General features: G+C 41.0%; 2 protein-coding genes across 5 annotated transcripts; both read right to left on the bottom strand.

Annotated features, from left to right (window-relative positions):
* Positions 1 to 28,316: 28,316 nt before the first annotated feature.
* Positions 28,317 to 33,280, bottom strand: LOC148020190 (uncharacterized). Of its 3 annotated transcripts, none has more exons than XM_087700500.1 (10): positions 33,076 to 33,280; positions 32,845 to 32,940; positions 32,563 to 32,694; positions 32,113 to 32,239; positions 31,883 to 32,026; positions 30,216 to 30,302; positions 29,851 to 30,073; positions 29,601 to 29,679; positions 28,744 to 28,821; positions 28,317 to 28,599 (listed from the first exon to the last, which is right to left on the bottom strand). In XM_087700500.1, exons 1-10 carry the CDS (start codon positions 33,115 to 33,117, stop codon positions 28,486 to 28,488), a joined length of 1,122 nt encoding a protein of 373 aa, XP_087556626.1. In that variant the 5' UTR covers positions 33,118 to 33,280; the 3' UTR covers positions 28,317 to 28,485. The 3 variants fall into 3 exon arrangements, 2 of the variants coding, with proteins under 2 accessions (XP_087556626.1, XP_087556625.1); XR_015694937.1 differs by having other exon boundaries at positions 28,529 to 28,599; positions 28,744 to 29,514; XM_087700499.1 differs by having other exon boundaries at positions 28,317 to 29,514.
* Positions 33,281 to 58,518: 25,238 nt separating this feature from the next.
* On the bottom strand, positions 58,519 to 130,635 carry LOC148020189 (non-canonical heme oxygenase HOZ, chloroplastic-like). 2 transcript variants are annotated; one of them, XM_087700498.1, is made up of 9 exons: positions 130,091 to 130,635; positions 106,304 to 106,502; positions 106,122 to 106,224; positions 105,895 to 105,974; positions 105,435 to 105,512; positions 79,180 to 79,271; positions 78,958 to 79,069; positions 59,025 to 59,150; positions 58,519 to 58,949 (listed from the first exon to the last, which is right to left on the bottom strand). In XM_087700498.1, the coding sequence occupies exons 1-9, from the start codon at positions 130,267 to 130,269 to the stop codon at positions 58,830 to 58,832; spliced, it is 1,089 nt and encodes a 362-aa protein (XP_087556624.1). In that variant the 5' UTR covers positions 130,270 to 130,635; the 3' UTR covers positions 58,519 to 58,829. The 2 variants fall into 2 exon arrangements, with proteins under 2 accessions (XP_087556624.1, XP_087556622.1); XM_087700496.1 differs by having other exon boundaries at positions 106,304 to 106,483; positions 130,091 to 130,634.
* Between the last annotated feature and the right edge of the window lie 13,544 nt (positions 130,636 to 144,179).

Below are 144,179 nucleotides of genomic sequence, written 5' to 3'. Positions count from 1 at the left end.
TGAGATGGGGAGATACACTTGAGATATTGCAAACCTCCTTGCGACACACGCGATGTTAGTACAATTGAGGTAACGACTGCCGTGAGCCAACTATAGAGCTTGACCCAGAAAGAGAGTGTAGCTCATGAATATGCTTTGGGCCATGCAATGTGGGCGGTCGGCAAGGGTGATTTTTGCTTTCGGCAGCGTGGCTTTGCCGCAGCTCTTTGTGGGGTCGATGGTCTTGCGGTGATCGGGCATTGAACACTTTCACACAAAGACCTGTATCATCCTGCATTCACTTGTCACTTCATGAGAGTACATGTATGGTATATGCCGCAACTATAATAAACCAATGCAACACAAGGAGACATCACTGATCTGAATTCTATGGTGTTGACTTAGATATTTATCACCTGCACTTGATTAGCTTTTTCTTTTGCTAAAGACGTGAAATACATTAAACGCAGATATGAAAAGTTTGTACAATTGGGCAACATGTCAACACTTAACCATTTGAAGACAAAGAGTCCTGGCCAGGTAGCTTTTAATAAGACTTTATACAACATGGGGCTACTCTATTTGTACGAGGCAGGGCGAGTCTGGATAGTCGAGCGATTGGGGCTCTACTGGTGCGGGGCTCCTGTGGGGTTGCGCAGGGAATATGTCGGCCGGGACATGAATGGTGTAATCCCTGGCCGCCACCATTTCCAAAATGCTTTTGAACAAATCATTGAATTCTTCCCTGTCTCGAGCTGCCCTTTCTGCCTTTAAGCACCTGGTGCCCGAGCGTTCGTTGGGTGTTTGTGCAACTGGTGTTGCCACTTCTTGCGTGCTGCTTTGAGCTTCTGCTCCCCTGGCCCGGGGATTCTTCGGCCTACGTCCGAGACGGTGTTGCTTAGGCCCTCGTTTCTTCGCATACCATTTGAGGGTGGGCACGTAGCGCACTGGCGGAGAGGCGTGTGCTGCATGTTCCCGTCGGCAAGCAAAGAGCGTCTTTGCAAGCCAGCTGTCCTAGGCTCTCCATGTTTTCCTCGTAGGGGGACCTGCAAGGTGCGAACCAAGGGTTAGGCCTTGATACAGGACATTGTTTGCATGGAAGGGATTTTAGTGTGGTTTATCAAGCACATATGACAAGAAGGGGAGGGGTGAGGCATGCAGTGTTTGTTGTAGAGGGATGGCCCCCATGATGATGTTCGTTTTGCCTCCAGCCATTAGCAGATATTGGCTTATGCTAAGTTGTGTGGACTGGTTATCATGGAGTGGGACAGGGCACATCCTCAGAAGGATAGATCAGAAAGGGGGAAAGGTGTATAGAAAGGGACGGTACTCTGTCTACACCATCAGAGTTGTTGGTCAAAGGCTTCCTATGGCGATAATGTGGGTTGCATGCCCTTCACTTGGAGGTGGGGATGGTCACACGGCTTTTAAATGCGTGATGAGAGGAGGACTTGAGGAGCTTAGTCTGTCAGACCCAACTCTTCTCCCTGCACTTGACTATCATTGCTTGTGTGTGTTGACATTGTTTATACACGGTGACACAAAAATCAGTGTTTATTTATATACATATTTATGAATCCAGGTCACTTCATGAGGATAAGAACCAAGCGTAGAACTCGGGGTTGTACTGGAGCGTGGCACACGCATCCAGCACTCATGGCAACTTACTTAGTACCGATAGATATTTTGCCACATCGAGCAGCATGGACCCTTGTCCGAGTCTACTGGCAACATGTAGCTCCTCCTCAGTGAGAACCTTATCAACCAGAGAGTTTTCTTGGCTAGGTTCAGCCAAGTCCGTACCCCGAATGGCTGTCAGCACACTCGAAGGGAAGTTGGTGCCACATAGGTTGGGTCCCTTTGGGATCGCCATTTGGCCAATCGCTCCTCAGAGACTGTCATGATCTGAGCCCCTAGTTCGGCCATTGCAACATGGTGTTCGCACCAACGCTGCTCAAATTGACTCAGGCCTGCTGACAGTCGCTTTAGTTGCTCTATGTCTACGAGATTCGATCGGCAGAGCACATCATTGAACGTGATAGTTAAGCGCAGTTCGTCGGCTTCCTCATCAGAGATGAGTCGCATGCGTTCATGCAGGAGCCTGTCATAGTGCTCGTTAAGATGTTCTTGCTCTTCCCAAGATAGAGGAAAGGGCAAGTAATCTCCAAGCTGCTCCTTGGTGATTGTGCCCATGCCCGTAAGGACATAAACTCGTGCGAACACCTTGAGCTTACCATCCAACTCAGCTAAGCATTCTGCGATACTTCTATGTTTAACGAGGGCTTGCTCGGTTGCCATCTCATGCAAGGTTCTAGGAGTTTGACTGGGTTTTAGTGTAGCCGGGGGCTCACGCCTAGATGAGCAAGCTTGGTCAATGCTAGGATTGCTCATGCTCTTGGGGTTTCCATGTTTCTCTAGAGGCTTCGTTATTGTGCTATGGTTCTCCTTGGATGTGACTGGTGTGAGTTCGTCACCTTGTTGCGACAGTGTTGTATCCACTCTTGATTTGTCATTGCGAGTTCCATTGTTAGTGGATAGAGTGTTGCAAGCAGCCATTGATGATAACGACTGCTTTGATTTGTCAGAGCACACGGATGTGTCTAAGGTTTCACTGCTATTAGGAGAGACATCAATGGATTCCCTGGTGGATGGACTTGATGCTTTATTCCCCAGCTCTCCAGCCCTCTTGGTCTCAACGTTCTTGGGGTCCACAACCACCTGTAGCTGCTGTTGTTTTCGATGTTTTCTCCTATTTTTCTTGGTCAATGAAGATGCATCTCTCAACGACTCAGGACCCTGGACTAGGTCAACCGTTGATGTGCTTGGTTGGGCCTCAGCATTCTCTTTCTCTAGTGTGTCCTTATGGGACATGGCCGTGGCCTGCTGAATAGCCTTGCTAGGTTGTGAGAGCACAACTACCTCCCTTTTCGGAGAGTCTAGCTCTTCAGCCAACTCCCTTGTGTTTAACTCCTCCAACCTAGGCTTTAGGCACTTTGAAAGTGCTAGAGTTGTCGAGGGATTTGGTTGTGACACCTCTCCCACAGGTAAACTACTAAGGACACGATCCACAAGGGGCATTGTCACAGCTAAGGGCTGCAACTGTTGTGATCCCTGATTGGAAGTAGTAGCACCTAGTTTAGTGGGCTGGCTACCCTTGGTGGATTGCGGTGCCAAGTCCCTAGGTCGATTGGAAGTGGCCGTGTTTTTTGTTGCCCTTTGAGCACTCATTTGTGTAGATCGAGCATGAGTTGATCTGGTCACATTGGGTTGCATAGGCATATCCTTGGGCCGAGGGCTCTGGCTAGTGTCATGTCCCCCCTCTTGGATATTTGGAAGCCTCGATGGAGATAGAGATTGGAATTGAGCAGTTTCCCTTGACAACCGCTGTTGTGCTTCCTGTGTCCGTTTGGAAAAAGAGGATCTAGGAGATCTGGGACTCTTAGGTGGACTTGGCACTGGCTGAACGATTTGCTTGAGGCTATTAGACGATTGTGCCATTTGCTTTGTTGAGCGATCAGCCTTGCCTTGAGCAATGTTGTGCCTATGATGCTTGTTCTCCCCTTGGGAAATCAAAGGCTCTTTGGGCACTAACGATTTTGGTGCATGCTCGATGGCTACATATGACATCTGTCTATTTAGCATGCTAGGCTGAGGCTCTTTCCTTCGAACAATCATGTCTGGTTTCTTGCCTCGAGACCTAGAGTTTCTCTTAGATTTCCTCTTGTGCTTCATTGCTTTTGATGCACTCTGGCCTTCAACTGATAGAGGCGGTTTAGCATGGGATTTTGGTACCCAAATCCATCGGTTACCTGCATAGTACCCCTGAGCACGTAGCAACGCTTTGGATATCCATCACGGCGTTGTGCTGACCCTCCATCATTGCTTGTGTCTATAAGGCTTGGGCTTCTTTTGGGGCCTTCTACGATATTTTTTAGTCCAAAGCCCATCCTTGGCATTATCTCTTGACCTTCTTGTTTCGGGCATGGCCTCACTCACCGGTTCTCGTTGTTCGACCTGTGCTTGTATTAACTCTTCCAACAAGTCCTTGCTCTCGTCAACAAGCTTGACTGTTATGTCAGCACCTTGCTTGCCTTTCCCTCGAGGTTTGATGAGGTCACCCTTGCTAAAGGTTGTGACTATCCTCACACCCGGTAGTATCAGGTGTATCCTTTGTGCTACATAGTCAGCCTCACACTTGGTCGCCCTTTTGAAGGGTCTTCCTAGGAGGGTTTCTTTCCCGCAGCTAGCACTATTTGGAGGAACATGAAATAGGATAGGAAAGCTTTCCGTTTCAATTGTCGCAAGGATTTTGCACTTCCCTATGAGTGTTTGTGGGTGTCCCCCATAAGGGCTAAGAGTTGCACTAGTCGGTGTGAGCTCTGGTTGGCCTAGTAGGGTCCATGATTTATAGGTTAAGATGTTAAAATCTGCTCCTTCATTAATTAGAGCATCGATAGTATGCTCTCTTTTCGCGGTGAGTTTGAACCTAAGATAAGCAGGTGGTACTATGTCTTCGTCTTCCGGGTCCTAGCTTGTAAATTTAAGCCTTCTGACAGATGCCCTTGAGTCCCCACTTGCATAACCAGACGTGGATTCTCCACCAATGTCTTGGGTTGTCTGTGCAGTGTTGCTCAAGGTACATCTCTCGTCAAGAGTGTCATGCCTAGTCATCTTGGCATTTGTAGCTTGCTGATGTTGCATTCTGCTCTGACTAGACATGGTCTGAACACAATGTCTTTGTGTTCTCGTGGTGCGGCCTTTTTGCCCTTGATGGCTAGATTGGCCCATTGATGTTCTAGGATCTCTGTTTCTCTTAGTTCGGGTATGGGCTTTTGGTTGCTCTTTTGCACGTGAGGATCCATGCTCGTGTAGAGCCATTACTACACTAGGGTTCAATTTGGAGGACCTGTCACAGCACGCGTTTTCTCTCCAACCTACTCGGGGGAGGTGCGGAGAGGGTAGAGCCCCCTCTGCAGGGGTCCGGGGGGGGCAGTCCCCCCCGGCTCGCAGGGCCGTTACAGTAAACGCTATACGCAATTTGGAGGACCGTTTATAATCAAATTTTGAACCACGTGCTCTAAATTTTAGCCCAGTGATGGATCTGTGATGTGCCTTTAGCTCTACGTAGCCTTTGGGGTCAATCTCGGGGTTTAGATGTGTCAAAATTTGTGTTTTAAATACCTGTCCGATTTTGACAGTTTTTTGTTCGACTCTCAGATGTCCAATTTTTAGGAGTCCGATCATCAGGATCGGACGTCCGATTCTGGGTGGTCAAATCGGCCCAATGGTCCGATTTTAGTCACGTCCGATTCTGGGAATCGGATCGGACAGAGTGGTCCAATTCTAGTAGTCCGATTCTGGACTGGTCTGATTCTGACTTGTCCGATTCTGACTTGTCCGATTCTGACTTGTCCGATTCTGGACTGGTCCGATTCTAATTGGTCCGATTCGGACAGGGGTGGGTCTGATTTCCTCGATCAGACAAGGTGTCCGATCGGACAGGTTGGTCCGAGTTCGAATGGTCCGAATGGTCCGATTCCCAAAATCGGATGGGTTGGTCCGAGTGGTCCGATCGGGACGGTTATCCGAGCGTCCGATTATGGACTGGTCCGAGTGGTCCGAGTCCGAGTGTCCAAGTATGGACTTGTCCGATTCTGGGACTTGGACGGCCTGGTCCGACTACGCGGCTGACAGCCCGTGAGTTGCACACGATGCCTCTAGATTGACGTCTACTACACCGAATCGTCCAGCGCCTTCCATATAGGTGTAAGACACTACAAGGGAATGCCAGACATGCCTGGAACCACTGTGGTGCTCGAATCAAACGGCACTCCAAGGATCTATGCCCCTATTTTCTTGTTTTAGCCTGTTATACAGTAACAGAGAACCCTACTGTTTGTTTCTTTTTCTTTGTTTTTCCTATCCTAAATGCATCCAAATCACAAAGTAAATACCTACACTACTCCATCTCATAACATAAATTTTAAAAAATCAAAAAACCTACTTGCAAAGGAGATCGAATACCATCTTCAACCCCCTCACTTCCTACCTATCTCAAACACCGGTTCGGGAGAAAACCCTTACTTCGATGCTCGATTCGAAGCGCGCAAGCGCTCAAGGCTTGAATCCGTTGGTCCCAGCAATGGAACCAAAATGTGGGAGCTTTCGCTCAACCGCCAAGACCCACGGACCGCTTATTGTTTCAAGCGTTCCAAGCCGAGCACTAATGGCTACCTCTCACATAACCAATGCGCCATCCATATCTACGGGTGTAGTGAGCTTACCTTCGTGCCGTTCGAGTTACCTCCTCTCCCGCGCACTCCGGTGGCTCCACGATCCAAGTGCAAGCTTCAAGCAAGCTCGATCCTCCCGCTCCAAGCTCCAAAGATCCATTGTCGCGAGCAAGAAAAGAGAAGAGAAGATAAGAGAAGATGGAGAGCTTCTCCTCCTCGGTCCCTCACCCTCACACACTCACTCCCTCACACTCTCACACTCCCTCTCTCAAGCACAAGCTCAAGCAAGCAAGAAGAAGAAGAAGAAGAAGAAGAAGAGGAGAGCTACTTTTGGCCACACACAAGAATGAGCTTCTCATTCACTTTTCAACTTTATATACAAAACCCTAAATCCCTTTTGGGCGGTCATCCCCTTTTCCCCTTTTTTACATGGCCGGCCATAGCCTAGGCCCCTTTTTCCATTGTCCTTCTATCTTCCTAGATTCCTTTCCACCGCCCGTCTACATTTACAAATTGCACGGGTGAGAGCCCGGCGCTCCTTGAATTAAACCATGATGCCCTTGCGCTCTTTTACAAAAGTTTTGACTTGCGCTTTTCCTTGTGCGTCTTTCTCCCTTATTTAGGACTCTTCTTCTTGTGCGTCTTTGTTTTCTGTTTCTCTTTGCCTTGGTCTTTGTCTTTGTCTTCTGCTTTAGCTTTTCCGTATTTTCCACCTTTGTTCATTTGAGGGTTAACAGAAATAGAAGAGCACGGAAATGATTCTATGAACTTGCGTGTGGCATATGATTGTAAATTGAAATAGGTTGACTCTAGCTTTAATTGGTGTGAATTTCATTCATCAAGAGTTGTATTTAGGGAAAGGCTGCATGGTTCATTAAAGCATGAAATCTTAAAAGCTTAGAAAAAGAATTGTGGGCATGATTCGTGAATGCAAGTCCTAGTAGGATCAATGGAAGTTATGCCGAAATTTAACATGTGTTTTGGTCTTAACAAGAAAAGTTAGGGATTGTGAATCTAGTCGTACATAGAAGCAATGAATCGCATGCTTACGTGAATTGTGATATGTTGCAACTTGTTTTCTCTTTTAGATCAAGTTAACATCTCTAGGAATGGTTCATCCTTGTCGCAAGACAAGTAAATCGGATTATCTAAATCACCTAAAATGGCAAGGGATTCGCATAGGATGGTTCAAGCGATAGGATAAATACCCCAAGTGTAAATTAGGTTAGCACGTTAAGGACTCGACCTAGTTTTGCATTTGTTGCCAAGTCGAAACCCTCATACCCAAAGGTCCTACCCACATTCACGGAATGTGGGAACAATCGAACACCCGTGCATGAAACGATCTAGGATTTCTACCCTAAGGATCACTCGTTCAAATGATAAAACTCGGATTGAGTTGGAATTGCTAGGACCGTGTCAGCCTAGTGTAATTAGAAGTGGGTTGGGTAATAAGACACCCTAAACCTTGCTTCTTGTCTAATCATAATTCCATGACCAGAAAATACTGTTCAATGGGTGAAATAATCCCTTGGAATAGAAGCGACACTTGTGCAACAAGTTGCATCGTCACAGGGTCTTGTGGTTTGTCCACAAGAGAATTTTGCCATTCCTTGGAATGAGGTTGGTAGGTTCTTGCGTAAGTTTAACTTGCAAGAGGATGAGTAGTCATCCTGTTATAACTCCTTTCTTGGGAAAAATTGCCAAGTTAAGGGAAATTAGGTATGTGCTTGGAAGCAAAGGATTGTCAGAAGTGGAGCAGCGGTGGAAGCATAAACATGTGCTGAAATAAATTGCTAAAACACGAGACAAAAAGAGAAAAGAAAAAAACATGATACAGATGAGAACTCAGATGTATGCACGTGAAATGGAATCCATATATCTGAACACGACACAATCACATACAATAGTGAGTCACTGGCTGCGTGGGCACTGGCTCTGGCTCCTCTCTCCACAAAGCCTGCAGATGGTGAAGATGATGATACTAACTGAGGAGGAGCACTGAGTATAAATAGGCTGAAAAAGTGGGGAGCAATAATGCTGGTCAGACAGCATTAATGCTGGCCGACTGGTGCATAAAAATGCCCCAATGGCATAAAATGCCACACCAGAAAAAACCTAAAATACCGAATAAAAATGCCCAGCCCAGATCAAGCTCAGACTCACACATGAGCTGACAAATACTCTGCTAACACCCTCTCTCAGATCATGGGTGATCTGATACAATACAATAGTACAATGAAAAAGGGATCAGAAACTATACAACATAGAACCACCAAGTAGAACCATGGATACCCAAGCAGTGGGTGATCAAGCCACCACCAAGGTGCCTCGGAGAGAACCTAATGTCGATGTCGATCATACCAAACACCTGAAAATAGAGAAGATCATAGAATGTCTCTGTGTCCATCACCAGTGTCTTGCAGTAGCATACAAGACCATCCTGTCAAAAATGCCCCTAAACATAGGTGACCATGGATTCCCCGCCTTTGGCCAGACCACCAAAGTGTCCCCTCATGTGAGCTCCAGACGAAAGCCTCCCGCTCTCTGTCAGATAACCAGCTCAGCATGAACCTAGATGTCAATCCCAACTCCAGGATTGGATCCCGCCAGACTGAAGTCGATGCGTTAGGGACGTCCCTCTCTGGAACCTGTGCACCTGTGTAAAAGTATAGATGAGACGCGACTGCCCCATCTGAACACCCGCTCACACTCCCTCTCTGGCACAAGAGAGTCGTGAGGGATGACCTCATCACCACCACTAGAAAGCAGTCGAGGAAGGGGCCACCAAGCCCTTCCCGCGATCCGAAGAAGAGGATCCCTTCCACGCCTTGGACTTCACCTTGGTCGGAGGATCTGAGTCGGAGTCTGATGAAGGAGAGGACTCATCAGTAGAGTCAACAGCCCGCTTCGTCTTCTGCTCCTTCTTCCTGGAAGCCGCTAACATCTTGGAATCCTTCCGCAAATGTCCCTTCTTGCCACAGTGGTAACACTGGGCCTTCGACTTCTTATTCCCGTCACCCCTCTCTAAAGCTACATAAGCCTCACCTCCATAATGTGCCAGAAGCCGCCCCTGTAATCTCAAGGATGTCTCATGCTCAAGAAGCATCGAGGTCATATGTGTAAAACTGACAGGAGTCGATGATGTCTGCGCCCACAAAGCATTGGCCACTCGATCAAACTCTGGGGGGAGCTTGTAGAGGACCGTCCCGACGAGATGCACCTCGGGAAGAGCAGATTGCATGTGCCAAAGCTGGTCCTGTACCTGCATAACACGAAGAAGAAAAGACTGAATAGTATCTTTCGGCTCAAACTTCATCTGCTGGAGCTGGCCATAAAGTGTGACTGCCCACATGGTGGAAGGTGCCTCGTACATCTGCTGCAACTTCTGCCATACTTCAGGAGAGGTCCTACAGGAGGTAACCACCGGTAAGACCGCTTTAGAAATACACCGAAGCAACGCCGAGTAAGCACGGGCATCGTCCGAGTCCCATGTGAGCACCGCTTCCTCATGGTTGTCCTCATCAAAGTCTTCAGGAAGAGGAAAAGGACGGAGAGGTCGGGGAATAGCTCCACAGACGATGTACCATAACTGCTTTTGCACAAACCAAGCTTTCACGACAACACTCCATGTGAGATAATCAGGTCCATGTAACTTATCATCAGTGGAAGTGCACGGAGGAGCCATATGGAGAGGATAAGAAGAGAAGTAGAGAAGAGATGGAAGGTAGAGAGGAAACACAACCAAAATACAAGCACAGATGGCAGAAAATGAGAGTTCACATGCAATATAAACCAAAATCTGATCAATAGAAGACAAAATCTGCTGCAAAAAGTAAAAAAAAATCAGTCAGAAACTACCAAAAACAGCAAAAACGGCCTGGAGTAACAGTTACCTAACCACGAGAGACGTTGAATCAGCAAAACACAGGCTATAAACTGGAGAAAAACAGGTAGAAAACTGTCGCCAGCAGCTGGTACAGATGAAAAACACAGGCAGTAGAGGGTGCGTAGGCAGCAGGCGATGGCAAAACTGCAAAAAACGCAGACTGAAAACAGCCCCAAAACAGGTCGCCTAGCTGCGACAGCAATCGTCTGATCAGCAGGGGTACAAAACAGTCCTGAAATCAGCAAGAAAACACAGCAGGAGCACAGATCCTGAAATCTGATACCATGTCAGAAGTGGAGCAGCGGTGGAAGCATAAACATGTGCTGAAATAAACTGCTGAAACACAAGACAAAAAGAGAAAAGAAAAAAACATGATACAGATGAGAACTCAGATGTATGCACGGGAAATGGAATCCATATATCTGAACACGAGACAGTCGCATACAACAGTGAGTCACTGGCTGCATGGGCACTGGCACTGGCACTGGCTCTAGCTCCTCTCTCCACAGAGTCTGCAGATGGTGAAGATGATGATACTGACTGAGGAGGAGCACTGAGTATAAATAGGCTGAAAAAGTGGGGAGCAATAATGCTGGTCGGATAGCATTAATGCTAGCCGAATGGTGCATAAAAATGCCCCAATGGCATAAAATGCCACACCAAAAAAAACCTAAAATACCGAATAAAAATGCCCAGCCCAGATCAAGATCAGACTCACACATGAGCTGACAAATACTCTGCTAACAAGGATCAGCTGACAATTTAGAGCGACTTGGTCGCCAAGACTTATTGTCAATGTATGAAACCTAAGGTAGTGGTTAAGTTGGGTTAATAGGGTATGGCCCTAACCCAAGGACTAAAGGGTTAACAAACAAACCCTTGAGGATCTTGCCAAGCCGCAATTGATCCCAGTTCGAATGCTAGATGCATTCGAAGAGAAGGATTCACTCCTTAGCAGTTAGACAAATAAACAACCACTGGAATTGATTGTGCTTGTAACAGTTTAGGAGCATTGTTTGCATTGTTTGCTCAAGGAACTAAAGGATGGAAAGATATTTAATGCTTCAGGTTGAAGGCCTCAAGGGAGAGGCAGTTTCAGTTACCCCCGACTGCCTGCCTGACCCTAACTAAGGGAGTTGTTAGCCGCGCCAGGAACGTGGACCGAACCTGCCACGTGAGGTCTCTCAGTTGAGCTCTACTTGGAGCAGGAGGACGCTTGGGTGCCAGGGGGGGATCTAACCGTAAATCCCTTGCCTTTCGGGCCCTGCACAAGAGGCCAACGTGACTCGGGATTGGATCTCGAGGCCCGCATACTAGTCTACGGGCAGAATCTTGGATTAGTAATCCCTGTGGATTGCTAGTTAGCCTTCGGGCGAATTATGGATTGCCTTCAGGTAGATTATGGAGTAGCCTACTGGCTGGACTTTATGGATGTATTCCAAAGATAAATAAGATAACATGTTGTAAAGGAATTTGTTTGACACTGTTTTTCTATGTCAAGTGCTAAGATTACGTGAAGGAACCAGTGTCCAACGGGTTAATTAAGGAAGCTGCTTGATGCATGCCCAACTAAATGTGATAGGTAATTAGACAACTAAAGCAACCTTGAGGAAAGTGCGGTGGATGTGGCCATGGGTCCATCCTACGGATGGGTGGTCCCGGTTGGCCGGGAACTTTTCTCAATCGAAATGGACAGCAAGGAGATCTTCTCAAAGGAAATGAACAGCAAGGGCGTTGTCCTAGGTTTAGGTTATTAGAATCCCGATTTATGTTGTTTTAGGGGAACGGAATGGGACTATGCCTTATGGGCAGAGAGGTTGAGCCTTGCATCCCTCTCGTTTTCCATTCTCCTTGAACCAAGTGCAGCATGAATCCGCTTCGTCCCTGGCGTTTCTGCGTAAAGTAGTTCGTTTGGGGTTCAACACTAGCTGCCGTTTAGGAAAATGACCATTAGGGGCAACCCTGATTCAGGTCGGTCCTAAGTGGGAACGGATGGAATACTTCCGCTACGAGGCAGACGCGGGAAGTCCTAGATCATAAACCCCGTAACATTCCATGGGAGTGCCGGGCGGAGCTTTCTAGACTCTCTTTCTAATGGACTGCTAAGACGTGTCCTGAAAGGGAACAGGTGGACACATTACAGCTCATGAGGTGAGTAAGAACACTCTTTCAAAGAGGAAGAAGCAAGCGATTGTGTGGAACTTGACAACAATAAGCTGGAGAATAATGAGGGTGATGCCTCTACAAATGAGGAAGGTGGAAACAATGATGAAAATATCAATAGGCCCCATGATAAGATAGAATGGCTTGACTAGTGGAGATGCAACTCAAGGGCACTCAATAGGTGGTAAGGGTTACATCCGATGCTGCAAGCTTAAAAAAAGATGGCTAGACAACTTCCTCCTCCTTTGGTACCCCTCCTCCCCACTCCAGAACTAGCCCTTACTGAGTAACCTACACCCAAGTCCCAACCCTAAGCCCAACAAGCACAAGAATAACAACCACGGTGAGGTTCAACCAGACGAGTCCTAGGGAAAAGGCTAAAGCGAAGGAAGCACTATCACCTAGCAGCTCTTAGGGAGATTCATAAGTACTAGAAGAGCACATACTTGCTACTCAAGAAAGTGCCATTTGCATAATTAGTGAAGGAAATTCTTCACTCTTATGGATATCAATTCCGCATGTAAGGGATTGCAGTGGAGGCTATCCATGAAGCTGCATAAGCATACCTTGTCACCCTTTTTGAGGACACATATCTGTGCACAATTCATGCCAAACATCATGCAAAGAGACATGTAGTTAACTAGATGGATAAGAGGGGAGAGAGGTTAGAGTTGCCAAGGGCCTCGAGTGTAACACACTGCCACACTATAATGCAATGTACTTTGTGAACGACATGTAATGAAAAAAGTTTGCTTTTTATTGTGCCTCAAATGTCTCATATTGTATTTTTGTGTGACGGTGTAATGATTAAATTTGCAACATGAATTGAAAAATCAATGATTAAGTAGAACGAGCAATTAATTATCAAGTCAACAGTCTATTTAACATTTATGCTTTACTGAATGACAAGTTAGCATGTGTCATATAAGTGATGAAGTATATGAAATTTTTAACATTTTATCAATAAAAAATTTGTGGTATGACAAGTCACAATGCTTAATTTTGTCTCAAAAAGCCCAAAAATGTAATTAAAAATGTGATTTAGGTACGGCACATGTTTTTGGACTTTTTGAGCCAAAACTAAGCACTTTAGCCTATCAAACCACAACAATTTTATCACTAAATTTATTATTATATTTTTTTCATTTGTCATACTTTAAAAATATTCGCATCGGTATCACCTACATAAAATCCTTTAATCTTATCACAATCGAATGCTAAAAAATAGACAAAATACTCAAGAGAGAAATTACAACAAAAATATGTTTGTGTTATAGCACAAAGTACAAAAGTCTTTTCCTTTACATGACTATGCTTAGAATCTTAAAGCTCAATACAAGTTTTAGGCCATCTTCAAGCGCTTGATTTTCTCACCCGTCTTTTCTTGGCCTTTGGCCAGCAACCCTACCTTGATGCTCTCCTGCATGATGGCTTTTGGCTAGTTCCTATGGTTTTTCCAATCCCCATGGCCTATAGTATCCTTCTTCGCAAGGGTGTATAAAAAATGTGCTTCATCAACTCCTTTTTTAACAAGAATGTTCTTGTGCACATTCGAGGTGATAGTGGATGCACATATCACTTTTGACAAGATAGAGAGCTGAGCCCACCGTCCTCCATCTGGGGTGAAGGTGGCATTAAAAATGGCTATGTCAACAATGGGGATCTGGCCAATGTAATGCCTTATGGAGGCATCCTTCCCAAATGCTCCCTGGCCCTTGTCTCGCAACTTGCAAAATCATCGATGTTGAGCACAGTATACATTGACATGAAGTTAGCTCAAAATAGTATACATAGTAAAATAAAGTGTCTAGATGGATAATTGATACACTTACTTCTTGCTCAACATCGGTGGCAACCTTCTAGGGTTTGGTCAAGTCCACACTTAGCTTGGACTCATGTCAATGGGGGGGAGGAGGGGGGTGCTTTTGCTCTTCTAAGGGCACTTGTCCTACTACCAAGCTAGCCTACATTATCTCAAACTCTTGGGTGCCAACTATGGCGTGCTCTGCCAAGTCCATGGCATCTCCAAGAGCTATGAGTGCACCATCTATGTCTTCTAGCTTTAGGTTGTTGTACTCTCCATAGGCAGATCATTGGACACAAGGGGAAAGTCATTGGCAATTGACAACATTGACAATGCCTCATCCTCCCTCACTGAAAAAAATTTATCCACATCATGGAGAAACATACATTCTTTGTTATCGATGAAGACTTTTCTCATGCTATCTATGCAACAGTCTGCATTGATGGTAGAGGAGGGTGCAGCCTCCTACTCACCTAAGCTACTTCTCCTAAGGTGCTATCCATAGCAACTATAGCTCTATTGACCATAAGGTATAGAGCCTTTACCTCTTCTGCAACCCCTGCTTCCTCTCTAGCATTGTCCACTCATGAAGGCTTTGGATCAAGGACATCCTTCAATAAGCCTTCCACATGCTCTTTAGCATCCACTATGACTATAGGTGAGTCTTACCTTCATTGAGTAGAGAGGTACTCAATGCCATGGTGAGAAAAGCCGTATTCCCTAGCTTATCGAGGAGTGAGGTACTTGAACTAGGGAGGAATGAGATTTGCACAAAAACAACCTAGTCGTTTCCAAAGTGCCTCCGTGCCATTAATGTACTATAAGAGATTGCATGGCTTCCACTCCTCATCAAAATCCTCTAGCCCAAAGGTATATTCTTGTAAGTATGTGTTCATGTACTCAATAGGGTATTGCAGGCTTGGACCATGCCACAATACCATATCATAGTACTTGATATTGGGACAAAAGATCTTGTAAATGGCAAATTCCATGCCCTAAAGGAATTATATGAAGCTATGAAGAGTGTGATCCATCGTGGAAGAAGGGGTGAAGGAGGTAAGTGCAAGGGTGCTTGGGAGAGGAGAAGTGGTTGGAGAGTTGGAAAATGAAAATGAGACCAAGTGAATGGTTTTTATAGGCCATGAACTTAGAGTTTTAGTTTTAATACATTAAATTATTTTAATACAGTTTTGAAAAGAAAAACAATCAAAAAATAATTCAAAATATAGAATGTTAGAGAATCTAAAATATGTATAAAACATTTAAAAATATAGAATGTTAGAGAATCTAAAATATGTATAAAACATTTAAAAATAAAATCCCATGATCTATTCATTGTTAATGTTTGATACATCATTTTGTACACAAATTTTGACTTGCAAAGCATTCGATAACATATACTTTTTCTCTATTCTTTTGTCCATCTAAAAGAAAAAAAAAGATTTGAAATACTATATCCCAACCAAAACAAAAAATTTCAATATTAAACAAGCTCACCTTTTTACCACCAATACAAAAGTTGAAGCTCTTCGTACTAAAACTTCACATGAAGACAAGATGTTCCTATAGATTTAGGAGACTCCAACAATCACTCACTATGATCGACTCAATCATTCTACCTAGTATATGAATTTGAACATCAAATGCTTGTCCCATGTCTTCAATGGACTCCAAGGGAATCCATCGACCTACTTTTTGCATCCAACGTCAATAATAGAAGCACATATGCAATGATGAATGTGCAATCAAGTAACAAAAGGTAACATTAGTGACCACTACTCTACACAAAAACATGTCACCTTTGTGCACCCCATCCACCTCATTCCATCCTTCTTCAAAATTGAAATTTTCAAAGTTGTTAGTTTTTTCTTACAAATGAACATGGAGGGACATTGATATGCATTAGGGCTTTTGAAGATATATGTAAAAAACATGAATTGGTACAAACCATAAAAGACCCACCGATGTTGAAGCTCTCCCGAATCTCAACAAGCTATGAATATCATGTACGATCTTCATTTTTAATGTCTAAAGTGTTCACTCATCTAGAATTGGCCATTCCAAAGAATTGAAAAGTGGGACAAGAAAGTAATTCAAGAGAACCATAGGAATTAGCTGATGTAGGCACTATATACATGAACTTACAGAAGAAAATCTTATGATGTGAAAGAATTGTGATGACTTTCCAATCATCATTGTCTCACCCACATCCACATGCAGAGCTTTGTATGTCCCAAACAAACTTCTCAAAGGCTGATCCTTAACAGATTCAAAGGGAAAATGTTTGATAGAAGAGAAAAAGTAAAAACCTCAAACACATATGAGAAGTTAAAAACATAAAATAAGTAACTTACAATTTGAAGGGAAAATTTATGGAGTAGTCCTGGGAGGTAGCTTCGAGTCCTTCACACTATACACATGTTGAACTGATGTAACAAGACCACCATCTTGAGCCTCTTGAAACCCAAGCACTTTGCCCTTCCAATGATTTTGTAGTATACCACGATGACAAACTCGATGAGGCCCTATTGTTGAAGGTTGCATGTCGACCCATGAATCCTTCTTGAACAATGATCCTTCCCATTTGCCAAGTTCATCCTTTGTGTTGTGTACATAGACAGTCATGTACATCCTTTGTGTTGTGTACATAGACAGTGGATATGTGTTGAGATTTAGGCAATCCCACCCAGTGTGCCTCTTTGTATAGAGCAGTTGGTCCAAGGACATTCAAGCTTACTTGATCCCATAAGCACAATGGTGCATGGTGCTACTTATCTTGAAGCTATAAAGCATTGTACTTTCCTTTCATTTTGAATGCAATGTCATAGTACTTTTTTCCTTCCACTCAAGTGTCTATGTCATTGTCTACACACACAAGATTGTGTTTATGAGTCCAAGTCTCAATCTTGGAACCTAATTCACTTGTGTGACATTCTATCTTCATCTCTATGTCTTCATGAGTTCACTCTATGTCTTCAAGCCACCATAGCCATGCTCAGATCTATGCATTTTAATACGGTATCAAGGCCATGGTGAGCATGGCTTAGCTCCCTTCTTTTCTCTCTCATCTCCTCTTCACTTTTGGTCAACTCATTGTCAACCCATTGTCAGCCCATGAGCTCAGTTTCCACCTCTATCTCCACTTGACCTTCCATGGTAGCCATAGCCAGTAGGACATACCTCAGTTGGAGCTTCTAGATCTCTCTGTATAGGCCATATCTTCTAGTGTGTCCTTTTGGAAAAGTGTTTTCTGACTTCCAAAGCTTCTATCTGGCACATCAAACACCAACATTGTCCTAGCCAAAGATCAACCTTTCAGAAATTTGTGATCATTGTCCTGTTTTGCGCCTACGCGTTGTCATGCATCTAGATTTGTGTCTGGATGCTGCAATTCACTCTGTGCCTATAGGGCATTTGAAGCCCATCACATGAGCTTTCTCATGATAAATTTGAGTCCAAATTCTTTATTGTAGCTATTGTAATATGAGAAAAACCAGTCAGCCACAAACCCTATTTCTTAGTTCTCCATAACCAACTCTCTTCAAAGCTTTTTTCACTTCGTCTTCCCACTGGTTCCAACACTCTGAAGTTCCTGTCACTCAAATTTGAAGTTTCTAGCATCAAATCAAGGAGGGGAAGATTCAGTTTTAGAAGATCTTGAAGGATTTTGAAGATTTGGAAAGACTCGAGAAAGAAGATACAAACATGGTGTCTATTAACACTCATCTAGTGCTCTTAGCGCTTGTATCTTTTGACACAATCAAATTTTCTACTACTAAAATCTAAGAATTTGGTGTTGATTTGTTGTTGTTCCAGCCACTCCAGCATGGGCAAAGACTCATCGACATGTTTCTTCAAAGGAGTTATTTTTCATACCTAACAGACCCACATCAAGCTCAAAGGAGATAACAAGGGTCAAGCCATTATAAAGCTTGAGTTGGATGACAACTACATCGATCATGTGGATAACTGTGACACGTCCTCTGATACATGGAAAAGATTGGATACTTTGTTTAGTGCACAGTCAAAATCCTCAAAGTATGTTCTCTTAATTGAATTTTTTAGACTGGACATGAAACCTCATACATCCCTAGCATCCCATCTTAACTACATGGAAAGTCTTCTAACCCAACTTGCAGAAATAATTCTGAAAATGGATGAAGATATTTATATTAGTATCTTACTAAAAATTTTACCTCCAAATTATGATAATGTTTCAACCACCTTAATCAACATGCCAAACCCTAAATTGGTTGACATTAAAGCCTCTTTGTTAGAAGAAGAAAAGAAGATTCATGGCAAAGAAGAAACTACAAAAGATGAACAACTATTCTATGTCAATAACATGAATAAAGGAAAATAGGACCAATTATTTTGTGACTTCTGCAAAAGGACCGGACACACTGAGAAGTTTTGCCATGCCAGAAAGAGGTCTTAAAAGGCCTATCTTGTAGTTGTAAAAGAAGAAGAAGATCATGGGTCAAAGGAAGAAGAAGAAGAAGAAGACCATCAGGAGCAGAAGGACAAGCCTCACCGGTCCCTCTATTCCCAAATTTCCAATAGACTTTTTTAAAGCCTTGTATAACCTTGCCCTAATGCTTATGTCATAAGCAATGTTTTGGGTATCCACACTTAGCTTTATTTTGCAAGAGCCTCTGGTATTTACCATGTTTGTGGTGGTGTGCCCACACTTTGCAAGTGTGGTGACTCACTAAAGCCTCTACACACTTTGTGCCTTTCTGGTTGTGATTGAGGGGTGTTGAGATTTAGGCAATCACACCCAGTGTGCCTCTTTGTATGGAGCAGTTGGGCCGAGGACATGCTACCTTACTGGATCCCATAAGCATAGTGGTGCATGGTGCTACCTATCCTAAAGCTATAAAGCATTGTATTTTCCTTTCATTTTGAATGCAATGTCATAGTACTTTTGTCCATCGACTCAAGTGTCTGTGTCATTGTCTACACACACAAGATTGTATTTATGAGTCCAAGTCTCAATCTTGGAACCTAATTCACTTGTGTGACATTCTGTCTTCATCTCTATGTCTTCATGAGTTCACTCTATGTCTTCAAGCCACCATAGCCACATGCTTAACTCCATGCATTTCAACAATATGGAATCATGGGGTTGCCTTTGCTAACATGTAGATGCTATTGGAATGGTAATGAAAGTAATGAGTGTTGTGTGGCCAAGATGAGAACTTTTATCGAATGGAAGAAGGAAAACTACCATGGAAGAAAGAGAAGGAGTTGGGTGCTGGCGGGTGGCTATGGTTGCTGGGTGGGAGAATATGGGGGTTGTGTGGCTATGGCTACGCTCAGAAGAAATAGAGTGATTGAATACTATGTGGCTATGGCTAGGAGAAGCTAGGGGTTGTGTATCTATGGTTTGTGAGAATAGAAAGAAGAGAAGATTTGTGGAATGGAGGTTGTTGGGGGTAAAGGTGCCTCTACCTAGCTGCTTGTGTATTACTACACTTACAGTTCGTGCCACTGCACACTGCAGGTGGCGGGCACCCATCACCATCACTTTATTCTTTATTCTTTTAGTGATATTTTGAATAAAGGAAGGACCGGTCACACATTGTGACTGTTGGAGTTCCCATTTGGTCTCTCTCTCTTTCTTGCTCTTGCTCTCCCACCATAGCTCTTCCAAGCAAGCTTCGATCCTTCTCACCTTTCAACTGGTATCACAGCATGGTTTCTTGATCATTCCAACTTGGTTCATGGCTCCTTCAGCTTCCTATCAATTACCTGCACTCATTGGGTCTCCTTCCTAGCAACCATAGCCGACTCTCCCAAGCTCCCATCACTCCCCGGCTTCCCAAGCACCTACCCGGCCCATTTGGACACCCTTATGTTATTCCTTCAAAGGTATCGGATCTCTCTTTTGTTATTTTCCTTCAGTCCATAGTTTTGTGAAGCAAGGCAGCCATGTCCTCTTGCTTCTTGTGATGCCTACTCTCTACTGGTGACTTTGCCCTTCAAGAGGGAGCTCCTAGGGGTCCTGGACTACTCCCCCAACCTTGCATTTGACACTCTTGTCATTATAAGGAAGGTGATGAATGCACAAGAGGTATGGGCATTTTGAATATGTTGTCATCCCATTTGGCCTCACGAATGTTGCAACAATTTTTCAGCATATGATGAATGCTATCTTTCAAGAATACTTGGATGAATTTATTGTGATCTATTTGGATAACATATTAATCTTTTCCAAGAACCAAGAGAAACATGAGCATCATGCCAAAATAGTCTTAAATAAATTGTGATAAGTAGGCTTATATGCAAAGTTGGAAAAGTGTTCCTTCCATCAAAATAAAGTTAAGTCTTTGGGATACATCATTTCTAAGAAGGAAATTTCTATGGACCCTAAGAAGGTACGAACTATTCTAGAATGGGATACTCCTTCATTTATGCAAGATATTCAATGCTTTTTGGGATTTGGGATTTTTTATCGAAACTTTATTAAGGATTACTCTGATATTGCTGCCCTCTAACCAACCTAACTGGAAACGACAAGTTTGTATGTGATCAAAAGGTTGAACAAGCTTCGCAAAGATTAAAGCAAGTCTTCACCTCAACACCCATTCTCATCCATGCAAATCCATTGAAGCTCTTTATTATGGAGACAGATGCTTCAGATTGTGCACTTGGATTTGTTCTATCCCAAGTTGGTGATGACAATTGAGTTCATCGAGTAGCTTTCCACTCAAGAAAATTCTCCACTTGCAAAAATCAACAATGAAATTCATGATAAAGAACTTCTAACTATTGCGGACTCCTTGGAGACTTGGCAACACCTACTTGAAGGCACCCCTCATAAGAACACTATCACACAAGAATCTAAAATATTTTATGACTGTTGATGTCTTGAATCATCACCGAGCAAGATCAAGTAGTTTCCTATCCAATTTTGACTTTGTCATTACCTATAGGTCTGGCCACCAACAAGGGCAACAAGCTACTTTATCTTGAAGATCCTACCTCTGCCAGCAAAAAAAGGTGTGAATTCCATGACCAACAAAATTCATTAATCTTGAAACCTGAGAAATTGAAGTCAAGGGCAGTTATTAGCAAAGCCCCAGAAGACTTTGGATTCTTATCAAAGGTCAAGGAGGAAATTACAAAAGACTTATTCGCCAAGGACATAAGGAGGCAATTACATCAAGGCCAAGAACAAACTTGAAGGGATTTTAGGACATTGGTGGGATGCTCTATTATAAAGAACTCTTCTATACTCCTCTTGATCCTTTGCAAGTGGATATACTCAAAAAGAGATATGATCTCCCCACAGCAGGGCATTTTGGGATTAACGAGACAATCGAGCTAGTTTCAAGGCATTTTTTATGAATGCAAATGTGAAAACTAGTTAATGATTTTGTGTATTATTATGACATGTGCAATCAAGCTAAACTTTCTCATCATCAATCTCATCGCCTTCTTCAACCATTACATATTCCAATTAAGCCATGGTTATCTTTATCCATGGACTTCATTGTCGAACTACCTTCTTCCAGAGGGTATAATTCCATCGCAGTGGTGGTTGATCAATTCACAAAAATGGCACACATTATCCCAACAAGCAAGAGTTTTAGTAGGGAAGGGACATCAAGGCTCTTCCTACAACATGTATATTGGCACCATGGGCTACCTAATGATGTTGTATATGATTGCGGCTCCGAGTTTATATTTAAGTTTTAGATCAGCCTCTTGAAGCTTCTAGGAGTACAAGTGAATCTTTCTTTAGCCAATCACCCACAAGTTGATGAACAAACAAAAAGAGTGAATCAGGTCTTGGAGCAATACCTTAGATGCACAATCAACTATGATCAAGACAATTGGGTGGATCTATTACCCCTTCTTGAGCTTGCATACAATAATTTATCCCATGCCTCCACTCAGAAGAACCTAACTAATACAGACTTAGTTGAACATCTCTTTGATATTCATAAAGTGTTGCAAGAACATATCAAACAAGCTCAAGAGAAATGCATATAAGCTTCGCATGCAACATCCATCATACAAAATTGGAGATCAAGTTTGGCTTCTTCAACATGGTCCAGATTCTTCTCACCCCTCCTAGATACAGTATTATGAATGACTTGGGTCACTTCAAGGTTATTGGCCAAGTAGATCCAATCATTTATCATCTCTATAGCTTCCCCCATCCATGAGAATCCATCATGTATTCCATGTTTTAGTCTTGGAGCCATGTTATACATCTAGTATCCTTGGAATAATACCAAAGACATTGCCTCCAATCATAATTGAAGATCACCAAGAATATGAAGTAGACAAAATCCTAGATTCGAGAATTTCAAGAGGTAGATTACAGTATCTTGTCTATTGGAAGGGCTATGATGCAAGTGAACGAACGTGGAAACCAGCCTCACATCTTCAAAGAGCTGTCGATAAGATTCATGAATTTCATCTTCAACATGCAACCAACCCAAGGCCTATTCAAAAGCACACCACTTCCCCTCATGGAACTCGGTGCTTGAAAGGGGGGGGGGGGGGGGGGGGGATAATGTAAGGGATGCTCAAGGAATGTGATAGAGGCTCAAGCAAGGACAACCCTTGGTTCATATGCAAGCTGATAAGAGCTGTAGTTCCATGAAGTTTCTAGAATATTCTAGAATATTCTAGAACATTCTAGATCTTCGAGAAAGTACTTGACAATTCTAAGAAGGTTCTAGATAATTATTTGAAAAGTTCTAGAAGAGGCTTATATCTATGCTTACATCAATCTTGGTTATGTTGTCACTTATGTTAGTGATGCTTATGTGATCAACAATGTCATCATCTAGAAGCTTCCACTTAACCTGCTCAATTCTAATATAAATTGGGGACTTGGGCTACAAGCCCTTCAGTCTTCCCAACACCAATTATAAGGCTCATGCGAGGTAAATCCTCTTCCAGTTTTTGTCTTGTATCGAGTCTTCTCTTGTAATCAAGCCACACTCTTGTGAGCATTCTCTTGTAATCAAGTTCTCTTGTAATTGAATTATCTCGCAATGAAGTTCTAGTTCAATTTCTCTTTCAAGTTCTTATCTTGTAAGTTGTGCAAGCAATTTCCTCACTCTCAAAAAGCACTTGTCGTACTTATAACAATGCCTCTTATAGCCATCAAAGCTCCATGGATAGCTCATTATGACCCAATATTCCTCCATTAGAGCATGTGCATGACCTTGAGGCCCCCTCATGTGAGACCACATAGATGCATGATGTCAAACATCGTATCAAGAACTTAGCATTAGCATACCAATCCAAGGTTTTGATGAAAGCATACCAATATTCCATGCTTTCACCTACACACTTTCCCTTCTATCTAGGAGCATGTGAGGGTGTGCAATATCACTAGAGCTAAAGAAGAATTGTTTACTCAATCTATCAATAGGGCTCAAGTGATTCATGTGGATCTACGTGACGTCTTGTACTCAACCAAGCACAACTACAATCTCTACCATATGAAGTAGCAGCATGTCTTCCATATCTTCTGTCTCTTCAAATGTGAAAATATGCCATATCATTCCTTCTCTTGTGACCTTTACATGCATGACTGCCACTTAGCTACATCATGATGGAAGTAAAGACTCCTCAAAAAACTAAAGCAATCAAACAATCTCTCTAAAAAGCACTAGTAAGGACCACATCTCACCACTAAAGCTCCATAAGATATGCCATAATGAATGTCTCAACCACAAGGAGACTAACAACATCACAATGAAGTGAAATGAGAAAGAAGAGTGCTTGCACATTATCTCAATTAGGAAAGGGTGGCCACAAGAGTGCAAATGATTGCAAAATATTTAAAGCTCAAACAAATCAAGCAAAGTGCAAACATAATAGACTATGTGCAAGAACAACTTCTAAAAGAATTCTACACAAATGGTTGTTTGCAGAAGGCCAAAGCCAACAATTAGTCAATGATGTAAACATGGCACAACTAGTCAAACATTGGTACACCAAGGTGACTTTGTCAAAGTGTAGACATAAAACTTCAACCAACATGCCCACTCAACATTAGCATGAGATCACCATCTCCAACCAAATAAGCACAACCAAGTAAAGCCACAAATACTACAAGTAAAAGAAACAATCAATGAGTTAGAGTATGTATTTGGTAAACAAACCCTAATGTCAAATCAGCACAACCAAGTAAGGCCACAAACACTACAAGCAAAAGAAACAATCAATTGAGTTGGAGTATGTCTTTGGTAAACAAACCCTAATGTCAAATACCATGTTCAAGAGCAAAACAAGCACACTTAGAATAATGACATAAGGTCCATGAAAAGAAACAATGCACTATAGTACATGGGAACATGAATCTACTATGAAATCAAGAGTACAATGGTTGAGTACCAAGCTGTAGATCAAGACATGTCTTGCAAAAAGAATTTATTGCAAAATATAGACAAAGAAAATGGGCATCACATATATAGACAACAAAAATAAGATTATTGAGTTATTTTGTAGACAACATCTATCCAAGAATTTCCTGAAGTATTCATCTATGTTTCCTTATGGTCACTTTTGCTTCTTAACATATTCAATGGTTGGGCCACTCCTTAATAGCTAAATTGCACACTTTAAAGACATGGTGGCTAGTCTAATTATTCATGATTTGATGGTTGGGTCACTCCTTAATAGCTAGATTGGGCACTTTAAAGACATGGTGGCTACTCTAATTATCAACAAGCAAACACTCTAGCTTGTGAGGTACTTTGTTCATATCTATACTATTGATGCACAAAATGAAATCACTATGCAACCTAGTATTCCTCTTAAATTCACTTCAATGCTACATGTTTACAAACATGCTCAAGGGGTCCATGCTAAATATAAGATGTCACCCTCACATTCCAAACAAGACACATATGCATCCACATAAACAAGTAAAAAATAAAACAAATATTTGATTCGACCTCTAGGTTCAAGGTAATGTCACTAGGCTAAAGGGTTTTGTCCATTGGTTAGCAGTTGGATCTTGTTCAGCACGTTGACCTTGTCCCTCGAGAGAATTTAGTTTCTTAGCAAACAAGAGTTTCTTCTACAACTCCATGAGTCTTGTACTTCTCATGTAATTAATATGATTACCTGTTGTACACAAAGAGTGAGTGAGTGTGAGTGTGTGTGTGTGTGTGTGTGTGTGGGGGGGGGGGGGGGGGGTTTTGAGTGAGACATACACAGTGTGTGAGCAGTCCTGTGACATGAAGTTGTCCTAACGTGAGACGAGTCTTGAAGTGATGATGTCCTCATGTGAGACAAATCCTGTGACGTGATATTGATTGGCATGATGCTAGAGATGCTGACTGATGTGATGATCCATGTCCTGTGAACGTAATGCTCCTGTATGGCTCACTGACGTGAGGCAAGAATGACCAGTCACACTAGAGTTTATGGAATGCAGGGTCGTGAGGCAACAGTGATGGAATGATTGCCACAATGACGTAGGTTGTGATTGCAATTGGATTGTTTGTCACAATGCAAGAGTGACTAATATGCAGTGATACTTTGCATTTCCGATGTGATACTCGACATTGGTGCATCACTTATTGTTGTGATTCCACTTGGACAGTGATGCTGAGAGTCTTTGGGGCTACAATAGTAAACTACTGGTTTAATGCCATATCTGTGATTGAGAGATTGTATGCCATGGTGATACTCTATAGTCGTGCAATAGTGATGTCTAGGACATATAGTAAATGCATATTGCAGACTTTAACCTTGACTTAACTTGGATTGTTGGAACACAACAACGAGCAATACACATCATCATATTGTGACCAATACTTGTGAATGAATTTGTAGGATCCTCAAGTTAGAAACACCTAGTGGCTTCGATCGACCAGCTCTGTCCCTAACCCCCTAGCCCACTTTTACTTCCCCACTCCACGCGTAAGGCGCCTCAAGGGCAAGACTTCTGAACATGTCTCCCTAAGCTACACCCACGGCACCTCCCTTATGCACAAACTGGATCCTCAAGTGCAGAACAACACCCAAGCTTGCCAACCCAACTCCATGTTCCACTAGCACGAGCATAATGCACCACACAATGAGGTAGACACGTCCCCAAATAGTGCACCTTCTGTTCTTTTTAGGTAAATACAAATGATGCAACCCACCAACTTCAAAGGCCCCATCATCCACTCAATTCACTCTCGTCCCCCAAGACCACCCAACCCCCATGAAACTCTGTCATCATCGACTTCCACAACTGTTGTCGCCCAACGTGTCACCATACAATCGAAACAAAGCAAAGGAATACCAAGGAAACCCAAGTCAAAAAGTGAATGAAGAAGCTCACTCTGCTCAAGCAAGACAAGTGTAGGACATGGCAACTTGAGAAAAAACGTAAGGGAACTTCAACTATTTTGAAGGGATCCTCTCAAGGATGAGGAATGCCCTGTCAAGGATGAAGGATGCTCTCTCAAGGATGACGGAAAGCACCAAAGATTCTAGCAAGATACTCAAAAACGATAGAGGTAAATACCAAATATTCTAGCAAGACTCTCTCAAGGATAAGGGAGAATCTCTGAAGACTCTCGCAAGCAAAGCGCAAGGCGCAATGTAATTCATTTTATGAGAAATGCCAAGTTTCCTCCTATGTAAGTGGAAAACTCGGCACAGACAGGTGTAAAGGGATAAGGTAACTTGAAGGGAATAAGGCGAAGCCATGTTAAGCTTACATCATAGCACACTCGAAAGGCGCAAGGAGATATCTATCCAACACTATTGTCAATTTCAAAAACGGAGCCGTTCATCCGCCATTCTCCAAAACGGATCCGTCCAATACGATCTTCAATTTCAAGGGACAAATCCACTCAAGGTCAACGTCAGGGAGAGTCCCGCCCCAACTTTATCTTCAATTTCAAGGGTCGATCCATCCAACACTATCCCTCTCAAGGGCTTGTATCCAAACTCAAAAAAGCCATCTGGCTACACCACCCCACCTTCCAATTACTACCCATTAGTGACATGGAACTGGCACTAGGCTAGGAGGGGGGTAATGTTAACCACATCACAAGAAAAAGTGAAAAAATGTAAAAAAGCACAAGTCGAGACCTAAAAAAGGCAACCGGAAAGGAAATCAGACACAACGAAAGAAGCAAGAAGGGGAAAGACCAAAAGTACAAGGACAATCTCAAAAGCTAAGACAAAGCGCACTTTTAAATACGAGACGCCCCTAAAACTTTTTGTTAAAGAGCGCCAAGCTCCCTCCTATGCAAACTATAAAGGTAGATGGACAATAGGAAGGAAGCTAGGAAGATAGAAAAACAATGGAAAAAAGAGCCCACAAGCCACAACCGGCCATGTAAAAAATAGGATAAGGGAATGACCGCCCAAAAGGGATTTAGGGTTTTATATATAAAGTTGAAAGTGAATGAGGAGCTCATTCTTTGGTGTGTAGCAAAGTGGACTCATCTTCTCCTCTCCTTACTTGCTTGTGTGTGCTTGAGAGAGTGTGTGTGAGAGTGTGAGGGAGTGAGTGTGTGAGGGTGAGAGATCAAGGAGAAGAATTTCACCATCATCTTCTCTCTTTTTCTCTTCTCTTCTCTTGTCTCGCACACAGCTATGAAGGATGGAGCTTAAAGGTGAAGGCTTGAGGTTGCGTAAGCCTGCATCACGAATCGTGGAGCTACCGGTGTGCTTGAGGGAGAAGACAACTCGTTTTGGCATCAAGGTAAGCTCACTACACCCCAGTAGGATCAAAGGTACATCGGCTAGGTAAGAGATAGCCATAGGTGTTCACTTGAAACGCTTGAACAATAAGCGATCCGTGGGTCTTGGCAGTTGAGCGTGAGCTCGTCTCTACAGGATACAAATAGATACACAAGTTTTATTAAGACAGACATTCCTCTATGCACAACCCCTTCATGCACATGCATGCATCTATATATACATCTAACTCATGAAGTAAATTTCCATCTGCTTGGTTAAACTAATTATTGCAATGTGCTAAAAATGACCAAATTCCCAATTTCTAAGAATCTTAATAGCTATTTAATTGCTGAAATATACTATAATTTTCCTGAGAGAAAGTCTTAGTGTTTATACTTCATAGATTTCATTTTTAAACCCTACCCAAAGCTTAAGGTTTTATTTTTTGCTCAAAATGCTCATTATGCCTTTCAGCTTCTTGCATTTTAAATGGCTTTGGTAGATATTCTATGGTTACTGCTTCCTGCAACCTTCATGTAGGCAGGCCTTTGTGATTATATCACATTGTTTTTCTCCAAGGAAAAAGAAAAATGCTATTTACAGACACCTGAATCATAAAAGGGACCAAGATCAGATTCGAATACAAGCCCTGTGCAGGACAACATTGATAGAACAAAGGATAAAATGTCTTTGAGCTAAGCTCAAAGGAGAATGTCTTAATACACCTTCAAAGTGTGTCATAATTGGTTTTAAGTAGATGTGTTAGAATCACAACGAATTGGCAACAGGACTTCCAACTTATGGCTGGCCTTATCAAACTTTGCAGAGCCCTTTGTTGAATCTACCAGATATCTCCATTTAACCTGAAATATTAATCTCATGAACCCAAGTGGAAGTATGCCTCTGAACTACACATTCCACATTCTGGCAAGTATACTGATTCTTTTATTCAACCAGCTGATTGTCTCCCCTTAACCACTCATCTCTCATTGAGAAACTTTACTTGCCTGAAGCTTGTAGAGATCAGGAACATGAAGAAGCGCCTGCATATCTGATACATCAAGATCCACTTCACTGGCTTTTGTCTGCAGAATATTTGGATGTGGTGTTTTCCTCAAACCAGAGAATGAGAGAAGTTCACTTAAGTCTTCCTTAGTAAGTTTCAAAAAGAATATAAGACTCTGTGAATCCTGTCAGCTCACTGTTCGTGTTAAATAAGCTAGAGATGGAATCCTGTTTTAGCAGTGAACATACAGCTCTATTCCCCTTGAGATGGGTTTACTATTAATAGGCTTGAATGAGACTACAATTTTTAGCTACTAGATAAGTAAAGATTTCTCGAGCTAATTCAGACAGGAGAGCTGCAATTTGCAGGCTAACACAACCCTTAATAGAGGAGCAGACCCTCCAGCTTATGTAGAGAATTTCTGCAGAATTGGAACTCTGTACTTTGTCTGAAATCAGGCTTGTCATTCACATATCTAACTACAACCCTCTGACAATCTCACAGAGTGCAGCCTCTAATGGTAGTCTTATAAGAACTTCCCTCTCCAGACTTTTTTCACATGTCCCTGAAAACCACACATCCATATGTCTTGTACCCATCTCTTTTTAAACATTTCACCCCAACATCCTAGAATTCCATGGCCCCCTGTATTGCGTAATATCTTTATATCATCGTGATTCCTTAGTTTTCTGAATCTCCCCCACAGTACCAGAGCCAACATTAGCACCAGCAAAGTTGCAACCACAATGACAGCCACAACTACAACCAGCACCTAGAAAGTATAATGATCAATCACAAGCTAACATATGCTAGATAAAAGTAACACTAGAAAATCTCTTAGCATGAGAGTAGACAAACCACTTCTGGCAGCAATACTCGTAGCAGAATTTCTTTAGGCTTGTCTGTCTCTGTTTTGGATTCTAAATTGCTGTCCATCCTGCCAAATTCCACAAGAGAAAATCCAGAGCTCAATGAGTGTGAAAGCTTGCATTCCAATGACAATTTCAGTTAATAAAGAAGAACACACGAAATTCATACAGATTATCCCAGTAAATACTCAATATCTATCCCAATCATGCAAGATGTATGTGGACAACCTCATACTAACCAAAATTTACCAATGTCCAGGCCATTTCTGTATACAATCTCAAAATTTGGTTCACGAATTTGATTTCTTATCTCTGTACACTCTGCCGCTATCTTGTTCTGTTGCCCATGTTCAGATTTTTCGTCGTTTCTCTGACAACTCTTGTGTAAAGATTCTCCATTCACAGTCTCAACATTTGATTGGGTGGTGTTCATTGAAAGACTCATGTCCTCCTTTGAGCTGGCTGATCTTCCACAGTAAAAGTTGTTTCTTCAACAACTACCTTTGTTAATTAAGACATAGTTTAGGGCTGTTTTACAGACAGTACTAAAGACATGACACAATGATCAAGGGAAATGATATTGAAGAGTAGGGAATACATATACCAAAACCCATCAGCTTTGAACTCGGTATTGTCAGCATTTTTGGATTTTTTGTGGGCCCCTTATATTTCAACTTGGGAAAACTGAATTCTGCATCAATAAACAATGTGCACACCATTATGAATGTGTACAAGCCAAAAACTCTGCATTCAACTATGATGTATGTCTGAATCCAGGAAAAGGCCTCTTGAAAACTTGGTCTGTCATGTCTCATACTACCGCCCACACCCACCAGAGGACATCACCAGTTTGTGAGGGCTTCTCCAAGTGCTGCCCATCTATTCTTGAGGTCTTCACCAGTAAGGAATCAGTTTTGGAGGACTCCTACTGCATCATCTTCATCATCTGTTGTCGCCCAGCTACCTATGACCTCTACCCACACCAGCGACCTATTACAAAACCTCTGTCGCTACACTTATAAAGACAACCTGCTGCCAAGTTGTTTAAGATGATCTGCAGCCTTCACATGCCCAGGAACCCTGCATAGCATTCTGATTGGCCTTCATCTACTCCCAAGATCTGAGAGGGGGTGTTAGCATTTCATGTTTTATGTTGCTAATCTCCTGTTTGTGAGTCTGACCGAGTCGGAGGAGCTCTAATAGCTGTTCATGCACTCACATTCCAGTTTTCAGGCTGATCATTTCTTCCCCAGCTATGTTCACACCTATCAGTGGTAGCATTTTGTGGTTTGTGTCATGTGGCATGCAGGGCGGCAGCATTTATGCAGGTTAGACAGTATTTTCAGCCTCTCCACCTGATGGCTGGCCAGTTTCAGCATTTCGTCCCCATTTTCAGCAGGTTAGCCAGTTTTGGACCCACCAACAATTTATAGCTAGCCCCCACAGCTTGATTTCCAAACAGATTTTCACACCTCCAATCTGTCATTCGCAGCCTGCTGTCATCAGCATTCTACTACCTTGTTTCAGCACCCTCACTGACACAGACCAGCATGAAGGGCTGATTGTTGCAGTCTTCTATTCAGCCATCATTTTCTAATCACTGCAATTTCATTCGTTCATTCTCTCCATTCACTGTCTCTCTCCCCTTCTCTATCCGTGTTCATGATCTTCTTCCATTGTGCTCTCTCACAGTCTCTTCTCATGAAGGACAAATCACTAATTATTGTATGCAGGACCAATCACTGAAGATCAAAGGATCCTACACATCAAACAGAATGTTCATTCAATAACCTGGGTTATCATTGCTAGGGTTTGCATGCCTTCTCACATGGCTCCAATACCATCATTCATTTCCCATTCCTAGAAACCGATATTTTCTGTTAGATACAATACCTGACATGCTCTCTCATTTCCTATTTAGAGAAAATAGTCTTCCAGTTGATCCAGAAGTAACCACTTCACAGCACATCAAATGAACCATTGTGAGCCATCAATGTAAGGTCAAACAGTATTGCTAAACATCTTCACATCAAGTAACATCCATAGAATATCTGGATCGCCATTTCAATATATGAAATGTTGTCAAACAAAATACTTGCATGTGGCCAGATTTAAAATCCTTTCACTGCTTAAGGCTTTATGAAGTTCACAGTCTTATATTACTTGTACAAAATCATTGAGATAAAGAATCTCAAAACAGGTGGTTTAGAGACAAGAAAAATGATGCATTCAATGGCCAGTGCAAAAATAAGCTACATGATTATAATCTACCTCGCTCAAGCTGCAGGTTATATTGCTTCATAACAGAATCAATTGCTGTCTCTGCAACAAATTGTTTAAACCGTTTACTTTCCTCACATCGCCTGCAGACTTCTTCATTTACAACATAATCAACAGCCGAACAATCAAGTCCGCCTACATAACACCATCTATTCTTTCAGTCAGCACAAGAAGATCTGGAAAACTCAAAAGCTTTGTGAGTTAATATTCCAGATTTAAACCTTTATCTTTGACTTTATGAACTGGACTCAGGCTGTAAGGAATATGCCAATTTACTCCACTACCATCAGCTTGCATACGGCTTTCCGGCTTGTCCATTTTGTCAGCATAGCATATATTGATAAAGAACTGTCAATGTTCCACTGATGTGAGATTTAATTGGAGATAGGATTCTATGCAGAAAGAAGCACTTGATGCAGTGTCATGCCGATACATTTCACATAGAGACAGTTGCAGTCCCACAGGAGATGAAACAAGTTTTAAACTATATCATTACAGCCTTTCAAATCTAAATTGACATGGTTAGAATCACAACTTAACCCTTTTTTTATCCTAGAGGATTTTGAGTTCTTACCAGCTCAATTTAATTTGCATAATACTGCCCCCATTGAAGACAATCCTTTATTATTGATACTGTTAGCAAAGCTTGGAAGTTGGCGGAAAAGCAAGACCTTGCAGCCTGTTTTGTGGTTTTTTGTTTTCACGCAGAAATCTGGACTCGGAACCACGAGCACCTTCCCTTCCATTGAGAACTTACCAGACTTGGAACTTTCTTCCACCATTTTCACATAACTCTCAGCTTCCTAGAATATTAAAACGTCCTTTAGGAATTGCTAAGTGACAAGAAAAGAGAGCTGGCACTGTCAATACACCCTTACAAATCCTTAAGGGCAGGGTTACCAAAAGCAATTACACACAAGATGTTATAGGTTCTTTATGAAAATGTAGCAAACCTCTTTGGACATGGGTTCTGATATTTCTTGTGCATATTCATGCAGGAGCTTCATGAACTGAGGGTCTTTCATGGCTTTTGCAAACCTGCCCACTTCCTGGCAAAATTTGAAGGAAAAGACTTCGTTGTATTAGATATTAAATGATCCCTGTTTCACACACACACACACTCTCTCTCTCTCTCTCTCTCTCTCTCTCTCTCTCAAGTGAGAGTTTGGATTCTGATTTTGTACCTTTGAGGATAAATTCAGGTTTCTTAGCGCTTCGTCCGCCATCGCTGAAGCAGAGATTAGAGAAGAAGAAGGATGATCAGCAGTACTGATTGAGTGAGCGGCCCGGCGACCATCAGAGCATTCGAAGTTCGTAACTTAACTAACCAACCGTCGTCGACGCTGGAAGGGGCATAAAATGTGTAATGTTTGTTATGTAGTAGTTTTACTGATGGTATTTCAAAGTAAAGCATGTTTGTAGATAAGTTTTTGCGTTGTTTAAATACACAGAGGATGTCCAAAGGAGAATATGTGTGCATATGTAGTTCGAGTCACTGATCATGATTTTGAACATTCACATTTCTTTTGGTCATAGGCACCATGGCCAAGTGGGAATAAGAACAAAAACACCGTATTTTCTAAGGTAATATCTAGACAGGGTGAGGTTTGTACATGCAAGCCGTCTGTCTTGAACGTCGTTGTTCTTTTAACGAGACGGTTATTATTCCGTAATATTATGCATGTGAACTCATGCAAATCGGCTCTTTGGAATGCCTGTCTCGTCGGCTTGGCTCGACTACATTTTCGAGCAAACTATAACATTTTCATTCTCGTGATCTGCTTGGAGCATCGAGTCGAATGGAGAGCTTTCACAATGAAGCTCTATAATCCTTTCGATGGATTGTCTGTTGAGGATGCAAAGCCTTGTCCTTTGATGTGGATATTTTGTTATAGCCATGTACTTCTATATGAGTGGATTATGTAGCATGTTGAAAGCAAACACATTCATAATATCAGATATAATCAAGTCAATTCTAGTAGATGGCTACAAAAGCGATCCATCATTCCAAGAGACTAGAGGATTATCAAGAATAGATCGATGGTTCAAGGTTCCGTTCACAATTGCTCTTATCGTTTTACAGACTGTATCAGATATAATCAAGTCAATTCTAGTAGATGGCTGCAAAAGCGATCCATCATTCCAAGAGACTCGAGAATTATCAAGAATAGATCGATAGTCTAAGGTTCCGTTCACAATTGCTCTTATCATTTTGCAGAATGAGATGGATATATCAATGATGCTCAATAGTTGAAGCTATAACAACTTTGCATTGAGAATTCATTTTGTATAATTTGTTTCTCTCTTTCTTCGCAAGAGACATGGTCGGCATTTAGTTATCATCATGTTAACTCCGTATTGTTGGCATGCAAGGATGAGAATAATGCTTGACAAAGCCGTTATAACTTGTATTTCTTCTGTAAATGATTGTTCTTTTGTGATTTGACAGCATGATGTTGCATTGTGTCTATACCACAAGATGCGCACATTGTTAGTCTTCCAATGATGCTTTCACATTCCATTGCCCAAGATGATTCGAATTTTTCTATGTCGTACCAAGTTGTAGCAAACGGTTTTAGTGATGTTTTTCTAGAAGCCGTAGTTTTCCTTTTTCGAAGGATGCCTTGTGACTTTGTTTCTTCGTAGCGTCCATTGATGTTGATGAGAACAATATGTTTTTAACATAAAATTGCAGTATACTTGTTTATGGAAAAACATGCGATGCTTCATTTTTAAAAAAATTTAAAGATAGTTTATTTTTTCAACATGCAAGGATGATGATTTTTTTTCTTAATAGTAATTCTAATAAAACAAATAAATAAAATCAATAAACAATAACTGTACTTCAAAAATTTTAAAAAACTAAATGAAATAAGAAAACATGTTATATAGCATGTCAAAGAGTTGGCACAAATCTCTTCATAATTAAATAATTACAGGAGAAGGTGTCATTCCCTCATCCGTTCAAAATATCCGGTTTGTTGAAGTTTTGCATTTTTATTTTTTTAGTACGTTCGAAAGTTTGTTACGCTTTCGTTTTCGCCATACATTCAAAATATCATTTTCTTTCTTTTTCATTTCACTACTACTTACTAATCCTAAAAAGAATTAATGACAAAGATTTGAATCTAGCCTTAATAAACTAAAAAGATGAAGGACAAAATTGTTTAAACTAATCCTAAAAAGAATGAATTAAAAAAATTTGAATCTAACCTTTTAGCTTACAAACGTGATGACCAAGGAACTAACGTCGTATGCATTTCCACACACTTGTGTATGACCTTCCTCTCTCCTCAAATAAGAGACGAATTTCATAATGAAGAGAATAGCCCATACTACTTAACTCTCCCCCCTTTATATAGCCTTAAGGCTACACAACGTTCAAAGCTTTCCTTCTTTAAGATTTTGTAGTTTACAAACTTGAAAAGCCTAAAAGCTTTCAAACATTCAAGCTTTTCTTAAAAAGATTTTTTTCAATATGGGGTGTACGCATATGTTTTCCTTCTTTAACCCAAAAAATAACAAAAAAGATAATTACAAAATGTCACATAGCTGCACTTGTAAAAAAGGCATGAAAAATCAAGCTTTAATTTCAGTCGGACTAGCGATAGCGACATTACCTTGGGTTATCATAAGTTTCACGAATTAGTATAGCACTTAAACTTTTCAGCTTTGTTTCCACATTAACATATCTTACTAGTTTTGTAAAACAATGATGGGCCAAAGGGCACAATAATTTTACAAAATCTAGCCGTTGTTATCTTTTAATATCAATAGTAGCCATAAGCTATGATTTTTACAAGGGATATTTTCAAATGGCATATGTTTACAAGTAGAGATACATCAACATTGATAGGTTAGGCTAGATGCTATGTACAATTTTCAAAACATGATATCATTATATCTTTCTTTTTCAGGGATAGATATCAATTATATTATTGTAGAAGAAAGTAGGCCAATTGATGTCTATGTCTAGCATTTTAGATTAGTCTATAGGTTGAAGGATCGATCAGCCTTAATGTAACAATAACGCTCATCCTAGAACCATCTTCTTTCGTGATTCATAGGAGATGGATTGTATAGGCTTCATTTCTCTTGTCCACTCATCATACTTGGAGTTCAGCGCAAATGTGTACATTACTCGAAAAACAAGGAACTAGTTCCATGCTTCATTATTCTACCAAAGTTTATCCCTTACTAATTAGCAAGTTGATTATTACTTAGAACAATTGGTCTTAAAAATCATAGATATTTTTCACTTCAACCCTATGCTCTGATACCACGTATCACGTGCCTACCTAACAATTCCCTACATTCATTGTTGATATTAAGTAGTCAATCCTTGTATGAAGCATGTGTGTAGTACGTGCTAAATAACTTTAACCTTTCTGCCCATCAAACTCTCCATAGCTAATACTTGAGTAGAAATTTTTGGCATTTATAGATTTCCATGTGTGTTTGATCATTTGCAAAAAATCAAGCATACACCAATCCCCTTAAGGGGTAGAAAATCTAAGGGAATAAATATCTTCTCCATAATCTCAAACACGACTTCACAACATAAGTGGTTGTTGAAGCTCTAGGCCATCTAATACATCAAAGGAAAGATATCTCTCAACTAGATTACTTCCTCTTCTCCAATTTCCTATATCCACACTATGAAGTCAATGAAAAACATTCTCAAAGGTTCAAGTCAAACATATTTTGTTAACTTAATGAATTTTTTTGAAAATTGATTGATTGTCCTATCTTAACCATTGCTTTGATATATGTGTGAGATGTGTCCTTTAAGGTCCAAAGAATCCTCTAGCAGTTGACCAAAACTCTAAGTCCATGTAACTACCATCTAGTCTCCTATTGGGGGAGATTTGGACTCACTTTTGGGCCTTTTTGTTTTAGAGAGAGAAAGCCTCAACCAATAAGGAGAGAGCTACCATTACAATAAAAATTGAACATTTTGTTTTTCAAATGTCTTATCTCATTCTTAAAATTTTCCGACATTAAATATTTTTTAGTATTTTTGGGGACATGTATTGAGTCACATAAAGAAACAGGCTCCCAAACAATTTAAGAGGCTAGAGAGTGACATTCTTTGTCAATCTCGTATAGCCTTGCATTCTTTCTATTGTTTTCTTGAAATTCTTGAACATTACACCAAAATACTCCCCCTCCATTTTATTATATCTATCTTTTTCTTGAAATTCTAGAGTATTTAATGAAGTGTCTCTCGTCTCAAAATTTTGCATGTGAGTCGCAATACTTAGTCTTACTTAATAACTTATATATAGATGACCAAAGGTGGATTCCATAAGGGGGAGACTTGGGCTAACACAATGTGAAAAGAGGCCCTTGAGATTTTTGGGGATTCTCCCCTTGTGTTTACCAACCCATGGTCCTCCCACGTGCTAGATTTGGGCCAACACAATGCAAGGGGCCATCATTGTGTTTAAAAAGGCGTTATCACATGGTCCTCCCACGTGCTAGATTAGGGCCAACACAATGCAAGGGGGAGGCCATCATTGTGTTTGAAAAGGCCTTATCACATTGTGCCATCACCACTCCACTTCTCATAAATTGGTCCCCTAATGTTCATTTTGAGCATTTTTTGGGATCCCATGGAGTTTTTAAGCCATTTTAGATACAAAAATCAATTGACAGTGCTATAGTGGAGAATTGGACAAATTTGATAGTGCCACTACATCCGTAGTAGTAATAGCTAAAACCTTCAGTTGGGATCAAAACACGCCCAAAATAGACACCGAGATACCAAGATATGAAGAAATGAAAAAGACACATGAGAGGCCCCACACAACACAAGGGGACCTACCACCAAAATAAATCATGGGTCCCATTGCATTGTGCGAGTCCTTCTGGGCACCATTTCATTTCTTCATATCTTGGCCTTTTGGTATCTATTTTGAGCATTTTTGGACCCTAGACAAGGGTTTTGGGCCATTTTAGACACAATAGCACCATCAGGTTCCCAAATTCTCCATCCAAAATATCAACCTAGAAAGATCAATACAATGCCAAGCCCCCCCCACTAAAATTGGTGGAACCCCTCTCACATTGTGTGGGTCCTCCTAGGTGTCTTTTTTATTTCTTCACATCTCGACGACCCGGTGTCCATTTTGAGCATTTGTTAACCCTAGACGAGGGTTTTGGCCATTACAAGTACAATGGCACCATTGGTTTTACCCAATTCTCCACCAAAAATGTCAGCTTGGAAGGATTGAGTGGGGCCCCACCAAAATTGGTGGGAGGCCCACGGGGGATTCACTAGTAGTAATAAGGAGACGTCACCTACGTGCAAGAAATATATGAAAATAACCCTTATCTGCCCCCTATTTATGGGACCTTACCTTATAAAATGTACCTGCCTTCCCTTAAATAACCCCCCTCCCTTACACTCACGTGGTACCATATGGTAAACCCTAGTGAACCCCCCAGGGGGAGGCCCTATCATGTTGTGTCAATCCTCCTAGGTACCTTTTCCATTTCATCGTATCTTAGTCTCCTGGTGTCCATTTTGAGCATTTTTCAATCCCAAATGTAGATTTTGGACTGTTATGAATAGAATCCCATCATGCCTAATTCTACATCCAAAATCTTGATTTTGGTATTGTCAATTGATTTATATATTTTGAATGCCCCAAAAATCCCATGGGACATTTAAAAATGCTCCAAATGAACACTAGGAGGCCAATCTATGAACAAGTTGGGTGGTGATGATCGCACAACGTGATATGGCCTATCCAAATAGAATGGTAGACTCGCTCTCGCATTACGCTTTGTGCACAACGCGAGGAGTATGACACTCAAAATTATTGAGGGTCCTTCTAGCGATATGTGGGTCCAAGTCCTCCTAGTAATATGTGGGTCCAGTCTCATAGTGGACCCGTATAACACAAGGAGGGGTGACTTGAAAATATTGAGCCTCCCATCCCCCCACACCCATGCCCTTTGGGAGGGGGACACTTTAAAATATTAAGGGCCCCTCTCACATTGTGTGGGTCCATGCTCACATTGGAACTATATAATGTGAGGAGGGGTGACTTGAAAATCTCATAACTCCTCCCCACCTCCCCCCCTTTCCCACACCCCTCCCAGGATAGGTGACTTGAAAATCTCATGAATCTTATTAAGATAGAATGAATGTCTTCATGTCTTGGCCCTAGACAAGGGTTTTTACATATTCTAGATGCAATGGCACCATCCATTTTTCCCAATTCTCCATCCAAAATGTCAATCTAGGAGGATCAACACAATACAAGGGCCCCTCACCAAAATTGGTGGGGGCCCTCTCATGATGCATGTGACCTTCTCAGTGTCTTTTCTATTTCTTCACACGTTGGCCTCCCCATGTCCATTTTGAGTATTTATTGATCCTAGATGAGGGTTTGGGGCCATTCCAAACACAATGTTACCCTCGGTTTTACCCAATTATCTAGCCAAAATTTCAATCTAAGAGGACCAATACAATGCTAGGGGGCTCCCTTGTTTTGTGTTGATCCTCCCATGTACCTTTTCCATTTCCTCATACCTTAGTCTCCTAGTGTCCATTTTTAGCATTTTTCACCCCCAAATACGAGTTTTGGGCTGTTATGAACACAATCGCACCATTGACCTTGCCTAGTTATACATCAAAAAATAATGAATTTGATATTGATTTTAATACTCTCAATTGACTTATATATCTTGAATGATTGAAAAGCCCCATGGGATGTTAAAAAATGCTCAAAATGAACACTAGGAGATCAATCTATGAAGAAGTTGGGCGGTGATGCTCAGCACAATGCACTATGACCTTTCCAAATATAATGGTGGACTCCCTCTCACATTGTGCTAGCCATAGATGTGCATAACACGAGGAGTGGGGCACTCAAAAATCTTGAGGGCCCCTCTCGTGTTGTGTGGATCCATGCTCGCATTAGACCCGCACAATACAAGGGGTGACTTGAACATCTCAAAGCTTCCTCATCCATTTTCAATATTTGTTGACCCCACACAAGGGTTCTAGGCCGTTCTAAACACAATGGCACTATCAATTTTACCCAATTTGCCACCCAAAATGTTAATTTGAGAGGACCGACAGTGTGCCAGGGGGGTCCCCTCGCGTTGTGCTAGTCCTCCCAGTAGGTAACTTTTCTATTTTCTTATACCTTAGTCTCTTCATGTCCATTTTAAGCATTTTTCAACCCCAAATGCAAGCTTTGGGCCATTATTACGAACACAATTGCACCATCAAATTTACCAAATTCTACAAAATATTGATTTTGGTACTATCAAGTTACTTATATAACTTAAATGGCCCAAAAGCCCCATGGGATGTTTAAATTTTCTCAAAATGAATATTAAGGGATTAATCTATAAAGAAGTTTGGTGGTCATGATTGGCACAACATGATGCGACCTTTCCAAATATATGGTGGATTCCCTCTCGCATTGTGCGAACTCTAGACCTACACAACATGAGGAGTGTGGCATTCAAAAATCTTAAGGCCCCTCTCGTGTTATGTGGGTCCATGATCACATTGAGCCCACACAAGACAAGGAGGGGTGATTGGAAAATTTCAAAGCTCCACCCTTTCCCATGTTCCCCCCACCCAAGGAGGGGTGACTTAAAAATCTCATGGATCTTATTGAGATAGATGAAATTATCTCAATAATCTAGTAGGTTGTTCCATTTCTTCTATCAAGTGGTATAGTACTATGGCCATCCATAGATGTCTTGGTATAGAACGATATATTTTGATAGATTCCAATATCAATGATATCAATTTTCATTCTAATACAAGGGCCTTAATATAGAAATATTGTAATGTATCCTATTATGAGATCATAAAATTCCTTTAGAATATTAGCTTTCTCCACTCCAATGCATCTTGTGTGGATATGAATTAGCTTGATACCATGGTTTCTCCATCCCTTGAGTTGACCAAATTGCTATACTATCATATTCTTTTGGAAGCCAAGGGATATGATTGTATCTACTATGTTATCAAAGAATTCAATAAATTCTAAATGAATAAATCACTTTGAAACCAAATGTTAAACTAGTTAAGTATATGACACTATTTGATTAATACAATTAAACCTTTTGTACAAGAGAAACTCTAATAAATAAGATTTCTACCTCAAATGAGTTGTTGCTTTGATAGATTCAATAACATTTTGATACATGCCCTTGAATGTTTTCTGACTAAATGGATAGACATGTTTTCAAAAAATCCATGGTCAATTGCAATGAAGAAAAGGAAAATTATTTTAGATATAGAAATAATGAGCATCAAGAGATGTTTTAAAAATATATTACTTTCTTGCATGTATCCTCTTCTTTATACCAACTTATTGCGACTTCATATCCTACATATCTCAAAGATTTTTGTTACATTACAAAACCCTATTACTCCTTTAGAAGAAAAAGACAAAAGATAAGGTTTATTTTTCTTACTTAATGCTTAATACTCATGATGAAGATCATTGTGAAAATAATGTATATCTCACCATGCCTCTCTAGCATAGATTCAACCATCTCCTTAAATATTTGTATATATCAAGCTTGACATGGAGGTGATACACATCTCTCTTGTATCTCTTTGATGATAATTAGGCCCCATTCATCTCCCTCTATGATATTGATTTAGCTTGAGCAATCCTCACAAGCTTCTCTCTGTTATTTGAAGTTGCTTCTAAGAAATGAGAATATCTCAAATGAGAATGTGTCAAACATAATATGACAAAACATAGCTCAAGCCTTGGCATGGTATTTTGGCTCAAATTTTGATGAAAATGAAGTGTGTTATTATTTCAAATTGATCTAGATATGAGCCATCAAATTTCGAGTATCGACTAATCTATTTTGTGTGTACTAACCTTGAGACTATTAATTAAGGGTAATTGATAACTTAAAAGCTTCATGCTTTTGAAGAAAATAGAAAATTTTAATTAAGCTAGATTTTACATTGTTTTTAATGATTTTTGAATTACCTCTCTCTATGCTAAGGTGGAATTTCTTAGAAGGCCCGAACTTGGTTCCAAATCTCCCCTAATGCCTTAGAAAATGATGGACTTCATTCAACATAAAGTATTGGTTCTACTTTATAAGGAAAGTGTGGGATGGTCACCCTTAACAATAGTCTAATGCCCACCTAAGAAGGGTCACTTTGCAACCAATAAAAGGTAAGATTGGACTAACACAACACTTGTTTTAAAGAGACTAGAGATACTCTTTAAACTTCCGTGAGACCATTAGGACTAGTACCACATTGCAGTCCCCTAACACAATGCTAAGCTAGTTCTATTTGTTTGAATTGGAGAGTCATGTTCTAGTAGCTCTATCTAGTGTCTATGAAGTTACCCGATGAATGGTTCCACCCGACCATAGACTCTCAACTGTCAAGACTAGACTTCCAACTTTCCTCGATGGGTTTAGTTCAATTAACTAATTTAGCAAGGCATATTACCATACTATACAAATATATACAACCAAATTCCTTTTGTTAATATGATGCACATATTATTAACATAGCCTTTAAGTTTACAAACAAAGACTTTGGAAAAATATATATATATAATTTAAAAATTTTATTATAGAACCATTGCTCCTGCAAGAGTAGCCAAAACTATTCCACCTAGGATGGGACCTTCCAACCCTGCAAGGTCAAGCCCTATGTGATAACACTCCTTCCATGGTCATGGGGGATTTATGAGCTCAGACCATTGCTACTAAGCTCCCCATTGTCTTTGGAGTCATTCTACATCATGGGGGCACTAACCACTTGGCCCTTTTACCCTATCAAGTACATGAGTGATCCAACAAAATAGAACAAAAAACATGTGAGTAGAGAAGATCATGACATGTTTTTTCTCTTTTTTAATTCCTTTTCTTCTTAAAATGTAAATTTACTTTGTATTTAGCTTTATGAGTCATGTATTCTCTAAAAAAGAAAAGTATTTGTTACCCTTCTCTATTCTCCACAAAAGCAAATTAAGATATCTTTTCTCACTATATTTCTCTAATTTCTCTCATTATTTTATTTCATGAAGATTACATTCTTGCCCGTTTCTTGTGGGTTTAACAGAATGTGCTTCTTGTATTGGATCAAGATACTATAGAATCATAGTGACTAATGTTTCAATATGAATGCATCTACATAAATTATTTACTTGATTTTAAAGTGAAAATGAAATTTTGATTTTTTGAATTTTCTTATGTTTGAATTATATGGGTTATATTTTATTAATTACATTTGCACTTAACAATGTGTAAATTTCCAGAATGCTATAATCTACATTTCTTTAATGAAAGTAATTATTTGACACCATTTGCACATTATTTTAATTGTTCAAGATTCCACGTCATTTTATTGTTGACAATTGTGTAATAGAGACATTATATAAAGGTTGAAATGCTCTAAGAGATATGAACTCAAACCAATTCTTAGCAAGATTGATACACATATAACCTTGCATACTTGCTACATGTACAACACACAACTAGGAAGCATGTGGTTGGTCACTTGTAGTTTTAGGCCTTCTACACCAGTTTTGAGCACAAGTAAAAAAATCCCTATTTAACATAGTTGGTCCCTTCAAATAATTGAGAAAATACATAAAATAAAATGTTTGGTATCATGAATACTTAAGTGAAATTATTCAAGTGTCAAAAAGGAAAATGGAATGATGATACTTATCATGTAACAAAGTCCTATGGCTATCATAGTGAGTTATACAAAGACTTCAAAATTTGACTTTTTCGTTATTTTCAATATCTTTTTAAGCTTTTTATGTTTTTCTTTCCTCTTCCTACTCTATGGTTGTCCTAATCCAATAAAATCACCAACATAAAATTAAAATCCAATCAAATCATAGTTCTATTGCAATGCGAGCTCTACATGAGCTGGCATCCACTGTATGCCTTGTTGATGTGGTAGGAATTTATTCATTGGCATGCTAAGTGATCGACATGGAGAATAGGTTAGTGATTCTATAGTTGAACTATACCTATGTAGTCCACTCTTAGTTATGGCACATTCATTGTGTGCATCTACCTACAAATTGCATATTGCAATTATTATCTTATAGTCAATAAAAAAAGTCTATGTATTTTGGTTGTAATGTACCTAGTATTGGCTTGGTTGCAAATTGCAAAATTTGCAAGGTTGCTTGTCTTGTCAAAGTTCTTGACAATTTTAACCACATTATCGGTAAGATTATACACAATGAAAAAGGTTGCAAGTTTTGCAAGGTTGCTTGTCTTGTCAAAATGTTTGATAATTTTAACAAAATTGTCAGTGAGAAGCTTGATCAAAATAATTATCATGGTGCATGGAGGTTTAAGATGATAAAGTTTTTATAGGGCAAAGGAGTTTGAAATTTATTGAAGGAGACATGGCACTGGTAGTTGAAGTCCCTCAGCAAAATGGTATTGTAGAACAAAATAAATTCTAAGAAAGATTGGGAGCATACACAGAGTAAAGAAATGTATTGGTTGTCTATGACGGTCACAAATAGTATGATGTGCTATTTGCAAGAATCCAAAACCCCTACTATTGCATGGAAGAATCTAGCAAGATTGTTTGAGGTAAACATAAAGGCCAAAAAATTTGCATCTCAAATTATAATTAAATCAAGTTAAAAGAGAGAATCTTTCCATGATTCAATAACTACATGTTAAAGATCAAGAGTATTGTGGAAGCTCTTAGATCTATTAGTGTAGTAGTTGATGATGATGATGATGATGATGATGTTGTGCATGCATGCTTAGATGGACTTAGACATGAGTACAAGAGCTTTAGGTCACCTACAAATACCAAGGATAATATCCATGCTAATACTTGAGGAGAAAAATCTTGGCTTGGATCCCTCTTCTTCTCAAAGTAAAAGCAAATCCGAAAGGTGTCTCACTCTACTTGTAGATGTAGAGATCGTGGCCAATGCTAAGGTGGTGATTGTGGTCAAAGTTATGGTGCACATCAAAGTAGGGGAGGACATGAGAAAGAGAGAGAAGAACATGAAAAGTTGGAGGTTTTAACCAATAGCAAGAGAAGAATTCTAGTGATGATAGGAAATGTTGGCATTGTGGCGAGAAAGGTGATATTTTAAGTGATTCTTTAAAAAATAAGATAGATATTAGAAATGGGAAAAAGCAGCAAGATAATTATGCTTCTACTAGTAGTAAAAACAATGATGATAGAAGTGAGTACCTCTTTATCATGCAACATTTTATGAATACTATGATTGTTGATGATTCATCTAAGAATGATGTATGGAATTTACACTTAGGTGCCTCTAACCACATGATTATTCATGGAGAGTAGTTTAGAAAGATGTTCAATCCATAGTCTCCAAGCTCTGTGGAGATAGGAGATGATATAACCCATCCCATAACTCACATTGAAAATGTTCTCTTAACTATACATGATCATAAAACAGAGTACTTAGCTAATGTCTTGCATATACCAAACATAACTAAGAATCTAGTTTCTATTGAATAGGGATTGCACTCGGGTTAGTCAACAAGGCTATGAGACCATATACAGTATGATAGCAACTACATTGGCTCGTAGCAAAATAAAGCACATAATTTTGTCTCATCCATTTCGACTGAGAGCTATAAGACGAGTACGAAATATATCCATTCTTGATTCAATAAGAAAGTATTTTTTAATCATTGGAAAAATGAAACTAGAGGGAACTAAAGCTAAAAAGATTCATTATGGCTATGATAACTTCAACCATATTTTGGTTGACCTAGTTAAGTTGTCGTCATTGCTCGTTTCTACAAGGTGCTATTCTTGGAACATATTGACTTAATATTATGGATTCAATATAGTATACTTGCTTCTCTTAAGTTTGTACCAACTATGGTTGCCAAGTTTTATTTCAACCTTGGAGTTTGTTATCAAGCTTGATGAATGCTCAAATCCTAAAGGGATGCAAGTTGGAGAGAGTGGGCCTTACATTGATAAATTACACCATGGCTTATACAAAAGATAGCACGCTTGAACAATCATTTAGTGTGCAATCATAAAAAAATAATTAGTAGCTAACAGTAGCCAAAGTGCCCAAGGAGACCCATAATGTTCTCTCTTGGATCTTCCAATGTACTTCATATCCAAATATAATTTCTAAGTAAACAAGTGGAAAGAAGCTCTATGTGTGGAAGAAGTTAGAGAACTCAACATTAATTGGCACTTGGGTGGAGATCTCAAAACTCTAAAGTGTATGTTCAATTGTGACACTTAGACATCAATCTCATTGCCTTGTTCATTTCGCATAAAAATAAACAATTCTTCATATAATGCCCTAGATAATGTTGTGTGGAAGGGAGGAGCACTGGCTTGCAATAGAAAGGCACCACCAAATAGCTCATCTCTTGATGAGAATTGGAAAGCCATATTTTTTATTAACATTAGAATGTCAATTTTTGCACTTTGTATTGCCTCACGTGTATGTTTGACAAGTTATTGAAGTTGCATATCAAAGTCACCCACTAGACGTGAAGCAACTATTGAGAAAGTCAAGGAGCTATTAAATTCATTAGGTGTACATGGAGACTAGGTAAAGATTAAAAAGGACAAGAAACCATCATGCGTAACTTATGATATAGCATAGAAAATATCAATGAGTGGAATGAAGGCGAAGAGATTCCTAAGCAATATGACTAGCAAGCTATCAAAGTTAAAGTGGGAGTTATGGAAAGATTTATGCAAATGCATTACAAATTTAGAAAGAAATCCTTGGCATTATTTTAATAAGCTAGTGTGTATAATCCTAAAACCATCAACAGATCATTCCACTCAAGTTGAATTTCATACTGTAAATCGATTATTTTACAAAGCTAGTTGTTAATGCATGGGGAAAATCTAACATCACCCACTACATGGTACACCTTCAACTATGCTATTTGCATGTTCTTTAATATTTGGATACATTGATGCTCCAAATCTAATGCCAATGCTCCATATCTTTGCAACACATATTACATGCTCATGGATCTTTTTTTTATAAAGAAATATGGGTCTTTGAAAATGTGGAGCACCCAAGATATGAAAAAGTCTCATTGGGCTCATGGTGCATATTTCAAGAACACTTGTCATGGAGGTGGTCACATCAATAAAAGCTATCTTGTAGAAATGTTCAATTGGTTTTATGATTGCACCTTCAATCGATTCATGACATAGGAGAATACTAAGGCTACCATATTGGCTAAATCTCTCATGCAACAAATCTACGCACATAATAAGGAAAAGTGATATAACACATATGCAGTGAATACACATACAACATGGCCCATGACAAGGCAAAGGGAAGGGTCAGAATGGACACATATGTAAAACCATGTGTGAACCCCTTAAACCCTAATACTAGGTTTCATATAAATAGAGATTTTTTAGTTCATTTCCTATTCTGTACTTCTATTGTTGTCCTCTCTTCTTCTCTTCTAATCCACCTCATGGCTTGCAACAAGCAGATTGAGTGATGACATCCACTACTAGGCCAAGGCCAAGGATAAGTTTTCACTTCTCCACCATGGCAAGGCAAAGTGGTCCCTGATTTCACCCGACGAGATGACTCCAGTAGCAGCACAACCTTGTCGTCCCCATCCCCCCCCCCCCTCCGGGTGTGGTCCATCCAAAGGCTCAAAGACGCTCCCTCAATCAACCTTGGAGACTTTAAAAAGAGCTTGCAAGAGCAAGAAGATTCTTCCAAAGAGGAAGAAGCAAGCAAGGATGTGGAAGGTGACAACAACAACCAGAGAACAATGAGGGTGATGCATTTGCAAATGAGAAAGGTGAAAACAATGATGATGAGGGAAACATTGAAAACAACATCAATAGGCCCCAAGACAGGATAGTCTAAGGCTATTAGAAATGCAACCAAGGGACACTCAATAGGTGGTAAGGGCCCCATGCGACGTCCCAAGCTAAAAACAAAGTGAGCCAGACAACTTCCTCCGATACCCCCCCTCCTTGCTCTAGAATTGGCCCCCCTTGCCAAGTAACCCCCAGTTGAGCCCCAACTCCAAGCCCAATAAGCACAAGGACGACAACCACAGTGAGGCCCAACAAGATGATTCCTAAGGCAAAGGCTAAAGTAGAGGAAAAACTATCATCTAGCTGCTCCTAGGGACATCTACAAGTACCAGAAGTGCACGGGCCTACTAATCAAGAAAGTGTCCTTTCCACACATAATGAAGGGAATCCTTCACTCTTATGGATATCAATTTTGCATGCAAGGAATTACATTGGAGGCTATCCATGAAGCTACAAAAGTGTATGTTGCCCTTTTTGAGGATGCATATCTTTATGCGATTCATGCCAACCATCATAGAGAGAGACATACAATTAGCTAGAGGGATGAGAGGAGAGAGAGATTAGAGCTGCCCATGGCCTATACTCTTTGTAACACACTGCAATACAATGTACTTTGTGAAATCAACATGTAATGAAAAAAATTTACTTTTTATTATGCCTCAAATGTCTCATATTTTATTTATGCATGACGATGTAATGATTTACAATGTCAATTGAAAACTCAACAATCAAGTAAAATGAGAAATTGATTATCGAGCCAATAGTCTAGTTAACCTTTCTACTTTGTCAAATGGTAAGTTAGCATGTGCCATACAAGTGAGGAAGCACATGGAAAATTTTTTAAAAAATGTGACCCTAAATTTGTGGCTCAACAAGCCAATCAGCTTAGTTTTGGCCCAAATTTTCCAAAAATGCCATCAGGAAGGTTATCTAGGTAGTCTAGGAAGCCTTGGATGATACAACATGTGAATGGGCAGGATGGAAGTAGAACCACAAATTTTGATCAACAAATTTTTACTTGTATTTTACGTATATGTCGTACTCTAAAACTATGCACACCGGTATCACGTAACATTGGTTCATTAAATCCTTCAACCGTATCACAATTGAATGCTAAAAGATAGACAATATGCTCAATAGATAGATTGCAATAAAAATATATTTGTATTATAGTGCAAAGTACAAAGGCATTTTCCTTTACATGACTATACTTAGAATCCTAGAGCTCAATACAAGTTTAAGGCCATCTTTAGGCACTTGATTTTCTCATGGGCCTGCTTTCATCTCTTCTTAGCCTCTCGCAACAACCCTACCTTGACGCTCTCCTACATGGTGGCCTTTCTGGCTCCTGTGGCTTTGCCAATCCCCACAGCCTCCTGCAGTACTTTTTCACTCATGTATGTACCAGACACGTGCTTCAACAACTCCTTTTTAACAAAAATGATCTTGTGTGTATTCAAGGTGATGGTGGATGCATACAACACTTTTGATAAGGCCTTCGGGATAGAGAACTGAGTTTGTCTATCTGGGTTGAAGATGGCATGGATAATGCCTATGTCAACAATGGGGGTCCTGCCAAGGTAGTGTCCTATGGAGGCCTTCTTCTCAAACACTCCCCAACCCTTTTGGGCGACTTGCAAAATCATTGATGTTGAGCACAGCCTACATTGACATGAAGTTAACTCAAAATAGTATACATAGTAAAATAAAGTGTCTAGACATACTATTGATACAATTACTTCCTGCTCGGCGTCAATGGCAACGTCTGAGGGTTTAGTCATGACTTGGACTCATTGATTGAGGGGGCTTGCTGCTCTTCCAAGGGCACATGTCCTATCACCAAGCTAGCCTACATTGTCTCAAACTCTTGGGTGCCAACAGTGGTGTACTCCACCAAGTCCATGGCATCTCCAAGAGCTATGAGTACACTATCTATGTCCTCTAGCTTTCACCATACTTCATAGGTAGATCATCAAACACGAGGGGAAAGTCGTTGGTGGTTTCCAGCATCAACAACGCCTCATCCTCCTTCACTCAAAAAAATATATCCACATCATGGAGAAATATAAATTATTTGTCGTCGATAAAGACTTTGCTCATGCTATTTATGTGATAGTCTGCATCGACGGTAGAGGGTGCAACCTCCTACTCACCTGAGCCACCTCCTAAGGTGTTATCCACAACAATTATATCTCTATCAGCCATAAAGTTTAGAGATTTTGCCTCTTCTATAGCCTTTTCTTTCTCTCTACCATTGTCCATTGGTGAAGGCTTTAGATCATGGACATCCTTCAATAAGCCTCCCACATGCTCTTCAACATTCACTATGATTGTAGGTGGGTCCTCACCTTCATTGAGTAACAAAACAAAAGTGGCAATCCATGAGAGGTCATCAATGTCATGATGATCAAAGCTATATTTCCTAGCTTACCAAGGAGTGATGTCCTTGAAGTAGGCAGGGGTGAGATTTGTACAAAAACAACCTAGTTGTTTTCAAAATGTCTGCTGCCATCAATGTATTTCAAAAGATTTCATGGCACTCATTCCTTGTCAGAATTTTGGAACCCAATGGTATATTCTTATAAGTACGTGTTCATGTACTCAATAGGATATTTCAGGCTTAGACCATGCCACAATACCATATCATAGTACTTAATATTGGGACAAAAGATCTTATCTCCCGATGAATTTGTGCCCTAAGGAAATTGCATGAAGCTATTGAGAGTGTGATCCATCATGGAAAAAGGGGTGAAGGAGGCAAGTGCAAGGGTGCTTAGGAGAGTAAAAGTGGTTGGAGATTTAGAAAATGAAAATGAGACCAAGTGAATGGTTTTATAGGCCATAGACTTAGAGTCTTAGTTTTTAAAAATCCATTAAATTCTATTAATACATTTTTGAAAAGTTTAAAAAATCATAAAACAATCCAAAATATAGAATTTTTGAGAATCTAATATGTATAAAGTATTTAAAAATAAAAAGTCCATGATCTATTCATCGTTAATTTCTTAGACATCATTTTGTACATAGATTTTGATTTGTTAACAAAGCACTTGATAACATATGATTCTTCTCCATTCTTTTACCCATCTAATAGGAAAAAAAAACAAATAATATTTGGACTACTATATTCCAACCAAACAAAAAAAATCATAATATTAAACAAGCTCACATTTCTACCACCAATACAGAAGTTGAATCTCTCTATATGAACACTTTCCATCATGACTAGATACTCCCACACATTTAGGAGATTCCAACAATCACTCACTATGATTGACTCAATCATTTCACCTAGCATATAAATTTGAATATCAAATTCTTATCCCATGTCTTCAATGGACTCCAAGGGAATCCTTTGGCATGCTTTCTTCATCCAACATTGATAATAGAAGCACATGTACAATGATGAATGTGTAATCAAGTAACAAAATGTTACACTAAAGACCACCACTTTGCAAGAAAAGATGTGATCTCTATGTACCGCACCCACCTCATTCCATCCTTCTTCAAAATTATAATTAAGAAAGTTCTCAGTTATGTTCTTACAAATGAACATGGAGGGACATTGATGTGCATTAGTGCTTTTAAAGATATATGCAAAAACATGAATTTGTACAAACAATGAAAGACCCACTGATCTTGAAGCTCTCCCAAATCTCAACGAGCTATGACAGTCATGTACAATCTTCATTTTTTATGTATAAAGTATCCACTCATCCAGAATGGGTCATTCCAAAGACTTGAGAGCTAGACAAGGAAGCAATTCAAGAGAACCATACAAATCAACTAATGTAAACACTATATATATGAACTTAAAGAAAAAAATCTTGCGATGTAAAAGACATTGTGATGACTTTCCAATCCTCATTGACTCACCCACATCTACATGCAGAGCTTTGTATGTCCCAAACAAGCTTTCCAAAGGCTAATCCTCAACAAGATTCAAAGGAAAAATGTCTGAGAAGAGAGAAGTAAAAACTTCAAAAACATATGAAAAGTTAAGAATATAAAAGCAATGACTTACAATTTGAGGGAAAAACTTATCGAGTAGTCCTAGGAGGTAGCTTCAAGTCCTTTATACCATATGCATCTTGAACTGATGCAACAATACCACCATCTAGAGCCTCCTAAAACCCAAGCACTCTACCCTTCCAATCATTTTGTAGTACACTATGATGACAAACTCAATGAGCTCCTAGTGCTAAAGGTTGCATGTAGATCCATGAATCCTTTTTTAACAATGCTTCTTCCCATTTTCCATATGCATCCTTTGTATTCTGCACATAGACAGCAAATATAGAATCACGAGGTCACCTTTCTTGATATGTAGATGCCATTGGAATGGTAATGAAAGCAAGGAGGATTGTGTGGCTATGGCCATGTGAGCACAAAAAGATGAGAAATTCTGTAGAATGGAAGAAATAAATTCACCATGGAAGAAAGAAAGAAGTTAGGTGCTAAGTGGTTATGGCTAGGAGAATATGGGGGCTGTGTAGCTATGGGTATGCTCAGAAGAAAGAGAGAGGCTGGGTGCTATGTGGCTATAGCTTAGAGAAGCTTGGGATTGTGTGGCTATGGATGTGTGAGGATAGGAAGATGAGAAGATTTGTGGAATGGAGGTAAGAGAATGATCATGGAAGAAGGAGAGAAGACAAGTGTTGTGTGGCTATGGCTAAGAGAAGCTAGGGCTATGGGGCTATGGCTAAGAGAAGTTGGGAGTACGAAAAGATAAGAAAATTTTTGGAATAGAGGTAAGAGAATGAATTGAAAGCATGTCTTGCAGATAGACACCAAAAAATGCATTTTTTTACAATACATATCATAAGAAGAGGCTTTTGGGGGGGGGGGGGGGGATGATGTATTTTTAGAGGGGAGCATAGGGGGACAAGCCTATAAGTGGTAAGAACAAGGGGGAAAATGGAGTGTATAAAATGTGCACATTGTCCCCTCACATTGGTCCCTGACCTCAAATCTCTTGTCATTAGGAGAGTCTTTAACTCTTAAGTTAAAGGGCCCTAATGGGGAGATGATTGACTAACAACACTAAAATAGGTAGGCTAACGTTTCCATCGCTTGATACCCTTTCGATCCATATCTTGGCAAAGCTTAGTGTCTCATGTGGTTGGGGCTTTATCACTATTGTATGCAAACGGGGAAGAGCCATAAGAGTTTGCTTAGGGAAGGGTCCCCATGCCTACTAGTGTTTCCACTCCAATTCATGTCTTTAATGAACTTCTCAAAGGATTTCAGAATGGAATTAGTTGTGGGGGATTGCTTGACCTTGAAGCCAATATCCACATCAAGGACATCTACCCACTCTAGCTTACTATTTGCCCTCGGTTGGCACAATTCTTTGCATCCAACAGGTCATTACGTGGACCCATGGGAGGTCCAAGTCAAGCCTTCCAACTAGCTTGAAGAGCAACCTTGCTACTTTGGATAATAATACCTCCAAACCAAGCCCACCATTATTCCTAGACTCACAGAGGAGATCCCAAGAGATCAAATGCCAATTGTCAGTGCTTACATAGCCCCATACAAAGTCCTTGGTGAGCTTTTCTAGCAAACCCCAACAAGCTTTAGAGGAGGAGGATGCAACTACCACAAAACATGCAATCGGGTTGATAACTGCAATAACAATGATGATCATGCCACATAATCCCACCAAGAGGTGGCCATACAGTTTAATTTTTGCCTCCACCTTAGCTTTGAGCCATTCAAACTTCTGCCTCTTGGTGAGTACTATCCTAGTGGGGATTCCGAAGTATTTGAAAATTTGGGCTGGTCGTACGAGCTTGTAGCCATAGTCATTTCTAGGGGAAGCATCTCCGTTTTGAGAACGCTAATCTCCGAGCCCAACGCCCTACAGAAGAGGTTCTACACTTCCAGCATAGAGTATACATTCGGCTTGGATGCTTCCACAATGTTGGAGTTATCGTCCACCAACATCTGGCAGCAGAGCTGCTTGCCGTTAGGGAAAGGAAGCCCCTTCAACTTGTTGAGTAAACTTGTTTATATCGTGTATTCTATCATCATCAGTAGCGGGTTAATAATTACTGCGAAGAGAAGAGGGGCAATGGGGCAGCCCTGACGTGCAGACCTCTTTAAAGGAAAGACCTTGGAGATCTTACCATTAATGTTTACTGGCGCCGAGGCGTTTGAAAACAAGCCATTGATCATTTTGCAAAACATCGAACCAAATCCCATCCATTTGAGAGTAGCCAGGATGAAGGCCTACCTCACCCAGCCATATGCCTTATACATGTACATGTTTCTGAGGACAAATTGACCGTCCCTCATCAAGGCATGAACATTGACAGGATGAGATTGAGAATAGCATCATGAATGCGACGACTGTGGAGAAAACCGTATCGGTCACAGTGCAGGATCTTGGGGAGGAGAAACTTGACTTGAAGGGCCAGGGCTTTTGCGAGAATCTTACAGGATGTGTTGAGCATCATGAGGGGGCACCATTGGTTGATGGGTCATCTCTTGGGTAGCTGCGATTTGATCACCCCGTAGTTGATGGACAACGCAAGGGTGCCAGTTCTCCTGAGGTAGTTGGCCAAATCACAAATATCATGTCTACACGACTCCCAACTGTGGCGATAGAACTCCACAGAGAAGCCTCCGGGCCTGGGGACTTGCCCGTTTTCATCTTCTTGACAACGAACTCCAGCTCATCTGCGGAGGAAGGGGCATGCTATCAGTGTGGCAGTAGCCACGCCAACCTTGTTCATGCATGGGGTCAGGAGTCTCACCAACTTCTCCCTGCGGCCATCCTGGTAGCGAGGGGGGGGCACCAGCAATACCCGATAGATGCGAGGTGAAGGCCCGAGCAATCAAAAAAATCATCACTGTGAAGGATGCCATTTGCATCGCAGATCTGATCCGCTATGGTTTCCTTCATCTTTCTTGAGCTTGAGTGCCTAGAAAAAAAAAATCAGTATGATTAGACTCACTTTCATCTTCATGAGCTTGAGTTCCTGGCATGCACACTCGATGTCTGGCAAGAATCGATTGACGTAATCTCCATCTATGCCCCTAACTCATCGACGCTCAGAGCTACTAAATGGCGGCGTATGGAGGCTGATTACTACTTGCCCAACTATCATTGCTGGCGATTTCAACACGACCAGGCAGACAGCTCCATGCTGGAAGAGGAGAGAGTGGTCACTCACTGCAAGCTCGTGGATACCCTCCACATCTCACCACACTCGGACACTGGAGCATTCACCTGGCACAGCCATCTCAGAAGGATAAAGGCGTGGAGAGCTGCCTGTCTGGATCGAGCACAGCCAAGATGCGTGGTGGATCTCGACGGAGGTATGTGAATCTGACCACTCGCCTCTGGAGCTAATCATCCGAGCGATCATATCTAGTAGCCCACCACCCTTCAAGTTACTCTCTTCCTTCCTAAGGGAAAAGATGATACCATTCTCTCTTTATCTTTACCGTTGAGGAGAAAATAAATTAATTTTAGAGGGTTCAAATGGCCACAAAAGTGGCTTTTCTCCTACAAGACTAGTGTTAACATTAACATGACCATGAGTTTTATATCTTATCAACTTACATTGACACAACACAGTTCTTATATTAATAGAGCCAAGTGTATTGCATGATTTGCTTCCAATTTGAATAGATTTAGACTAAGTCCAATGTATTGCAAGGGAGGGTCAACATAGTCTCCAAAAACACCATGTGGCATGCAGACAACATGAAGCACTTGTTCCATGATTCATGGAAACATAAAATAACACGTTTAATATTTAAGGGATGAAGCAACTACATAAACACTTGCATAAACCATAGATAATTTGTGAATGTGGTTGGAGGTAAGGGCCAAATAATATAAGAAAAAGACACAATATCCTCGGTTCATCTTAAAAAAGAGAGAATGCAATGCGTGCAACCACAACCTTACAAATTCTAAGTGTAGTCACATGATTGTAACTTGTGCTTGAATATACTAAGATGTGGCATCAAAGGACAAAGGGATTGTATTTGTAGAATGTGTCAAGATTATGTCTAGTGTTCTATTGAATATCCTATTGGCTCTCATATATAGTGGTTTAATATGCATCACATACATTCTCATGTATACCATTTTATACTAAGAAGTTTAAAGATAACGATGGCAAGAAAATTAAGCCTTTTGATGTGGAGTAAAGAATTCAAAGGTTGACCCATACCCTATAGACCTCACGATGTAGCTTTTTTTGGCTACACCACCAACTTGGGGAGGAGGATCCAAATGAGAATGAGCAAAGTAGAGCTAGCTCCTGCTACTTAGCATCCACATAAACAGCCCATTTCAGTGCTCTTTTGGATATATATTGTGAGAAAAATGGATTACAACTTGAAATGAAGGAAGATCTCTCTTCATGGGCCCACTAAATTGGTTGTTGACTCGACCATTAACACCATATTGGGGAATATGGAAATTTTCCATAAGTTTGGAACACGTAGTAAAATCTTTGGATATGTCATAACTTGAACACTATAACTCCCAACTCCAAATTGAGTGCTCTATAGCTCAATAGATTCTATTTTTCAAACGCTTTCCAATTATATGTTACATCATATGATTTTGAGAAACTTATGGGTATGTTACCCAAGTGTCACTTTTTTAGTATTCAAAAAATGAGAATTGGGAGATTCCCAAACTCACTAATATTGTGTTCATTGTATGTATAACGTTTTTAGTAATGCCTTGCAAAGTCTTTTCTATACTTTCTATTTTAGTTCAAGGATTTCTCGTGAGGTATTCTGATTAATTGTCCTTGCATAATCATGGGGCCCCCTCCTTCTGTGTTCAATGTAGGTGTACCTTATTTTGTTAAACGTATTTTGGAGTGACAATATGATCTTTCAATTGTTCATTCACTATCTTATAAGAAATACAACTATGAACATTGGAGTATCTCCTTTACAATCATGCGCCCAATCATCCAGACTTTCTCAACCCTAGAAAATATTAGGGCCTTGATTATGGTCAAATGTTTCATAATTTCCTTATAAACTTTTTGCCCATATCATGTTAACACATGGACAAACGCTTAACCTAAAGCAACATTATTCTTGATGAGTGAAACAAAACAAAACTAGACACATGCAAGTGATCCAATAATAAATGCCATCAATTAAGGGCAACCAAGACATGTATATATCACTAACCAACAAGAAGTAAACATTAGTTTTCAATCAACACTATAGAAAAAGTAAATTTACGCACTCTGAAAATAAAGCAAGTTCGAGATTTATGGTAGGTGCCATTGGTTGTAGGCTATTATCTACACACCCAAGTTGCTACAAGGATGATATTAAGGATGTGGAAACTTGTATGATGTAAAGTTGAGTGTACATGGTTATAACAATCAAAGGGGTAAGCGTTTGCTTTTGGGCCATCATCAAGAGGTGATATTTGTAGATTATTGAAGATCCATAACCCTTCAATTTTCTGTTCTACAAGGAAGCGAGTTCGATCTAGTTCGCGAATTGTTGTAAGCTAAGACAATGCCTACAAGGGATTATGCAAATTTCCTAGGAGACTGATGAAGGATAAAAAGGAAAGCACAACTTCAATTTAAAGGCAATATTTCAAAGTACCGCGGCAATGCAGTAGTTCAATAATTGAAAAAATCTGGGTGAAAACAAGGCACTCATGACTCTTAAAATGATTGTAGAAACCCAATGGCAAATAAAGAGGACGCTATACATCCTGAGTTGCAGGATGTATAGTGTCCTGAGCCATAAACTAAGCTGGATATACAGGCAAAACATGGTAAATAACCAATATTACTGTAGTTCTTTGCCACTCAACCCCAAGTTGGACATTCAGTAAACTAATGTTCTGAATCTTTATTCATATCTGTGCCTCTAATGCTTTTAAAAAGCAGGTATTCCTAGTGTCATTTGGTTCAAACCCTCCATAGCAAAGTGATGTGTACAAGTACATCAAGAATTCACTGACTTTTAAACCATAATATGACCTTTATAAAGTTTCCTTGACCACAAATACAAAATGTATCAAGAGGTGTCTAACCCAGAAGATGTTTTACTAGCAATGTAATATATGTACAAGTACATCAAGAATTCATTGATTTTTAAACCATGTGACCTTTATTAAGTTTCCTTGACCACAGATACAAAATGTATTAAGAGCTGTCTAACCCAGAAGATGTTTTACTCCACAATTTTGAAGGTAACAACTTCATGCTTAGATTACACTTTTCAAGAAAAACCAATGCATCAGAGCAATTTATGTAGCTAGGGTGTTTAACGAAATAAATTTCCTTGATTTCTGAACCATGTAACCTTTATTAAGTTTCCTTGACCAAAAATTAAGAGCCGTCTAACCCAGAACATTTTTACTTCACAATTTTTAAGGGCAGAACAACTTCATGCTTGGACTCAGAATTTTCCAGAAAAACCAATGCATCAGTGCAACTCAGCTAGGGCGATTAATGAAATAACTAAAAAGCTATATGCTTGTCAGGCCTAACCGTATTATAGGAGACAGTATGGTCAGACATAACCTTATTTCAGCTATATCAAGAAGCTTTTCAAAAAAGCCAGCTTAGCTTTTACACTTACCATGAACTACCAAAGAACCAGTACCTCATTTGAAGCATGGAAAGTAGGATCAGTATGAGTGGATTGATAAACCATCTTGGGAAGAAAAAGACGACAAAATGCAGATTACAAAAGCGGAAACTTTTTCCCCCTCAACAAATCCTGGTTGAACCATCAGCAGTTAGTACATGAGCAGACTTCTTTATCCAACATTGACGCTGTGGACATTGACAATATTGAGCCATGGCAATGGCATTATGATTATGAAGGAAACTGAGAATTTTTCAAAGTAGAATGTGAAGGATCAGTTTTTTTCCGAAATCTGTATGTCCATACTTGAGAGATGCATATCACATGTGCTGTTTACTTTTAAAGTTGGAGCAGTCTCACTCCAATATTATCCATGCGTTAGCAACAAATGTGCCTTATGTTAGCTCTGATCTACCCAGGTGTATCAGGATTCTATCCAAAGTGACGATGTATAAATCTCAACAATTACCATTGCTTCTTGTTCTGGATGCATTTTCACAACTTGGAAAACTTTTAAGGTGTCCGTCGTGGCAGTTTTGAACATCCATCAAGTAATTTATGCAAAGCTTCCTCTGCTTGACCAAATGTTTCCACTGCGTAGCCCAGCTCAAAGGACAGACGTTGAACATTGAACTGCAAAAACAGGTGAAACTATCACTAGCAGAGAAATGCCATTGAAGACATACACTGAAAATGTGTCTGGCAAACCTGTGCACCCTGACGGACTCGAATATCGATCCCCTTGCTATCTATGGAGATCAAAGCTGCATCATCTACTTCACTTTCAACAGAAAGTAGAACTCTGAGTGGCTTTGAAAACCTGGCATTGAGTTCCTGAGGACACAGGCATGCACTTTGATGAAAATATGAGAAGGCATGGTAGCAAGACCTTTTACATGCACCAAGACTTTTGATATTTTCAGCCACGCCTATATACTGTATACTTTCAATATTTCAACCGCGAGTATACACTAGATTCTAAGAAGGCAATGTAGTAAAACCCTTAACATGCAACAAGGCCTTTGATCTTTTCAGCCACAGTATACACTGTATGGTGTATATTGCAAGCAATACTACATATTGCTTAAGGTGTGCACTCAACAAAAGCCACCTAAAGACACTCAGAAGCCTATAAACAGATCACAAATAGAATCTAAACAGAAATAAAAACCTATCTATGACATGTACAACAGACAATGCCCATCCCTTTTCATTTACAAAATTTTCTAACAGCAAAAAGACCTGTTCCTTGATACAAATTAAACCCCATCAAAATAATTAAGCAATTTTCCGCTCCCTTAACCTGAGTGGTTTCTTGGCAACCTGACAGGCACCATCCCGATGAAGTTGCACATGCATGCTCATAAGGATATTGCATAAATCATCACTTCTGAAAGATCCATAACTATTCAAATCTCGTTCACAAGCTCTAAGGATGCCACTAAACACAATCACAACTAAATGCAAGCAAGTAATGGCAAATATAACTTGGTTGAGAGTAAATCATCTTTTGCAAAATATAACCACCACCCTCCCCCCCCCCAAAAAAAAACCAAAAAGGTCAAGACAAAAGCATCACAATTTCTTTCAATCAAGTGCTTTGTCAAAAAATAACATGTATGCTCTGATACCATGTCAAAATAAGCGACACTGCGGAAAGACAATAGGTTTTGCAAGGAGTAACACAGAGTGTGTACGGCAAACACTGAGAGAAAAGAGAAACTCAGAAACACAAGAAGAACACAGTAATGATGCACTGAATCATCCTATGAGAAGAAAAGTTGATACAACAGAGCTAAAGCTCAAAAGATAGTTGTATTGTCCTATCTAAATCAGGTGGTAGCACTTTTGGAAATCTACACAATGAAGGGAGCGAAACGCACTCCTCCGAGCAATGGGCTATCGAAGTAATCAGTGGAAGGTGAAGGACGTGTCGAGGGAGCAAACCGCAATCCTCTGATGCTGTCGGAGATGTGGAAGATGACCACTAGTTGTCAAGGGCAGTCCTCTGATGCTAGGGAGTGACCTAGGCAGCAAAACACAAATCCCAAAATATTGAAGCTGTCAAACACAATGAGAGCAGCCCAAATGCTGACACCAAATGATGGAGGATGAGCCAGGCTGTAAAAACGCAAGCCCCAACAGCCCCTGTGATAGAGGAGTGACGAGATCACTAACACTCGGTGATGGAGATTGTCACTAGAGGCTAGGATGCTGACGCGAAGCTAGAGAAGATGACGCCAAGCAAGGAGAAGACCTCCAACCTGAAAAACGCAGGTGAAGGTGGAGCCTGATGGAAAAAGGGTGCAGACACCAAGCAGATGGTATTGACGCCAGGTGGAAAATACTCCAAATGCAAGGCCTGATAATGAAACAAGGTGCTTGAAAGGGTGAAGGCAGTCGCGATCCAAGATTTCCACCTGAAAGGTAACCTGTAGTAAGGAACAATATATGAAATGAACTATAAAACATGACTCCACCTTAGGAGAGAAGAAACTATCTCCATAACTCAATGCTAGAAGAAATTCAAAGGTCTTATCACCAAGTCGCAGCCAAACCTCCAAGGCCCCAATCTAAGGGATCTTTTAAGATCTCGAATATTAATAGGTGAAATGACTACTCGAAGACAGCCATCGGACATCCCAAAAGAGGAAATGGTGGGTGACGACTTCATGATGAGGAGGTGCCCCTCGAGGGTGGAGGTGCAAGGACCCCCATAGAAGGCGAACAAGTAGAAGCCCCCTTTGAATCCTCCTCTATGAGAGAGAGAGAGAGAGAGAATCTAAAAGCTCATGGATCACCGACTCCAAATCATCAGATGACAAAGAAAGTATTGACCTAAAACACACTTTATAGCTAATTAGCATTTTTAAATGGCCCCAAAACACACGTAATTAATGAAAAACACAAATTTGGTGCACAGTTTGAAAGAGCTTCAATGGTTCCCCAAAAACCTAATTTTTTGGGACACGCTTCAACATCTATAATTAGTCAAGCTGCCCACCGTTTAGCCTAATCCTATTGTGAAGGTTTCTCACTCTACTGTGCGCATTTTAGCTATCAGTCATCTACCATCTACTGTCCAACCATCACCAACTACAGCCCATCACTATCCACCCCTAGGCAACTTGCTTTCAACCATCGCCTTGTCAAAAATGTTGGGAATAAAGGCCTTGTGCCTTTTAAATGTACTCGGGTGTGAACACACCCTTAGCACTTGTACTTACACATATATATCTATCTAAAAACCTAAAGGTACACACTCGTCAATGTACCTGAAAATGTGCTCACTCTCTACTCTGCTCTCTCTCACTCTCTATGGCTCTGATACCAGTTTATAGGGACCGATTAGACACAACGATCGAGACAGACTATCCTATGCGTAGTGAGAAAACAATTGGGGTTCCATTGCCTCCATAAACTAAGTGCAGAGGACAACCCTACATCTGATGATGAGAAGGCTGAAATGGCCAAGATACCATATGCTTCAGCTGTTGGCAGTTTGATGTGTGCTATGGTTGCTACACGTCCTGACATTGCCTTTGCAGTGGGAGTGGTTAGCAGATATATGGCAACCCCTGGCAAGAAGCATTGGGATGCAGTGAAAGGTATTATGAGATACCTCAAAGGTACAAAAGAGTTGTGCATCTGCTTTGAAAAACAGAAAGCATCTGTTGTTGGCTTTACGAATGCAGAATATGCTGGTCATACGGACTACAGGAAGTCCACTTCTGGGTATGTGTTTACTTTCACAGGAGGAGCAATGTCTTGGATCTCTAGGCTGCAAAAGTGTAATGCATTGTCTACTACAGAGGCAGAGTATGTGGCTGCCACTAAGGCATGCAAGGAGGCATTATGGCTTTCACGTCTGGTGGGAGAGCTTGGCATCTCAGAGTTACCTGTTCTCCATTGTGATAGTCAGAGTGCTATCATGCTAGCACGGAATCCTGTCTTTCATGCAAAGACAAAGCACATACAAGTGAAGTACCACTTCATTAGAGATGTACTTGACAGCAAAAGCATTGAGCTTGTCAAAGTGCATACAGATGATAACCCTACAGACCTTCTCACGAAGGGTCTTCCAGCAGAGCGGTTTGCTCATTGCCGACAGATGATGGGAGTTGGATAGATATATGTATTTCAGCTTTGTACATACCTAGACTTAGCTGATTCTTTTCTCCTCTTAAGGCACATTGCCTTTAGGTGGGAGGTTGTTGGGAATAAAGGCCTCGTGCCTTTTAAATGTGCTCGGGTGTGAACACACTCTTAGCACTTGTACTTACACATATATATCTATCTAAAAATCTAAGGTACACGCTCATCATTGTACTTGAAAACGTGCTCACTCTCTACTCTGCTCTCCCTCACTCTCTCTGGCTCTCACTGCACGTAGGACAATCTGTCTCGATCGTTGTGCCTAATCGGTCCCTACAAAAAATAGCAAGTAAGCTCTTATGCCATGTAAAAAATAACATGTATACTTTGCTACCATGTCAAAATAAGTGATAATGCAGAGAGAAAGTAGGGTTTGTGGAGAGTAACACATAGTGTATACAGCAAACACTAAGAGAGGAGAAACTCAGAAACACAAGAAGAACACAATGATGATGCACTGAATCATGCTATCAGAAGAAAAGCTAATATAGGGGATCCAAAGCTCAAAAGATAACGGCACTCTCCTATTTGAATCAAGTGACATCACCTCTGGGAATCCACACAATGAAGGGAGCCAAACGCAATCCTCCAGGTAGTGGGCTATTGAAGTAATCACTCGAAGGTGAAGGATAGGTGTCGACAGAGCAGAACCGCAGTCCTCTAATGCTGCCCCTCTAATCCTGCCCGGGAGTGACCTGAGCAGTAAAATGCAAATCCCAGAGTGTCAGAGCTGTCAAATGCAGGGAGAGCAGCCCAAATATTGACGCCAAGTGGATAATGATGATGCCAGATGATGGAGGATGAGCCAGACTGCAAAAACGTAAGTCCTAGCAACCTCTGTGACAAACGAGTGATGCCAGGTGGAGGAGAAACCAAGCTACAGAAACGCAAGTCCCAACTGCCCATATGATAGACGAGTGATGAAATCACTAACACTCGGTGATGTAGACTATCGCCAAAGGCTAGAATAATGACGCCTAGCTGGAGATAATGACGCTAGGCAAGGAGAAGGCCTCCAACCTAAAAAACGCAGGTGAAGGTGAAGCCTAATGAAGAAGGGTGCTAATGCCAAGCAAATGATGGTGACGCCAGGTGGAAGACGCTCCAAACACGCAAGGCCTAATGATGGAACAAAGCGCTAGAAGCAAAAGACAAAGGGTGAAGGCAACCACCACGAAACACGAACCATAGTGTCCTAAAGGGGTGTGAGGGCAATGAAAGGGGCTCATGAGAGAAGAGAAGTGGTGGTAGTGACCAAAGAAGGTGGTGAAGAATGACTGAAGAGAGTGCTATGGGTGTAAAAAATGAACGAAGTGATTGCCTATTTAAAGGCATAAGCTGTCTAGGGTGGTGCACCACTGTGTGGGCGCTTGTTAAAAAAGTGGCCAAAATGTGGACACCAACCCTTTTTGGAGCTATCAATGCGAAACCCTAAATAATGTGTGTGAATTGAAAAAGTGGTTTCTCAACACCCTCTCTTAGGCCCAAAAAGGGATGAAGAGAGGGGAGCGAAGAGAGATACTATGAAGAAGAAGAGGATCCTGAAGATCCAAGATTTTCATCTAAAAGGTAACCTGTAGTAAGAAACAGTAGATGGGGTGAACTATAGAACTTGACTCCACCTAGGGAGAGAAGCCACTAGCTCCATATCTCCGTGCTATAAGGAATTTGAAGGTCTCATCACCAAGTCACGACTAAATCTCCAAGGCCTCGATCTAGGCTCTCTCTGAAGATCCTGGGTATCAATAGGGAAAATGACTACTTGAAGACAGCCATCCCAAAAGAGTAAATGGAGGGTGGTGAACTTCAAGATGAGTAGGTACTCCCCTAGAGGGTGGAGACACGAGGGCCCCATCTGAAACCAAAGGAGTAGAAGCCCCCTCTAAGAGCAAAGAGAGTAGATTCCCCTTTGAAGCCCCCTCTACAAGAGAAAGGGAATCTAAAAACTCATGGATCACGGACCCTAAATCATCTGATGACGAAGGAAGTACCACCAATCGTGCCAAAGAAGGTACCTAGGATATGGAAGATATCGAAGAGCTCCCAAAGATGGCCCTCTCAAACCTGAGTAGTCAAAGGTGGGAAAATATGAGACCAAGGCTAAGCCAAGGGTGGGGCAACAATCATTGTCTCTCAATGGAGCAGACTACGGAGCCAAAGTAGAACCGTGAGTTGTCAAGGTGGCATTCCTAAAACTCTAGAAAAAGTAAAATCAATCCCCGTAGTGCATTGCGGAGGTCGCAAGGAGGTTGTGGTACCAATCCATCCTCTTGTGGCTCGATAAGGCTTAGTGCACATCGGATACGTCTTATTGCCTTAAGCATAAAAATTTGAAAGCTCGTGCAAAATAAACTCTTGTGGCCCATAAGGGAGAGGTGACACAATGAGTGCCCGGGGATAGACACATATACTCCGACGAGGTAGGGAGCAAAGGTCCATGGCGGCAAGCAACGATGGAAGTTCCGATGATGCTGAAAGAGGAGAACCCAGTGATCTATCCATCTACTTGTAGAGAAGTAATAGCACCGGAGTGTCAACCTATAAAAGGGTGGGTGGATCGGAGAGGAAGAGAAGGATATCTCTATCTCCTTGTGATGTAGCGGAAATGAAGGAAAAATCACTAGATGATGCCGAACCCTAAACCTATCTTTGCTTTCTCTAATGAACACGGTCTTTAGCTCTCTAAGCTCCAACGCTCTAATACCATGTCAAAAATAATAGATAAGCTCTAATACCATGTCAAAAATAACATGTATGCTCTAATACCATGTGAAAATAAGTGAGTGTAGAGAGAGTAGCATTTGCGAGGAGTAACACAGTGTGTGTACGACAAACATTGATAGAGAAGAGAAACTCAAAAACACAAGAACACGATGAGAATACACTGAATCATGCTATGAGAAGAAAAGCTGATACAGCAAAGCAGAAGCTCAAAAGATAACTGCATTGTCTTGTCTGAATCATGCGGCAACACCCATGGGAAATCAACACAATGAAGGGAGTAAAACGCAATCTTCCAGGTAGTGGTTTATCGAAGTAATCACTGGAAGGTGAAAGACAGCTTTCGAGGGAGCAGACCACAATTCTCTGATGCCATTTGAGATGTGGAAGATGATCACCAGCTGTGGAGGGAGCGAACCGCAGACTTTTGATGCAAAGGAGTGACCTACGAAGCAAAGCGCAAATCCCAAAGTATCAAAGCTATCAAATGCAAGGAGAGTAGCCCAAATGCTAACGCCAAGTGGATAATGATAACGCCAAATGATAGAGGATGAGCTCGGCTACAAAAACGCAAGTCCCAAAAGCCTCTGGCAGACGAGTGACACCAGGTGACGAAGTAGAACCCAAGCTGCAAAAACACAAGTCCCAACAGCCCCTCTGATAGACAAGTGATGAAATCACAAGCGCTCAATGATGTAGACTGTCACCAGAGGCTAGAATGTTGACACTAAGTTGGAGATGATGACACCAGGCAAGGAGAAGGCCTCCAACCTAAAAAACTATCAGCAGAGTGCACGAGGATTAAGACACGCAATGATGTGGTTCACTCAGTGCGAGAGAGTGAATGCAAAGTAGAGAGAGTGAGAATGAGAGAGAGAGAGAGAGAGAGAGAGAGCACAAGACTCGATGTGAATACAATCTCAAAGTGTACCACTTTACGTTTTTTATTTTATATATATATATATATATATATATATATATATATATATATATATATATATATATATATATATATATATATATATATATATGTACATGTCTAAGGGTGCATGCATACCCGAACACCGTAAACGGCATGATGACCCTTTATTCCCAACCACCTCCCATCTAAAGGCAACGTGCCTAGAGGGAGAGGAAAGAATCAGATAAGTCTATGTATGTACAAAGCTAAAATACACATATATTATCCAACCCCCATCATCTAGCAGCATTGAGCAAACCACTCTACTGGAAGACCCTTCGTGAGAAAATCTACAGGGTTATCATCGATAGGTACCTTGACAAGCTCAATGCTCTTGCTGTCAAGTACATCCCTGATAAAAAGATACTTCATCTATATATGCTTTGTCTTTGCATGAAAGACAGGATTCTGTGCTAGCATGATAGCACTCTGACCATCACAGTGAAGGATGGAACCTCTATAATACCAAGCTCTCTCACCAGATGTAAAAGCCACAAAGCCTCCTTGCATGCCTCAGTGGCAACCACATACTCTGTTTCTTTAGTAGACAATGCAACACACTTCTGTGGCTTGGATATCCAAGAGAGACTGCTTCCCCTATGAACGTGAATACATATCCTGAAGTAGACTTCCTGTAGTCAGGATGACCAGCATAGTTTGCATCCGCGAAGCCAACAATAGATGACTTCTACTTCCCAAAGCAAATGCACAAGTCCTTTGTGCCCTTAAGGTATCTCATGATACCCTTCACTGCCTCCCAATGCTTTTTGCAGAATATGCCATGTACCTGCTAACCACTCCCAAGGCAAATGCGATGTCAAGACGTGTAGCAACCATAGCATACATCACGCTCCCAACAACTGAAGCATATGAAATCTTAGCCATCTCATTCTGTCCATCATTAAATGTAGAGCTATCATCTACACTAAGTTTCACATATCGAGGCAACAGTACACCAATGGCTTTCCCCACCTCCGTATTGAAATACTGCAAAACCTTAGTAGCATACTCTTGTTGTGACAAATCGAGAAGACCCTGTGATCTGTCCCTGAGAATACGCATGTCAACAATATGATTGGCCTCACCAAGATCCTTCATATCAAAGCTACTATGTAGGCTTTGTTTCAAGGAATCCAAAGCATGAACATCCCTGCCTGCAATCAGCATGTCATCCACATACAAAACCAAGAGAATAAGGCTGCCATCTTCTGCCTTCCTAGTGTATAAGCAGTGATCAACTTGAGATCTATGGTCCCTAAGATTGCATAAATTTATCAAATTTATGATATCATTCTCGTGGTACCTCTATCAACCCATACAAACTCTTGTTGAGTTTACATACCATGTGTTTTTTCCCCTTTGTAACAAAACCCTTAGGCTGCTGCATATAGATCTCCTCATATAGATCACCATGTAAGAAAGCTATTTTGGCATCCATCTATATGAGTTCCATATCTTCAAATGCAACCAAGCTTGAAATGCATCGCAAAGTAGTCATTTTGGAGAAAAATTTTCATCATATCAATTCCATGTTCCTGGTTGTACCCTTTAGCGACCAGTCGTGCTTTGTACCTTGGTAAAGAACTAGAAGTGACTTTCATTTTCTAAACCCATTTGCACGGTAGCAATTTCTTCCCTTTAGGAAAATGCATCAAATCCCAAGTGCCATTTTTCATGAGAGATTCCATCTCTGACAGCATAACCTTATGTCATTTCTTGTTGTCTTTTTTGTCCATTGCTTCATTCAAGCATGACAGCTCATCACAATCTGTCAACGTGACATAATCAGCCACATAATTAACACCAAGAACAAACCTATCTAGCTGTCTTTACATTCTGGTTGTGACCTATGGACCCAATGATCAAGATTTGCTGGCTGTTCCGTCTGCAAATCTACATTAACAGCTTGTTGTTCTACAAGTTTAGCATGTTGTACAGCTAGTTCTGGTTGTTTCAAAGGCGTCTGTTCTTGCTGAAATTGCGCTACATCATGGGTAATATCTTGCTGATCATTTGTAGCATCTTTCCCTGCATTTTCAAGGCCATTTACAACAGGTATTTGCTGCTATCTAGCAAATATTCTTTGCTATCCTATCGATACATCTTCCTGGAATACAACCCTTTTGACTTTCTCAATCTTTTCAAGTTGTTTGTGCATGCGATCTTCCCGAAAGATAATGTCATTGTTGCGTACGATTTCCTTTTTTCCGGGATCCCATAACCTATACCCCATTTCACCTTCATCACCATATCCTAGGAAAATACATTTACAGGACTTTGGCTCAAGTTTGTTGCGTTCTTCCTTGCGAATGTGCACAAATGACTCGCAGCCAAACACTCTCAAGTGAGCATATGAAGGTGGCTTTCCCGGCCACACTTCTTGAGGAACTCCCCTCCCCCCCCCCCCCCCCAAAAGACATGTTTGGTGACCGATTAATCAAGTGTACAGCTGTCATAACAACCTCCGCCCAAAATCATGAGGTAAATACGGTAATCTCCCTTTTAGCCCCTTTGCTGTCACAAAAGACTTGAAAGGCTTTGGACACATATTCCCCACCACTATCGGAGCGAAAACACCTTAATGTCTTACTTGTTTGATTTTTAGCAAGTGCCATGAATTTTTTAAATTTATCCAAGGTCTCTCTTAATGACGGATTGAATAAACCCATACTTTGTGTGTGGCATCATCAACAAAAGTAATGAAATACTTATTCCCCCTAGAGGTAACCCTGGCATCGAGCATACATCTAAATGTACCAACTCTAAGAGTGAAGACCTTAGAGAAAGAGATTTCTTATGTGATGTTTGAGCATGCTTATCATAAATACAATGATCACATTGTTCAAAATCAACATACCTCAAAGATGGCAAAAAACCCAAATGAGACAACACTTTCATTCCAGTTTGACTCATATGTCCAAACCGGCTATCCCACAAAGATACACTTGGTGGTCACGCACACTAGATACATGCAAAGGATACAAAGTATCACTTTTGGAGCCCTTGGCAACAATGCAAGAGCCCTTACAAATTTTCCATTTGCTATCCCCAAAGGTGGTGTGATGGCCTTCATCATCTAGCTGCCATGTGCTTATCAAGCTCTTCTCTAGTTGAGGTACATGCCTCACATTATGCAAAACAAACGGAGCCATGCTGAAATTCCAATTTCACACTACCAATACCTGCAATTTTACATGCATAGTTATCCCCCAAGTGGACAACACTATCCCCCAAGTGGACAACACCACGTGCACCACCATTGTAGTCAAAAAACCACTCATGATGTGATGTAACATGAAAAGACGCACCTAAGTTAAGTATCCAAGAATTCATATTATCATCAAAACCTGCAATCAAGGCTTATAAGTTGGACAACTACCAAAACTTATAAGCCTCTATAGCCAAGTTCATACTGCTTTACGAACCGGGTTCAAATCCTATAAACGAATCATAGTTGTGCTTTGTCTGCTCTTTGAATTCGCCTTACCTGCATATGCTTTTATAGCACAAGATTTTACCACCCACTTTATACCCATCACCAATATATTATTGGGTTTATCATGGTAGGGGCCATATTCTTCATTAGGGATTATGCTCCGAAACAAATTAGTGCATTTGCACTCAAAAAAGAAACAAAAAGTACATCACCGTCACTTTCATTTTCATGAGTGACTATATTTATCTCTTCTATTTTCACACTCCTTTCCTTTGCAAGTTGGCCATCCTTTTTCTCAACCTTGTTGTCTTCGGTGTTTTTGCTTTTGCTTTTCTCTTTCTTCAATGGAAAATAGTCCCGTTTGTAGTGTCCTTTCTTGCCACAATAATGACACTCCACATTTTTTCCATGAGACTTACTACGTGCTCTATTTTCAAAACTGTGCTTTTGCTGAAATCTGCCCCTAGTGTGCAATGCATTAGAAAACTTGTTTGCTGAATTATTTTGCCAGTTGAGTTCTTCCATTAGCAAAGAACTCTCCACATCAAAATATAACAGCTGAGCATTTGAGTTACTCAAAGCTGTCCTAAAAGTATCCCAACTTTTAAGTAAAGTGCATAGCAAGAAAGTACCCTTGAACTCATCACCAATGTGAAAATCCAAAGCAATCAGTTGACTGAAAATTGAGTTGAACTCGTTCAAATGAACAAATGTGGTTGTACCTTCATGCAAAGGTCCATCAACTTTTCCGGCCAATAAACCTTGCTGGCTGCACTTTTCTGAGCATACAATTCCTCAAGTCTTTGCCACATTTCATATGCAAAATTCAGCTTCTCAATGTTAAAGAGCAAGTTGTCTGACACTAAGGGCTCTATGGTAGAGCATGCGAGCTCATCCAAATCATCCCACTCTTCTTGTTCCATACTTGTTGGTCTTATTCCCTTCGCTTTGATGGGCTTCACTTGTCTCTTCTGCACCAAGACATTGTAACACTGTTTTTGCCATATTGCAAAATTGTGTGCACCCTCAAGTTCTCGATGTGCAAAAGGTTGCTGCTGTCACTATTTCCAGCCATGATTTGCAATACTAAATTGACTCAAATGTCAGCAAATGCAAGCCAAATGTCACACAAATGACCACGGTATGCTGAAGTACCAACCAACAATGAAAATCAAGAAATTGCAGAAACTTCAGATCTGCAAATTGATTTCCATAATTAGAGAATGTATGCTACTGCACTCCACGATCAATTACAGCCAAATTTATAGGCTAGTGCATTGATTGCATGTGAAATCCCCAAAATTCTGCTACAATTTCTGTTCCAAATGCATTCTTGGGCACAAATTTTACGATTGCGGTCAAAAGGCCCAAATTTTCAAAGGCAAACCCACCCAACTTGCATCAATACATGTATCCAAGTGCATATACCAAGCAAGTCTTGCACAAATTGATTATATTTTGCAAAAGCCCCAATTTTCTCGGGTCCAATGTGCACAAATTTCAGTGAAATTGACGAAATTTTCCTAAAATGTGAAAAGCCCCAAATTTCTTGGGCAAATGTGCACCAAATTTGCAATTTCCGAGTCGGGTTGTCCTGTTCTGCATCAGAATCTCCAAATCCAGGAAAATACCCAATTTTTTGGATCAAATTTTCACACTAGGTGCGAGCATGTGAACGCTCGTCAGTGGGAGAGGGACAGATTTGAGAAATTTAAAAAATGACAAAAAAATGGTTGCAAAGTTGTGACGTCGTGGCCCGCTTGGTCACTGCTGACCCGTCCAGCCCGTCGCATGCCCGTTGCAGCCTGTGGCATGCTCCCAACCCGTTGCCTACTTGCTATGCCGCTTGCTCGCAGCTGATGTGCCAACTCACCAGCCGGCACCTATTAAACGCTGACGACTGCTGTCGTCACCTCACGTCTGACGTTGCTTGACCAGCTTGCACTTGTCCAGCTCACGCCTAACCCGCCTCAAGAAGCACGCACTCCTTGCGCTCCAATACCAATTTGTCAACAGAGTGCACAAGGATCAAGACACGCGATGTTGTGGTTCACACAGTGAGAGAGAGTGAGTGCACAGTAGAGAGAGAGAGAGAGAACAAGACTTGACGTGGATACAATCTCAAAGTGTACCACTTTAGGTTTTTGATTTTATACACACACACACACACGTGTAAGGGTGCATGCACACCTGAACATTGTAAAAGGCACAGTGACCCTTTATTCCCAACAAAAACACAAGTGAAGGTGAAACCTAAAGGAGAAGGGCGTTGACGCCAAGCAAATGATGGTGATGCCAGGTGGAAGACACTCCAAACGCAAGGCTTGACAATGGAACAGGGCACCTAAAGCAAAAGAGAAAGGGTGAAGGCAGCATGAGCCACGAACCACAATGTCCTCCTGAAGGGGTGTGAGGGCAATGAAAGGGGCTGGTGAGAGAAGCGAAGTGGTGGTGGTGACTAAAGAGAGTGGTGTCGAATGTAAAGAATGAATGAAGTGACTACCTATTTATAGGCATAAGCTGTCTAGGGTGGTGCACCATTGTGTGGGCGCATGTTGAAAATGTGGCTAAAATGTGGACACCGTCCCTTTTTGGAACTGCTAGTGCAAAACCCTAAATGAACTGTGTGAACTGAAGAAGTGGTTTCTCAACACGTCTTGCTGTTTGGAGGTCTCCATCTGATGTGTCATCATAGCACTTAATCAGCTTGCGTTTTCAGTATCTAATGCCAAGCAACAGGCTACTGCCATCTCTCCCACCAGGTGACTACTACAATATCTGTGTTTGTTATGTCCAACAAGCCATCTACATTGGCCAACACCTCTCCTGTCGTTGCCTTAGTTCCTTGACACTCTCGTGATCAGTGTTTGGTGTTTCCCACAATCTTAACACTCTGACAAATGGTCATAGCACTTGGGATCCGTCTCCAGTGGACATCACTCTCGGACACTGCATTGCTCTGCCCTTGGGCATTCTATATACTCTTACATTCATCTACATCATTCATTTACTTGAGAGTTTGTCTCTATGTTTAAGTTTTGAGTTTTTGTGTTTTGCGTTTAGGGTTTGAGTTTTGCTCGTCTCTGTCTAAGTCTTTGTGTTTCAATCTTGGTTGTACATGATGTGTTTCCTCAATGAAAACCCTAGCATATCTTCACATGGTATCAAAGTTGGAGCTTTTCTAAAGAGTATATTGCGGTGATTGTGGAGGCTAGTCTTTGTGCAAGACTCACATGCGACTCAATTCTAACTCATAATGTCTCGAGCACCTTCTTCTTCGGATCCTATGACACCCTATCACGCTTCTCCATCACTCGAGGATCTGAGAAGGATATATGGTCTCAAGGAGGAGGTAGACACACCTTCACTTTTACCATCTTGCTCTTCTTGTTTTGGTCATCTTACAGATCAAGAGTTTGAGGAGTACTTCTACATCGCATATAGTTCGGTTTATACTCCTCCAATGAGTGCTACTACTCCATCTCAACCAATTAGTGAGTCTAGCCATCTCTCTAATCTTGGAGGAACCACATTATAGAAAGAATCATCAATTATTATAGAATCACAACATTCAATGCATTTGGCAATCCATCTCCTTTGTCTCATCTAGGCCTTATGTCAAGTTCATATAACCATTTTGAATCATATGAGCCAAAACCCTCTCTTGTTTCTTTTTTGTTGTGCAATATCCAAATAATTTTCAGTATGTTAACTCTACTTGAGGAGGCTCTCGAAGTAGACACCCTTCATCATGTATATCTCTATCATCTGTTTCATTTGGGCAAGTAAACCACACTTCTCAACTCCCTCCTATCCCACCAGTATCTTCTCCACATTCTGATCTACTCACATCTTCATTCCAAAATCTTCAATTACATTCCCCTTCCGCTCAAATGGATCTTTCATCTCCGATCCTAACACTTTCTCTTTCTCCATCCCACCATCTACCTACCCTCCATTCACTCCACCTTTTGGTGCATCGTTAGGGGAAATGCCACCCTTTAACACTCTACCTTCCACCTACCCCCACTTTACCACACCCTTTCACTTTGGGACAGCTATGATGGGCATCCCCCTCGCTACCCTCCAACACTCACAAACTCCCCACACGACCTTTCAGACATAAGGATATCCATCCGCTGCTCATGGGCTATCGTCCAACATCCCTTGGGTCGCTCCTATGCATGGGATTTCTATCCACTGCTCCCTATGTCCCTATCCCTCCACCATAGGCTCCACATACGGTTACCATGTCCATACTCACTATACCCTTACCCACATTTGGATCCGCTATGCACACTTCTCGTAAGCATAGTGAACACTCTAGGATTACTTCCGGAGTGTACTCCACTCCATCTCCCTATCCTCCCTATCCACCCTACCCCCCTTACACACCTTCTCCATCTCCCAGTGCTATCACTCATGTTGCAACGGCCAAGAATGCCTTTACGAATAAGACTCGTTTTAACGGGTCAACTTTCACCACTTGGTCGAACTTCATGCAACAAGTGCTCTAATCTCATGGACTTTGGGACCTCGTCGTTGGTACTAAGCCTATGCCAAACCCTCAATTAGCTCACTCTAATCACATCCGTCAATGGAGAGCTTGCAATGCCATAGCCAATGTGGAGTTAATGCAGGGGTTGCTTCCTGAGTTCCACTCTCAATTATAGCATTTTCCTCTTGCACTTGAGCCTTGGAGTCATCTCATTGACCGCTATGCGGCTCAAGATCGCACTCGACACATCAATCTCGATTTTGAGCTTCAAGAGTTTTCCATTAAGGAGATGATCTAAAAGTCAAGTTGACTAAATATCGACGATTACTCATCGAGTTTGCCACTACTGGCTCCCCGAGTTGGATGATGATCAAGCCACGTTCTTCTTGAACAAGTTGTCCGACAAATACTTTCATTTTATCCAGCATATTATCTCACTACCTAGATTGCCGACGACCTACAAATTTGAGTGTCAGTTCTTGCGTTATGTGAGGCTACATGATCAAGTCCACAAGAAGTCCTCGACATACATCCATCCAAAGGGGTGAGGGTTGGTTGCCTCTTCTTCTGGAGGGAAAACCAACAATGGCAAGAACTTGTGAGATGCAAAGGCAAGCAAAAACAAGGGTGATACCACTTCCTCCGATGGAACCAAAGAAACACGATATCTTTGGCAACAAATTCCTAAGAAAAATAGAGTTTGCACATACTGTCAGAGGTGTGGCCATGTGAACAAGGAGTGTCGTACCAAGGCCCGAGGTCTTCCTCCTAGAAAACCACGACAGACTGTTGCAATTGCCTCCACTCCGACTGGCCAGTCCACTGGGGCTACACCTCTCACTTCTGCACCATCTGCTCCATCTGCCCCAACAACTACCGGATGTGTGGCACGCAAATAGCCTCAGTAAACTATCTTCTTCACGATTCTTAAAGGATTGGCTGATTGGTTTGCTAGTGACTCACCTATTGCACTTTACACATCAATTCCTAGGACATCCATTGCACCTTCTAGGACCACTTCTCCACCTCTTTATGTGCGATGGTGGCCACACACTTAGTCTTTCTCTTCTTAGACTTCCATTATATACTTACATACTCATTGCATTGCACTTAGCTTTGCTTTCTTTTATTTTATTTTCAGTTTTGTTTTTTGGAGCATCTCACTACTCACATCTATGCTTGCAGATTTTGATCTCATTCGTAGGGTTTTATATTTTAGCGTAGGACTAAAATTAAAGCTTGCATTAGTCTGTTCTAAGCTGGAGACAGGAAATGTACGACATTCTTTCATGGTTCCATCTACTTGTAGTTTTGCTCTTCTACCACCATGGAGACTTCCCCTCTCGTATTGATCATGCAACATCTCTCCCAATGCTATCATGGCACCATTTTCATCCACATGGTTCTCGGTACCACATGAAGACCGATATCTTCAAGCTCCTCTTTCTTCTTCAGCATCGACATCTAGGTTGAGAGGGGGTTCCTATCCTTCGTATTCTACAAGTTTCGGCACTTGTCTTCGACATAGGCCTTTCCCCCCCTATTGTACCTTCCCCTATGCATTGCGTGATTTCATCATCTTTGTACTAGGGTGCTTGCCAAGTGAACAATTTTCCCATGAGATACACTGTCCAAGTGGCACCTGCTGCATGAGCATTCTTCAGCATGTAGCATACTATGCATCCAATTGTGCAAAGCACCACTGGACAAATCCTAAGTTGTTTCCACCAGTGGATTACACCACCATTCTTCTTCACATAATAGTTCATCACATTTCCCTCGTCATCGACATCCTCGAGTGGCTAAGTAAGCTAGTACTATTTTGTGATGTGTTGGGTGTATCATCCCTACTCCCATCTTTTGAGTCATTGTTACTTAATCGGTCGTCACCCCTAAAATTCACTTTCCAAAAAAAAAAATACATGTGGTCCTATCCGCCTTTGTAGGGCTTGGTAGGCCATTGGGCAGCCGACGAGCATCCTTTGTCTGATGCCCTATCCTCTCTGAGGTGACTATTTGAACTCCCTTGGTAAGATAGCCATCGCCGCTGTAGTCTTGGTAGGCCACTGGGCAACCAACGTGCACCCTTTGTCTGATGCCCTAGGTGCTTCAAGGTGGGTGGGTTCCCCTTGGGGTAAACATTGTCAACCTTCCCTTTTAGGCTCAATTTTGAGCTTGAGAGGGGGTGTTGAGCTAAAACACGCTTTACAACTGATTAGCATTTTTAAATAGCCCCAAAACATGCTTAATTAATGAAAAACACAAATTTGATACGCGGTTCAAGAAAGTTTCAATGATCTCCCAAAAACCTAATTTTTTCGAGCACCCTTCAACATCTATAAATAGACTGGCTGCCCACCATTCAACCTAATCCTTTTGTGTAGATTTCTCACTCTACCGTACACATGTCAACCATCAACCATCTACCATCTGTTGTCCAACCATCAACGACTACAACCCATTACTATCTAGCCCTAGGCGGGACCTATTTTCAACCATCATCCTGTTGTTTCGAGGTGTCCATCTGTTGTGTCATCATAGCACCTGATTAGCCTGCATTTTCAGCATCTAGTGCCAGGCAACATGCTGCTGCCATCTCTCCCACCAAGCAATTGCTGCAGTACCTACGTTTTTGTTATCCAACAAGATATCTACATCAATAAACACCTCCTTTTGTTGCCTTAGTTCCTTGACACTCTCATGATCAGCGTTTAGTGTTTCTCGAATCCGTCTCAAGTGGACGTCACTCTTGGACACTACATTACTCTGTCCTTGGGCATTCTATATACTCTTACATTCATTTACAGCATTCATTCACTTCAGAGTTTCTTCTCTATATGTTTGTCTCTGTGTTTGAGTTTTGAGTTTTGAGTTTAGGGTTTGAGTTTTACGCGTCTCTGTCTGAGTCTTTGTGTTTCAATCTTGGTCATACATGATATGTTTCCTCAGTGCAAACCCTTGCATATCTTCACAAGAAGTGCCAACGGTCATACTGAAGAAGCTATCTGGGGTGTTGAACTCCCAAAGGTGGCCTCTTAAACATGAGTAGTTGAGGGTGAGAAAAAGGGAGGCTCAGGCTGTTACAAAGAGCGCAAGGATCAAGACACGCAATGCTTCTTGACAGCACAGAGAAAGAGAAAGAGAGAGTGACTGAGTGAGTGCAGAGAAGAGAGTGAGAAAGACAGTAAAAGACTCAATGTGGGTACAATCTCAAAGTATACATCTTTAGGTTTTTGATAATATATATAGAGTACATACATGTGTAAGGGTGCATACACACCCAAACACCGCAAAAAGGCACGGTGACCCTTTACTCCCAACAACCTCCCACCTAAAGGCAACCTGCCTAAAGGTAGAGGAAAGAATCAGCTAAGTCTATGTATGTACAAAGCTGAAATACACATATTATCCAACCCCATTATCTGGCGGCACTGAGTAAACCGCTCTACTAGAAGACCCTTCGTGAGAAGCTCTGCAAGGTTATCATTAGCATGTACCTTGACAAGCTCAATGCTCTTGTTGTCAAGTATATCCCTGATAAAATAATACTTCACCTACATATGCTTTGTCTTTGCATGAAAGACAAGATTCCGTGCTAGCATGATAGCACTCTGACCATCACAATGAAGGATAGAAACCTCTGTAATGCCAAGCTCTCTCACCAAATGTGAAAGCCACAAAGCCTAATTATATGCCGCAGTTGCAACCAGATACTCTGCCTCTCTAGTAGACAATGCAGCATACTTCTGTAGCCTAGATATCAAAGAGACTACTCCCCTTGTGAACATGAACATATATCCTGAAGTAGACTTCCTGTAGTCAGGATGACTAGCATAGTCTGCATCTGTGAAGCCAACAACAGATGACTTCTGCTTCCCAAAGCAGATGCACAAGTCCTTTGTGCCCTTAAGGTATCTCATGATACCCTTCACTGCTTCCCAATGCTTTTTGCCAAGATATGCCATGTAGAAATTAAATTCCTTTTTAATGAATAATTCTTTTTGGTGTTGTATATGTGGAGGTAAATTCAACATTAATGCATAACAATTGCGTTAATGTTAATGCATTTTGGTGGCCTAACAGATTCATGGATGCCCGCAACATGTCCTTATATGGGGGATTTTGAGCATTTGTCCTACTACCAAAATAAATTCCTTTTTAATTAATGATTCTTTTTGGGGCTGTATTTGTGGAGCTAAATTAAACATTAGTGCATGACAATTGTGTGTCAATGCATTTTGATGGCTCAACAGATTCATGGTTTACTAAATAACAACGACCAATTGGTTCCTTAACCAGAACTACTCTCAAGTCTCAGTTAGCTAATATTGACTCATGAAATTTGTCTCGTGATCTAGCATAGCATGCCCATCCATTACACATCTGCCTACTAGTAGAAAGTGTGACCTTTGAAAAATCATGCTAAAATGTAATCACCCTTCTCTTCTTCACTTACAAAACTTCAAAACTGTTTAATGCAACACTTAGGATCTCCAGTACCCAGTCTCTGACAGAACAAAAAACCACTGCAGGCACTAATAACAAGTAAAAAATTAAAAGAAATACATTATAGTTGGGCGCACACAGTAAATGATCCTGAAAATCTAGTTCTCAACACTGAGAAAACCAGCAATGGTTGCCCGGTGATACATGTCCCGAGACAATCTTATGGAAACACTTGAGTTGACCCAAGGTACAGGTCACAAGCCCTTAGACATTTTATATATCAAGAAAAGTCAATCTCTCTCTGAATGTATGTCTATCCTACATAGCATGTGCAGTTCATATTCTTGTCCTAAAATCTTAGCCATATAATTGTGCTTACGGCTCTTGACTAATTAACTGCTCACAAAACAGTGAACCTTCATACCTTTAAAGTTTGTTCAGCACCATTGGCAGCAATGATGTCAGGCTGAGCATCTTCGAATTCTTTAACATCCACCCAAGCCACAGTGCCAAACCCTCCAATGAAATAGATGTCACTTTTGTGCGGAATCCAGTAAATTAAGCAAGGATGTCAATAAGATATAAATGCATTCAATGTGCCTCAAAAAAAATAACAAAACATAACAAGTTCCTCTGGGATAGAAACCTGATTGACTCCATCCGATAGTAGTAAAAATTTCCCCATTGTTGTGTTGCTCCCTGTTGATGCTTTGCAGTATACTTTTTGTGTGCCCATTCCTGCAAAGCATCAAGTTGAAAAACATGGATTACAGTTGAGCAAAACTGTTATCAGGACCACAATTTTGCATATGTCACATGCACAAACAGTATGAAAGGGTGATTTGAGTATGATTGAAGTCCCAAACTTGAACTACACATGGGCCTAATGTTTGCCTGAATTTCTCAGGAAAAACTAGAGCAATTGTGTTGAATAGATGATAGCTCGTAGATTTCAATAATATGAAACAGTGTAACAATAGATAATGACATTTCTAATGCATAGACGATAACTTGAAGATTTTAATAATATGAACAAAAAGTTGTGGCATTATTAATGAACCCCTTCTCTCCTGAAAACTCATATGGTCTAAAACCCAGCAAGATCAGTGCATATAATACGTTTATGATACGAAAAGTACGACAAGTATGATACAACCAACCATTTGAATATGACTCCAACTACAATCAGCAGTATAGAGGCACTGACAGACATACATGTTGTACACTACTCAGAACATTAATTTATGGTGCATCAAAGAATATAACCCTAATTCTCTACCGACACATATTCAATGTACAAGATATCATGTGCAATGTTGTCATATATGATGTATTACATGAAAGGGACTTTGTGTGTAACCCATGATGACTTTTCACCGCTATCTCATTTGAAGATTGAAGTATCATGACAGGTGTGAATGAAATAATTTGATGTAATGTGGCATGTGTCACGACAACTTACTAACAGCTGAAGAAATGATGGCATATGTGCCATAATTCTACTCATATGTGAGCTACTACAAAATACGTTAATGGAGAATTGGCTACACCAACTTTGTGACAATCTGACAATGTAAGAAATTGTACCGAGAGCATGGGAAAGCAAAATCCCAATGGGGTCATATCAAGTATCAAGTTCATTTACATGTATAACTCCTTTTCTGGAGCTGGCCTCTATAAGGTAAAAACTTAGTGCAAGACATTTGATATACAAGTTTGTGTCATGTGCAAGTGGAAAGTATTTTAGGACCTTCTCATGACACAATGCATGTGCCATGTAACCATAAAAGAGATCTCAATTGAGATATTGACAAATCCACACATGACCCACACAAATGCATCCAATGTGATGATCAGCTAACAAGGATAAGCCTACATGTAGGTACATACTATGTACACGTGCATGTATACACGCATGTGTGTATTGGCTCTGGAGGGAGGAGGGACCCTGATATTTCATCATTATTCAAAGCTACAAGGAACCCTCACTCCCTATCACAGTTAAGTAAAAGGGGAGGGAGCACCCACACCAATCCATGGAAGTAGGCACTATAGAACTAGTTTGTTGACCTACTTGGTAAAGATGTTTGCAAGATTATCTGATGAAGATACAAACTCTAGTAGATGGTGTTCCTAGCTTGACCTACTCTTTGGTGAAATGAAAGTGCACTCCAACATGCTTAGTTTTCGGACTGATAATGAGGTTATTAGCTAGTGCAATGGCACTCTAGTTGTTGCAAAAGATCACAATTGGAATATCTCATGGAACTGAAGCTCTACAAGCAAGCTCCTCACATAGACGGCCTTTAGCAGATGGTGTGCCTAGCTTGACCTACTCTTTGGTGAAATGAAAGTGCACTCCAACATGCTTAGTTTTCGGACTGATAATGAGGTTATTAGCTAGTGCAATGGCCCTCTAGTTGTTGCAAAAGATCACAATTGGAATGTCTCATGGAACTGAAGCTCTACAAGCAAGCTCCTCACATAGACGGCCTTTGCGATACCATCATAGAGAGCTTGATACTCGGCCTCAGCAGTGGAGGCAATCACCAACTCCTCTTTATGGCTAGACCATACAATGGGAGCTATACCCAAGGGGAAAATGTAACCACTATGGAAACACTGAGTATTAGGATCTCATGCCCAATCAAAGTTAATGTACCCCTGCAAAATCAAACCTTTATTATAAAGCAAGCCAAAAGAACAAATACATCTAACATATCTCAACACACACACAAACAAGCTATCCATTGTGACATTTTTGGTCCATTGAATGCTACCTAAGCAATGAAACAAAGTAGGCTAAATTTGGCCTAGTGTGAGTCAACCAAAGAAGCTTTCCTACCACACACCAATAGGTGTACTCATCGAAGGGCATACCATGAGGATCCTTAGAAAGCTTCACAATAGGATCCAAAGGCATGGCCACAGCAATACTAATCCCCCAACTAAAGACCATATTTCTACTAAGATGCAAAGATCTCATCCCCGTTTCTCACTAGCTCCATGCCCAAAAAATAGAACAATTGACCAAGGTCAGTCATCTCAAAGGTCCAACCAAGTTATGCCTTTATATCTGCAATGGTCCTAGAATCTGAGCCCATGATCAAAAGATCAACATATAATCAGAAAAAGCTGACCCCCTCTGAAATAGTTTTAGCATACAAGTTCAGGTCACAAAGGATAGGAATGTAACTCGTGAGTCCTAAGGAGCTCATCCATCCTATAGAACCATGAGATGCAAGGCCTACTTCAGTCCATAAAGAGATTTCCGCAAGAAAAATACCTTATTTTTATGGTCTAAAAGAGAAACCCCGGGAGACTACTCCACATAGACTTCCTCCTCCAAATAACCATTTAGGAAGGCAGTCTTGGCATCCATCTGTTAGAGACTTGGTAACCTTGGACAGCACAATCATTCTAGGGCAGATTTATGCATTTCAGGATTAGGTCAAACAGATTAATGCAGTTGCCAGATGATCCTAGCAGTCTTGGTTATGCTGGGCAGTGCAGGCAGGTTGTGAGCAGTTTGCAACAAGGCAGGGCTGTATTTTCACTGCAGCAGAATTATCATTATTTCATTATTTTTGTTGCAGTCTACTGTTTTACTGCATTCAGCCAGTATTTTGGTGGCCGACCTACATTATTTTATGATTTTATTTGGCCTATTTACAGGCTGGCCTGCCCTAGGTCACACATTATTCAATTTTGATGTGTGGAGGTTGAGAGAGCTCCAACAAATACATTCAACAGCCCGTTGTACAGATCTGCTCCCTATATTCAGCGGTCATTCACTGCAGATTTCTATGTTCTGCTATCTCATTCTCTCTCTCTCTTCTCTGTCCATACTCATTCTCTTTTCAGTCTGGTCATACGCTTCCGCACTAGCTGTACTCTGACATGGTATTAAAGCAACGTTGAAGGGCTGATTGATCCTGGGCAAACCTGAAAAGGACATTTCGACGTGACGAGGCTGTGTTTTCAGCATTTGAGGGTGAGCAAGAGGGCTGCACATCAACACAAGGCTGAGACGAGTGGAGAAGTATGAGAAAGGAGCAAATGTGCTCATTTTTTTGCAGGTTTTTGCTGTCTCTAAAGGAGAAAAAGGCTGCATTTTCAGCCGTTTGCTGCAGATGTTGAGTTTTCATTGCCTCAGGTGGTTGAAACAAGTTTGGGACAAGTGAAGGAAGCCCGGGACAAGTGAAGGAAGCCCTAGCAAGGTATGTTTTCAGAGTCAGAGGGGACTGCCCTTGTCTTTGTTCAGGTTATTCACGTAACAATGTCTTCCAAGCTCAACATGGAGTTTGAGGCTATTATGGACCGTAGGGTCCCCATGTTACCAGCTCTTCCTCAAGATCAAAAACACGATAGGGAGAATTACCGCATATGGCGAGTAATGATGCTTGTCATCTTGGAGTCCTATGATTTGGTGGAGCTCATGACCGAGGCCATAGACCATCCTACAACCCTTCATTTATCCAAGCTTTCTTCTAATGAGAAAGCTAAGTTGGCGAAGGTACATGCACTTTGAAACAGGCTAAATACCCGCATCGGATCATTCCTATTTCTCTCATGCACACCGGCTATGATAGTCCCACATCAAGCATTTGACCGTTGCTCAAGAGATATGGCTCAAATTGGATCAATTGTACAATCGATGACCATAGTGAAGCAGATGTCTTTGAGATACAGATATAGACGTTGAACCCATCCAAGTCCGCTTCCATGCGAGAGCATGTCAATAAGTTTTAGCAATTGCAGATGCAGGTCTAGAACGCAAGGAAGGCAATCACCTCAAAGGACATGGTGACAACTCTTCTCTCACAGTTACCACCCCAATTTAGTGCATTTTACTTTGCCTTGAATGCTTTAAGGCAGACGAATATCCGTAAGTGGGAGGAGTTGGTTCCGATGGTCTTAGATCAAAAGGAACAACTCAAAGGTCAGAACACTCCAAAGTCAAAGGCGTTGATAAGTCAATCTTCTCAACAAAAGGAGAAGAAAATAACAAGAATAAGGATGACAGGACCAAGCAAGACAAAGCCAAGAAGTCTACTTGTCACATTTGTGGCAAGACAGGTCACTGGAAGAAGGATTGCCTCAACAAGGACAAAAAGAACATCAAGAAGGAGAAATCTACGAAGGACTTTGAAGCGGTGGTTACTGCTTTATCAACAACATTTCTCCATTTAGAGGTAACTAAAGATTCAACACCAACAACTTTTGATGTAGTGATGATGGCCCCACAGCTTTGTGAGTGGATTGTGGACAATGGCGCTTTCTGCCACATGACTACTCCTAGAGATGGTATTTGCCCATATGTATCCAATGCATCAACAAATTCTCATTGTTGACAACTCTTCAATCCCCAGCAAAGACAAAGGTGATATGCAGTTTACTCCGAATGGACTTGGTGATGGTGCTCACACATCAAAGGTTCTCCATGTGCCAAGTTTGGGATATCATTTACTCTTTGTGAGCAAGATTTGTGCACTTATCCTTCTGGTCAAGTTTGATAAGTACTCCTTCCAACTTCTTGATAGAGATTCAAGATACGTTCCTTGTGCACGTCATAAGGAGAATGGAGTCTACAAGATGCAAGCTTCCTAAACACCAATCGAGCTCTGGCATGCTCGATTTGGCCACCTCAACTACGAGTACCTTAGGAAGGTGGCTAGAGGAAAGCTTGTTTATTGATTGCCAAAGATTGGGGTGGATCATCCCCCATGCGTATCATGCATTCATGGCAAGCAGCATACAAATGTGATTCCTAGCAAGGCTTCACAAAGGACAAAGGAGCCCTTGAAGATTGTTTCAACAAACTTATGTGGACTAATGAGAACAAAGTCCCTTAAGGGAGTTTGTATTTTATGCTGAATATTGATGATTTTAGCAAGATGACATGGGCATACTTCTTGGAGCTAAAGTCTAAAGTATTCTCACATATCAGGGATTGGTTGATCTTCCAAGAGAACACATTTGGTAGGAAGCTTAAAACCTTACAATTCGACAAAGAAGGAGAGTTTGTCTCCAACGAGCTTGCTAGGTTTTGGACAAATCATGGCATTCACTAGGAGTTTCCCAACATGAACACACCTTAGAAGAATGGTATATTGGAGTGGAAGAATCGAAGCATGATCAAGATGTCACAAACTATGATGGAGCATCGGCAAACACCCCAATGTCTATGGGCTGAGGCAGTGGCCATCACTGTCCACAACCTTTATCAATCACATATATCAGTTGTGGTTGATATAACACCTTTTGAAGATTACTTTGGTCTAAAACTAGATATCTCTTATTTCAAGGTATTCAGGTGTGATGTCTATGTTTACATCGCACAAAAACAAAGAGACAAGTTTGAGTCAACTTCCAAATGACAAGTGTCTGTGGGATATAGCTCGCAGTCAAAGGGATACAAGCTTTATGATCCCATTTCACATGAGATCTATACAAGTCGAGATGTTAGGTTTGTGGAGTTTCTCGCTTCAGAGAGGGATACTGAGCATCATGTACTTGAAGATCTGAGTGATAGTTAAGCACTTGAGTCACTGCCTTTGGAGCCTATGCCTCTTGAGGCTCCACCATTAGTAGAGGCACAGATTGCTTCACCACCAAACTCAACTATTAAGTCGGCACCAATGGGATGTTCCATAGACTTCATCGGAGGCAAAGCCACAAGGGGAGTTCAAGTCCCCCTTCTCGTTGGGTATGTGGTACACTCAATGATGCAAGGATTGAGGGCGTTCTCAAGGAGTGACAACCGCATGATGGCTCATGGCAATCTAGAAGAAACCAAGAACATTCCAACAAGCTTGTTTGTACTAGCTACTATTTGATAACTCATGCCATACAAAATAAAGAGCCCACCTCCGTAAAGGAGGCTTTGCATCATAGCATTAGCAGAAGGCTATGGAGCAAGAGTTGGAGGCTATCGAGCAGAATGGCACTTGGGGTCTTGTGCCCCGGCATGTTTATAATACGAAAATTAGAGTCAAAAAGGTCTTCAAGACCAAAAACCACAATGATGGTTGGCACTCTGCATAAGCACAAGACACAGTTGGTTGCTAAAGGGTTCGTACAACGGCCAAGAGCAAATTTCCATGATACCTATGTTAAGAAGAGTGCTAGGGTTTGCACTGGGGACACACAGAGTGTACGACCACGACAGAAACACAAAGATACAGACACAGACACAGAGGGCAAAACTCAAACCCTAAACGCAAAACTCAAAACTCAAACACAAACAGAAGAAAGGAGAGAGAGAACACAACTCTGAAGTGAATGAATGTTGTAAATGAATGTAAGAGTGTACAGTGTGCTCAAGGGCAGAGCAATGTCGGAGTGTGACATCCACCAAAGACGGATCCCAAGTCTGTGACCACCAGTCGGAGTGTAGGAGAGCTGAATAGTGAATGGCAGCAGGCTAGTCACCAAAACGCAGCAGTCTGGAGGCTGAAAACTGGTAAACGCAGCAGTGTACCACCAATCGGGGGCAGGAAACTGTGCACAGTCTGCTGTAAACAACAGGCTGAAACAGTGTCTGAGAGTGTCAGGGCCTGCAATGCTGAAAACGCAGGCTGAATAGCAGTCTGGGACAGTTTGGAGCAATCGCCAGCAGCTGAGAGTTGTCGCCTACAGCAATGGATAGGCTGAAGATGATGTGGCTGCAGTCGATGATGGCTGGACAGCAGATGGAGGCAAGCTGCAGGCTGGAAACTGGGCGCCAACAGCAGTAGAGGGTGTGTGGGCTGGTGTAACCTGCAAACAAGGATGATGGCTGAATGAGGGCAGCCTGTCTATTTATAGATATGGAAGGGTGCCCCAAAAATTAGGGTTTCCAATAAACTTTCTCGAACCGCTCTCTGTTTTAGGGTTTCCACTGAACTCTCTTGAACTGCTCCCCATTTTAGGGTTTTACTCTAAAAGAGCATTTTTAGTGTATTTTGGGGATGTTTAAGAGGCTAATCAGCAAGTAATGCATATTTTAGCTCAACAACCTATGCACTAAAGCTCGAATGGCTACCATTAAGGCCGTTCTTGCCTTGGCCAACCATAGGAGATGGCTAGTTTATTAGCTAGATGTGAAGCTTGCTTTCCTTAATGGTGATCTGAAGGAGGAGATATATGTTAAGCAACCTCCTGGTTTTGCCTCCTTAGATGGCCAAGTTTACAGGTTGTTCCTCATGCCATTTTTCGATAGCACTGAGCCTTATGCCGCATCCAGGATCTAAGAGGGGGTGTTAGAGATTTGGTCATCCCCTAGAGGGCAGATTTCTGCATTTCTGGATCAAGTCGGACAAATTTATGCAGTTGCCAGCTGATTGAAGCAGTTTTGGTCATGCTGGGCAGTGTGGGTAGGTTGGGAAGGCTACCATGTTGTAGGGCAGCATTTTCACTGCAGTAGAATTATCATTATTTTATTTATTTAGTTGCAGTCAGACTGTATTTCAAGGGCCGACCTGCCTTATATTATGACTTTATTTAGCCTATTTATAGGCTGGCCTGTCCGTGGTCACACATCATTCAGTTTTGATGTGTGCAGGTTGAGAGACCTCTAGCAGATACATTCAACAGCCCGTTGTACAAATATGCTCCTTTATTCAGCGTTCATTCACTGCAGATTTATGCATTCTACTGTCTCTTTCTCTCTCTCTCTTCTCTCCATGACATTCTCTTTCAGTCCAATCATACGCTTCTACACTCACTGCACACTGACAGCATTTGATAGATCAACCAATCATGGTAGGCAACTAGTGCAACCAACAAATAGAAAGATGTCAACCACATAGTTGATGCAAAGGTTAACCACATAGTTGATGCCTTGCTTCTATTGAAATCCCTATACCACACGCCAAGCTTTGCACTTCTCCAACGTTCTATTAACTATCATTTCTATGCGAAAAATCCACTTAGTCCCAATAATCTTCTTGTGTCCCAGACCATCGACCAAAGTTCAGCATCTGTTCCAATCAATGCTTTCAAGCTCCTTTACCATGGTCTCTCGCAATATGGGATACAATAGAGCCTCCTACCAGCCGTTTGATTTAGAATGCACTATGTAATCTGTTATAAAGGCAAACGCAAATGAGACATTAGGCGCAAGTGTAACAAATCATCTAGGGCCCTTCAGGATGGAATCTAATGGCAGAATCCTTGAATCCCACATGGTTTGTTGGTATCAAAGAGGTAGCGAGTCCTTGGAAGGGAACCAAAGTAAAGCAAGGTGAGAAATTTACGCAAAAGCTGATACAAGGGGTTGCACAATATCCCTCTCCTCAAAGACAATATCTCGTCTAGAGATGACTTGGTTTGTTTTGGGAGCAAACAACCAACATGCTTTAGCTTTAGAAGAGTAGCCTACAAAAACCAAGAGCTCTGCTTGGGCGCAATCTATCTTATCATCAAGGGTGTACATGTATTCATGACTCCCAAAAATGCTAAGGGGGGGTGATAGGTAACCTAGCACTGAATGCCATACTCATTTAAAAACTTGGAAATTTTGTGGGTGACGAACTTACCACCACTATGAATCCTTGTAGGTCCCATACGGACTGATTTTGCACAAGACACACCAAAGTGGAGAAATATGCAAAGGCATCAAATTTATGCTTTAGAAAATAGACCCATGCATATCTCCAAAAGTCATCCACAATTAAGAAAAAAGTATGACACGCCATTAATGGCAAAGACACGGATGCTAGCCCACAAAGGTCAACTTGAATCAACCTAAGGGACCCCTCAGCTCTATGAGTAGACTGTTGAGGAAATGGTGCGCAGTGTTGCTTCCCAAGCTAGCAAGCTTTACAAACATCCTTGGAGAGTTTGAGGCATGGAAGGCCCTCAACCATCTAATAGCATGAGAACTCATAAAGAGAGTCATATCCAAGGTGCTCGAAGCAAAAATATGAGAGACGCTCATCATTCATAGGCTCCCTAGTGCCAGCTAAGACACAAAGCCAATGGAACTCAGAGCCCTTGGATGCCGACTAGGAGAGAAATTGTCATTATCTAAAGGCCATTAGACTACACCTCACCACAAGCAATCACTAGACCAATTTGAGCATCAAATACCTCAACTATGGTTGTTGTAAAGAAGACCACTCATCCCAATTGGGCATAGTTTCTCAAAACAATGTTTTGGGCTGCTTGAAACAAAAAGGAAAACAACCCAAAATATTTCCTATCCGAAACGCATTTCGCAACAAGCATGAAAAAATCCTAGTTTCGGGTCATTTTGGTCATTTTGATCCCTTGCATACAATTTGCACCTGTTTTCCTTTGCGCCCCACCCTATTTTACTATTGCTCGCCCTCCTTAGCTCTTGTTTGCTTCCCTTCTTATAGATCTACTGCTGTCTGCAGCCCCTTAACCGTAAATCCCTTATCCTTCAGCTGCTTAATCCTTTTCCTTTCCTATCAGCACCATTTGCAGCTGTTTTCCCTCGGATTTCCAGTTGTTTTTCACTTTTTCCAATGAGCAATCCCTTTCTTCTCTTCATCCTTTGCGGTCCACACTCATTAAAGCTGGTTTGTCCCCCTTTTGCTACTCATTTCTCCTCTTCCTCTACTAGTAGTAGTAGTGCTGTTGTAGCCCTACGGACAAGACACAAGAGATGCCTTTGAATGATGCAAATTAATTCTCTTTAAATCATAGCTGATACATCGTGATTCACACTAGATAGATCTGAGAATCGAGATCATGGTCATTTTGGTAGTGCATTCTACACTATACCATATAAACTTGTTGATCATGTTCATGGACCATTGGCATTTGGATGAAGTTGCATGTATTTATTATTCATGTCATTGTTTACTAAGTACTCTTTTTTTGAGTCTATATGACATAAATGATAATGTGAGTCTATGACTATTCACCTTAGACATCATCATTCATAGCATATTGATCTTTTACATTGAGATTTGAATCCTAATCTTGAAAGTTTTTGAAATTCATGGATTGTGATTATACACTCTTTTTTAAGTATTTTGGGGTAGCAAAGCCATTTCAACCTTAGGCTAAAACTTCGTTTCACTCGAAAATGTGTTTCCATTTTCCTGTTTCCAAAACTCCATGCAACTATGGAATCATCAAAGCTGCTAGATAGATAAAAGATTCAACCAAGCTAGGGACATTCACACCATCTAGCAAAGCGAGATCAAGGCTTGTGTCAATATCAAACTTCATACGACTGAGACCCTATATCTTGGCTGAGGAGTTATTCCCACATCGGTAATTCTTGCAACATTGACTTGGGAGATGAAAATATCATCAATGGGGGTCATGTGATGCATGGCTCCACTGTCCACAATCCAAGCAACTGAAGAGCCACTCAATCGTGTACGATGGGAAGGAGACAACTTGTGGATATGCACCAAGCTCTTGACCTAAAATGTCTCTACAGAGACGATATGGGTATGAGAGCAAAAGTCCATCGATAGTCCAACAAACTAGTCAGACATGCCCTCTGGAGTTTATAATGGTATCGACTGTAATGGCTCACTAGTCACATTGTGATTCTTAGATCTCCATTGCCTCTAATTTTGTTGATAGTCACACCTTGCCTTGTTGAGGTAACTCTGACACTAAGGAGCGGGGTTTGATTTTGTTTTTGTTTGGGTTGGGTACCCTTTGCCTTTAAGCAACACCCATTATCAAAACACCCAATATTTTGACTGTATTACAAGTACATATTTTTCTTAAGTACATTCAGCCATCTAGGTTTTAGTTGTGACTAGGTGTTTCCTTGTGACTCACTATTATGGTTTTGATTTCTTTTTTAATTCTGATTTGGTTTTGAGCATTCTTGCCTTTCCATTGCTATCCCTTCCAAGAAATGGTAACAAAACCCCCCTCTATAGGTGAAAGAGAGCATGAAATTGGTCAAACAACCAAGCATAGCATAGAAGCTAATACTCAAACTCTAAAAGGTAGGCATAGTCGGCTCTGACATCACTTGCTGAACAAAATAAAAATATTACTTGGGGAGGTTATTCAAAAACAATGTGACCTAGTCATCAGGGGACTTATAAGCCCCGGTAGTGGCAAAATCAACAAATAAACGCTGGTATTTCTCTAGCTTGATCTTTAGATCATCCCAATCTATGAATTTGAACTCTTGGAGCTCATGGTCAAGATTGATATTATGGGTTCCTGAGACACATAGCAACCAATCGAATGTTCCCACTACCCAAATGCAAGGTCAAAGTGTGGAAGTATTAACTCAACTATGGCGGAAGCATTGTGTGCTTAACCTTTGGTAGAGAAAGCAAGGGTCTGTTTAGGATTTGAGCCCTTGTACTAAGTTCCACAAGTTTTGTGAGTTTAAGACATGCCTCATCAAATTAGATCCATTAAAATGAGTCTTGTCAATGAACACATTCTTGGCAAATGCTGATGTCATGGGGATGTGAAATTTTGAGATACTTTAATCTTATTAATAACATTTGATCAAGTCATTAATCAAATGTGCAAGGTTGTTTAGCATATGTGATGCACATGCTAGTTATTTCATGGTAACAAGCCAAGGACCCTAAGGATGTAGTGAGTGTCAAAGACAAAAGTTGTGATCATTTATGCCAACTGGGTTTTGGTGGTCAATTGGTGTTAGCCTTGGCCCTAGAATAGTTGTTTGGCCAATAAGTGATAGTGGTGATACTAGGGACTAGCATTAATTAATTAATTAATGCCAATCTAAGGGTCGACAGATCTTGGAGATCACTCCAACTTGCAAATGGTCTAGCCAATTTAATTATGGATGGGCACATTTAGTTTCAATCAAGGTCAAAAGAGCTTAAATTAATTTTCAGACTTATTTAATTCTAAAAATTAATTTAATGGGTTGATAATGCGAAAAAATGGGTTTAACAGACTTACACTTTGTAAAAATACCCATGCAAACTAAGAATACGTTTTTGGGGGCTATGTCTCAACCATTCAAGCAATTTTCAGCTAGTGGAAAAGAGAGAGAGAACGCTACTAGTCATTCTACTTGTGCAAAAATCAGCATTCGATGTAGGCAACAGCCATTTGGGACCTTCTAGGGGCAAGCAACACCAAGGAGACACCATCCAAGGGCTGGCAACAGCATTGCTAATCACACAACATTTTGGAGGTGCCTATTAATAGGGTGACTACATTAATTGTAGGCTAGAGCAAGTAGCAAGCTGATTTTAGGGTTTTTGTGAAGAAAATCGCATGTTTCTCTCATCTTGGCTTTCTCTCATCTTCTCCATTCCATTCTCAAGAGATCTCAGCTTATCTCAACCATTTGGAGTAGACCTCAACCAGATTTGGTGGACAACAAAGGGACCCATGCTGTAATTTAGGGTTTAGGCAACCACCTCAGGACCCGTGTGACATACACTAGAATCAACAGATGCAATTTATAGTATTGTCAAAGATTTCAAATACCTAACCATCCATTGTAAATTCGCGGCAGCATTTCGCCAATTAGGGTCCAATTAGAACAAGTCTTGGGTGAAAAACAAGGACCAAATTGCCCAATTTATTTGCTGATTGTTGAAACAGCAAAGTGATTTTAGATTAGCTAAGGAGATTGTGGAATCTTGGCTTGCAATCAATCCACTAGTAATTGAAGTTAAAGAAATACTATAAGAGATGCTAGTTTTGGGGCATTAAAGGTAATGCCAAAGCTTTCACTTGAAGCTCCCAAAGAAGCTAATGAAGCAAAACAAGCATGCTAATGAAGTAAAACAAGTACCTACGAGGCAAGGAATGCAAATGCAAGGCCATCATGGAAGTGCCAATCCAATGGATTTTGGACAGTCCGGCATGCATGCTATGATGAGGCAGCCAAGTTACTTTGGTGGTAGCATAATTTTTCATGCTATGGTTGGACAAGGATTGCGTACGGGAATCTATGGCACAAATCCCTATGGTATACAACAGCCAATGCATGGTGTGTAAGGCCCAATGTATTCAAGTATGATTGGAAATGCGCAAAACCCTATGTATGGCAACATTGGCTTGATGCCTAGGGAACAAAGTAGCATATTTGGTAATGCATCTGCACCTCCGAATCCTTATGGAGCTCAAGAAATGAGTGCTAGTCGTGCAAATGCTCTGTTTGGTGTTTTTTCTTTCATGTCTACAAAAATGACAGGCAGGGCTAAGAAAATGGCAGGTGAAACCGGTATATGACTCACATAAAGCAGTAGTTCCCTCAATTAATACCTGGTCTTTTCACATACACACACAAACAGAGACCTCACTCCCTTGCTCAACACCAGATTGGCCTCGAAGACCGGCGCCCCTTTCGGTATTTCTTTACCAATTAAAAGATGGAAAGTTACCAAAAAAAAAAAACTATTCGAAAGTACAAAACCTTTAAGCAGTTGGCTTTCATCTTTTCTGAGTAAATTTCAGCTGCATAAGGACAGTACAACATATCCAAAACAACATCCCAAGTAGAAAAGCACTTTCTGTGACCATAACTCAATAATTCTAGTGTAGAATTCCAATCTACAGGACCCTATATTTACTTTTTTTCAACTGTTTTTTGGCCTATTCTCAACCTTTTTCCATTCCACATTTGTTCCATACCAATTGGACTACAAACCCTTTGATCCTAGCATCATTCCAACAGTAAAACAGTCCCACAAACAGCACTATATCAGCGCTGAAAAACCATGTTCCTGTGTGGCATGGTCATCACTTTCTTTAGTTCCTGCATTGGAGAAGCAATCAACTGCTCCTAAACCTGGACATTGAGGCTCTTGCCTCAACAGAAGAGCAAAGAAAACACAGAATTGTACATTCAATGGAATCAGCCTATCATGCAGAGCATTTCCTCAGAGAATAGAGAGAGAGTTGACCAGAGAGAGCAAGCTCTACCTCCGTACATGAGTCAGAGAGGAAGAAGTACTCTCCGTAGCTGATGTACTTGCAGCAATCTACCCTCAGCCCCTCAAAACTTCACGCTCAGATCTGCCCCTCTTGCCTATTACGTTTTTTTTTTAATGCTCTCTCTCTCTTTTGGAAATTTGTGCCCAAATTGTGACACATGGCATACACGTAACCATTTTCACATTCAAACCTTCCGATCTAAAATTCTCCATGATCGGTGCGAAATTTAACCTTGACACAGACCAGAGAAATAATCCTCGGGCAAAAACGAAGATAATGACGCGAACAGATTTTTAGGGTCCAAAAATAGTAACTCCCTAAATTTTAGGGATGGTGACCCTTGTATTCCTCGAGTTGTTCTAAGCAACTTTTATCATTGCAACCAGATCAAAAAGTGTAATGTGGCTCAGTTATGGTGACTTTTATTCCGTGGGCATTCTCACATGTGCATCTTCTGTCTTGGCTAGGCTCATTGTCCTGCACCATCTCCAGTGGGTAAGCACACAGTCCCAAACCATTGGCATTCTATTCTTCAGTGTCCATTCAATCCAATTTCGAGGCTCAAACAAACCATTGGTCCAATTTGTTCTAATGGCTGTCTCTTCTGGCCATGCAAAGATCCCGGCTTAATCCAAGAGAACTCTAGGGGTAAAAAGCAACATCAACTAAAGAAAAGAAAAATAAAATATTTATATAAGTAAATAAGGAAAGCAACTGCAAAAAGTATCACCAAATGTCGTTCCAAAAGCAGTCTTATGGATATCCTCTGGCCTGATTCTAATCTGATGGTACCCACTTTTCAAATCTATCCTCCTAAACATTCCTACTCCCTATAATGGATCAAGAATATTATCTATCCTCAGAATCAGAAACCTATTCTTGATAGTGTTCTTATTCAAGGCTCTGTAGTCAATACACATTCGCCAAGAGCCATCCTTTTTCTGAACTAGCAACACAGGTGAACAAAACGGCGGGAAACTACTGGGCTGAATTAGTCCCTTCTCTAAAGGCTCATTAGCCTGTGTCATAATCTCTTTCTGATGCACTACACTAACCCTGTACGGAGGCCTATTGGGCGGACTAGTCCCTAGAATAAGATCTATGGTATGATCTTCAGGCCTCTCAGGGAGTAGCTCTCTTGGTAACGAATCTGAGAAACAATCACTGAATTTATCCAAGAAAGACCTTCTACTTTCATCTAGAACAGACACATTACTATCAACTTCATTAACTTGCTTTGCAAAAACCGAGTACGTAGAAATATGATTTTTTATTACAAAAGTAATTGCAAAAGCAAAAACAACTGGGATAGACTCTCCTTTAAGCTTCACATCTAACACATGAGTCTTGCCCTTATGTACAAGAGTTATCATTCTGTTGTAAGTATCCAAGATAGCATGCTTCCTGTGGCACCATGGAATACCCAACTAAATATCACAGCTCTCTAAAGGCATAATATGGAACTCATTTGTATCCACATAGCTCTGAATGTGCATACGGAGTTTGCCAAGAATGGGGGCGATAGGTTCAATATGTCCTAGACATGCCAAATCAGCCTGTCCAACTGGTCCCATTTCCTCGAGACGTATACTCAGCTTAGCTGCCAATGCTGGTGAGATCAAGTTTGCACGAACTCCAACATCAAAGAAAATAAGCACTGTGGAATCTCTGATCTTTCCCCAAGCTCTGCACAATTCTGCAACTAATCTCCCACCATATCAAGCACTAAGCCAATTCTAGGCTTTTTTTTACTTGGCACATCTTTGTCCTCTGCATCTTTAGAAGATTGATGTGGGCACTTAGAAGCAATATGGCCTTTCTATTCACATATAAAGTATTTTCCAACCATCATTAAAGCCTTTCTTTCTTCAAATGATTTGCCAAAAAGTGGCCTCTTCTGTCCTTTGCCCTGTTTAAAAGAAGTCTCAAGCTACTGCTAAAAACTTTCCTTCCAAAAAGACTTCTTTGTAAAGCTGGTCTTTTCTGGAAATTGCTTCTTCTTCTTCTTCTTGCCAAGATCTTGCTTAAACTAAGAATCCTTCTTCTCAGTGCCTTTAAAGCTATCAGCTTTTCCTTTCAGCAATGCATTTGCCACACCAGCATTTTCAATTAATTGTACCATACTTGTAACCCTGGTCTTGGTACAATAATCCCTAATGGCTTCGGGCAATGGCTTTGAGCAAACTGCAACAATACTTTTCAATTTGTTCTAACAAGGGCACTGTCCTGTAAGAACTCACAGGCAAAAGTGCTTCCCAAAATTTCTTATTGTGATCTTCTAGATCCGCATAATTTGCCGCGTCCAATTTATGCCACGCAGTCATGACATCTACTTCAAACATGTTAATTAACCATGAAGCTGCAAACAACTATCTAAAATGGACCCAAGTGGCAGGTGCATATCCTTGCATCAACAATATGTTCCACCATTGCAAAGTACTACCTTTCAAAAAAGTTGCAGCCTTCCGCACCTTAGAAGTCTCAGTAAAACTCCCTCTAGTGTAAGCTACATCAAACTGTTGTATAAATGTCAAAGCTTTCAGCTTATCTTGCATACCACTAAAGGTTTCAAACTTTAATGCCTGACCACCCTTTTTATAGTCTTTTAGCTTTGCACTTTTTGGTGTCAGGCTATCATAGACAAGTGGCTGTAAAAAGGGGAGTCCCTTGGGCGCATTATCAGCATTAATTTCACCTGTCTTAGCTGCCATATGCCCATTAGGCTGAGAAAAACCAGCCGCTGCATTTTGTACCATGCATCAAATAAGGTCTCCACAAAGTCTGATAACCGGCGGGCTATAGACCAATACTAGCATAAAGTGGGTTCACTGCCTCAATAGGCATCATTCTTGGTGGCCCTCTAGGCAAGTATTCCTAATCACCAGTGGGTAATCCAGCCATTGCTTGAAAAACTAACCCACCACCAAAGTAACCAGGATAGATAGCAAGCTGAGGAGGAATAGTCTGTTGTGCCACTTGTGCATTACTGTCTTGTACCATTCACTCTTTGGTCCTGTGCTTGTGCTCCTTGATGCACTGGACCTGTCTCCATGTTTGGTGTCTTTTCCACATGCTCACACACATTACAGGTTTCCCTTTGTGAGCGCTCCATGGTATGATGTGATGACTCAGCCTGAGAATCCTCATTATGCGACTTCAAAACTTTTTGCATCTAAGGATTCTTTACAAGCATTTCAAAAGAGCAAACCATACTGAGAAGTTGTGCCATAAATAAGTCCTATTCTTGCTCCTCATCCTGTGGTTCAATCTCGGTTCTAGAAGGTGCTGACACCTGTGCACCAATACTCTCTCTTCGGTGTCTAAGAGCAGAAGAATAACTCTCTTCTTCATGAGGAAGTTTTCCTTTGCCTTTCTCCTCTCCGCCATGTGTCTCGTCCTGTATCCAACAAATATTGTATCCAAGAAAAATCTCATAATCTCTCACCTGTAATCTCTGTAAAACCTGTGTGTATGGCCTTTTCACCCAAAACTGTCCGAGCTTAAATTCTTACAAAAAAGAATTCAAATCCCAGGGATAAAACCATGAAACCGGTCTATGACTCACATAAAGTGGTAGTCCCTTCAATTAATACCTGGTCTTTTCACATGCACACACAAACAGATACCTCACTCCCTCGCTCAACACTAGATTGGCCCCGAAAACCGGTGCCCCTTTCAGTATTTCTTTATCAATTAAAAGATGGAAAGTTACAAAAAAAACATGAACTGTTCCAAAGTACAAAACCTTTGAGCAATTGGCTTTCATCTTTTTGGAGTAAATTTCAGCTGCATAAGGACAGTACAACATATCCAAAACAACATCCAAAGTAGAAAAACACTTTTTGTGACCATAACTCAATAATTCCAGTGTAGAATTTCAATCTGCAGGACCCTATATTTACTTTTTTCACCTGTTTTTTGACCTATTCTCAACCTTTTTCCATTCCACATTTGTTCCATACCAATTGGACTACAAACCCTTTGATCCTGGCATCATTCCAGCAATAAAACAGTCCCACAAATAGCACTATATCAGCGCTGAAAAACCATGTTCCTGTGTGGCATGGTCATCACTTTCTTTAGTTCCTGCATTGGAGAAGCAATCAACTGCTCCTAAACCTGGACATTGAGGCTCTTGCCTCAACAGAAGAGCAAAGAAAACACAGAATTGTACATTCAATGGAATCAGCCCATCATACAGAGCATTTCCTCAGAGAATAGAGAGAGAGTTGACCAGAGAGAGCAAGCTCTACCTCCGTACATGAGTCAGAGAGGAAGAAGTACTCTCCGTAACGTTTAGGTATTGCTTGCGTTGCATAGGTGTAGAGGTTCATTTTGTGATTTTTTGATGTATAGAAAGCGATAAATTACTAACTTTAACAAAGAGATAGGGAAAAGTGAGGCCAAACCTCATGCTTTGCCACTACCATACATCCACAATGCTCTCTCTCTCTTTTGGAAATTTGTGCCCAAATTGTAACACATGGCATACACGTAACCATTTTTACATTCAAACCTTCTGATCTAAAATTCTCCATGATCGGTGCAAAATTTAACCTCGACACAGACCAGAGAAATAATCCTCGGGCAAAAACGAAGATAATGACGCGAACAGATTTTGGGGTCCAAAAATAGTAACTCCCTAAATTTTAGGGATGGTGACCCCTGTATTCCTGGAGTTGTTCTGAGCAACTTTTATCATTGCAACCACATCAAAAAGTGTAATGTGGCTCAGTTATGGTAACTTTTATTCCGTGGGCATTCTCACATGTGCGTCTTCTGTCTTGGCTAGGCTCATTGTCCTGCACCATCTCTAGTGGCTAAGCACACAGTCCCAAACCACTAGCATTCTATTCTTCAGTGCCCATTCAATCCAATCCCGAGGCTTAAACAAACCATTCGTCCAATTTGTTCTAATGGCTGCCTCTTCTGGCTATGCAAAGATCTCGGCTTAATCCAAGAGAACTCTAGGGGTAAAAAGCAACACCAACTAAAGAAAAGAAAAATAAAATATTTATATATATAAATAAGGAAAGCAATTGCAAAAAGTATCGCCACCACGTGATAGCAGGCAAGGCTAAGAATATCAAAAGCAGGGCTGAGAGAGACTGCATATGCAAAAACACGAACAAGAATCCATACAGAACTGCATGCAAGTTGAAAACAACAACTCCTCTAAAACAACTTCTCTTTCAAAACAACATCTCCTCCTCCTTTGTCAATGAGTGGACTTCGCATGGATAGCACTGGATGAACAGTAGCGAGACAAAACCCACATGTCTGTTGGGATAAAGGTCTTTTTTCACATTCGTGTATAGTACACGTATATTACTTAAATGTACATGTGAACACACCTTTACATGCCCTAAGTATAAATGCATTTCATTCTTTGTGTACCAACACATTTGTTGGTATACTCAAATCTAATTGTACTTTCACTCTCTCTCCCTCGCGAGCAGGTCAACGCCCCCCCCCCCTCCAATTTTCTTTCAAATCAGAAATTTCACCTCAGTTTTACTTCTCCTTTCCAAGCGTTCGCATACATAAGGACAGATCTTAAATTTGTGCAAATCTGCTTCGGGAAATTTGGGGCTTTTTCCAAATTTGATGTTGTTTATGCTTAACACCGACATTCATGTAAATATCTACAGTATTTGTCGGTGTGGTGGCTGGTTTATATTTTTTTAAAACAGCAGAGATTTATTTCTGATTGGGCAAGAACAGCAGTGTATTTGCTGATTCAGCTTATGCTCTTATAGATGAGTGCATTTACTCTTGTATTCGTGATTAAAAATGGTTGCAACTTCTTCCAGTTTTAACATTAAAAGTTTGAAGGAAATCAAACGGTTTAATGGTCAGGGCTTTGACCTTTGGAAAGACCATATGCAGGGCATATTGTTCTTAAATAATTGTGAGGATGCTTTGCAGGAAGTTAAACCTGCACAAATGTCTAATGCAGATTGGGCCAAAGTTGACAAAAAGGTTGTGGCTTACATAAAGATGGGTGTCACTAATGACATTTTGACAAACATTAAGGGTTTAGATACAAGCTATGCAATATGGGAGAAGCTGAAAACGACCTATGAGATCACTACACCTGTTAATCAGGTGCATTTAATGCACAAGTTGGCAAATATGCGACTAGATGAGTCAAAGCCTGTAGCTAAGCACTTGAGTGCATTTACTGGAATTTTAAATCAGCTGAAGGACGCAAATTTGGATTTTGATGATAAGTTGAGGGCGATCTTTTTTATCATGACACTGCCTGATTCTTGGGAGACCTTAGTGGTTTCTCTTAGCAATAACCCCAATCTCTCATATGATGGGGTGAGGGGTTCAATCTTGAATGAAGAAATTAGACGTATATCTAGTGGAGAAGGCAGCAACTCAGCATATAATGTAAGAGGCAAGGCTGAAAAGAAAAATGCAAATGCTAGACAGAGAAACAAAAGCAAGAGCAAAGGAAAGGAAAAGAGTGACATTACTTGCTATCACTGTGGTCGAAAGGGCCACAAGAAGCCTGATCGTAGGTATTACAAGAAGGAACAACAGAGAAAGAAGAATGTAGGAGACAAAACGAAAAAAGAGGATAAGAAAGATGTATCTGAGGCAGCCAAAGGCAAGGAAAAGGCCAATGTGGCCTCCACTGTAGTCATAGAGGAGCTTTCGGATACAAAGGTTGATATATTATGTGCAGTTGATTATGATGCCCTTGTATGTCACATTCAAGATATACAGATTATCAAGGTTGATGTGATTGATGCACTCTTGTCAGTTGATGATGGTGTCACTCAAACTTGGATTGTAGACTCTGGTGCCTCTTTCCATGTAACTCCTTGCTTGGAGTGTTTTGCTATGTTCAATGCAAGCAGTTATGGAAAGGTGTATCTTGGAAATAACCATGCTTGCAGCATTGATGGGATTGGCATTGTACACTTGTCTTTAGATAATGGGCAAGAGCTTGTGTTGAAAGATGTCAGATATGTGTCATCAAAAAGAGTTTACTATATGTTGGTCAGCTTGACTTGCATGGTTACACTACATTGTTTGGTGGTGGTTTGTGAAAAGTGAAAAAGGGTTTCATGCTGATTGCAAAAGGAACCAAGAAGGGCACTTTGTATTGTTTGCATTGTAAAGCTTTGAATGGCAAGTTTCTTGCAGTTGCTAAAATTGGCTATCATTTGGAGCTATGGCATAAGAGATTAGGCCATATAAGCCAGAAAGAACTTGATGTCCTTACCTCTTTGAAGAGGGTTGATGGAAAAGGCTCTAAACTTGACTTTTATAATGAGTGTCAGTTTGGAAAGCAAATTAAAAATTCATTTTACTCTGGTGTCTCTCATAAGTCCAATGTCTTGGACTTTGTGCATTCTGATGTATGCAGTATGCCGTGCTACATATTTTGTCTCCTTTATTGATGATTGATCCAAAAAGATTTGGGTTTACCTATTGAAAAAGAAAAGTGAAGTGTTTGTTGTTTTTTAAACTTTTCATGCATTTGTGACCACTCAGACAGGTAGAAAGCTGAAATGCTTGAGAACTAATAATGGGGGTGAGTTCACATCTACTGAATTCAAGTCCTTTTGTGACTTGCATGGAATTAAAAGGGAGCTTACAGCTCCTTACAACCCTTCTTCAAATGGGATGGCTGAAAGATATAATAAGACTTTATGTGAAAGAATACGGTGCATGCTGTCCACTACTAATCTCCCTCATAAATTTTGGGAAGGCACTCAAAACCGCAATTCACATTTGCAACCGCTCTCCAAACAGGTCCTTAAATAATGGCATCCCTGAGGAGGTTTGGTCTAGCAAATCGGCCTCATATGACCATTTGCGCATATTTGGTTGTGATGCTTTGTGCATGTTCAAGATGAGCTTAGGAACAAACTTGACCCGAAATCCACCAAAGGCATTTTCATGGGCTATGGTGATGAGGGTGAATTTGGCTACAGAGTGTAGTTATCTCAATCTAAGAAAATTATTCGTAGCTGTAATGTTGTGTTTAATAAGGCAAAATTGCTAAAAGGTACTTTAGCCTCCAATGAAGATATGAAAAATGTCAAATTTCAGAATTCGCAGCCACCTATTACTTCAGACAATGAGCCTCATGGTGTTGTACCACAGGCTGAAACTGATGATCAGCCAGTTATTTTTGAGCCAGATGATGATGGACAGCAAATAGAAGCACAAGGAGGTCATAGACAGCAAGATAGACTTGCTGAATATGAAATTTCAAGTGCTGGTAATGAAAATGAAGATACTGTACAGCATGAACAGCATGCTAAAAATGGCTTACAGCAGCCAATAAATGCTGAAAATGACATACCTCCAGATGTAGACCCAATTCCTGAAAATGTAGATCATTGGGTATGCAGGTCTACACACGTAAGAAGGCAACCACACACATTTGACCCCTCCTTGCATTATGTGATGCTTACAGATGAGGATGAGCCTCTTACATACAAAGAGGCCAAGTCATGCCAATTCAATAGTAAGTGGAAGCTAGCTATCCAAGAAGAGATTAAATCTCTGTATGCTAATGATACTTGGGATCTTGTGTCGTTGCCCAAAGGAAGAAAGCCTCTTCCAAACAAATGGGTTTACAAAGTAAAGACAGTTGATGGGAAACCCAAGTACAAGGCAAGACTGGTTGCCAAAGGATATGCACAGAAGGAAGGGATTGACTTCCAAGAGGTCTTCTCACCTATTGTGAAGATGACCACTCTACGTGTGCTTTTTGCTCTCACTGCTATATTGGACTTAGAGCTGTACTAAATGGATGTGAAAACAGCTTTTCTGCATGGTGACATTAATGAGGAAATCTACATGAAACAGCCCGAGGGCTTTGTAGTTCTTGGAAAAGAGCAAATGGTGTGTAAACTAAAACGCAGCCTGTATGGGCTGAAGCAAGCACCACAACAGTGGTACAAAAAGTTTGACACTTTTATGCTATCTCATGGGTTTACATGCAGCCATTCGGATCATTGTTTGTACATGAAAAAGGATACAAACGGAAGCCCCATCATACTTGTTTTGTATGTGGATGATATGTTGCTAGCTGGGAAAAGAAAGACTAGCTTGGATACTCTCAAAAATCAGCTGAAATCAACCTTTTCCATGAAAGATTTGGGGAATGCATAGCATATTTTAGGCATGAGGATTCGCGGAGATAGAATGCAGAAATTGTTGTTTTCATCTCAAGAAAAATACATTGAAAAGGTACTGGACAGATTTAACATGGCTGAAGCTAAGCCTTTTGGGGTGCCCTTACCTCCATACCTACTCGTCCAGTCATTGCTCATGCAATGGGAGTTGTTAGCAGGTTTATGTCAAATCCTGGCAAAACACATTGGGAGGGTGTCAAGTGTATTCTTCGATACCTAAAGGGTACACAAAGAAAGCATGTTTGCTATGGGCACGGTGCACTTAGTTTGCAGGGTTATTGTGATGAACACAAAGAAAGTGTGTTTGCTATGGGCACGGTGCACTTAGTTTGCAGGGTTATTGTGATGCAGACATGGCAGGTTACTCATAGGTCCACCAACAAGTATGTCTTTACAGTTGCTGGTGGGGCCGTTTCTTGGTGTTCCACGTTGCACAACATCGTAGCACTGAGTACTACTAGTATAGTACACGTGTATTACTTAACTGTACATGTGAACGCACCTTTACGTACCAACACATTTTATTCTTTGTGCACCAACACATTTGTTGGTACACTCAAATCTAATCGTACTTTCACTCTCTGTCACTCTCACTCCTCAAACTGTTGCTCACCCCTTCAGCTGAGCTCCAACACATATCTTGTTTTGATACCAACTGTTTGAAATGGAGAGAGAGAGAGAGAGAGAGAGTGTGTGTGTGTGTGTGTGTGTGAACACAAGACTGAGAAAAAATGGACAACACTCCCACACTCAAAAGATACAAGTACTAGAATAATAGAATGAAAGTGCAATAGGTCTTAAGTAAGTCAAACATATCCCTAACTCAACTGAAGTTAATTTAACTCTAAAGTCTAGTGTCACTACTTTTAAAGTCCTAGACACGCTATACTTTGACAATTTAATAAGTGTCTATACCACACAAATTACATTGGGCACTGTCAAGAATTGGCAAATTCTAACATGACAATATTGTTAGGTTGAGGCAAGTGTCTCCCCTTTCACCTACTCTATTTGATCTTTATGTCATTTGAGCACTGGGGAGGGGATTAAGTGCCAACTGACTCGCACATTAATGCCCATCTTTTATTGATAGTGGACCTTGGAAAGACGAAGATCATGGATATTCAATACCTACACAACCCTTGGAGCACTAGAGGGGAATCTATAGGGTAATGGAATATTGAGGCTCAAAGATACCCAGGGCTGTTTTTATTTTAGCTCCCAATGCACAAATAGAAAATTCTGGAGTGTAAGAGGGTAGAGACAAAGGGAAAGCCAATGAGACAATGACTTCTTACAATTTTCTTTAATGCTAGCTCCAAGGCCAGCTTGCCACACACTACCATATCATCAACATTTACACACTACGAATGAGGCATTGATTTCTTACAAATTTCTTTAATGTTATCTCCAAGGCCGGCTTGCCACACACTACCATATCATCAACATTTACACACCGTCCATGAGCCAAAGGGGTCACGACTCACAGTATATCAAGCGATCACATTTTGCACAGCATGGTGCCCACCACCATACCATCATTCCCAATATCTATACCTTTGACAAATCCGATCCATTATCACTTGTAATCAGAGGCAAGTACCTCCTTTCAATTTGCTCGTTGTCTTGAATCGCTTTGTGACAGATATCATTGCCTAAAGGGGAATACAACATTTCTAGTCATTCCTACTTATCAAGTTGGGACACTACATGTCAACTAGAGGATCATTGAGAGATCATATTATACTTGATAGTAGCCTAGGTTTGCAATCCTTATGATTATAAACATGAGCATATTCACTTTTTTGTTATTTTCATTGTTGTTCTCGTGTCAAGACAACATGGTCCTATGTACTCATTTCTTTATCTCATAGGTCCTTTTGGCTTTTTGGAGATGTAAACAGCCCTCTCTGTGTCTGTGTCTATGTCTGTGTTGGAAGGGAGGGGGGGGAGATATTTTTAACTCAAGGAGAATACAATGTTTCTAGAGAGTCCTATTGATCAGGGTGGGATCCAAGTTCCATAGAAAATACAATAAATATCAGACTTAGGTAGCACACCAACAAGAACTTTCAAGAGGACTTATAAAAATCATATTTAAAACACACTTCAAAAACTTGTCATTTAAATGAATGAAGGCTTGATGATAAATCAAGATTCATTGATTAGTTATGACTGATGATTGAACCCTTACTCCCCAATGTTTATCTTTAATAATCTATTTAGAATTCAATGTTTCTTTATTCAAATTCAAATGTGTTAACTAAGTCCTCATGAAAATTCACCACCAATTAAACACTATTTGGAATCCCTGGTTAACGTATTGATTGACTTTCATATACATGTGTGCGCACATGCATATACATGCATGCATTCGTATATCTGGATATACATACACAACTCAACCCTTAGGTACTTGGATTGAGCATACAATCATTCGGTACTGGGGGTGGGGAATAGGTTGGCACTTAACAACTTGGCTAACCACCAGAAAAACTGGTTCTGATCTGGCACCAACTATTAGTACCTCTCTCTTGGCTGCCTTCAATGCCCCAAGAATGCACTTACTGGTGCAGTCACTACTTTAAATGTTATAAATGGTGATATATTGACTATGATTCCAGGTAACCTAAAAGGTCATGCATATCCAATTGGATTTGTTGAGTTGCTGAGTAAAATATATTTACCGACACAGCACCTCAATATAGTCCATAGTGACGTGCATAGACTTGTATAGGTAAGGACATCATCCTCCCTGTAAACCAGTGACACTGTTTTGGTGGGAATTAACTGAATGGTTATGTGGAAACATTGCTATCACTGCACCAACTTTGTTCTATCATTTTCTCTCAAGGAGAGGTCAAACCTGTTGCTCTGCTGGCAGTGGGTACACATCTCCAAATATTGTTACTCTTGCATTGGAAAGCCCACTCCATCCTGGTATCTACTCATCCACGAAGATATAATAAGTTAGCAATATTACTCTACATGTACTCATACTATGTACATGCCCACACTGATTGTAAATACCACATTACACAAACATGTCCCTAGACATTGCTGGGAAATGCAGAAAGACACATCAAAGTGCAGATAATAAAAACATCAAACTGCAAAAGAGAAAAACTTCCAAATAAAGGAAACACTCACACTTCATGACCTTAGCATCCACACACAAAACATTCCAAGATATTCTATGGTGATTAAAATATCAAACTGCAAAAAATAAACTTCCAGATACAGGAAATACTCACACTTCATGACCTTCGCATCCACACCAAAAACATTCCAAGGTATTCTATAGCTGCAGATTATGAATATCTTACCTGGATTACCAATGTACATCTTGGATCAGCAAGTAAGTTCCTGGTGTGGATAGCCAATGGAGATAAAGAGAAAACAGGATCTACACAAGAAAAGGATATCAAGATAAGGTCCAGATAATGCAAAACACATTATTCAAGTTGTTGCATTCCAAACCAGACAAGAGCTAAACTCTTCTACTATTCAATCATTTGCATTTCAAACCAAGAAATCAGGGAAGGATACACACGCCCAATAGAATCAGCAGCAAAGTCCACAAGTGATCCAAAAGGATATCCTCGGCGACGATGGTGCATGCGAGACATAACAGTGCAAAGATGGGCAAACCTAGCCTGTAATATCAACTAAGAAATTAAAAACAATTTCTATCATTAAAGAACTATGCAATTACAGTTAGAAGTCCAGTATTACTTGTTCCATGAGGTTGCGGACTGCTAAAGCAGGAGGAGGTAAGTCATGGCACGATGTGGCACTTTGAACTCCACCAGATATGGGAGTGCGAAACAGGCCAGCACGACCACTTCCACTTGATGATGCTATAGTGGGTACCTCAATGTTCCTTCTATCAAGTTCTACTTTGTTGTCTATTTCCTGGAAATACATAAACACCCTGCAGAAAATCAATCACAGTCATCCACTCAACATCCAATTCAGCAATCATGCTGAGTAACTCTTTAAACTAGAGGATCCAGAGTATGATAAGATAAATAGTATGAAAAAATAATCACATTAATACTTTTAATGTACATAGCATAAGACAGAATCATAGTTGCCTTCATACGATGTACGGAAGGATTCATACCGTATGGTACCGTACAAATTCATACATGATTTTTAACGCATTTTTGCCACCCATCCTGCGGACGCAAACCAGTTGTCCCAGAATGATTACGCACATTTTCGTGGGGGGCCGGGCAGCGTTTGGTAAAAAGGGACAGGTGTCGGGACTTGGGGCTCATTTGCACACACTTTCAAGTCTCACTCTCTCCTCAAGGCTTATCCCCACCCTCTTGTCTCCAAGCATCAACCTCCTGTCCCCTCCCTCTTCAAGCATCGTCTCCTCTTCCCGCCATCCCCTCCCTCTTCATTGTTCTTCCAAGTTCCCCCCATCCCCTTCCTCTTGAAGCATCATCTCCCCACCCCATCCCTCTTGAGTCTTCAAGCCTCTAAATCTCTCACTCTCTCCTCTTCCTCCCATCCCCCTCCTCTTCAAGCATCATCATGATCCGAGTGACGAGTCTTGACTCTCTCCGCTCCATCAGGCCTAGCCTCGACACCTTGGCATCATGACACGCAAGAAGCATGAGGCCTTCAACTTGCATGCCATCCATGTGGAGAAGGACACAAAGAAGTCCAACTCCCACCATTGGACGTGCAAGTATTGCAGGAAACGCTACACAAATGGTGTGACCCGGCTTCTACAACATCTTTCCAAGAAGGGGGGGCAAGTAGCCACATCCAAGGTGATCCCTCAAGACATTGCAAAGGAGATTCTTGCCAAGATGAGAGGGGGATCCACTAGAGGAGGAAGTGGTGCATCGGCGACGGCACCCACACCTATGTCTACTCATGAGCAAGCCTCAAATGCAGGCGTATCTTCAACCAATACAGGTAAGGCCTCGACCATTGGTGGTGCCACCTCCACATCCACTTCCGGCTCCCAACATTGGCAAGACGCAAAGATTTGAGGCTCATGCAGCACCAGAGAGGCAACCCTCTCTCTCTCAAGCTCCTGATCATATGCTTGGATCGGTTGCCTTTCAATAAGCACACATTGAGATTGCACACACGGTGATCGAGTTCAATCTTGCATTCAATGTCCTAAAGCATGAGCAATGGAGAAAGATAGTGAGAACCATCACCAATGTGGGCCCATGTGAAGGATAGAGTGGTGTTACATACAATGACGTCAGGACAAAAAATTTGATGAAGAGAAGCAAAGGATTGATAAAGCCCTTGGTCTTATTTGGGCCGCATGGACAAAATACAGTTGCTCCATTCTCACCGATAGATGGAGAGACCGTAGGAAACAAGGCACCATCAACATACCCGTTTCATGTCCACTTAGCACATTATGTTTGCGAGCCTTAGACATCAGCAAGAGGGGAAGCAAAACGACCGGTACCTTCATCTGCCGCCACATTCAGCAAACTATAATTGAGGTATACATTGTCTTTTTAAATTTTAAAGTTGTTACATTCACTATTATAATTTTTAATTCATGTCCCCCTAAAGCTTTGCTTATCGTAATTTTGAATTTGTGTCATGTATGATATGGTTGTAGGTGGGCCCATCAAATGTGGTGCAAGTTGTTACTGACAATGCATCCAATTGTCGCTGCATGGGCCATTTTCTTGAGGCCGAGTTTCCTTCAATAGTGTGGACCATAGTTACCTAGAACAGGGAACGGGACCCCCCTGGAACACGGGGAACATCCAAGGTCGGGGAACGGGAACGCAGGGAACGGCACATGTCTTAAGTGCCCCAAATATGCCTTGCATGACCCAAATTGCCCCAATACCCCTCAATGCTCCAAATTGACCCACATGTCCCAAAATTGTCTCAATTACCCCCATAGCTCCAAATTCCCCTGAACTGCCCCAATTATCCCAATTTCTCTTGAAATTAAACAATATAAATGGATGATTACCTTGGAATTAAGGATAGTCTAAAATTTGATTGTGATTTGCAAGAGTTGATAATGCATCAAATTTGAACTTTGCATGGACTCCAAATTGGCTTGTGGGTTGTCTTGATACTTTGAATCTTCAACCCGAGAGAGAGAGAGAGAGAGAGAGAGAGAGAGAGATTAGTGTGTGCACATTAGGCAATGGAGATGGGTGAACATGTGGTAGGAGTGTGACACAAGCAAAAAGAAAAAACTAGAAAAAACGTCAATTTTTTTTCAACAAGCCTAGAATGGCCGTTCCAAACAAGGAACAGTAGGGGAAACTACAAGGAATGGTAGGGAACGGCCTTGGGAATGGCACGGAACGTTCCCTAGCCTTGTCACCTTAATAGTAAAGATAAAGGTGTATCACAAGCATAGCACGCTTGAGTTGAAGAAGCCTTCTCCAACTCACTTTGCTTATATGCGGTTGCTGTTGGAATACCTTTACAAGGTACAGTTTGCCCTATGCCAGCAGATGGTGGTGTCCACTCTATGGAATGAGTGGGATCAGAGGAGATGAAAGCCATGCAACGCTTGTGCCTCAATGAGCAATTCTAGCAAAGAGTTTGTGAGGTCGTGATTCCCGTGACTCCCTTTTATAGGGTATTACATATAAGTGATTGCGAAGGGTCCACCATGGGCCTTCTCGTTCTGAGTTCACTTCTTCAGAGCAGCATTGGTGGAGGCACGGGCTTGCACAATACTCACGGAGTCATAGCGTGCACACATTATTCACATAGCAAAGAAGAGATAAGCATGGATGCATAAGTCCATCCATGGATTTGCAACACTATCACATCCGGCCTACAAATCTCTAACAGTCATGGATGATAGAGAGCTATGTTCTGATCAACTTGCATATCTCACTCATGTGGTCCCCATGGATGACCACAAAACAGTCCTAGAAGAGCGTGGATGCTATGCAAACCAAAGAGGCTACGTGGCTTTTGCATCTCCCACTTGTTGAAGAAGAGAGTCACTTACAAAGTCTCACATTTGGTGGCAGAATTTTGGATATGCACTGCAAACTCTTCAGCCCTTAACCATAAGTGTCCTTGCTCAGGATTGCTCTTCGGGCTTGAAGTGCCTATTCTCTCATTCACACGAAGATTCGCAATCGGCTCAGCACACGACAGTTAAAGCGGCTAGTCGATTGCTGCACTAACTTGCACATGATGAAGGCCATGATGACCATGGATAGTCCAAAGTGGGTAAACACAAGTCAAGTTTAAATTTGTCGTTTTCAATTTTATGCTTAATAATTTAGTATTTATAATCTTATGTGCATTGTATAAGTGAATATTGATACATTCAAGTTGAGAGTCGACACTCTTTTGAGTGTACACCAAGAGGTTAAATCCCCTCAACCCTTTGTATCGCTAGGACTAGGCTGAGGAGTGGAAGCGAAACATGTAAAGCATGCATCAACTGCACACCACAAGTAACTTATGCAATCGTACTTCTCTTGCATCACCTACAAATGTGAACTAGAAAATGTATAATTTCAAAGCCTATGTACACACCATACATATCTGCATACCAATTCACAATGACTAGTACACTAAATAGTGATCCCAATGGTAGAAATATTGTTAATATACAACATCCTAGATGCAAACCAAGTATATCCAAGATCCACTACATAATTCAGTTGTCCATCACTAAAGAGTGGAGGTACTCCATTGAGCATCAGGCAGAGCAATGCTCTAGACCTTTTAAACTATGCTGAGTCTAAGAGAGCTTGATTCAAAATAGGCTCTAATTAATGCACACCAAGGTAAAGTGCATCATTGAGGCTGATTTGCCACGTCACAATCCTCTGTTCATTTGGATCAAAGAGACATTCAATAAACTCTAGTGCTGAAATCATATGTACATTATTTTCTGTGATCTCGGAGGGTAAACAAGCCTCAATCACATGGAAACAACTATCAAGCTCAAAAAAAAAAAAACACGATTTTTATAATCAACATAGAAGGAGTATTTATCAAAGAACCATGGTATGACATGAATGACATTGACGTGATCAAGGCTCATAAGACAAAAATCCATAATCTGAAGATATTGCTTGATCAAGAGATCTAAGTTCGGTATCAATTGGTCCCAATGATCCACCGTAAGGTCCTCTGCATATCGGACACGATAAATTCAATCAACAAGTACTATATGGAGTCATAGTCTATGCACTAAATGAGAAGAAATAAAATTATAAGTAGAATCATTATTGAACAAAATTGTTCAGCCATTTATATACCCAATGACCTTTAAAAGATCATGTGGACCATGAACAATTTTATTAATGGAAATACTATTGTCATTACTAGCATTAACAAAACAATCTTTCAATAAAATTTCAGAAGATATACCTAAAGCTTCAAGAGTATTTATCAAAGTCTTAGAAGTAGACTTCATCTTTTTATTCAGACGACACTCCCATCATCGCAAAAGTGACCCGTCTAATAGCAAGCAAAGTAACAGCCCTTCGAGCAATCCTCGTTGCACATAACCTTGCACTTACTATCCTTCTTTTTATGCAACTCCAAAGACGGCTTACAAGTTACTACTGAGGTAGCTGACTTCTTTGACTTAAAGATCGAGACAGCTCAATGGAAACCCCTCTTTTGACTCACTGTTCTACTTGCAACCGAAGTCTTATCAAAATTCTTTGCATACCTATAGACATCTACTATCCATACATGCGTTGGGTCTCGTTGTCACCAAAATGAGAAATGAACTTAATGATTTAATTAAACTTCAGAAAGATTTTTAATTAAAATGAACCTTAATTCTAGTACCCCTAGCTCTTGGCATGGTGATCATTGTACAAGTGGTGAAAATTTTGACACTAGGGCATACAGTGGACAAGCGTACAGACCATGTGGTACATAGCAAAGGCTAGAGGAACAAGATGCAACATGAAACTTTCATTAAATTGAAAGTTTATATCCTAGAATTAAGTTACATTGAAAGTTTCACTTAGTAAGCAGCTCACTTAAAATTAATGACTAAGTTATTAATTAGCCCTTAATCAAAGCATGATATGATCAAGGAGCAACTAGTTACTCATTTGGAAAGCTTATCTTGACTATTTGGCACTTTTTTTCTCGTATTGTGGAAAACCCCAAATTTAGAGACAATCACTATTCTCTTTCTTGCTACAAAAAGTTGTAAATTTCAGCCATGTAATGAGCTTACAGTATAGATGGAGTGTGGCCAGCAACCAATTTTTCTCCTTTTGGCATAGGGATTCCATTGGGCAGCCTCATAACTCCATATACAGCAAGCTATGCTACTATTTTTAAGCTAGATATCAAAAAAAACAAATTATGACAGCACTGTGGGCTAAGATCCTTTCTTCTTATTCGAGATCTCAAGCCTAGTGCACTTTCTTGGCAATTTTGTCACGAAAAAAGTAATATTTTCATAATTTCACCGCAAAAAACTCCCATTTATGAGAGGAACAATGTGGAACTACATGGAGACTATGTAAGAGAGTTATCTCAACAAATACTCCGTGAAATTGGATTCGAATGCTTGCTATCATTTGGCAAGCTAAAGAGTTTATTCGCAGTTTTGAACACTCTGTAGCTAGTTGGAGACTAGCAATGAAGGTGTCCAGGCCATTGTGCATCCATGGATCAGTTATGTTGTGAGAAATTGTTGAAATATAAACATTTGTAATCAATTCCAAGCATATTTCAATTATCTAAAGAAATACCGAAAGGAGCGCCATGCTTTAGGGCCAACAAGTGTCAATGTGCGGTGCACAAGCACTCTAGCGCCAGTGGGGTGTGGAGTTTTCTTGCTGATTTTATTGTAAAGCTGAAATTAAGTATTCGCTAAAATGTGGTTTATTGCCCTTTGGGCTTCCAAAGGCTAGTTTTACCCATCTAGTCTAGAGACAACTACATCTCAATGGCCTAGAGACGACGGTTGTTTGTCCCTCCCCCCAAAAAAAAAAACAAAAACAAAAACAAACTATCGACCTAGGAGACAACTTCCATCAGACCCCCTGTTAATCTATTTCTCTCTTTCCTTCCCTCTGTCATTCCAAGGGAATGACTGTTGTTTTGGTGAGCTGAGGCTCCCTATCTAACCAATAAGATCTCTCTCTCTCTCTCTCTCTCTCTCTCTCTCTCTCTCTCTCTCTCTCTCACATTTTTTTCTCAGCATAAACAAGTCTAAATGCTTCTCTCTCCACAACAAATAGTCTACCTCTTCCTCTCTCCACGACTTCTCCAAACATCAATAATAAAAATTTATTTTAACAATAAGTGTAATGTTAACATTAAAATTAATTATGACATCAAGGAGTAAATGGCTGTTTGATAGCCACTCTCTCTCAACATATAGGCTGAGGTATCCTGAACGAATGTGTTGTCCTCTGACAGATCTCAAGACCAAGCAACCAGTCAATGTGAGGACGATGGTGCTGATCAACTGTGGGGAAAATTTTTTGAGACACACCGTGAAGTTATCTAAAACAAGAGATCTGACAACATTTAATATCACATTAATATCAAACTAATGATAACATTATCGTTAAATTTATTATTAATTAAAATATTGATGCTTATATTGGCTACAAGATTTCGGCTCGTGACGGTGGTCTACCATAGCCTTGGAGTGGCAACTTCCCAAATTCGGTGTTGAGCTACAATATGCTTTACAACTGATTAGCATTTTTAAACAACTCCAAAACATGATTATTTAATGAAAAACACAAATTTGGTGTGCAGCTCGAGAGTTTTAGTGTTCCCCCAAAACCCTAATTTTTTTCGGTACCCTTCAACATCTATAGATAAACAAGCTGCCCACCGTTCAACCCTAATCCTTTGATGCAAGTTTCTCACTCTTCCATGCAGATTTCAGTCATCAGCCACCTACCATTTGCTGTCCAGCCATCACCGACTGCCGCCCATCACTATCCAGCCACCTACCATTTGTTGTCCAGCCATCACCGGACTGCCGCCCATCACTATCCAGCCCCAGGCAGTTTTCAGCCATCACCCTACTATTTGGAAGTCTCTATCTCCTCCGTCATCATAGCACCTGATTAGCCTACATTTTCAGCATGTGGTGCCAAGCGACAAGCTGCTGCCATCTCTCCCACTAGGCAACTATTGCAGTACCTATGTTTTTGTTGTCCACAGCCGTCTACATCAGCAAACACCTCTCTTGTTGTTGCCTCAATTTCCCGACACTCTAGTGATCAGTGTTTGGGGTTTCCCGCACTCCAACACTCCGATTGGTGGTCATAGCACTTGGGATCCATCTCTATCGGACGTCACTCTCTGACATTGCATTGCTCTGCCCTTGGTCATTCTGTATTCTCTTACATTCATTTACAGCATTTATTCACTTCAAAGTTTCTTCCCTCTATGTTTGTCTCTGTATCTGAGTTTTGAGTTTTTGTGTTTTGCATTTTGCGTTTAGGATTTGAGTTTTACTTGTCTATCTGAGTCTTTGAGTTTCACTCTTAATCGTATATGCTATGTTTTCTCAATGCAAACCCTAGCCTGTCTTCACATGGTACTAGAGTCGGTGCTCTTCTAAACGGTATCCCGTGGTGATTGAGGAGGCTAGTCTTTGTGTGAGACTCACACGCAACTCGATTCTGACTCATAATATCTCGGGCACCTTCTTCTAGGGATCCTATGATGCCCTATCAGGGTTCTCCATCATTGGAGGCTTTGAGAAGGCATTATGGTCTCAAGGAGGAGGTAGACCCACCTTCACCTTTACTATCTTCTTCTTCTCGTTTTGGTCACCTTACAAATAAAGAGTTTGAGGAGTACTTGCGCCTCACATGCAGTTCGGTTTACACTCCTCCAACGAGTGCTGCTAATCCGTCTATTGGTGAAACTAGCCACCTCTCTGATCTTGGAGGAACCACAATATTCAATGTATCTGGCGATCCATCTCCATCACAATCAGACCTTATGTCAGGTTTATATTACCCTATTGAGTCGTATGAGCCAAAACCCTCTCATGTTTCTTCTTTTGTTGTGCAAGATCCGAATAATTTTTAGTATGTTAACTTTAATAGAGGAGACTCTCGAAGCAAACACCTTTCATCAGGTATATCTCTACCATCTGTTTCACTTAAGCAAGCAAACCACACTTCTCAACTCCCTCCCATCCCACCACTATCTTCTCCACATTCTGATCTACTCACATCTTCATCGCAAAACTTGGGATTACATTCCACTTCTGCTCAATGCACACTAGCGGTTGGATCTTCCATCTCCGCTCTTAGCACTTTCTCTTTCTCCATCCCACCATCTACCTACCCTCCATTCACTCCACCTCGTGGTGCATCGTTAGGGGGAATGCCACCCTTTAACACTATATCTTCCACATACCCCCAGTTTACCACATCCTTCCACTCTGGGATGGCTGTGATGGGCACCCCCCTCACTACCCTTGGACACTCACAAAACCCCCCACGCAACCATTAAGACACAAGGATATCCATCCTTTGCTTATAGACTGCCGTCCCACATCCCTTGGGTCACTCCTACGTAGTGTCCATCCTCTGCTCCCCATGTCCCTATCCCTCCATCTTGGGTTCCACAAGCAGTTACCATGCCCATACCCGGTTCTCCCTTGCCAACATTTGGATCCACTATGTACACTTCTTATATGCATGGTGAGCACTCTAGGGTTCCTTTCCAAGTATATACTCCACTCCCCCATCCTATTCACTCTATCCCCATTATACACCTTCTCCATCTCCTAGCACAACCACTCCTATTGCAATGGCCAAGAATGCCTTCATGGATAAGACACGTTTTAACAGGTCAAATTTCACCACTTAAAAGAACTTCATGCAACAAGTGTTTGAATCTCAGGACTTTGGGATCTCGTCGTTAGTACTAAGCGTATACTAGTCTATACTGGACCCTCAATTAGCTCACCCTGATCACATGTGTCAAGAGCTCACAATGCCACGACCAATGTTAAGTTAATGCACAATTGCTTCCTGAATTCCACTCTCAGTTACAACATTTTCCCCTAGCACCTGAGCGTTGGAGTCATCTCATTGACTACTATGTGACACAAGATCGCACTCAATGTATCAATCTTGATTTTGAGCTTCAAGAGTTTTCCATTAAGGAAGGGGAAGATCGAAAAGTCAAGTTGGCCAAATATCGGCGATTACTCGCCAAGTTTGCCACTACTCGCTCCCTGAAGTCAGACGACGATCAAATCATGTTCTTCTTCAACAAGTTGCTCGACAAATACTTTCATTTTATCCAGCATCTTACCTCACTACCCAGATTGCCGACCTTCTACAAGTGCCTATTCTTGTGTTACGCAAGACTGCACGATCAAGTCCACAAGAAGTCCTCCACATACATCTGTTCAGAGGAGCGAGGGTTTGAGTGCTAATTTTTTGTGTTACACGAGGCTGCACGATCGAGTTCACAAGAAATCCTCCACATACATCTGTTCAAAGGAGCGAGGGTTGGTTGCCTCTTCTTCTGAAGGGAAAACCAATGATGGCAAAAACTCACAAGATGCAAAGGCAAGCCAAAACAAGGGTTACACCACTTTCTTCGACGAAACCAAAGAAACACGATACCTTTGGCGACAAATTCCTAAGAAAAATAGATTTTGCACATACTATCAGAGGTGTGGCCATGTGGACAAGGAGTATCGTATCAAGGCCGAAGGTCTTCCTCCTAGAAAACCACAATAGACTGCTACGACTATCTCCACTCCAGCTAGCCAGTCCAGTGGATCTACGCCTCCCGCTACTGCACCATTTACTCCATCTGCCCCAACAGCTACTAGATATGTGGCATGCATACAACCTCAACAACCTATATCCTTCACTACTCCTGAAGGCTTAGCTGATTGATCTACTAGTGACTCACCTATTGCACTTTACACATCCATTCCTAGGGTGTCCACTGCACCTTCTAGGACGACTTCCCCACCTCACCGTACGTGATGGTGGCCACACACTTGGCCTTTTCCTTTTTCTTAAGACTTTTGTTGTATAGTTACATGCTCATTGCATTGCACTTAGCTTTGCTTTCTTTTATATCCAATTTTGTTTCTTGAAGCATCTCACTACTCACCTATTGCACTTTACACATCCATTCCTAGGGTGTCCACTACACCTTCTAGGACCACTTCCCCACCTCACCGTACGTGATGGTGGCCACACACTTAGCCTTTTCCTTTTTCTTAAGACTTTTGTTGTATAGTTACATGCTCATTGCATTGCACTTAGCTTTGCTTTCTTTTATATCCAATTTTGTTTCTTGAAGCATCTCACTACTCACCTCTGTACTTGCAGATTTTTTCTCTTTTGCAGGGTTGTGTAGTTCATTGTAGGGCTAACATGCAAGCTTGCATCAGTCTTTCCTAAGCTGGAGACAGGAGATGCGCATCGTTCCTTTCATGGTTCCGTCTACTTTGAGTTTTGCTCTTCTACCAGTATAGAGGCTTCCCCTCCGGAGGCAAATCGGATAGCATCTCTCTCGATACTATCATGGTGGTGTCTTCTATCCTTGCTCTTCCCGTAGGGACACTTTATCATTTTCATCCACATGGTTCTTGGCACCACACAAAGACCGGCATCATCAGGCTCCTCTTCCTTCTTTGACATCGACATCCAAGTTGAGAGAGAGTTTCTACCCTTCTTGGTATTTTACAGGTTTCGGCACTTGTCTTCGCTATCAACCTTTCCCCCCCTCTTGAACCTTCCTCTATGCATCACATGATTTCATCCTCTTTGAACTAGGGCACTTGGGCATTGAACAATTTCCTACAAGGAACGCTGTCCAAGTGACACCTGCTGCATGAGCATTCTTCAATATGTAGCATACCATGCATCCCATTGTGTAGAGCACCACTGGACAAATCCTAAGCTATTTCCACTGGCGGATTACACCACCATCCTTCTTTACATGATACTTCATCACCTTTCCCTCGTCGTTGACATCCTTGAGTGGTTGGGTATGCTTATTCTATTTTGTGATGTATTGGGTATACCATCCCTACTCCCATCTTCTAGGTCATTGTTTCTTAGTTGGCCGCCACTCCCTAAAATTAACATTCCACCAAAAAAAAAAAAAAAGGATTTTATGTGGTTCCATTTGCCTTTGTAGAGCTTGGTCGGCCACTAGGCAGCTGACGAGAACCCTTTGCCCAATGCCTTGTCCTCTCTGGGGTGACTACTTGAACTCCCTTAGTAAGATAACCATCACCTCTATAGCCTTGGTAGGCCAAAGGAGAGCCGACATGCACCCTTTGTATGATGCCCTGTCCTCTTTGGGTGGACGCCTTGGCGTAAACATTGCCGTGCTTCCCTTTTAGGCTCCGTTTTGGACCTAAGAGGGGGTGTTGAACTAAAACACGCTACAACTTATTAGCATTTTTAAACAGCCCCAAAACAAACTTAATTAATGAAAAATACATATTTAGTATGCAATTCAAGAGAGTTTCAATGGTCCTCGAAAACCCTAATGTTTTGGGGCACCCTTCAACATTTATAAATAGAAAATCTGCCACCATCCAGCCGTAATCCTTTGGTGCATGTTTCTCACTCTTCTGTGCAGATTTCAGCCATCAACCACCTACCATCTACTGTCCAACCATCACCGACTCCAGCCCATCACTATCTAGCCCTAGGCGGAATGTTTTCAGCCATCGCACTACTATTTGGAGGTCTCCATCTACTGCATCATTATAGCACCTAATCAACCTGCGTTTTCACCATCTAGTGCTAGGCAACAGGTTGCTGCCATCTCTCCCACTAGCGACTACTATAGTGCCTACGTTTTTGTTGTCCAACGGGCCGTCTACATCAACAAACACCTCGCATGTTGTCACCTCAATTCTCTAACACTCTAATGATCAGCATTTGGTGTTTCTTGCACTTTGACACTCCAATTGGTGGTCACAACACTTGGGATCCATCTCCGGTGGATGTTACTCTCCAACACTGCACTGCTCTGCACTTAGGCATTTTGTACACTCTTACATTCATTTACAGCATTTATTCACTTCAAAATTTCTTCTCTCTATGTTTGTCTCTGTGTTTAAGTTTGTTTTGCGCTTTGTGTTTTGCGTTTAGGGTTCGTGTTTTGCTTGTTTCTATCTGAGTCTTTATGTTTCAGTCTTGGTCGTACATGCTGTGTTTCCTCAATGCAAACACTAGCATATCTTCATAGCCCAATCACCAAAACTACCAATATCGTTGTGCACAAGCATCACCCAACATAGAACTCAAGCATGAGTAGAAAACAAGAAACACACCTTGCTTTCATACCCACCATCCACAACACGTGTCCCCCACACATGCCCCTCCCACCAACAATGTCCCATACCACCCTTAATGAGATAAAGGTATACCTACCAAGTGTGAACCATCATGATTTCATGAGCAAAAGTGTACACCTCATCGGATCCCACGCCCAATCGCAAGTTGGCACTCTAATACCAATGAAACATCCCCCTAATATCCAACTTGCACACGAGACATGATGCAAGCCAAACTCATCATGAAAGGGACTCGACATCAAATTCACACTCCCAATCATAGAGCCAAACGGGCTCACCTCCAAGCCTCGGAGCTAGTAGCACTTTGAGTCACGACTGCATTCCAAGGATTGGCATCCCATACAACCAACCACACCATCCATGTATACGGATGCATCAACCAACAGGCCAAGAGTCCAAGAGTGTTGATCATAAAATGAATGTACACAATAGATCCTCGAGTCCTATAAATAGGACTCAACTATCCTAACCTTGAGGTACCCTTAGTGCATTCAAACTAAGTTACTTCACGACCATGGCGATCAATGCTACCAGCACCCATCTAGATGTCCCAAGACATAACATCCTTCTAGTTACCCCCTCCTAAACCTGATGTGAAAGCTTTGGTAGAGCCGGATCCACTAGCTCCTACCTCTTTGAGACACTCATCACGCTCCAAGACAAGCAGAGCTAACTCCTCCCAAAGAAGAGTCTCATGCACACTCCATGTCGCAAAATTGATATAGAAAACATCAATCTTATAGAAGGAGAGTCATCAACCAAGACCATGCAAAGCTTCTTCTCCAAGGTGATACAACAGACAAAATTCTGCTAATGGTAGAGAGAAGAATGCTTTGTTTACACTTCTACAACCATCTTTAGCCTACACACATGAACAAGGACAGAATCCTATAAAGGACTAGGCTTCGAAGTTGAGCCGGTCCCAAAGGGCTACATGATCCATAGATCAACCAATAACAGGATTCTCCACGGGCTGAGGAATAGGGGTAGTCACAAAAGCCCAAAGAGTAAAGGTATCAAGAATACACTCCACTTTTTGCAGGACCAAAGGGAGTAATTAGATCCATCCAAACAATCTTCTTTGGGTAAAGAAGGAAGAAGTTAGAACGAGGACCAATATAGAAGGTGCCATCATAGGCATCCGAGGGCCAAAAGGGTGGGCTTTATGGGAGACATGAAAAGGAGGAGGAGATGGCTATCAAGTGATAGTTCCTATGCAAAACAGGACTCTGACCTCTGATTTTTGAGATGATCACACCGCCTATCAAAGGGAGTATAAATAAACTCCATACCCAAGTCATTGAAGCCTTGGAACCAGTGATCATCCATGTCTCTAAAGTCTAAACTTCCAAACACACTAAATCTACTATGTTTCGCTATAGAAGAACCTAAATGGAGATAAGAATCAAGTACACCTACAAGAAACCACTTGCGGATGTCCCATCTTTGTCAAAAGTACCTATAGAATGCAGAAAGTCTGTGTTTTCTACAGCAAGCAGCAGGCTGAAAATTTTGTTTTCAGCAATAGGGTGGTCTTCTATAAAGGGAACCTCTGTATCCTCACATAGGCTCTGATATCATGTGTGAGTGCAATGGAAGAAGAACACAAACACAGAGAGAAAAGGAGAAGAGAAAAGATAGCACCAATGGAAGAGAAATCTGCTCTGAATCTGGAAAGAACGCTGAATACAATGATGCATTGATCAATCCCTTACACAGCCCAAGGCATCAATGAGGGCACTAGATCAGGCAGAAAATGATGGCAATGGTAAAGAGAGTGACAAAGACTAAGACGCAAATGGAGTGTGCAACCTACAATAAACAAAAAAGACCGGACTCATCCAATGCAATGCGCTATGATGTTGTGCCCCTTCTTTCGACAATAATTACACCTGTTGGGTTTGTTGACAGTACCCTTTGAAGGGTTGAAAGAGGATGGACCAGCATGGAAGGATATCTTCAATGGAAAAGAAGTGAAAGTAGAAGGATGACCAGCATGAAAGTTTACTGATTTTTTACCAATGACCTTGTTTTTTACTTTCGGTTTGGCTTTTCCACGATGGTGGGTGAAAAAGGCATGTTTGGTCACCATAGTGCCATTGCAGTTGAGACGGCTTTGTTCTTCCTATTAAAAAAAAAGGACACAAGCTGGTCGAAACTGTAAGTAACTTGGTTGCCCATAGTTACCAACCGCAAGGTGGTAGCAAAACCTTGACATGACTTCGATAGGCCTTTAAGAATGATGGAAACAAGCTGATGAGCCGGGATCACTTCATCAATATTTAATAATTGTTCAATAAGATCTTTGATGCCAATGAGAAATGCATCCATGTTACCTCATCCTTCTATGCAAACATCTTCCAGTTGTTTATGTAGGTGTCTTTGATGTTGGCGAGACACACATCCATGTTACCTCCTCCTTCCATGCAAACATCTTCCAATTGCTAACACAGGTAAGCAACACACTTCATAGCACGCTTGATACAATGATACAAGCTTATCCCATGCATCCGAATCCTTGGTTGTCTTACATGATCAAATGTATGGAATGAATAGCTCTCTTCACACACAAAGCAATTAGGGCATGTGCTTGGGTGTCACAACCATCCCATCAAATTTGCTATTGAGTGGGAGGCGATGTGGAAGAGGAAGAGGAAGAGGAATCCGCCACATTAACTATCGAGTATTGATGAAGTTTCAATCGCAGGATATGGTCAAAGATCTTCCAAAAATTCACTTGCCATCGAATCACATTTGTGAAGGTTGTTTACTTGGTAAGATGCATCAATTTCCTTTCCTAAGAATTCTCATGATCATTCTTCATCTATATTGCATCTTTTTCACAATGGTGTTTGGTGGTCCTATGTAGACCAAATCTCTTGGTGAACTCCTATATTTTGTCAACTTTATTGATGACAAATCCCAATTCACTTGAATATATGGGCTGAAGTCTAAGTCTAAAGTCTTCTCTTGCTTCAAGATTTTTATTGCCATGGTGAAGAATCAAAGTAGCTTTCATATTCGGATCCTTCACACCGACAAGGGGAAGGTGAGGTGAATATCTTTCCAAACAATTTTTAGAGTATCTTGCATCTCGAGGTATTCATCATCAATGCACCGTCCCTTACCCCTCACAACAAAATGGAGTAGCAGGATGGAAGAATAGGCTACTCATGGAGATGGTAAGATGCATGCTAAAGAGTAAGAATTTACCAAATTATTTTTAGTTTGATGCTATTCTATGTGCCGCCTATGTGAACGTGTCCCACAAGAGCCTTGCATACCATCACTCCTTATGAGGCATGGACACGCTCCAAACCTTTTCTCTCACATATAAGGACTTTCGGCTCATTGGTATATGCTCATGTGACTTCTCAAAAAAGGCACAAGCAGCATGATAAGGCTGTTCTCTGCATATTTATTGCATATAGTGCTGAAAGCAAAGGGTACTGATATCGGCACATGCAAGATTATTGTCAACCGAGATGTTATCTTCGCTGAAAATGCTCCTTGGCCCTTGCTGGACTGTCAGAAACAACCTATTATTGATGCTTCAAGCATCTTCAACAGCCTACTACCACTTTTCCATAATGGTCCCATGGCTGATCCTTCTCGTTAGCCTTCATTTCCACCATCTATAGACACATTACAACGAGGAATCCCTCATTGGCTGCTAGATACTCTTCACGACAGCAAGCAACCTCTTCCTTTGGCCGCCCGCACACAAGCCTCCATTCACAAGGAACAAGGTAATCTTCTTGCATGTGCATTGGTGGCTACAACATGCAGTGAAGAACCCTTGTGCTATAAATATGCTTTTTCATATGATTGTTGGGTGGAGCAATGAAGATAGCAATTGATTCCATCCATCAAAATGACACTTGGGAGCTATCTGACTTGCCTCATTGCAAGCATGTAATAGGTACCAAATGGGTTTATAAAATTAAAAGAAAATGTGATGGTTCTATTGATAGGTACAAAGCTTGCCTCGTTGCTAAGGGCTACACCCAACAGCAAGGAATCGACTTTCAAGAAACGTTTGGCCCTACCTCTCGCATTACTACCATCTAGAGTATTATTGCCCTTGCTGCCCACTTTCATTGGGAGGTGCATCAGCTGGACATCAAGATGGCATTTCTCCATGGATCTCTCACCAAAGAGGCATATGTTTCTTAGCCTCCAACATTGGAAATCAAAGGCTCCAAGCACAAAGCCTATCCTCTCAAGAAGGCTTCGTTTGGTTTAAAGCAAGCTCCACAAGCTTGATATGCCCGTGTACATTCTCATCTATTGCATCTTGGATTTCAAAATAGCCCTACTAAGACTACTCTCTACGTTCAACATAAGGGATCTAATTTTATTATTCTTGTACTTTATCTTGATGACATGCTCATCACTGGGACTAATGCTGTTCAAATTGCAGCATTTAAGATTGATTTACAATAGGCCTTTGCCATGACAAATCTTGATCTACTTCACTATCACTTGGATATCCAATTTGCCACCATTGAGGGGGGCATCATCATGACACAATCCAAGTATATTGGACAGCTTCTTCAACACTTTCGGTTTGAGGATTGCAAGAACATGTCTACTCCCTTAGAGCCTCATTTCAGTTCACTTCTGATGATGGTAGCAGATCCTTTGACACTACCTTATATCAGCAAGTTGTTGGATGCTTCATTTATCTATATCACACAAGGCTCGAACTTCAATTTGTTGTCTCCCAATTGAGCAAATTTATCACAGCCCTTCAATACTTCATTGCGAGCAGTAGAATCACTACCATGGCAAGGAGAAGTGGCTAGCCATGTAGTGTGTGTGAGAGTGCGCAATGGAAAGAGGAAAGTGAACATGGAGAGGAGGAGACAAAGAGAACATAGGAGAGAGAAGGAACAATGTGACTTGCAATGGTTGAAAGTACAAGGCTGCAACAATCAGCCCCAACACGTAGCTCTACGCATCCAATGTGGGAGCTAGACAGTAGCAAGGGGATGAGATAATGAGGAGGGCTAGCTGATCACAAAGGAAAAATTGTGGATAATGGATAATGAAAAGGGAGGGCAGGGCTGCCTATATGTAGGCGGAAAAAATGGAAAACCTTGCAATCAGTTAGCTAGTCATCACCCGGACAGGCAGGCACCATGTGGCAGGCAATTGGCCAAATGCCATGTGGCCTACAGTCGGACTGCAGCAGTCGGTTGCATTGATTACAGCCGACCTGTATTTTTTTACCCATTATTTTCAGCCTATTTATAGGCTTTGTCTCCAGCAATCTCAGTTAGTTGTGTCCCACAGATTTTAGGCTGCAGACCGTGGAGATTGCCCTCAGGGTTGACGGAGACAGAGATCTTCAAGGTGGAGACATACGCGGACATTCTTTCTACACCCGTGCATAATTCTACATCCTTATACAGCATTCTTCACTGCAGATTTTCAATGTTTCACTGTCTTTTTCTCTCTCTCTATTCACTCTTTGTCTTGGTCATTCGCTTCGGCATTACTTCACTCTGAAAGGGTATCAAAGCACTGAAGGAATGACCTAGGGTGGTACTCCGCGTGCTTGGAACGAGAAGATTGATTCATTTCTCCGGGCAAAGTTGGGATATCAGTGCTCTAGGGCTGATCTACAACCTTATGTGCACACTTCCAAGGGTGGTCGTGTGTTGTTTGTTTTGTATATTGATGACTTGATTATTACAAGAGACCATGCCCAAAAGGTCGAAGAGACGAAGGCAGCCTTACATCAGAAGTTCGAGATGATAGATTCAGAACTCCATTTCTTTTTGGGCCACGGGATTTATTAGACTCAAAGGGGGATTTTCATCTCTTAGCAAAGATATGTCCACAAGCTCTTGGTGACTTTTGAGATGGAGGATTGTCAGTCCATTTCTACTCCTACGGATTCGAACCGGAAAGCCACTTCACACTCAGATTCTCCTTTGGCAGATGCTACCCACTACTGTCAACTGATTGGATCGTTAATTTGGCTCCTCAACACACGGGTTGATCTATGTTTTGCTATAGGTCTCTTGGCTAGGTTCATGAGTGCACCTCAGTAGGTGCATTGGTAGGCTATTCGAAGGATACTACAGTTTCTGAGGGAAGCCTCCGATCTAGGGATTTCCTATCTAGCAAGTACAGGTGCTTCCGATCTTGTTCTTGTAGGTTGGAGTGATTCGGATTGGGCTGGCGATGTGGACCATAGGCGATCTACTACAAGCTATTGTTTTACCTTGGGTGCAAGTGTTATCTCTTGGAGTAGCAAGAAGCAACCCACAGCAACCTTATCTTCAACTAAGGCAGAGTATCCAACCGCATCTTCTACCACATGTGAGACTGTGTGGCTTCGGCGATTGTTGGAGGAGCTTTACTATCCCCCAGACTCGTCCTACTATTCTACAATGCGACAATGAGAGTTGCATCGCCTTGGAATGGAATCCCATATTCCATGCCCGGACGAAGCACATAGAGATCCAGTATCACTTCATCAGGGAGAAGCTTATGGATGACACCATCGATGTGGAATACTATAAGACCGAGGACAATCTTGCAGATCTGTTTACGAAGGTACTTCCCCAAGCTCTACTTCACTAGCATTCCAGATTCCTCCGCCTTATGCCTTGTCTAGAATCTGAGAGGGGGTGTTAGCTAGTCATCACCCGGACAAGCAGGTGCCACATAGCTGGCAGTCGGCTAGGTGCCACGTGGCCTGCAATCGGACTACAACAATTGGCTGCATTAATTGCAGCTGACCTGTATTTTTCTGGCCATTATTTTCAGCCTATTTATAGGCTTTGTCTCCAGCAATCTCAGCTAGTTGTGTCCCACAGATTTCAAGCTGCAGACCGTGGAGACTACCCTCGGGGCTGACGGAGACTGAGATCTTCGAGATGAAGACATACGCAGACATTCTCTTTGCACCTGTGTATAATTCTGCATCCTTATACAGCATTCTTCAGTGCAGATTTTTAGTATTTCACTCTCTTTCTCTCTCTCTCTGTTCACTCTCTCTTAGTCATTCGCTTCCGCATTGCTTCACTCTGACAAGTCAAACCCCTAAAAAAATAGCCAAAAGAGCACAAAAAGAAATGCACTAATGTACCCTCCATCTAAAGTATCTGAAACACATAAAATGACAAACAAATATAATGTCAAAGCTCCTAATGTCTTCATCTGACTCAATCTGAGGCTTACACGCAAGAGATGACCACACATGACTACTAACAGTGTGAACACGCCTAACACTAACAAAGAAAGAAATGCACACAAAATTGAGTGAAAATGTAGTTAGAGCTCCAATGTCTCTTTCAAACTTTGACGAAGCTCACAACCAGGAGATGACAAACTGACAATAAAATGGCAAGTAAATAGGTACTTTGCTGGGAGACAACTAGGTGGCAACTCTTGCTGAGAAACCAAGTCATTCAATACATGTTTCCTCCTCCATTCCTATTTTTGGCTTCATTTACGATCCCAAAAAGGCTTTCTAGGTGCCACCCGAGAGACTTCAATGGGCGCCACTACGGCATTGGCTCCACCCATTTATCATCCCACACATTCATTCCTTCTGACACTTTGTCCCGCTCTTCCATATTCTTCTCTCCTTTCTCCATTCTCTCCAATGCCGTTCACACCCCGTGAGGAGGACATTACAGTTTGTGACTTCTATATCCATCTTCGCTTGGCATTTTGTAGCTTACATCATTTGGTGTCAGCCCTCCTCACCTAGTGTCATCATCACACTTCGTTTGCAGCAGATTCATGCTGTTTACAGCAGGTTACAGCCTCTTTCTCAGCCCTACATCAAATTACTACGTTTTTGTGTTTTCTTCATTCCTAAAGGGTTGCCCACTGTCTACAGCCACTTACATGGAGAGATCCTCATCTGATATTCTTGTGTTTTCTTCTCCAACTACCTACTCAGCAATCGCCTTGATAGAAGCCATCATCTTAGAGAGATTTCAGCATATCCTTCATCCCTAACTGCTCCGGAGGACTATGTTTCACTCCCTCTACAGCTAACTGCCCTTTCCTTCAACATTTATCCTCAATATCCTACTATCAAAGGACTAGATTTTGCTCTCTTCGTTGTGCATGTTTCCCTACAAGTGTTGCCGCTTGATTCAAAAAAGAGAGTGCAGTAATCTTTAGAGCTTCGAGTCTGCTGTATCAACTTGATTTACTTAGCATGATTCAATGATTCATCATCATTCTTCTTCTTCTTCTTCTTCTTCTTCTTCTTCTTTTGCATTTTCTGAGTTTCTTCTCTCTCTCAATGTTTGCCATACACACTGTGTTTCTCCCCACAAACCTTATTGTCTCTCTAGTTTGCTTTCACAACAATCATATTTTGACATGGTATCAAAGCATACTTGTTATTATGACATAGTATCAAAGCCAAAGGCACTCAAAGAGCCAAGAAGATCCTCTACATTGAAGAAGGCAAGGATTGGTATCTTTGGAGCCCTAGATACCTTCTTCAGCACTACCAGCGACATTTCCTTTGTCTTTAGATGTTTCGGAGACCGTGATCCATGAGTTTCCTGATTCTTAATCTCTCTCCGAGGGGGACTCAACTGGGGATCTAGAGGGGAGGAGGATCCCATTCCCTTGGCTTCAAAGGGAACAGAGTAACAAGGCTTGTGGCTTTGCTCCCGGAGTTGAGTTTCAGGTTCTATCAGCTCATCATCCCTACTATTGTTCTTCACTACATATTACCTTATAGGTGAAAAACTAGGATACCCAGGTTGATCCTCTTCTCGCTCACAGTCCTCTTGTTTGCCTGAGAGGGGGTGCTGATGAGAAACCAAGTCATTCGGTGCATTTTTTCCCCCTCCGTTCCTATCTTTGGTTTTCATTTACAGCCCCAAAAAGGCTTAAGGGGCACCTCCCGAGAGAGTTGGGGCACCACCTAAGAGACTTCCGTGGGTGCCACTCCAGACAGTTTGTGTTTATATATATGGCACTGACTCCACCCATTCATCATCTCACACATTCATTTCTTTTGACACTCTGTCACTCTCTTCCATATCCTTCTCTCCTTTCTCCATCCTCTCCACTATTGTTCACCATCTACCTAGATGGCAATGGAAATAGCATGGAAGGAAGTTGAGATCTTAAGACAGAGTAAGAGAGTAATGCAAACATGGCTTGCTTTTTCTAGAAGACCACACATATTCTTTTTATGCCACTAAGTTTGCAAAGTGTCATTCTTTTGAGAGAAGTTTTGTCTACTAGTAAAAAGAGATAAGACATGACATTCTACCACGATTATGGTATTGAAGATTGCTAGGTTTAAGCACTTCAAGGCTACAGTGTGAAGAAGATTGGAGAGTAGTAGTAACTATACACTTTCTTTGGAGACCTTGCGTACCACCTTGTATAATGGTTTTGGTTAGGACAATAAGTTGCTACAATTTGAGAGTTGCTACCAAGAGCTTCCATCCAAGATGTCCCTTGTTTATATATGGCCCATAAGTGGTGGGATAATGAATAATGGAGTGCAAATGACATGGGACTAGAGGTGCCGTAATGTTGCTCTTGTTTGATGGAGATTGCCTTAAGATTTTTGGTTGGTAATTGGTTTGTTAAAAGAGACATGATGTGAGAGCATGAGAGCTAATAGAGAGGGCACAAAAATATATGCACAACACAGGGCCAACTACAATAGCTAAAGTGAGGTAGAGGCTCAAAGTAGAGGTAGAGACACTTTGGCCATTGGCACTTGGTGGTGCAGGTTGAGGGATGTTAAAAGGTGGAGTCCAAGATGCCATGAATCAACAGTAGCATGCCGTACTTGAATAGATCCTAAACACAACAACTGGTTGTTGAGCCACCTGAATCTAGGCTTGTGTTAACAATAAATTGTCATGCACTAGTGCCTAATTTTGCTCCTAAAAAGCAGCCCCAAAAATCTTTATTTGTGTTCAAAGGCTTTAATTGTGTGTAGGTGGACAATGCCCAACAATCGCTAGAGCTGTCAAAATATGATTGCTATGACAACAAACCAGAGAGATAGTAGGGTTTGTAGGACATAGTGTGTACAGCAAACATTGAGAGAGAAGAGAAACTTAGAAAACATTGAAGAAGAAGATGAATGATGAATCATTGAATCATGCTAACTGAATCAAGCTGATACATCGGATTTAAAGCTCTGAAGATAATTGCTTTGTCCTATTTAAATCAAGCTATAGCACTTGTAGGGAAACCCGCACAGTGAAGGGAGCGAAACATAGTCCTTTGGCAATAGGATAACGAAGGACTCCCTAATGAAGATCCAACCATAGCCACCTAAGATACCAATATCACATATATCCCTAAGACAATCGTCATGCTTTCTTTGGTATGCTTTCTTTGGTATGATATAGGGGCACTATAGCAGACATCATGCCCAAGCTCATGCAAACAAGTGGGCCCTCACTTTGTTTATCCCCCTCATCCCCCTGCACAAGCATAGCTTGCAAAAGCATGCATGTGATCCTTCCACACATGCATAGGGGATCAACGTTGACTTCATCTCACCATGACAAAATCTCAAATCATCTACCTTTGCTTCTGGTGCGTAAAGATTTCATTGTTTATCATGGAGAGGAAGCCAAAGCCATATGTAAGGGCTAATATGAGCTGAAACTGCCCAGCTGTAGACAGCAAGTTGATAGCAAGAAGATGAGAGAGGTGATGCAACGTTATTAGCAAGCTAAAGAGCTCACAAACTAGTCATACAACGGTTGGAGACACTGACAGGAGGCTAGAGATACGCAAAAAGGTGACAAGCTGCATGTACGCAAAAATCTACATTTGTTCCCACTCGTCATAGAAGAAAACACTACTATTGACCAATGCCCTGGACTCACAAGGAACCGGTTTCAACATACCTCAAGTAGTCCCACGTGAGAGCACCTCCTCACACCACATTTTCACAAAATATTTAACTCACTCTTAAACTACTCCTACTTCTTCTATTCCACTGATATCTTGCAAGGAGGGCTATATCACTTTCCGAGCAGCTCAAGGCCTCTGCTGAATGTTGTACTGGTTTTGTTGAATCTGTCCATCTGACAGGCCCTGTGCTATAGAGCGATTGGCCATGTTAGCTGTAGATGCATCAAGTCTCCTAGTGCACATCTGAGCAGTAGCTTGTGTGCCAATCCCAGGGGCTCTCCGTGTGCACTTACGTTACATGAAGCAACGAAGCTCTTTTTTTTTAACGTCGTACAGTTTGTTACCTGCCGCCAAGGAGAGGCTGAAGCAGGGACCATGGCGAATCCGTTATCAGAGGCAAGCTCGGACGCGTCATCGTCGGAGCCGGAGGCTTGGCCAGAGGCAGCTCGTGTGACGATTCCTTTCTTGTCGCCGTTGTAGCAAGCGATGCGGTAGGCGACGGTGCTCTGTGGATGGAAGCCATGGCCACTGGAGCCACGGCCAGGACCGTCCAAAGCGGGGGCTCCCTCGGGATGGGGGGAGCTGCGCAGGGCGGCGGTGGAGGCAGGGCAGGGGGCTGCGATCATGGCGAGGAGAAGAGAGGAGTAAGGGGTGGAAAGAGAATGAGAAGAAGCCGAAGAAGAAAGGCGGAGCAGAGGAGGAAAGGGGCGTCAAGCTATCATTTGAAGCCACAGTAGGCTAGGTAGTGATGAGACTCGAGAGGAGGCGAAGGGGGAAAAGCAGAAAGATTTTGCATCCCCGTCATCCATCGATCCGCGACATTCCTCATCTAGGAATCTCCCGGTCACCTAGGGCCCTACTCCCCACTATGAGTCCTAGCTAGTCTGGTCAGCCAGCCTCCAGGCCCGCTATCGCGCTTTTCTAGGAAAGGTCATGAGGCTTCGCTTCCTTCGCTTTGCATTCACACGTAACCCAATAAGCCTCCGCACCAAATCCATAAAATTTTACAAGTTTTGTTAATGCGATGAAAAAATTTCCATTTATGGAGAATAGTTACAGCATATAAAAGATATGGGAGGAAAGTCATACATCCTAGGCAATATGGCTTTGTTTACGGGAGGAAAATTCAGGATGCAGTTCTCAACCTTATTTTCTCCATTGACCATGCTTTGGGGCTGGATACTGACTTTGTACTGGTCAACATGGACCTCGATAAAGCATATGACAGAATCAACTAGAAGTTCATTATGTCTACAATGCAAGCATTTGGGTTTGGCCCCATCTATCTCAGCATGGTGGGTGCACTCTTCAACAATGCCACGTCATCTGTAATGGTGAACGGAAAGCTTTCCCAGCCATTTCCTCTGCGTAGATCAATAAGGTAGGGCTGTCCATTGGCACCTCTCCTTTTTGCGATTGTCACTGACCCTCTCTTAAGGCATGTGGACAAACAAGTGGCAGTAGGCACTATTAAAGGACTACCCCTCCCAGATGGATCCCATATGGCAACCCAATTTTTTGCGAACAATAATGCCAGTATAGTCCAGGCAAAGGAGACTTCATTAGATAACCTGATGGGACTTTACCACAAATTTGCAAGTCTATCAGCTTCCAGAATCAACACTGTCAAGACGGAGCTACTTCCCTTAACCTATAACAAGGCCCATCCATGGTTGTTATAGTATGGCTTCAGGTTAGTCAAATGTGGGGAAATCATAAGGTATCTTGGGTGTCCAATAGGTGTAGGTCTTTCTTCCAAACAACGCTTTCAATGGTTCAGGGGGAAAATCTAGAATAAGTTTGAGAAATGGCAAAAATTTCAATTGCCATTAACTGGGAAGCTAGTGGTAGCCAAGGTGGTTTTGTCCTCACTTACGGTTTTTATGGCCTCCATGATCCCTTTTCATTGGACTTCCTGAGAACAGTTAGATGGAATGGTGAGAGATTTCCTGTGGAAGAAAGACTCGGCCAAGGGCTATGTGCAGATACCATGGGCCATTCTTGCTGCAGATAGATCAGAGGGGGGTTATGGGCTGGACTCCTTTTATGCTAAAGCACAACAACTGGAACTCTCAACACATTTGGAAAAAACAGTTCCCTCACACCCGAATGTCCACTTAGAGGAGACGGCTAAGAAGAACCTGGAAAGCTACCAAATCCAACCAACTAAACACCCTCCTATGAAGACTGGTACTCAATAAGCTGCCTGTCCGGGCAAGGCTTAATAAATTTCTTAAGATCCCCCCTTACTGCATCTGGTGTAAAAAAAGAGGAAGAGAGTACCACCCACCTCTTTTGGGACTTTCCTACTGTCAGCCATTAGGAAATGGCTAAGAGAGGCCAAGCTAAAGGATGATGTCACTATGAAGCTTGCCCTTTTTGGGGAGTTTGGGCCACTTGACGAGACCTCACTATTGTTGTTGGACACCATTAGAGCAATCACACTCAAGCGCATTTGGTGTTTGAGGAATAGAGCCATCCTCGAATTAGGAAAGAGGACTACTCCTGTTGAAGACATACTCGCCCTAAAAGATCGGATCATAGTCTATTTGAAGTGTATTAGGAACACCCATTGGGTCTTCCATCTATTTTATAAAAAGCTAGTAGCATTGGCCAAATTTTACAAGTTAGAAAAGGCTATTTGTTGAAATCCCTCAAAAAAGTATGTAATAAATGTTATATACTTTGTTCTTTACAAAGAACAGCCAACATACGTTTATTTACATGCTACAATCCATTCGTTTGTGAGAAGATGATTTTGTGAATATTATAAGCAATATCTATATCTATACTACATTATTATTGTGATTGTACCTTAGGTAATGCCCAAACCACCAAAATGTTGTCGAGCCTAGTTTCAAACGGAGCCTGCTTTTAAAACTTACATGTCTTGCATGGAAAAGGGCATGCCATAATAACCAAGTGTGGTCCTCACTCCCTCCACATTACTCCCGCTCCTACCTGCAATCGTGTTGCGCCGCGTTAAGGGAGATTGAGTGGGAGAGCTGGTCGTGCATTGCGCCAACGTGTGGGAGAGCTGGTCCTGCGTTTGCCAAGGGAGATCATGTGGGCGAGTTGGTCCTGTGTCAATGGAGATCGTGTAGCCAGGTATTTGAATCAATCTCTCTCTCTCTCTCTCTCTCTCTCTCTCTCTCTCTCTCTCTCTCTCTCTCTCTCTCTCTCTCTCTCTCTCTCTCTCTCTCTCTCTCTCTCTCTCTCTCTCTCTCTCTCTCTCTCTCTCTAGTCATGGGAGTGTGCGTCAAAGTCGTTAGGGCCATGAGCGCGACTATCGTAGGCACAGCACGCAGGTGTCAAGTAGCTGTCGGGTGTAGTAGGTGCATTGGCAGGCATGCAACAAGTAGGCGTCGAGCGCAGCAAGTGTGTCAAGTAGGTGGGCGACATGTAGGCATTGGGTGTAGTAGGCACGTCAAGTAGGCATCGAGCACAACAGGTGAGTCAAGTCATTAGGCCGTCTCGCTGCCACACGATTGGACCCCCCCTCAACAAGTCGTTGCAGGCCTGGCCTCCTGACTGGCCATTCGCTTGCCCCCCTTTGCAGGTCGTCGCAGGCTTGGCCTCTCGGTTGTTTGGCCCCCCCAACCCTCTCCCGCCTGTTGATTCCCTTCCTCCCCGGCCCGCACGGCATCCCCCCCCCCCCACCAAATCAAAAAGACTCGGGATAGATTTCAAGCAGGGTTTCTTGTCTTTTGTGCACGTAGGATGAAGAGGCCACAAACAAGCCCCACACTGGCGAACCTTTTTTTTTTTAACATTCAGAGTAAAACTGAGATTAACTATAGGATGGCGATTGGATGGCATCGAGCTTGCATCCATGTCCCGTGGGGTCTACTTCTGATGGCGCTACAGCCTGCAAGTACGATTCCGTCCCCCCACTCTCCCTCCTTTATTAATTGAGTCATTACTCCTCCGTTTAAAAACTAACTTTAAAAAAAAGAATCACTCCTCCGTTTCGGCTCCCCTAACAACACTAGTTGGATTTCTCAAAAGAGTGATCTATTCTCCCTCCTCATCTCTCAAGACAGCGCCTTCCTCCTCCATTTCCCCCTCCTCCATTTCCCTTTCTAACAGTCATCTATCAAGCTACCATTTCTACCCGTTTATTTAGCAATGTAACAAAGCTACCCACACGTAACATAACACACATTTTTACTATTTTTTGAAGTTGCCATTTCTACCTTTCACCATGATTCCCATCAAATGTCAACCATTCCACATCCATTATTGCCAATCAAAAAATTTATGTTCAAAATCTACCATCCGGTCCCTTTGATGCCTCAAATCTTCAATGGGAGGCACGTTCAAATCCGTCATCAAATTTTGACATCCAGAACATCGCATACATTCCATGGAACCGATTGGATGATTTCATATGCGGTGAATCTCAAAAAAAGAATACTCCAACTGGATTTTGCAAGCAATGGACCTCAAAGAATGCACCAGGCAAACTTCTACGTCCAATGCCAGATAGCCTTATGCAGCTTATCGGGTAAATCCATATTTTAAAAGCCGAAAGTGGCACACTCTAATCAATCTAAAGTACTTTGTGCAATACCATTGAATTTTATATTTTATTTTTATTCTATAGGTTTTGGTGTAACTTTGGTCCGATTGATGCTCGTGATAACCCACTATCCATGAAAATCCAAAAGAAGGCCGGCAAACAAAGGGTTGAGTCCCAAACCTATGCTGTGGGTTGTCAATGCCACTTCGTGGCTACGCAACTATATCTTTGGCCCATAGTTTGCTGTTTGAATTATATACAATACGAGCATGTTGATGCAAAAGGAAATGTGTGTCATGGTGCACTATACACTGGACAGTCCAATGCAAGGATGGCCTTTGCACCATGGCTGTCAATGAGGATGAAATCATGGATCAGTGACATGCTTCACAAAGGGTATACCCTGCAACAAGTTTTGCAACAACATATACACGCAGTGCAAAGGGGTGCCAAAGATGGTATCTTGAAGACCACAAGAGATACTTTTCTTACATTGCGGGATATTTTAAATATTTCAAGCAAGTTGGAAGTTGTCACTTTGCAAATGGACCAAGATGATGCACACAACATGCACAATTGGGTCCTTACCAATAAGAGCCAAACCTTTTTTTATTAGCTTTTTGATGAGGCAAAAGGGAATGCATTTGCACTCAGTGTGCAAATAGATTGGCAACTAGAGATGGCAAAAGTGCATGGAAACGATGGGTTGTTGGCAATGGATGCCACATTTGGAACTAACAAATATAAGGTATAGTATTAGAAAACAAATTTACACTAATTTTTATGTTCATTGATAAACGTTTATTAATGTTAACAAGAATGGTCTTCTGCAGTTTCATCTACACACCAACTTGGTGTTTGACTCTCATCGTAATGGCGTCCCTATTGCATGGGTCATTACATCTTCGAGCACCATGATTGACATTCAAGCATAGCTACTGGCCTTTCAGGATCAAATGTTTGATGCAAAAAAATCATGGTAGCCTAATGCATTTATGGTAGATGATGCGCTTGCAGAAATACAAAGCTATCAGGTAAGCTATCTATCTATAAAGCATTCCTCCATATTAATTGTTTATTTATGGCACTTTTATGTTGCATTGTGCATGGGATTAGAGGTTCATTATATTTTGTTCTTTGCAATAGGGAGGTCTTTGGCGTGCCAGTATACCTTTGCATTTGGCATGTCCGACAGGCTTGGTTAAAGAACTTGATCAAGAAGGTTTTTGATACCTCAAAACGGGCGGACATGTTTAGGGCGCTAGGCCAGATAATGAACATGCGAAGCCAAGTGCACATCGATCATGTGAATACAGAGCAAGAAGCTAGAGATCTGGTGGATGACTTTTTACATAGGTACAGGGAGGAGGAGGACTTCATTAAGTACTTTAAGGACCAGTAGATGGCATCAATAGGTAATGATTTGTGGCCTAGTTAATTCTTTTCCCTCTCTTATTTGCCTAATTTGTATTGTTTACTTTCCAAGGAATGTGGATTCGAGTAGCTCGAAATTTGCCACACTCAAATCAAGAGACAAATGGTAGCATCGAGTCCTATCATGGGATTCTAAAATCACGATTTCTTACTGGACGTAAGACAATTCATGGTTGGAGGGTAGATTGGCTTCTACAAAAGCTATTGGGCCCTTGTCATTCGTATTATTGGTATCAAGATATGTTGAAGGAGGCCGGATTCAAAAAAAACTTTAATATCTTGGATGTTGTTGCAAGCTCAGTGCAACGCACCAAAGAATCCCAAATGATAATGTAAGGTTCTTGGATGTTGATTGCCTTGGTGAAGAGCCAAAGTAGAACCAATCAGTGGCACAAAGTTGAGAATGCAAATTGTGAGTGGGCATGTTGCTCATGTGAGTGGGCCATGCATGGCAACCTTTCCAAGCACCAAGCAAAGGTGTTGATGATCAGTGGTTTAAATTTTTCCCACATCATCAAAGCATCCATGGACTTGTACGACTTGTCCAACAAAGATGTACCACGTGAGTCATTCTGTTGTTGCTAGAAGTTCCTTATTGTGCTTTTTACAATCTAAGTTGCTAAGTTATTGTGATTCGAGAATTTTGATAGGTCATGGATTCTTATGCCACATGGATCCAACCGATGTTGAGGACCCACTTCCCATGTCTCCTCGTGGGGCTGGTGTAGGTACAAATAACTCTAATCTATCATTGTTAAATTGTTGCAAGTCAGTATTCATTGATTATTGGAGGTTTATTATTAGGCTCATCGATGACATCAAATGAGGACAAGATTGCACAAATATGCCAAATTGTTGATGAGACACTCTTCCAGTGTGGTCAGTGTTGGATATGATTAATCTTAGCTTTGACCACCTATAAATATTATGGTTGTCTTAAAATAATGTGTGCTTGGCAAATGGTGATGTGGAACTACTAGAGTTTGCTCGATGTCTTGCTCTTCAAATGCAGATGTCTGTCCAACAAGCAAAGGTGTCGAAGTTGCAACTACAACATCCACTTATAAGCTTGCAACCTGTCAAGGATGGTTTTGGGAATTCACTAGTTAGGGCATGTCCATTCTTTGAGGCAGGTTGTCGCAAGGAAGTTTTGAGGACTAAAGCACAGGTGAGGAAGCTCCCCTCTTTCCCAAAGCCTCCTAAAAAAATCAAGGTCACGATGCAAGGCAAACTAGACAAGGCATGTGAGGAGGAAGAAGTAGGGGAGGCTTTAAGTTGATTGACATTTTGGTTACTTGGCACATAAGATGGACAAATCTTTTTATGACATTGACTATCAAAGAACCAAAGGGGAATGATTCTTAGCTCATTTCCACATTGACACATTGTGCCAACATCTCTACCCTTGTGCTGCATTTAACCATTTGAAGATTTTTTCAATCATATGGTTTTGGGGTCCTGTTTGGACTTAACAAATATTTGACGCGAGACTAGTCATGAGTTATCTATCCCTAGAATGTGTAATTAATTTAGTAGTCTAGATGGTAACCCATTAGACAATAACAACTCTACATCTGGTTATTGTAGCAAGGTAACTTGTAGCGAATCCTCCAACACGTGTGTAAAGCTACCAAGAGAAGCATCATTATCTACATATTTGATAAGCTCATGGTGGCGGCTCAATAAACTAGCGATATCAATGACCCAAATATCTTGTTCACGATGCCAATTACTAGCAAACTTCCAATGGTAAAGGTTATCACACACTATCCACTTCCAAAAGGGTAGCTAAGGTTTTAAAACATTAGGTTTGTTTATGTAATTAAAAGTAAATAGACCTTATTCTCTTCTTAAGGGTTATTCGCACTAAAGTGTGTGCAAGAACTTAAGGAGGACATATAGTTTCATTATGAGAATATTAAAATATAAATGCAAAATGTTGCTAGTTTGTCTTCAACTTAAAAACCTAGTATGCTTAGTTTATGGAAACTCCAAAAATCATAATTATAGGAAATCATATTATCATGATCAATTTCCCTTGGAAAATGCTAAACCTCACTAAAAGATAAATGCTAAATGTTGCTAGTTTGTCTCCAACTTAAAAACCTAGTAAATCCTCTAGGTTTTTATCCTAACCCAATATTGCGAGCCTTAACACCACAATATCACAATGCCCAATCCTTTTTTAATACTTCCAAATCAACTCACACCTATACATATAATCAAAATGTATTCAAGTACGTTCTTCCACAAGGATCAATCGAAACATTTTGTTTTCTTGTATATCTTCATGCAACCACCTTTAATGAAGGGAAAAGTTGTGTTAAATGCCTTTATCGCAAAATGATTTATTATTAAACACTTCAAAATGCTTGAAAACACTTCTTCCATCTAGTACTTGATGAGAAATGGAGAGCTATTTAGGTTGATTCTCTCTAGACTAATTTCCAAAAGTTGCATCCTTACTACAGAGGCCCTTATTGTCATGAAACCATACATTTTCCTCATTTTTCTCCCAACTTAAAGCCCCTACTAATTCCTAGACTTGAATCCTAAACTAGTATTGTAAGCTTTGATACCACAATTTTACAATACCAATAGTCTTCAATGTTCCCAAATCAACTTGCACTTATTTAATGAATCAAGAGGCATCCAAGTAAACTTGTCTACAAGGATCTATCCAAACATTTCATTTTCTCATCAATCTTTATGTTGCCATCAATAGTGATGAACAAAGTTGAGCTCAAAGTCTTTCTTAATGAACACTTAATTATTAAATACTTGCAAATGCTTGAAAATACTTTTTCCATCTACTCCTTGATGAGATATAGAGAGTTGTTTAATTCTTTTGCCACAAGAGCACTTCGCCCTATGTTGATTTTCAAAGTTGCACCCTTACTACTAACACCCTTATTACTTTTAAGAGAAACTGCATATCATCTCTAAAAGTTTAACAATTTTGATTTCCTTGTATATGATAAATTGTATATATTTAAAGCGATACATATTTAGCTTGCTAAGCATTTCTGTAGACATATCTATTTGCAAGCTAAAATTCCAACCAACAATTCTTTAGAGTTGTCGCCTTTGTCATTTTTTCACAGAAGGGTATCAAGATATTCACATGCTAGCTGGAAGGATATGTTTTTATTCAGAGTAAATTGATAGACAAGAGGTTCGCGTATTAAGTAAACGTCCCCCCCCTTCTTAGAGGGGAGGAGTAGATCAAATGCTAAAATATAAAACATTAATGAATGCTTCGGAGAGTTTTCCAAATGACACCAAATGATCATATCACAAGCATTATGATTTCCTTGAATGAGTCTTTTGAATTTTGAGCATGGCATCGTCTATACTCGTAATGTCCACATCGTTTGCAACTTGATGAGAATTCTATATATATATATATATATATATATATATATATATATATATATATATATATATATATATATATAAAATGCTACCAAAGTACAAGTACCGATTCAACTTAACGTTCTTACCAAGACAAATCTGTCGAGGAATCTGCCTCAAGTTTCTGGATCTTCTCGTTTGCAATATCTCCTCGCCTATTTATCTGCATATGCAGAGATTATTCCTATTCAAAACTTCACAGTGTCCGTGTATAAATCGCTGAGCTACGACAACAATCTTTAGAGGTAAGTATGCACCAGGAACCTTAGGCAAGAACTAGAATTACCGAACTTCATCACGATAATTGCTGTGAAGGGAAGCAAAGCTGTGAAGGAGCAGGCCTCGCAATCAGGGAGAAAACAGTTGAGCAGGATTAGAAGCTGTAATCTGGTTATTCCGTGTAATGAAGCCATGTCAAAGCACGGTTGTTCACTTACCCATTCCGTGGTCTCTTCGACTGTCAAAGGAGGCAGCTTCTCCTTCTTCTTCTTCTTGAAACTGTACATCTTTTTCATGGTCCCTGATGTGCGAGGGAGAGGCACAAGCAAGAGGAGGCCTCAGCAACAAGGAAGCTCCAACGGTGAGAGAGAGAGAGAGAGAGAGAGAGAGAGAGAGAGAGAGAGAGAGAGAGAGAGAGAGAGAGAGAGAGAGAGAGAGAGAGAGAGAGAGAGAGATTATTGTTATTATATTAGATTGCCTATTATTATTATTACTATTATTAGTTGTTATTTAGTTTATGTTTGTTGTTGATGTTTTTTAATTAATAATAATAATAATAATAATATTAATTGATGTTTGTTTATGTTTATAATAATAATAATTTGTTTTTTATTTTTTATATATAATTATTATTGGAGAGAGAGATTATTATTATTATTATTACTAGTTGTTAGTTAGTTTATGTTAGTTTATGTTTATAATAATAATAATTTGTTGCTGATGTTTTTTAATATATAATTATTATTGGAGAGAGTGATTATTATTATTGTTATTATCATTATATTTATTTTTAAGTGATTTATGTTTATTAGTTATTAATTATTATTACTATTATATTACTTTACTGGTTTAGTGTTTATTTTATTTTATATATAATTATTATTGGAGAGAGAAATTATTATTATTATTGTTATTATATTTATTTTAGTGGTTTATTTTTATTAGTTGTTAGTTAGTTGATGTTTGTTTATGTTTGTAATAATCTGTTGTTGATGTTTTTTTATTAGTTTGTTGGTTTAACAACAACAACAACAACAACAACAATAATAATAATGTATTATTATTTGATTACTTTATTGGTTTAGTGGTTGTACATACATACATGTGTGTGTGTGTGGGTGGTTTATTATTAGTTTATCATTGAAATAATAATAATAATAATAATAATAATAATAATAATAATAATAATAATAATTATCAAGTCTATGTTGGAAAGCTTGCGTATTTGTGTTAGTGAGTTTATGTTTATTATGAGAGAGAGAGAGAGAGAGAGAGAGAGAGAGAGAGAGAGAGAGAGAGAGAGAGAGAGAGAGAGAGAGAGAGAGAGAGAGAGAGAGAGAGAGAGAGAGAGAGAGAGAGGAACTTATTGATTATTGATCGGTTAGTTTTATTGATTGATTTTGATTAATTAATTGAATTTGCTAGTGGGTTGGTTTGTTAGTAGCTTTTGATTAGTTTGTTAGTAGTTTATTATCGTAGTTTGTGTTAGTAAGCATGCGCATGTATGTTAGTGAGTTTATGTTTGTTATGAGAGAGAGAGAAAGATGGAAACTATTAAAATTGGGTTGATTATTAGTTTTATTGATAGGTTATTGATTAATTACTTGGATTTGTTGGTAGGTTGGTTTGTTAGTAGGTTTTCATTAAAGCTTTGGTTGATGTTGCTCTTTGAGCATGTTTTGGTCTTTCGGGTGGTTTTTTGTGATTATTGTCCAGGTTGGTGGTCTCTCTCCTTCATCAAGAAATTATTAATTGTTATTAATTATTGGTCAATTATTAGTTTTATTGATTGGTTTTGATTAATTAATTGAATTTGTTGGTAGGTTGGTTTGTTAGTAGCTTTTGATTGTTTTGTTAGTAGTTTATCATCATATTTTGTGTTAGTAAGTGTGTGCATGTGAGTTTATGTTTGTTATTAGAGAGAGTGAGAAAAGGAAACTATAATTTTGGGTTAATTATTAGTTTTATTGATCAATTTTGATTAATTAATTGAATTTGTTGGTGGGTTGGTTTGTTAGTAGCTTTTGATTAGTTTGTTAGTAGTTTATCGTTGTAGTTTGTGTTAGTAAGCATGCGTATGTATGTTAGTGAGTTTATGTTTCTTATGTTTGTTATTAGAGAGAGCGAGAGAAAGAAACTATTAATTTTGGGTTAATTATTATTTTTATTGATTGATTATTGATTAATTAATTAGATTTGTTGGTAGGTTGGTTTGTTAGTAGGTTTTGATCAAAGCTTTGGTTGATGTTGCTCTTCGTGCATATTTTGGTCTCTCGGGTGGTTATTTGCTATTGTTGTCAAAGTAGGTTAGTTTTGTTGGTTGGTTGGTTAGAGAGATGGAGAGAGAGAGGGGGGAGTGTATGTGTGTGTGTGTGTCTCTCTCTCTCTCTCTCTCTCTCTCTCTCTCTCTCTCTCTCTCTCTCTCTCTCTCTCTCTCTCTCTCTCTCTCTCTCTCTCTCTCTCTCTCTCTCTCTCTCTCTCTCTCTTTGAGTCTCATGTGGGGTATGAAGTCTTAGTGTTTTGATTTGGTGTTATAGGCAAAAACTCTATGTGTGTGTGTGTGTGTGTGCCCGTATGTCTCTCGCGTTTTGAAAGAGTGGGGTTTTTAATTTTAACGTTGGATTTATATAGAGAGCACGTACCCATGCACTTTAAATATAAGGATCTACATTAGATTAGGATCAACATTTTAAGATATTATTGACGTCTTAAGATGTCAAGAATATGGGGATTTAAATCTATGTTTATTTTATTCATGAGGTGGGTATAATTTTAGGAAACTTTTAATTTGTCCATGGGTTGTGAACAAAGATAAATTGTTAGACTTAAGATTAAGGTAAGGTTGAGATAGGGGTTTCGGACCATGATGGATGTATTCATAGGGATATTCAAATGAATACATCCATTGTCACAAAAACTCTACTCTCTCATCTAGGAAGCCATGGGAATTTTCTTGAAATACTCCAACTGCACCTTCAAAATGTGTGCATGATATGTATGTAAGTTAGTGAAAGAGCCACTCGAGTTCTATGTGTGAGATAAATAGATTGGAACCTCACTCCAACTGTTGCTTGCTATAGCAAATCCTATTGTTGATTAATCGTATGACCTATGTGTAAGTTAGTAAATGGTCACTTGAGTTTCATGTGTGAGATAAACAGATTGGAACCTTGCTCCAAATGTTGGTTTCTATAGCAAGTCTTGTCGTGATCAATCATATGCTCTAGAGCACATATGTTTCAAATTTAATGTGTTTGAAGGCTAATCTAATGCCATCTAGGATATTTTCTTGTTTCTAAATTTTAAGAATAGTTGATATGCACCTCAATGTTAATGCATTTGTTTTGCACAACATGGAGGCTTTTGTAACAAACCAAGACGTGTCTACAGCAAGAAATGTTATGTGATGCACTCCCAGTGTGCAAATGAATATGCGCAAGGTGAAAGAGGTTGTAAGGAAGAAGGTAGTTCGTCGCGCACTCAAGCATATTGGAGGCTATGACGGTTCTATTGGGTTCTTGAGAGTCATTCGTCCTTGATCAGGATTGAGAAGCAAGTGAAAACATTATTTTGGCATCAAAGAGCTTCAATTTCTATTAGTGAGGACATTGGTAGCAGTATGCAGAGGATTGAAAGAATATTGGAGGAGAAATATGAAGGGAACCTTGGTCATGGAGTGAGGGTACAAGATGAGTTAGAAGAAATCAAGGGCTATATAGGGGAGATATATGACCATATCCGAAAATATTGGCCACATGCTAGATCCTTGGATTATCGTGACGAGAAGATGAGAGATCTTATTGATAGTGCAGGTCGCATAGAGGATGGAGTATGTGAATTGATTGCTCATAAGAATGAGAGCTTGGTTACACTTGGGAACGTTGCCTTTGATGTGCATCTTACTTCTTTGAAAGTTTGTCTTAATAGGTTTTTGACAATGTTGACCCAGATGAATCACTGCGTAGGCAAATCCCCTTACATTGGACAACATTGCCTTGATGTGTAACTTGCTTCTTTCAAAGTTTATCTTAATAGGTTTTTGGCAATGTTAACTTGAATGAATCGCCACATAAGCACATCCTTGAATCCATGGTTTGCTTAGTGTATATATAACCTCTTCCAGATTATACAACTTTTTTAGAATAAATTTTAAAGGTTTTTTTTCCCCCCATCTCTCACCTTGGTATTCTTTCAGTTTGGAGCCTCAAACACCTGTGGATCTATAGCGCCTTCGACCCTTTGGCAAGCCCTACGTATGGATGTAAATGAACGAACGTCCATTGGCAAGGCTTGGAGAGAAGGGGGGAGGTGGGGGAGATTAGACAATGCTTGGCTGGCCTTTGTGGATGAATGAATATCCATTAGAGAGTGGGGTTATTAGTTGGCCTTTGGTGAGCACCATGTATGCATGTGCTCATGCATGGCCATATATGCATTTACTTATCCATGTTGGACCTAATGCATGTTTATTATTTTTCTTTCGAGTCTCAAATATACTCGAGACTAGCATATTTTCAAGTTTGAGTAGTGCTTGCTAGGCATTCCATGACAAGAGTCATGTAAATGTGGATGAATGGACATCCATTAGAGAGAGAGGGGTTATTAGTTGGCCTTTGGTGAGCACCATGTATGCATATGCTCGTGCATGGCCACTTACGCATATGCTCATGCTCATGAGTTTGGGTCACCTTTGATTTAGGGTTTTTGATTGCAAATGTGTTTATCGATTCTATCTTGAGTAGCTTTGAGATTTTTGTATTGAAACTCTTATGCTCTTTTGAAAGTTTTGTGTAGTCATCATGGAACAAAGCAATGCCATGGATGATGTTCCAAATATAGTGCAT

The sequence above is a fragment of the Lygodium microphyllum genome, chromosome 19, assembly GCF_053477565.2.
Source record: "Lygodium microphyllum isolate KBCC chromosome 19, Lygodium_microphyllum_v1.1.10, whole genome shotgun sequence".
NCBI classification, from domain to species: Eukaryota; Viridiplantae; Streptophyta; class Polypodiopsida; order Schizaeales; family Lygodiaceae; genus Lygodium; species Lygodium microphyllum.
This window is presented reverse-complemented; position numbering and strand designations above follow the sequence as displayed.

Bases quoted from the DNA above. Each gene is read 5' to 3' on its own strand.
- LOC148020190 (XM_087700499.1), bottom strand. From the start codon at position 33,117: ATGGCGGACGAAGCGCTAAGAAACCTGAATTTATCCTCAAAG. The intron at 32,941-33,075 runs GTACAAAATCAG...AAATTTTGCCAG, and splicing joins ACCTGAATTTATCCTCAAAG to GAAGTGGGCAGGTTTGCAAA. The intron at 32,240-32,562 runs GTCTTGCTTTTC...GAACATTGACAG, and splicing joins ACCACAAAACAGGCTGCAAG to TTCTTTATCAATATATGCTA.
- LOC148020189 (XM_087700496.1), bottom strand. From the start codon at position 130,372: ATGATCGCAGCCCCCTGCCCTGCCTCCACCGCCGCCCTGCGCAGCTCC. The intron at 106,484-130,090 runs GTAACAAACTGT...ATGTATTTCCAG, and splicing joins CAGCCTCTCCTTGGCGGCAG to GAAATAGACAACAAAGTAGA. The intron at 105,975-106,121 runs GTGTGTATCCTT...TTTCTTGTGTAG, and splicing joins TGCTGCTGATTCTATTGGGC to ATCCTGTTTTCTCTTTATCT.